This window comes from Scyliorhinus torazame, chromosome 20 (assembly GCF_047496885.1).
Source record: "Scyliorhinus torazame isolate Kashiwa2021f chromosome 20, sScyTor2.1, whole genome shotgun sequence".
NCBI classification, from domain to species: Eukaryota; Metazoa; Chordata; class Chondrichthyes; order Carcharhiniformes; family Scyliorhinidae; genus Scyliorhinus; species Scyliorhinus torazame.
The window spans coordinates 13037524-13167787 of NC_092726.1; the positions used below are offsets into that span (position 1 = coordinate 13037524).

Consider the following 130264-nt stretch of genomic DNA (forward strand, 5'->3'; position numbering starts at 1 on the left):
AGGCAGAGGGTTTGGGTCTCCGGAACGTGTTGTACTACTACAGAGCGGCGAATGTGGAAAAGGTGCGGAGCTGGGTCAGAGGGGTTGATTCCCAGTGGGTCAGAATGGAGGAGAGTTTGTGCAGGGGGTCGGAGCTGACGGCACTAGCAACAGCGCCGCTCCCTAGAGCTCCAGGGAAATACTCAGGGAGTCCGGTAATAATAGCTTAATTGAAAATCTGGAGGCAGTTTCGCCAACACTTCGGGTTGGGTTTAGGGTCAAGGGAAATGCCGATTCGGGGGAACCACAGATTTGAGTCAGGGAGGTGGGATGGAACTTTTCAGAAATGGGAAGAGAAGGGGGATTAAGACGCTAAAAGATTTGTTTCTTCGGGGTCGGTTTGCAGGATTGAGGGAGCTGGAAGCGAAGTATGGGCTGGAGCAGGGAGAAGTGTTTAGGTACATGCAGGTTCGGGATTTTGCCAAGAAGGAGATTCAGAACTTCCCAGAGGAACCAGCCTCCACATTGCTGGAGGTGCTGCTGATGACCAGGGGACTGGAGAAGGGGGCAGTGTCAGCTATTTTGGGAGAGGATAAGGCACCACTGGAAGGGATCAAAGCAAAGTGGGAGGAAGAGCTGGGAGAGGTTATAGAGGAGGGGGTCTGGTGTGAGGTGCTCCGGAGAGTGAATGCCTCCACCTCATGTGCGAGGTTGGGGCTGATACAGCTGAAGGTGGTATATAGAGCACACCTCAAGAGGGCGAGGATGAGCCGATTTTTTGAAGGAGCAGAGGATGTGTGTGAGCGTTGCGGGGGGGGGCGCTAATCACGTTCATATGTTTTGGTCCTGTCCAAAGCTAGGGGACTACTGGAAAGAGGTGTTTAGGGTAATTTCCAAGGTGGTGCGCGTGAAACTGGACCCGGGTCCCCGGGAGGCCATATTCGGGGTGTCGGACCAGCCAGGGTTGGAAACGGGTGTGGGGGCAGATATCATAGCCTTCGCCTCGTTGATCGCCCGAAGGCGGATCCTGCTGGGATGGAGAGCAGCCTCTCCACCCAGAGCCCTGGCGTGGCGGGGGGACCTGTTGGAATACTTGACCCTTGAGAAGGTTAAGTTCGAACTGAGGGGCAGCTCGGTGGAGTTCTACAAGTCATGGGCACTATTTATTATGCACTTTCAAGAACTGGATAACATCGAACATGAGTTGGGGGGGATGGGTGGGGGGGGGGGGTGCGGCTGTGTATATTAAGGGTGAGTATGGGTAATCCCTGATTCCTTTTTGCCATTTGTTTATGTAAACATGTGGGCTGATGTTTGGGGGTTGGTGGGAGGATGGGAGCGTTGTTACTGTTATGGGGATTGACATATCTGTTGCTGGTTATTGTTTATTGTTGGTGGGTGTAAATTCGGGAGAAAATGTGAAAAAGGAGGAGAATAAAAATATTTAAAATACCAAAGCCCCATTTCTTACTGCAACCACTCCTGGAGCAAAGTTTTCTTTCCGCGGTCTTACAAACTGATGCTCGATCAATAACTCCAGAAGCGAGATTGGAAGACAATTGAAGGCTTTATTGGACTAGATGTTTCCCCCAGCAGCGCAGGTACAGAATGCAGCTGCTCGGGAGACACAGGCTCTTATACTCCGCCTTACTGGGCAGAACCAGCAGGCAGGCTTCACCAATGATATTGCTGTCTCAGGTACCTCCCACACCAATGGTCTTACAGCATCAACCTGGGTACCGTAATGCCCCTAATACCGACTACTACATTCATCCCGTTTTTTTTTTTTTTTTTTTTAAAAAGAGTCCGGCAGGGTGGTGGTCTTGCGTTATATAATGGTAGAGGTTGAGGTTATGGTGGTACCCGGTATACATTAGTACAGTGTTTTGCTTCATTACATGTCGCAACTATTTACAGTATTTATTTGCATTCAAAATGAAGCAATGAATCGGTCGGGGGCCCTGGTCGTCCTCTGCGATTGTCGCAGTTTCGGCGGTGATGTAGGCACCGTGGCTCCGGGAGCGTGGCTTTGGCTTCTTCATTACCCCTAGATGGGACCAGTGGGAGAACCGATCCACCTGGGAAGGGGGCGGCTGTGGGGTGCGCCAGTGGGAGGGAGGGTGGGAGTGGGGGGGAGGGTGGGGATCCAGCGGGTGCCAGGTCCTTTAAGGAGACTGTATCCTGTCGGCCGTCGGGGTCCGCCACGTAGGCGTATTGAGGGTTAGCGTGAAGGAGGTGGACCCTCTCGACCAATGGGTCCAACTTGTGCGTCCGCACATGTTTGCGGAGCAGGATGGGTCCAGGAGCTGCCAGACAGGTTGGGAGCGAGGTCTCGAAGGAGGACCTCCTAGGGAAGACAAGGAGATGTTCGTGAGGTGTCTGGTTGGTCGTGATACACAGCAGTGATCAGATGGAGTGGAGAGCATCTGGGAGGACCTCCTGCCAGCGGGAGACTGGGAAATTCCTGGACCGTAGGGCCAGTAGGACGGTCTTCCAGACCGTTCCGTTCTCCCTCTCTACCTGTATGTTTCCCCGAGGGTTGTAACTGGTCGTCCTGCTCGAGGCAATGCCCTTGCCGAGAAGGAATTGACAGTTTGTCGCTCATACAGGAGGACCCCCTATCACTGTGTATGTAGGTGGGGAAACCGAACAGTGTAAAGATATTGTTGAGGGCTTTTATGGCGGTGGCTGCGGTCATGTCGGGGCAGGGGATGGCGAATGGGAACCATGAGTACTCGTCAATCACATTCAGGAAGTATGTGTTGCAGTCGGAGGAGTAGGGCAGGTTGCGGGTCTTAATGAAATGGATGAATTGAGTGACCCCATGGTGGCAGAGGTCCTCGTGGAGGGGCCGGAGTTGGTCCACTTGTGCGTTGGCACATGTGCCGCGGGATAGGGCATCAAGAGGCTCGTTTAGCTTCCCGGGATGATACAAGATTTCATAGTTGTAGGTGGAGAGCTCGATCCTTCACCGTAAGATCTTATCGTTCTTTATCTTGCCCCGCTATGCATTCTTGAACATGAAATCAACCGACCGTTGGTCAGTGAGGAGAGTGAATCTCCTGCCAGCCAGGTAATGCCTCCAGTGCCGCACAGCTTCTAATAAGGCCGAGGCCTCCTTTTCAACTGAGGAATGCCGAATTTCTGAAGCGTGGAGGATGCGCGAGAAGAAGGCCATGGGTCTGACCGCTTGGTTGAGGATGGCTGTCAGATCTACGTCAGACGCGTCGCTCTCGACTTGGAAGGGAAGGGATTCATCGATTGCGTGCATCGTGGCCGTTGCAATGTCCACTTTAATGCGGCTGAAGGCCTGGCGGGCCTCTGCCGACAGGGGAAAAACCGTAGATTGAATTAGTGGGCGGGCCTTGCCCGCATAGTTGGGGACCCACTGGGCATATGAAAAAAAATCCCAGGCAGCGTTTCAGGGCCTTGGAGCATTGGGGGAGGGGAAACTCCATGAGGGGGCGCATGCGTTCGGGATCTGGGCCTATAACTCCATCATGCACTACGTAGCCGAGGATGGCTAGACGGTCGGTGCTGAACACGCGTTTGTCCTTGTTGTAGGTTAGATTAAGGATTTTTGCGGTATGGAGGAATTTTCAGAGGTTGGTGTCATGGTCCTGCTGGTCGTGGCTGCAGATGGTGACGTTATCGAGGTACGGAAACGTGGCCCGCAAACCGTACTGGTCAACCATTCAGTCCATCTCCCGCTGGAAGACCAAGACTCCATTTGTGACACCGAAGGGAACCCTTAGGAAGTGGTAGAGCCACCCATCTGCTTCGAATGCAGTGTATTTGCGGTCGCTAGGGCAGATGGGGAGCTGGTGGTAGGCGGATTTTAGATCCACCGTGCAATCTGATTGACCAGATCAGATATGCAGGAGAGATGTTACGCGTCGAGCTACGTATACCTGTTGATGGTTTGACTATAATCGATGACCATCCTATGCTTCTCACCGGTCTTTACAACCACTACTTGAGCTCTCCAGGAACTGTTGCTAGCCTCAATAATACCTTCCTTCAGTAACCTATGCCCCCTAGTAATTGACCCCTCTACCCTGGGAAAAAGCCTCTGACTATCCACTCTGTCTATGCCCCTCAATTTTGTAGACCTCTATCAGGTTTCCCCTCAACCTCCGTCGTTCCAGTGAGTTTATTCAACCTCTCCTCATAGTTAATGCCCTCCATACCAGGCAACATCCTGGTAAATCTCTTCTGCACCCTCTCTAAAGCCTCCACATTACTCTGGTAGTGTGGCGACCAGAATTGAACACTATACTCCAAGTGTGGCCTGACTAAGGTTCTATACAGCTGCAACATGACTTGCCAATTTTTATACTCAATGCCCTGGCCAATGAAGGCAAGCATGCCGTATGTCTTCAGTGACCTGTGAACTTGTACATCGAGATCTCTCTGACTGTCAATACTCTTGAGGGTTCTACCATTCACTGTATATTCCCTACCTGCATTAGACCTTCCAAAATGCATTACCTCACATTTGTCTGGATTAAACTCCATCTGCCATCTCTCCGCCCAAGTCTCCAAATTATCTAAATCCTGCTGTATCCTCGGACAGTCCTCATCGCTATCCGCAATTCCACCAACCTTTGTGTCATCTGCAAACTTACTAATCAGACCAATTACATTTTCCTCAAAATCATTCATATATACTATGAACAGCAAAGGTCCCAGCACTGATCCCTGCGGAACACCACTAGTCACAGCCCTCCAATCAGAAAAGCACCTTTCCATTGCTACTCTCTGCCTTCTATGACCTAGCCAGTTCTGTATCCATCTTCCCAGCTCACCCCTGATCCTGTGTGACTTCACCTTTTGTACCAGTCTGCCATGAGGAACTTGAAAAAGGCCTTACTGAAGTCCATATGGACAACATCCACTTCCCTACCTGCATCAATCATCTTTGTGACCTCCTCGAAAAACTCTATCAAGTTAGTGAGACACGACCTCCCCTTCACAAAACCGTGCTGCTTCTCGCTAATACATTAGTTTGATTTCAGTGGGTAGGATCATTCCACAGAAACTGCCAAAGTAGGCAGGGCGGGAGCTGCAGAGAGCAGATTTCCCAAAAGAACAAAGAAGAAAAGTCCCCAAAACAGGAGTGGGACAATAAAAGGGACCAAGGCAACAGTCAATTCCAAGGACATGAACAAGAATCTGGAACAGAACATGTTCAGTAAAGTCAAAGCAAAGAGCAGCGTAAAGGACTCCAAATTGTAGAGACACCTGTTAGACGTTTTAGTTGCTGTGAAATGAAGAGTCTAAAGTTCTTGTTCCTTTTCACCAAACACCATTTATTTCACTTCCACAGCCTCTGCACAAAACTCTTAACACACCACCTGACAGAGGCCACCTGAAGCCCCTTTACATATCAGTGTCAATTAATGGATACTTAACATAAATGAGACAACTAATTGCAGTGTCTCTTAACCCATTACTTAACTCTTAACCCATTACTTAACAACACCTGCGGGGTGCAGAATTAAGGCAAAGTAGGCTTGAGAGAAGCCAGAAGATCCAAAGGAGGCAGCCAAAGGTTTGTGACTCTTTACAATGAAGCAGTGGTGTTCTTGTGGTGTGGCTGAGTACCTGAGAGAGTGATTGGAAGACAAAGCTTGAATGCATGTGACAATCCAGGGAAGGTTGATCCTTGTGGAAGAGATCTGATTGAAAGAGTCAGTGAGGGATGATTCCAAGGTGACTACTTTGACCATTGAGATGGGAAAAGCTCGGGAGAAAGATGGAGTTCAATGAGACTGGTTGTTCATGGTGTCATCAGTGTCTCTGGGAAGTTGATGAGAGATCAATGTAAGGTGCGTTGGGTGGCATTCATGGTTTCAGAGTGTGGTGTGTCCGACCACAGGTCACCTATTGTACATTGACTGTAAACGTACTGTATATATGTTATAAGATTTTGTAACTTGCTTTCTCCTTCTCAATCTGTATATATTAGTGGAAGTATGGTTCTGGGTGAAGGAGCAGTGCCATGTAGATCATCATTTATTGTTTAATAAATGTTCTATTCTTTTGTCAAAAGCTCACCAGCTGACTCCTGTGATTCTGTTCAGAAGCAGCCCTCCACATTTCTAAACAAAAAGTAAAAGGTAAAATCTATCGAGCCAGGTTCCACTCTGGGACCTGACTTGTCCAGGAGTATCAGCGGGATTGATCTTGCCTGTGGAACACAGGCAAGATCTGAAATCCGACACACATCCGATCCTGGGGTTGCTGGTTTTTAGACAATGTACCTGCATTAGGGAATTAATACTGAACCCATTAATTCAGCATCTGGGGCCATAACACCAATGACAATGCCCAATGTCTCATTCCATTGTACCATAGGCAGTGACCACACAACATTTGGGTGCTGCACTGAAACCTTAAGAGTATGGTTCTGGATGCCAGATCATCCCAGCACTCCTGACATCCTTTCCCCTTCCTCCCTCTCCCTCGAGCAATGTCTCATGCTCTGTGTGGCCTTTGATCATTCTCAAAGTATGCTCAATGCCAAGAGCAAGTCCTACTTGGTCATCTGTGTCTGGAACTTCGCAGTTGGTGCAATTAAGGTCACCAAACAAAGTACATCAGCACCTGCTGGACGAACCCTACAAATCAGTGAAACAGTTAACACGTATGGAACGCACCCAAGATATATAGACCTACACCAACAGCCAGTGGAAATAATCCAACAACTCACCTGTAAGTAGTTGATACTCTGTGCATTGGAGGGGGGGTTCACAAGTGTGTCTTTAGCTGTGATAGGTTAAGTGAAGGTGTAGATTGAAGCATGGAGCGTTAACAGGACAGTACAAGCATCAAATTTGCATCACTTGTACGCTGATTTATGTCCTGCTCATTCCAAAAGGCATGAAGTGCATTTGCAATCATCCTTTATCAACTGGGAGCCCTTCATGACCATGCATCCATGCAACAGTCACAATTCTGAACATTATGGGGACTTGTAACACGCAAATAATCATTGCTCGACTCCAATTTTGCCCTCCATACCAAAACTTAAGAAACACGGAGGTAGATATACAGAATCTCTCAGAAATGTCTCAGTGTTTCATTTACAGTTCATCATTCCTCTAATGCTTTGCTTATGTTTTATACAGACAGCACAGTGGCCATCATTTTCACAGCAGGATCCCATTAAGAATGAAATGAGTGACCAGGTTTCTCTCTCGTCATTTTTGTGTCCTTAACTGAGGCATAAATTTAGCCCAGGACACCAGAAGAACAGCCGGTTCTTCGTTGGATAGTATTGAGAGATCTTTGGTATCCATGTGAACCAGAAGTGAAATGAAAATTGCTTGTCACAAGTAGACTTAAAATGAAGTTACTGTGAAAAGCCCCTAGTCGCCACATTCCGGCACCTGTTTCGGGAGGCTGGTATGGGAATTGAACCAGTGTTGCTGCCTTGTTCTGCTTTACAAGCCAGCTGTTTAGCCCATTGTGCTAAACCAGCCCCTGGTTTTTGCACAGTGGACTTCTATTCAGACTTAAAGGATAGTAATGCAAAATCACTTTTTAAAAAAAAAAAAAACTTTAGTGGGGCACCTACCCAGGATGCTGCTGATTCAATCGCACAAATTCTGACCTGGAGGTGACAGTGCTTCCAACTCGATCAACCTGACAGCAAACATAAGAAAAGAAGGACAAATGAGACAAAAATAAGAAAGGACTAGCCTGGAAATGAACATATTTTTCTCACACTTTCCTATGAAAATGCCTGTCACATTGGACAAACTTTTCCCAGCTGGTTTGCATTGTAACCAAAATAGTGGAATATGATATTCTGGCAGATTTGATGATGAATGGCTTCTTGGGAGAAAGCTCATTGCGAAATCATTTACTTCCAATATTTCTCTCGGGTCTATCATTGCCAGCAATTGCTTAATTATGTCAAGGTCTGCATAAACAAGTCAAAAGCAGCTCCACTGTAATGCTGTTTTAAGTTCTGGCTGGTGTCAATTAACCTTCATTGACTGGTAAATTAAATCAATTGTAATGATCTTTTTTAATGAAATGATGCAGCATGTGGTGAACCACCAAATCTATTTTCCATCTGAAAACCTCAAATTCGAACAGCTGTTGGTAAGTTCTCGAACTTGCACATCTGGATTTCACAACACAACAGGAGGTACCATGCTTCTGCAAAGCTGATTGTTACACTGCAGAGCAATGACACTGCAGGAGGTTTTACATTGCAGGTGAAGTTAATGTACTGTTTCACTACATTTTAATGATGTTACAATACAAGGGGTGTTAAACTTTATGACAGTATTACACTCCAACTACAGTTGGACTTTAAACTCTAGGTTACCGCAAAGTTGTCCTCCAGCCCCTACTGGAGATGATTACGGAATAAATGAGATTACGAAACATGCATTCTGACACTGTCCAGGTGCGGGTTTGTGAATGGTACCTGACAAGTTAACACCAGAAAAATCAAGTGCCTGCTGTGGATAAGCACCTTGTGTGGATTATGAATGGTGACAGGATCATGTTTGGCAGTGACAGGGCGGCATGGTGGTGCAGTAGTTAGCAGTGCTGCCTACGGCGCTGAGGACCCGGGTTCGATCCCGGCCCCGGATCACTGTCCGTGTGGAGTTTGCACATTCTCCCAGTGTCTGCGTGGGTTTCACCCCCCACAACCCAACTATGTGCAGATTAGGTGGATTATCACACTCAATTGCCCCTTACTTGGAAAAATATAATTGGATACTCTAAATTTTTTTATCAAATGTTTGGCAGTGATGCATACCACTTTCAAGTAGACAACATTTCTGGATTTTCCCAAAGTCACTACGGTAGGGTTTCCTGTCCAAAATGCCACTGGTCCACATTTTAAGCTCTGAGCAGAGGCCAACATGCTCGTCAAGCATGTTGCCTGAGCCCAACGTCTATCATTTGGGTCCAGATTTAAAGATCTGTGACCAAAGTGCTATCCATTTTACACTTGCCTACAAACTTAAACATTCAAAATGGCACAACATGCTCTGGAGAACATCTGGGACTGGAGTGAACAGGGCAAGAAACTGTGCATCTCCGTATCGAATCAGATTGAAGATTTGTTAGTGAGTAAAATATAAATGTGGCCACAATCCCAGAGGACCGTAGGCTGCTCTCCCTGCTTTGACAGCTGACTCATGGTGATTTAACCTGAGGGTCAACACACCTGACAGGAGGGGCAAGGTTGAGAATGGGGGGGCCTTCATGAATAACCTCAGCCAGGGCGGGAATTGAGCCCACGCTGTTGGCGTGACGCCACATCACAAACCAGCCATCCAGCTCCCTATTTGTCGAAGTTCATTTTCAGAACCAGAGAGGTGTTTGTCAGTAAGAGTTATCACACTCCAAAAACATTAGCTGAAATGCTGGATGTAGATTTTCTGGAAGATTCAGTGGGTTTGCATCATCGAACTATTGCAATTTCCTACTGTCCCATGTACTTAATTAGCGAATCTCTTGGCGAGATACCAGTACAGCACAGCTTGTGAAGGAAAAAGGCAACTTGGAGCAGCTTCCCCATTGGCACATTAACCTACTCATGTGAAGTCCTGGGGAGCCACTGTCCAATTTAGCTTTCATCATGGTGACTGCTGATGGCAGAGTTATACATATTCTCGGGGGAAAAGATTACTTTTTTTTAAAACTTTCACTGTAACTTACAAAAAGTACAAAACATCTGACAGAAGTGGCTGAGGCATTTCACCCTGCCATTGAGGTTAAGTGTCTCTCAGTTTGAAATATTCTCACAAATTATTCGCTGAACTTTGCCGAGAAAACAGAACAAAAATGCCTGATGCCAGCAAAACATTGTGTCAGTTTCAATAAAAGCTGCAAAGTAATCAGAGATCATCATATTATGTCATAAATAATCTTCAATTTTGTTTGTCCATCTTTTTTCACATATTCTTCTGTGGGACGTGAGGATCGCTGACAAGACCAGCACCTGTTTCCCATCCTTAATTGCCTTTAAGAAGGGTTACCTTCTTGAATTACTGCAGTCCATGTGATGCCGGCACACCAACAATATTATAAGGAAATATCGGTTTTGACCGAGTAACAAGGAACAGCGCTGTAGTTCTAATTCAGGCTGGTGTGCGACTTGAGGGGGACCTTCCAGCTGGTGGTGTTCCTGTGCACCTGTTGCTCTTGCCCTTCTGGGTGGCAGAGGTTGTGGGTTTGAAAGATCCTGTCCAAGGACTGTCTTTTGTAGTAATAAATTCATATCGTGCATGATCCAAGTGAGCCAGCAGTTGAGGCACTAGAACAGAAGCCTTGCGTTGCCTTGCAGAAGCAAATTTCCAATAGGCATGCACCACACCAAAGATTGGTCATGATGGAGATGATGCAGTGAAGACTGTTGTAATCTACAAGTATCTTCCAGGGTAGAAACAATTAACTTCCTGGTGAACCTTGCAGAATATGAGCTCCCCCGTTTAGGGAGCGGGGGACCGTCAGATAATGCACAGTTGTAGAGTATATAAAGCCAGCCAGTTAGGCAGGCAGGCCCAGTTGGGATCCACTGTGTGATGTATATAATAGTGTTTGTAAGTAACTAAGTTTCTTTGAATTACTTGCTGTGGATTCCTTTGTGCCTTTATAAAACAGATGTACTAGGTTTGCATTTGCGTGGTCTTTCCATATCAGAGAGGAAAGGGCCGGGGCATTGAGAATAACAATTGGCAAGTCATGTTGCAGCTGAATACAACCTTAGTTAGGCCACACTTGGAGTATCGTGTTCAATTCTGGTTGCCACACTACCAGAAGGATGTGGAGGCTTTAGAGAGGGTGCAGAAGAGTTTTACCAGAATGTTGCCTGGTATGGAGGGCATTAGCTATGAGGAGAGGTTGAATAAACACGATTTGTTCTCACTGGAACGACGGAGGTTGAGGGGCGACCTGATACAGGTCTACAAAATTATGAGTGGATAGTCAGAGGCTTTTTCTCAGGGTCGAGGGGTCAATTACTAGGGGGCATAGGTTGAAGGTGAGAGGGGCAAGGTTTAGAGTAGATGTACGAGGCAAGTTTTTTACGCAGAGGGTAGTGGGTGCCTGGAACTCGCTGCCGGAGGAGGTGGTGGAAGTAGGGACGATAGTGACGTTTAAGGGGCACCTTGACAAATACATGAATAGGATGGGAATAGGGGGATACGGACCCCATAAGTGTAGAAGATTTTAGTTTAGACGGGCAGCATGGTCGGCGAAGGATTGGAGGGCCGAAGGGCCTGTTCCTGTGCTGTACTTTCTTTGTTCTTTGTTTGTTGATAGAAAGAACTGGCATTGATGCAACATCTTATCTTACCTCTGTGGATAAAAATGGCAGTCAATTTGCAATAGGTATAGTAACATAAACAAATCAATAAACCAGTGGTGTTGTTTGATGTTGGAGTAATGGTTAGGGCATTGGGACAAAATACATCTTCATCTTTGATTCATGACATGGGATTTCAGCATTACATCAACATCAACACAGTGCCTGATTACATTCTACTGAGCAAGGTTTGCAGGCGATAAATGAAAGAGCAGATTTTTTGTTTTGTTAATGTTAATGTGGAAGGAAAAATATTGTCAAAGAACTGTGCAATGAGAAGTTGTACAACACTTAATGGATAAGCTCAATGTCTTATCCAAATAAGGAATAAAAGAAGGTGCAGCCTTCTTGAATCTATTCCACCATTCAATAGCATGGCTGATCAAACTGCACTTGCCTGCCCTGTCCCTACATCCCTCAATTCAACTTACAGTTCAAAAAATCAATCATCCTCCTGAATATTCTCAGGAGAGCATCCACAGCTATCTCAAGTAGAGAACTCCAAATTACAGCAGTATTGAGCTGGACTGTAGTTACATTGCTTATGTAGTTACATTGTATATGTTGTGTTGCCCTATTATGTATTTTCTTTTATTCCCTTTTCTTCTCATGTACTTAATGTTCTGTTGAGCTGCTCGCAGAAAAATACTTTTCACTGTACCTCGGTACACGTGACAATAAACCAATCCAATCCAATCCATCCAATCCGACTGCCAGCTTTCGTTCTGTGCTCAAATCCACAAGGAAGCTTGAATCCACATTTTAGCTCAGCGGAAATGTCTTTCAACTGACTGAGCTGACTTCAAGTTTAGAGGGCTGATTCACTCAAGAATCTTGTAACCGTTGTTAATGTTAAGTCAATTATCCAATTAAGGTTAAAGATAAATAGGTTGCAGACATTGATTGATTAGTTGTCTTTTGAGCATATCTCAAGGACTGCAACGGTTCAAGAAGGCAGCTCACCACCACCTTCTGAAGGGCAACTAGGGATGGGCAATAAATGCTGGCCTAACCAGTGACGTCCACATCCCATAAATTAATTTTAAAAAAAGGAGACTCCATCCATGGTGGGGAAGACGGAAGATCAACTTATAATTCATTTTGATTTGATGAGCATTGAAAGGTTTCCCAATACTCTGTCATTGATCTTTTCATTGTTCCCTCTTTCCCGACCTTTAGCCCTCCCAATTCAAACTTTGCCCATGTTGTGTTCTCTTAATGTCGCAAAGAGAAACGGTATGGGGGTGACACACACTTGGATTTCTTACAAATACGATGAGAGGTCTGTAAGGAGAATTTGCTCTTCCAAAATGGGAGACTGGAAGCCCGCACTCTGCTTACGTCACTACAGATCATTTGACGTTCCACTAGCAGGAATGTATTCTCTGAGACACGACATAACCCTCCCACTTTCCTTCTTTAGTACGACGGCAACTTTCTCAACACCTTTACGACAGACCCACTTATTTGTTGTCTCTATACATACAACATAACAAGACAGCCTCACAGGTGGACGTCTATCCCTTTTGGGTTGTACTCGACGTTGTGGAATCTTTGAAATGTTCCCTGTTCCTTCACGAGGTGGTACTTCCTGGGAAGTTACTCCAGTGTTTGTCTCTTTTTTTAAAAAAAAAATAGTTTATTAAGAGATTTTTCATAATAATCAGAACAACCTGAAACAAACAGAAAAATACAACAGAAGAGGATTCCTGCTGGTGAACTGATCTCGCCAGCAGGAACTACAGTTCGCATATCGGGCCACCAGCAGATATTTCAGTAGAGCTTCCAAGTTCTTCAAGTGCTCTTGTTCACTTGAACCGGTGAGGAGACTGTCATCTAGGTAACATTCTTGTAGAATCCCTCAATTCTACACTACCGTGACACAGTCACTACCCTCTCAGTTATGGACAGACACCTGACACCAAAACAAGTCTCATGTTTGTGCTGAATGAGTTACATACAAAGTGGTAAACAACAAAGAAATGGAGAGAATGAGGGGTGGTTATGAGAAAGCTGAGATAGAGAGCAGGACAAAGAAAAAGAGAGATTCACGTCACAGAGTCAAAGGAAAAAGATCGAGGGGCAGTGTCAAAGACTGACAGATAAATTGAGACAGAGAAAGAGAAATATTGAGTCACAGAAACTGAAAAATTCAAGACAAGTAAATAAAAAGACAAACAAGGGACACAGATTTAAAAAACTAGTGGAGGGCATACACACACACACACATACATATAAAAAGGATTGATAATCAAAAGAGACAGCACTGTCCAAACATTATTAAATATTCTAGTCTACGTTTTATCATACAAAAGAGTAAAATCCAATAAAATGACAGAATCTTGTTCTCAGGCTTTGCACACAGCAGCATGACTGATACAGGAGCAAAATACAATTATATTTCCAATGGAATGTGGCTTCAACTGGTCAGATTTTGTTTAAATGATATCTAAATTGTGTTATGAAAACTACTCACTGATAGATTCTTTAAAAATAAAAGTCAAGTGAGTTACAGATGTCAGATGAGTTTCAACTAAGGAAATGTAGGCCCGAAACTGATGAGCAACATGTTGCTATTTTGAAACATCTGCTTAAAAGGACACAATAGCTTTAAAAAGAGAAACTTTTCTGATACTTATTCTCATGTCAAGGCAGACGTTAAATATGCATAGAAGTGTCATGACTCTCATTACACAGAGATACCCAGGGTCAAGCATGTGCCATGTAGCCCCTTGAGCATGTTCCGCCATTCATTGGGACCATGGCTGATCTGTATACTAACTCCATATTACCCACCTTTGCTCCACATCCTTTCATGCACTGTGATAACAAAAATCTCGCAATCTCAGATTAAAATGGAAAATTGGTCTTGCATCAACTGCCATTTGCAAAAGTGATTTCCAAACCTCTGCCATTCTATTTTCAGATGCGAAATATGTGCTTGTTAGGTGAATTGGACATTCTGAATTCTCCCTGTAGCCAGTTAAAATGGCTAACTCCCGATTTAGAATGACTAACCCTGATTTAAAATGGCGAACGGAAAAGGCTGATGGGAAAAATCAGCCAACAGGACTAAGGCAAGCAGCTGCAGGTAGAATCATAGAATTTACAGTGCAGAAGGAGGCCATTCGGCCCATCGAGTCTGCACCGGCTCTTGGAAAGAGCACCCTATCCCCATAACCCAGAAACCCCAACCAACACTAAGGGCAATTTTGGACACTAAGGGCAATTTATCATGGCCAATCCACCTAACCTGCACATCTTTGGACTGTGGGAGAAAACCGGAGCACCCGGAGGAAACCCACGCACACACGGGGAGGATGTGCAGACTCCGCACAGTCAGTGACCCAAGCCGGAATCGAACCTGGGACCCTGGAGCTGTGAAGCAATTGTGCTAACCACCGTGCTGCCATTCTATGTATTCACAGTAAACTGTGTATTCACCTCTGGGAAGGCCAGACAAGATCGATACCTGCAGCCATCAGCACAACAAAACACCAGCCACCTGAATACTAATGAGCAATCCCTGGGAACAATGTGCAACAAATTAGACACACAAAGCCAACCCAAACCTTTCGGCGCCAACAGGAGCATACACAAAGGGCGGTGAACAATCACCCCAAGACCGTCCATTGATCAAGGAATCGCTCCAGCATTGGAGAATATCGAACCAAGTGATTGGGACGAAGTCCAATCACTTGGAACCAGGTACAGGGTCTGCCCCGAAAGGCAGGAATCCCTTGGGGACAACAAGTATAGAGTCCAAGTTCAACTCGACGCTCCTTCTGCTACCCCTTCTGCACCCTCCTGCAACAGCCACTCAAATCGTAAGTCTTACTTCAACGCTCGCTACGAGATAGGCACTCCTAGCTATCGATCTGTACCAGCTTCGAATCCCGCAGGCTCAGAACCCAAACGAAAGACCATTCGTTTCCCTGACCTGGTGGGCCATTTCCAAGTTAAGTATTGGCCTGTTAGTTGTAGGAAGTAGCTTAGACGTAGAATTTATGCATAAGTATTGATTAATGTATATAATAAATGCGCGTTGATTTAACTCTTACTAAGCGGTGTGTTGGATTATTGATAATTACTCAGACTTGAATCACGTGGCAGTACCAGAAAGATACCTGGCGACTCAAAAGCAAAGGTGATAGAACAGAGCAATTAAACTAAGGCTAAAGTTAGCAGCAACTTTCCTCCATGGACCCGAACTGGCGCCGGAATGTGGTGACTAGGGGCTTTTCACAGTTACTTCATTGCAGTGTTGATGTAAGCCTACTTGTGACAATAAAGATTATTATAGATTATTTTCAGATGCGAGTTTCCTTATTTCATTCCTCTCTAATTTTTACACAGTATCCCCTTGTCCGAGCCCCTTCAACCAGTGGAAGCACTTTCTCTCAGTCCATCCAAATAAGGTAGACAAAAGCAACAAACATTTGCACACAGCAAGATCCCAGTAAACAGCAGTGAGTTGGGGGGAAACATGTTACATCCACTTTTGCTTGTGTTGGTCCAGTGAGGCATGTTGGCCAAGACATTAGGTGAACACAAAGTTTTTCACACAGTGATAAGAAATCTGAAATAACCACTTTTACCACTTTTGAATCAAGATCAGCAACCTGAAACATTAACTTGGTCTCTCTCTCTCTCGCCAGATACTGGATGACCTGCTGAGCACGTCCCTCAATTTTCTATTTTTGTTTCAAATTTCTAGCATCCAGAGCATTTCACATTGTATACAAAATAGTGGAACGAGCTGGCAAGGCCTCAGTTAAACACGATATCCAGATGACGACAAACGTGGTAACTGATAAGCCCCCCCCCCAACAGGACTGCACTAGAGTGCAAGCCTAGGTTCTGTGTTTGTGTCCTCGAGTCAGAGCTGAACAGATGACCTGCTTTCTCAGAGTGCTGATCCCAACTTTCCAACTTGCTCAAAATTTGCTTGGAGATTAAATTTGTTCAATGCCAAGAGGAGAATTAGTGGGGAGGGGGGTTAAGCCTGGGAATAGAAGTACTTTTTTCTTATGAAAACGACAGACATTTGGACAAAAAGCAACAGCATTGAAATAAAAATTGAGCAAAATATCTCCAAATGTTGAGGGGAGAACATTGGGTTTGAATGTGCAGTGAAAAATTAAGGTTTGATTCCCATTCCTGTCGAAAATTCGTTTTGTGCAATAAAGGACCACACCCTTGCTTCTCCTGCCTGCTTTAATTCCCATAGTACTCTGATAACAAATTCAAAGCTACCATCATCTTTCGCAACAATATTCAATGGCTAAGATTCCCCTCAAAGGCCATAGAAACCAGGTTCCAGTTAAATTAGAATGAACTCAACATGAACACCAATAGGGATCCTGCAACTTTCCCCAAGTCATTGCTAGCCTGAAGCAGCAAATAAGAACAATGATTTAGCACCTTTAAGATAGAGATTTGTCGAAGCAACGATCAAAACTCAACACTGAGCAACCCAAGGAGCTATTAGGACAAACTGAAAACTCGCTTTTAATGAGCTTCTTTAATGACAAAGACAAGGTCGGAAGGCAGAGAGGTTTCGTGAATTCTAGAGTCAAGGCAGATGAAGGCATGGCCACCAATCGAGTATGCACAAGCAGCCAAAATCCAGGAACACAGGGAGGTGCAGCGATTACAAGAGGGCAAATTAAAATGGCAACCGATTCCTTGAACAGAACCAAACTGAGTGCAGCCTGAGGCATTACCCACATTGATGGGTGTCAATGTCATCAAGATCTGCAGAAAATGGATCAAAGTGCTTGAACAAGAAAAAGCTCTTCTAAATATTGTCCTGGATTTGAAATGCAGCCTGAGGCTCGTCATGGCTCAGGAGGAATGAAGCCAAAACTTGACAACATTCTCATCAAGCAATTTTTGATTGCAATTTCTGAGTGTCTTGGCCATGCTAATACGTCAACAGGGCATCCAGTTACAAATGAACATGCAAGCAATTTTAGATAGGGGAAAACTCTCTTGTCTGTCCAGCCTGTCGCACACAAGTGCGAAACCAAGTCCTCAATTCTTTGGGGAAGGAAGCACCTCCTGACATCTGCCCTAGAAATAGCCTTATAGAAGTTAGAATGTGACCAGTGTTTCTCCCAAACCTAGTTAGTTCAGACAAGATTTCTACACAAACAACATCAACTTCTTTCATTGTCTTCTATGCCAATTAAATAAATTCAAAGTCTATACTTCTAAAACATTAACAGACCCGGTTTCTGGCACCTATCTTGGCAATGTAAGATGACTGGAGCTTGGAATTAACCTTACCCTCCTCTCCACCCTTTCCAAGGTAAGATCCAGATTGCACGAACGTTGTTTTTGACATGGAGAAAGATGGAGATGCTCAGCAGCTGCAGTCCATTAAAAGCGGTTTTCAGCAAAGAAAGATAATTTTCTTTCATTCAGTCTCAGATTACAAGTCAATGGAAACCGCGCAACAGGAAAGCTCTTGTCCCATCAACCTGCTGCTAACTTTAAAGGTTTGGCTGGCTTTCAGAAACTAGTAAGCAGAGCTGACTGTGTGCAATGCAAGTCTGCAAAGTTGCTGGGAGGAAGCAGTACAATTCTGGTCCGCTGCAATCACCTGAAACAGTCACCAGCTGTACATTTTCAGTGTTACGATGCCATGAATTCATCTTACTTCTGTAAACTATGATTTATATCAGTGGGGCAACTAGGGAAATGTAAATCACAGCCCAAAATCCAAAGGACTGACATTTCTGATACCCATTTCCAGTCAGCAGATTCCTTTAGCATTTCACAAGTTCCATCTGTTTGCCTCCATTAACAAAAACAGGGTACACATCTTTTAACTTGACTGATTATTGGGAATACTCATTAATTAACACCAGCCTCAAAAGCTCTGGATGGAGCCAAGTGCTGGAGCTCAAAGCAAGGTTTCAGACAACTTCTGTTCTGGACAATGCTGCCCCCTGGCGGATGTTGTACATCAAGACAACAAGCACAGCTGAAGTAAATGATGTGGATTTATTGTCTGTTCAAACAATGCGGCGCATTGGACTGGGGTGAGCACAGTGAGAAGTCTTACAACACCAGGTTAAAGTCCAACAGGTTTGTTTCAAACACTAGCTTTCGGAGCGCTGCTCCTTCCTCAGGTGAATGAAGAGGTGGATTCCAGAAACCTACATCTCGACAAAATCAAAGATGCAAGATGATACTTTGAATGCGAGTCTCTGCACGTAATTAAGTCTTTACAGGTCCAGAAGGAGCAACTGGAGAGAGAGATAATCACAGGTTAAAGTAGTGTGAATTGTCTCAAGCCAGGACAGCTGGTAGGATTTTGCAAGCGCAGGCCAGATGGTGGGGGATGAATGTAATGCGACATGAATCCAAGGTCCCGGTTGAGGCCGCACTCATGTGTGCGGAACTTGGCTATAAGTTTGTGCTCGGCGATTCTGCGTTGTCGCGCGTCCTGAAGGCCGCCTTGGAGAATGCTTACCCGAAGATCAGAGGCTGAATGCCCTTGACTGCTGAAGTGTTCCCCGGATAAAAGGGAACATTCCTGCCTGGCGATTATTGCACGATGTCCGTTCATCAAAGTATCATATTGCATGTTTTTGGAACTGACCTCTTCATTCGCCTGAGGAAGGAGCTGTGCTCTGAAAGCTAGTGACATCAAAACAAACCTGTTGGACTTTAACCTGGTGTTGTAAGACGACTTACTGAGCTGGAATAAAAGTAGTTGTGAGGAGAAATAGATTAACCATTTCAAGATCAGGAATTTAATCAAAACTGGAAATGTATCAATGTTGCCTGATAGGAAGCCAAAGAAAAGCAGAAAGAAAATAACAATTTAAAGTCAGGTCTAATGCCCCAAGTTGTAAAGCAATAGTCCATGAATTGGAGTAAAGAGGTTTTTATGAGGTATGAACACAATGACACTACCCCCCTACCCCCCCAACAGATTTATCGTGCTCCGAGCAAAGCCATTTTCCATTCTGTGTTTTAAATGTACCTTTCAGTCACTTCAATCTACATTCTACTGGATCTGCTTCATCCCTACTTTCCAATAATGTTCTGGCCACGTCTGCAAGGTGCACTGCAGGAACTCACCAAGGCTTATGAGACAGAATCCCATGACCACAACCATCACATGGGAACACCTCCACCTGGAAGTTTCTGTTATGGAAGTAAGAGAGTGTGCACCATCCAATTTCCATTCACTCATACAAAGTATGAACTCCCCCCACCCCCCCGTAATTAGGGGCGGAGCTTCCCCCTTAACAGGCAAGAACCCCACGGTATATAAACCCTGGCCTGAGTGCAGGTCGGGGAGGGTGACCCTTCGGGGCGTGAGAGTTTAGTCGTGTATCTTTAAAAATCTCTTTCTATGTCTCCTACCGTGCGTCCTATGAGCATTTTGTCGGCCATCGGATTCTACATCTCCCTTCAAGCCACTCACAATCCTGACTTGGAAAAATACCATCGTTCCTTAACTGTCGCTGGGTCAAAATCATGAAACTCCTTCCCTCGTGTCATGTGAGAGTATCTTTAAGAAATGGGTGTGTATCTAAATATATGTAGTGAGAGTACTTTAAGAAATGGGTGTTTTTTGCTGCAGTGATGTCAGAGAGTGGGTGGAGCTGGGCTGTCTGTCAGCTTTTTACTTTCGTTTTAGGCTGTTTGCTGCAGGGTGTGTTTTAGTTTCATTTTCAGTGTTGGAGCTGAAGCCAGACAGAGCAGGTGTACTGTGATCTCTCTGCCATGAAAAGACTATCTCTTGATCATTTGGTGAATTCAGAATTATAAATGTTCTCAGTAGTGAATGTAAACCTCATGTGCTTCTGTTAAAAGGTGTTTCTTTTGTCTTGATGTTAATTGGGAAGTTATTAAGGATTACTTAGTGTTGTATTCTTTGGGGGTTGTATTTGAATTGATGGTTGCTAAGATGTTCACTGTATGTTTTAAAAAGGTTAACTTGAGTTCATAGAATAAACATTGTTTTGCTTTAAAAAAATACATTTCCATTTCTGCTGTACCACACCTGTAGAGTGGGCCGTGTGCTCCCCGTACCACAATCTATTAAAGGTTGTGGGTCAGGTGAACTCCATGATATACTTTGGGGTTCTCTAAACCCTGGCCCATAACAAATTGGGGGCTCGAGGGGGATAAAAGTCTATCTATTGGATTGGCTTAGTGAACTTAAAGACAGTGAGGGGTGGGCATATTGTGGTTGCTTTTCAGGTGTGGTATTCTAGTTGAAGTAGGGAGTGTGTTGTGGACAATGGCTCCTTCAGAGACTCTGAAGTTTTTGGGGGTGGAGACGGTCACACACAGTACCTTACGGACAGAGACTAAAGGCAGACTGTTAGATTTGGCAAAAACATTGCAGTTAACATTACCTGACAAAATGCAAAAAAATTAGGTAATTATGGCGGTGGTTAAGCATTTAAAGTTGCCTGGGATACAGTTTGACTCATTGGCAATGGCAAAAATTCAGTTACAATTAAACAAATGGAAATGAGAAAGAATTAAAGCAGCATGAATACAAAAGAGATAGAGAGGAAAAAGAAAGAGAGAGGGAGATACAGATCAGGGAAAAAGGATAAAGAGAGAACGTTTGAACTTCAGAAAACGGCCATGAAACATGACAGTCAGTTAAAATTGGCAGGCATAAAGGGAAACGTTCAGTTGGATGATAGTGATGAGGATAGTGAGAAAGAGCATCATAGTTGAAGGCTTGGTGGGATCTATTTAAATATGTCCAAGCATTGCCAAGGTTTGACGAGAAGGAATAAGAAGCCTTTTTCATTTCATTTCAGAAGGTAGCTAAACAAATGAAATGGCCACAGGACATGTGGGTATTACTGATTCAAACAAAGCTGGTAGGTAGGGCGAGTGAAGTGTTTGCATCACTACCGGAGGTGGTATCTGGGACGTATGAGGAGGCGAAAAAAATCCATCTCAGGTGCATATGAACTAGTGCCTGAAGCCTACAGACAAAGGTTTAGAAATTTAAGGAAAGAATTTGGTCAAACATACATGGAGTTTGAAAGGATCAAACAGGGTAATTTTGATAGTTGGATAAGGACTTTGAAAATAGACCAAATTTATGAAGCTCTCAGAGAAATTATACTTTTGGAGGAGTTCAAAAGTTCAATTCTTGGTGTGGTGAGAACTCATGTGGAAGAAGAGGGTTAAAATGCAAGATTAGCAGCAGAAATGGCAGATGATTATGAATTAGTTCATAAATCAAAGCTTGGTTTCCGACATCAGTTTCAGCCTGTGAGGAATAGAAACTGGGGACATGAGAAATACTCAAGTGGTAAAGGTAATGGTGCTCTGATGGGAGAGTGTACCTCCGATTAAAAAAAAAAAAATCCAGGAGGGTGGAAAAGAAATGAAAAGTTTCAAATGTTTTCACTGTAATAAACTAGGCCATGTAAAGTCACTGTGTTGGTGGTTGAAGAAAAGCACTGGGAAGGCTGATGTGGTAAAACAGGATAAGACAGTGGGGTTTGTTAAAGTGGGAAAGGAAAGCCCAAGTGAAGTGAAGGAGATGCAAAAGATTGTACAGCCTGATCAAGAGGTGATTGATAATAAGGTGCCTGATCTCTTTCAAGAATTTACTTGTGTGGGTAAAGTTTACTCATGTATATCAGAAGCCAGTAAAGAAGTCACAATTTTAAGAGATACGGGAGCTAGTCAGTCTTTAATGGTAAGAGATGAGGAGTTATGTAGTTTGGGAAGAATGTTGCCAGAAAAGGTGGTAATATGTGGAATTCAGGGTGAGAGGAGTAGTGTTCCATTATGGAAAGGCCAGTGAAATGGTGAATTGGTAATCGAAGTAATAGAAAACTATCTTGTCCAGGAATACAGTTTATCTTGGGTAATGATATAGCTGGATCGCAGGTGGGAGTGATGCCTACTGTGGTTGATAAGCCAGTGGAAAATCAGACAACTGAATATCCTGTGATTTTTCCGGATTATGTAGTAACAAGGTCGCAAAGTCACAGGTTAAGACAAGAGGAGAAATCAAAGAGTGAAGATGAGATTGAAGTGCAATTATCAGAAACGATTTTTGATCAGATGGTTGAAAAAGAACCATGGAGGTGGAGGATGTGGTGGATATTTTTAGTTCAGGAAAATTGGCGGAGTTACAACAGAAAGATGTAGAAATAAAACAGATGTATCAGAAAGCATACACGTAAGAGGAATCTGCTTGTACACCAGAGTGTTATTGCCGTAAAAGTTATGTCTTGATGAGAAAATGGAGACCTTTACATATGCAGGCGGATGAAAAGTGGGCAGAAGGTCATCAAGTAGTATTGCCGGTACGGTATAGAAAGAAGGTGTTGCGAGTTGCACATGAGGTACCAGTGGGAGGTCTTTTGAGAATAAGGAAAACTCAAGCTAAAATCCAAAAACATTTTTATTGGCCTGGACTACATAAAGATGTAGTTAATTTTTGTCAATCATGTCACACATGTCAAGTGACAGGGAAACCAAGCAGTGATAAAACCCCCAGCACCCTTAATACCCATTCCAGCATTTGAGGAACCTTTTACAAGGGTCGTAATTGATTGCGTAGGACTGCTTCCTTAAACGAAAAGTGGGAATCAATATCTTTTGACTCTAATGAATGTGTCTACTCGGTTTCCAGAGGCCACACCAGTATGTAATATTACAGCAAAAAAGATTGCGAAGGAGTTACTTAAATTCTTTACTAGATATGGACTACCACAGAAATACAATCGGATCAAGGATCAAATTTTATCTCGAGGTTATTCAAAGAAGTTATGGATAGCTCAGGAATAAAACAATTTAAATCAACTGCGTACCATCCAGAATCGCAGGGAGTGTTAGAAAGGTGGCATCAGACATTAAAGACAATGTTGAGGGCTTATTGTGAAGATTATCCAGAGGATTGGGATAAAGGAATTCCATTCGTACTGTTTGCAATTAGGGATGCACCTAATGAGTCAACCAAATTCAGTCCTTTTGAACTAATTTTTGGTCATGAGGTAAGAGAACCACTCAAATCAAAATTGGTGAGTGAGAAATCAGAACTTACTTTATTGGATTACCTGTCAAATTTTAGGTAACGATTAAATAGAGCAGGTGAATTGGCTGGACAACATTTAAAAATTGCACAAAATGTGATTAAACGGGTAGTGGGTAAGAAATCCAACGTTCGTAGTTTTGCCAGTGGGGATAAAGTTTTAGTGTTGTTACCAGTGGTCTGTGAACCTTTAAAAGCTAGGTTTTGTGGACCTTATCAGATTGAAAGGCAATTAAGTGAGGTGAATTATGTGGTAAAAACACCAGATAGAAGGAAGACTCACCGAGTGTGTCGTGTGAATATGCTTCAAAGGTACTTTGAAAGGGAAGGAGAGAAAAAGGAGGTTCTAATGATTCTAACTCAAAGTGATGAACCAAATCCAAATGACTGTGAATTTGGCATACCTCAAATTAAATTGGAAAATGAGGATGTTCTTAAAAATTGGGATAAATTGCTGAGTTACCTTCCAGAGGAAAAACAGACTGAACTGAAAGAGTTATTGATATCACATGGGCATATTTGTGGAGATAAATTGGGAAGTACTAAAATGGCTATACATGATGTCGACGTGGGAAATGCTGTTCCAATCAAACATTCATATCGACTTAACTCTTCAAAATTGGCACAGGTTAACAGAGATTGAGAGTATGCTTTAAAATGGCATAATTGAAGTGGGTTGCAGCCAATGGAGCTCACCCATAGTGATGGTACCAAAACCGGACAGTACCCAACGGTTGTGTGTGGACTATAGAAAGGTTAATGCAGTTACAAGAACAGACTCTTATCCTATCCCACGTTTGGAGGATTGCATTGAGAAAGTGGGACAATCAGCTTTTATTTCCAAACTCGATTTACTTAAAGGTTACTGGCAGGTACCTTTATCCGAAAGGGCAAAGGAGATTTCAGCTTTTGTGACTCCAGATGGTATATACCAATTCAAAGTTATGCCATTTGGCATGAAAATGCCCCAGCCACATTTCAACGGTTAACTAACAAAGTTGTTTCAGGATTACCCAATTGTGCGGTATACATCGACGATCTGGTAATTTTCAGCCAGACATGGACAGAACATTTAAAACATCTGATGGAGCTATTCGATCGACTTCAGGAGGCGGGTTTGGTGATGAACCTAGCCAAAAGTGAATTTGGAAAAGCCCAAGTCACTTTCCTTGGCCATACAATCGGACAGGGTCGAATGGTCACACGGGATGTGGAACCAACAGTTATTGAGGAGTTTCCGATACCCTCAAGACGAAGGGAAATAATGCAATTTCTTGGCATGAGTGGATTTGATCGAACATTTGTGAAAAAGTTGTGTGATTGCTCCACTGATGGACTTGCTGAAGAAACGTTCAATTTCAATGAACAGCGGCGTTTCAACAGGCATTTGACTGCCTGAAAGCTGTGATAACCAATGCTCCTGGATTGGAGAATTACAAGGGACTCTGCAATCAGATTGAACTGAAGTATCTGACTCTAAAGAGAAATGACGAGGCGTAGAGAAATGGATGGATTGTGCAGAGACCTTCTTGTTCAAAGAGATTGTCAATCGAGAAGGATTTCAGTTGGAGGTAGAAGAACAAAAGAAAATGGACTATATTATTTCTACCCGTTTGCGTGTGTTTGTTTTTTTTTAAACAAAAAAGTATATTTACTATGTGCATTTCTTAAAGGATAGTCGTGAAAAATGAAACCATCTTGGAAGTTGATGGTTTATTTATTTTATCTTGGTGGGGGGGGGGGGGGGAGGTGTCATTTGAGAGTACCTTTAAGAAATGGGTGTGTATATAAATATCTGTAGTGAGAGTACCTTTAAAAAATGGGTGTTTATTACTGCAGTGATGTCAGAGTGGGTGGAGCTGGCTGTCTGTCAGCTTTTTACTTTCGTTTTAGGCTGTTTCCTGCAGGGTGTGTTTTAGTTTCGTTTTCAGTGTTGGAGCTGAAGCCAGACAGAGCAAGTGTACTGTGATCTCTCTGTCATGAAAAGACGATCTCTTGATCATTTGGTGAATTCAGAATTATAAATGTTCTCAGTAGTGAATGTAAACCTGCTGTGCTTCTGTTGAAAGGTGTTTTTTTTTGTCTGTATGTTGCTTGGGAAGTTAAGGATTACTTAGTGTTGTATTCTTTGGGGGTTGTATTTGAATTGATGATTGCTAAGTTGTTCACTGTATGTTTTAAAAAGGTTAACTTGAGTTCATAGAATAAACATTGTTTTGTTTTAAAAAAAACTTTTCCATTTCTGCTGTACCACACCTGTAGAGTGGGCCATGTGCTCCCCATATCACAATCTATTAAAAGTTGTGCGTTAGGTAAACTCCATGCTACACTTTGGGGTTCTCTAAACCCTGGCCCATAACACTAGCAACACTAAGGCTCTACCTACACCACAGCACTACAGGGTTCAAGAAGGCATCTCACCGTCACCTACTCAAGCGCAATTAGAGATGCGTAATAATTGCTGACTCGGAAGTCTTGTGGTGCAGTGGGAGCGTCCCTGCCAATGAGCCAGAATCTCCGGGTTGGAGTCCCACTCCAGGACTGGATGGTCAAGGAGGGCGAGTTCATAACACGGTCAAACAGGTGGAGTGACAACCTGCAAATCTTTCAAAACACACCAATCGCTGGTGGTAGGAGTTAGGTAGGGGTTGGTTTAGCACAGGGCTAAATAGCTGGCTTTTAAAGCACACCAAGGCAGGCCAGCAGCGCGGCTCAATTCCCGTACCAGCCTCCCCGAACAGGCGCCAGAATGTGGCGACTAGGGGCTTTTCACAGTAACTTCATTTGAAGTCTACTTGGGACAAGAAGCGATTTTCATTTCATTTTTTATTTCAGGGAGACTCCTAGTCAGCCACGCTTGATGTGGAGTGGCGCCCCAAAGCGAGAAGCCCTTGGTGACAGAATAGCGATCTGTCCCAGAAATTACTAGCTATGGAACAGATAAAAGTCTGCCTTCGTACACCATTGGTGCAGAAAGATAATTAGAATGGAACAAATGCTGGCCTAGCCAGCGAAGTCCCTAACCCCTTCCCTTGAATGAATTTTTAAAAACACCTATTGGTAGAATTTAATTCATATTTCTCAATGGCAGTCACCTCTAAATTCTAACCTAAAGAATGCAAAGTTTAAATCTCTCTAATCTTCACGTGGTCGAATACCTTTACATTCAGGATATGTTTTAGGCCCTGCCTCCTCTCCCACTGCTACTTGACGGCCAGAGTTTAACACAAATCTGCCAAGTGCCTAGGCTCTTCACTGTATCATTGCCTTTCCTTTACTTTGAATTCGTTCTGGGAGATGATTAAGCACAGGGAACGCTTAAAAGAAACTAAAATCATAAATTCTCCTCCAGATAATAGTGCTTTGTCCTGAATAACATTTCTCTTCATCTTCCACAAACGACTTAATGACCTCATATATATTTATAACCTATAATCCGATTGCTAGCTACATTACCATGTAACTCACTTTTTTAAAGACTTCATTTGACCTGTGCCAGCCCATTATTCATCCGTAAGTCATGTTGAATGTGACACAAGAGCAATTTTCAATGGGCTTTGCTGCCTTTGCAAATCCCACAACAGTGACCTCAAAATATTCCTTTTCTAATGGTTCAGAACTGAAATATCTGGGCAAGAGGCAATTTTAGTGTACAATGAGAGAGGGTTGAGACAGAAACTGTTTATGCTGGTTTTCCAAACTAACACTGACCATGCCCTGTAACCCATATCAACCAACCCTTTTTCACACTTCGCGACCTGGGATGAATGTAAGAAATTGGTATTTCCATTGTATTTTACACCTACTGCACCATTGCACTAAGATTTTTTTAACCAAGGTTTTGTATGGCTGCAACATAACTTCTGCGACCTTACACTCCAATCCACGAGATGTAAAGGCTAGTATTCCAACAGCCTTTTTGATTATTTTCTGCACTTGTTTGTGGCATTTTAAAGATCAGTGCACCTGAACCCCCAAGTCTCTTTGGACATTAACCTCTTCCAATTTAGAAAGTTCCCTGCTCTATCCATTTTTGGTCCAAAATGGATAACCTCACACTTGCTTACATTGAATTCCATCTGCCACAAATTTGCCCATTTACCTCGTCTGTCAATATCTCCTTGCAATTTTATGCCATTATCTAGACTGTGTACAATGCCACCTAACTTTGTATCATCAGCAAATTTGGATTTGACTTTCAATGCCATCATCCAAGTCACGAATGAATAATGTGAATAATTAACGGCCCAACACAGATGCCTATGTACACCATTAGTCATATCCTGCCAATTAGAGTACTTCACCATATCCCACTCCCTGTCACCTGCCACTCAACCAATTTCCTAACCATGTAAATAATTTGCCCTCAATTCATGGGGCATAAAGTTAAGTCTCTTGTGTGGGACTTTATCAACTGCCTTCTGGAAGTCCACATAAATAACATCCACAGACATTCCTTTGTCAACTTCCTCAGTCACCTCTCCAAAATAATTCAATGAAATTTGTCAGGCATGACCTTCCTTTCATGAATCCATGCTGCCTCTCCCTGATCGACCAAAATTTAAGGTGTTCAGTTACCCTATCCCTGATTATAGATTCCAGCAATGGAGAGGCAGTGATGGAGTGGTATTGTTGCTGGACAAGTAATTCAGAGACGCAGTCATTTTCTGGGGATGCGGGTTCGAATCCAGCAATGGCAGATGGTGAATTTTGAATTCAATAAAAAAAATCTGGAATTAAAGGTCTTAAGATGACCATGAAACCATTGTCGATTGTCATAAAAACCCATCTGGTTCACTAATGTCCTTTTGGGGAATGAAAGCCGTCGTCCTTACCTGGTCTGGCTGACATGAGACTCCAGAGCCAATGTGGGTGACTCTTAAATGCCCTCAGGGATGGGCAATAAATGTAAGCCCAGCCAGCGACACCCACATCTCATGATGAACTTTAAAAAAAATTCCCATCACAGATGTTCAGCTAACCAGTCTATAATTTCCTGATTTCACACTTCTTAAAAAGCAGAGTGACACGTGCAATTTTCCGATCCAGTGGGACTACTGAATTTAGGAAACTCTGAAATATTATAGTTCGAGCATCTACAACGTGGTCCCTCCCTTACTTCCTTGAAGAGAAACCGTTAAGTCCTGGGGATTTGTTACTCTTTAGTTCCATTCATTTCCTAGTTACCGATGCTGTGCTTACATTAATTGTATTACATGAATTGTATTAAGTTCCTGCCCTCAAATATTGACTATTAATTTTTTCGGAACCTGAAGCAAGTTATCTCCTTTTCAGCTGTAAATACTGAGGCAAAGCTCACATCTGCCATTTCCCCATTATCAATGACATTTCAGTTTTCAGAGGGCCAACATTGCTCTTGACCACCTACATTCCCTTTATTTAACTACAAAATTTCTTATTGATTTTCATGTCCCCTGCAAGTTTCCTTTCATAACCCCTTTTAGTAGCTCTTGTACAAGCTGTTTTGTGAACCTTTACTGCTATTTGTATCTCTCCCATTTCTCTGGACCTGCGCTATGTTTTGCATTTTTACAAGTCCTTTCTTTTAGTTTTATGCTGTTCCTACCATCTAATTGTCCACAGCTGTTTTCTTTTGTGAAGTGGAGATTTCCGCTCTCAAGGGTATATACTCACTCCGTATCTCATTAAATATTTCTTGAAATATTCTCGTTTGACCCATGAAGAGACCTCGCAGTTTACCGTGGAGTGTCTCGGTCTCATCCCATTAAGGTCAGCCGTGACTTCCGGGTGCGGCTATGCGGAGCTGAGCCGCACGATTCGGCAGCTCCCGCTACCACGGACTTTCGGGCTCGCTGGAAGAGCCCCAACTGAACTATTTTTGATATTAACCCGTGGGGAAGGTAAGAGGGAGGTCCCCCTCCAACTTTTATGAAACGGACTCGAAGCGTAACGGCCACCAAAGTGGCATTGGAGCAACGGGAAAAACCGGGGAAAAAAGACGGCGGCCAGAGACAAAGTGGAGCTGCAGGAGTTTATCAAGCACTGCTTTGAGGAGCAGCGCGAGGAGATGCGTAAGGAAATGCTGGCGCCTATGCTTTCGGCAATCAAAGGACTAGGGATCACCCAGAAGGCCCACGAGTTTCAGATCCAGGAGGTACAAAAAAGAGTTGGTCAGAACGAGGACGAGATCTTGGGCCTGATGGTGAGAGTGGAGCAGAACGAGGCGCTACACAGGAGGTGGGCGGGAAGACTCGAAGACCTGGAGAACAGGTCGAGGAGAAAGAATCTGCGGATCCTGGGTCTCCCTGAAGGAGCGGAGGGGGCCGATGCCGGGGCATACGCGAGCACGATGCTCGGGACGATGATGGGCAAGGAGGCCCCTTCGAGGCCGCTGGAGTTGGACGGGGCACACCGGGTGCTGGCGAGGAGGCCCCGGGCAAATTAGCCGCCAAGTGCGATGGTGGTGAGGTTCCACCAGTTCACGGACAGAGAGTGGGTCCTGAAATGGACCAAGAAGGAGCGGAGCAGTAAATGTGACAATGCAGAGATCCGAATATACCCGGGCTGGAGCAGAGGTTGCAAAGCAGAGAGCAGGTTTCAACCGGGCCAAAGCAGTGTTGCACCGGAAAGAAGTGAAATTCAGAATGCTGCAGCCAGCGCATACAAGGGCCAACACTACTACTTTGAAACGCCTGAAGAGGCGTGGACATTTATACAAACCGAAAAGTTGGACTCTAACTGAGGGTTTGTGAGGGTGGGGGGATAGTTGAGGTTTGATGTGTGATGGTTGTTGTATATAGGGGGTCAATCACAATCACGCGCAGGAAATGTTACATGGGCTGGGGGAGCTGCGCCAGAGGGGGCGGAGCGGGCTTTGGAAAGCGCAGGGTTTCTTGTTTTTCCCACGCGTGGGAAGAAAGGTGGGGGGGGGGAACACCCACACGGGGAGGTCAATTGGACAGCGGGGGTAGCCGGGGTCAGCTGACTTACGGGAGCGTCATGGGGGGAGCATAAAAGCTAAACAAAGGGTCTAGCGGAGGGGGGCGGGGGGGAGGAGGGTTGCTGCTGCACTGGCCGAAAGGGAACAGGACATAGAAAAGGTGGTCGGGACGGGGGTCCCCCGTCTGGGGGACTGGAGCGTGAGGGAGGCGTGGACACGGGACTGGCCCAGAAAAGGAGATGGCTAGTCGGGGGGGGGGGGGGGGGGGGGGGGGGCTCCAATCCGGCTCATAACGTGGAACGTGAGGGGCCTGAATGGGCCGGTGAAGAGGGCTCGAGTGTTCGCGCACTTAAAGGGACTGAAGGCAGACGTGGTCATGCTCCAAGAGACACACTTGAAGGTGGCTGACCAGGTCAGGTTAAGAAAGGGATGGGTAGGACAGATATTCCACTCGGGACTGGACGCGAAGAATAGAGGGGTGGCAATACTGGTGGGTAAGCGGGTGTCGTTTGAGGCCAAGAATATTGTAGTGGACAATGGAGGTCGATATGTAATGGTGAGCGGTAGGTTGCAAGGGACGCGGGTGGTGTTGGTAAACGTATACGCCCCGAACTGGGATGATGCAGGATTCATGAAGCGCATGTTGGGGTGCATTCCGGACCTGGAGATAGGAGGCCTGATAATGGGAGGGGACTTCAATACAGTGTTGGATCCAGAACTGGGCTGCTCCAAATCAAGGACTAGAAAGAGGTCGGCGGCGGCCAAGGTGCTCAGGGGGTTTATGGATCGGGGGGGGGGGGGGGGGGGGGGGGGGGGGGGGGAGGGGGGGGGGGAGTGGTCCCATGGCGGTTTGCAAGGCCGCAGGCCAGGGAATTTTCTTTCTTCTCCCATGTGCACAAAGCCTACACCCGGATAGATTTTTGTGTTCTGGGCTGGGCGCTCATCCGGAGGGTGGAGGGGACGGAGTATTCGGCCATAGCCGTTTCGGACCATGCCCCGCACTGGGTGGAACTGGCTGCTGGGAGAGGAGAGGGGCCAACGCCCGCTGTGGCGGCTGGATGTGGGACTGTGGCGGCTGGATGTGGCGGACGAGGTGGTGTGTGGGAAGGTGAGGGGGTGTATCGAAAGGTACTTGGAGGCCAATGACAACGGGGAGGTGCGGGTGGGGGTGGTATGGGAGGCGTTGAAGGCGGTGATCAGGGGAGAGTTAATCTCCATCAGGGCTCATAGGGAGAAGACAGAGGGCATGGAAAGGGAGAGGTTAGTGGGGGAGATTTTAAGAGTGGAAAGGAAAGGATGCACAATGTACTGTGTTGGTTGACCAAACATTTTCAATAAAATATTTAATAAAAAAAAAAGAGTGGAAAGGAGATACGCAGAGGCCCCTGAGGAGGGATTATTTGGGGAAAGATGACGTCTCCAGACAGAGTTTGACCTGTTGACCACAGGGAAGGCGGAGGCACAGTGGAGGAAAGCGCAGAGGGCGATCTACGAGCATGGGGAAAAGGCTAGTCGGATGCTGGCACACCAGCTCCGTAAGAGGATGGCAGCGAGGGAAATAGGGAGTCAAGGATGGAAGGGGAGCCACGGTTCGGAGTGCGATGAAAATAAACTAGGTATTGAAGGCCTTCTATGAAGAGCTGTACAGATCCCAGCCCCCAGCGGGGGATGAGACGATTCCTAGACCAACTGAGATTCCCGAGGGTGGAAGAGCAGGAGGTGGCTGGCTTGGGGGCACCAATTGGGCTGGAGGAGCTGCGCAAGGGTTTGGGGAGTATGCAGACGGGGAAGGCCCCGGGTCCGGACGGGTTCCCGGTGGAGTTCTACAGGAAGTATGTAGACCTGTTGGCCCCGTTACTAGTGAGGACCTTTAACGAGGCAAGAGAGGAGGGGACCCTGCCCCCGACAATGTCGGAAGCGACAATTTCTTTGATCTTAAAGCGGGACAAGGACCCACTGCAATGTGGATCGTACAGGCCGATCTCGCTCCTCAATGTGGATGCAAAGTTGCTGGCAAAAGTGCTGGCCACGAGGATCGAGGACTGTGTCCCGGGGGTGATTCATGAAGACCAGACGGGATTTGTAAAGGGCAGGCAATTAAACACAAACGTGCGGCGGCTTTCAAACGTGATGATGATGCCATCGGAGGAGGGAAAGGCGGAGATAGTGGCAGCTATGGACGCGGAGAAGGCCTTTGACCGAGTAGAGTGGGAGTACCTCTGGGAGGCGCTGCGTAGGTTTGGGTTCATTAGTTGGGTTAAGCTCCTTTACAGAGCTCCGATGGCGAGTGTAGTGACGAACCGGCGGAGGTCGGAGTACTTTCGACTGTACCGAGGGACGAGCCAGGGGTGCCCCCTGTCCCCCCTGCTGTTCGCATTGGCGATCAAACCATTGGCCATGTCATTGAGGGAGTCTAATAAATGGAGGGGGGTGGTCCGAGGGGGAGAAGAGCATCGGGTGACGCTATATGCAGATTACCTGTTGCCGTACGTGGCGGACCCAATGAAGGGGATGGTGGAGGTCATGCAGACTCTGAGGGAGTTTTCAGGCTATAAGCTCAATGTAGGGAAGTGAGCTCTTCGTATTACAGGCAGGGGACCAGGAAAGAGGGATAGGGGACCTACCGCTGAGGAGAGCTTTCGGTATCTGGGTATCCAGATAGCCAGGAGTTGGGGGGCCCTACATCAACTGAACCTGACGAGATTGGTGGAGCAAATGGAGGGGGACTTCAAAAGATGGGACATGTTACCGCTCTCGCTGGCGGGTAGAGTGCAGTCAGTCAAAATGGTGGTCCTCCCGAGGTTTCTGTTTGTGTTTCAGTGCCTCCCCATCGTGATCACCAAGGCCTTTTTTAAGAGGGTAGGTAGGAGCATTATACGGTTTGTGTGGGCGAATAAGACCCCGAGGGTAAGGAGAGGGTTCCTGGAACGCAGTAGGGACTGAGGAGGGTTGGCGCTGCCAAATCTAGGGAGCTACTACTGGGCAGCAAATGTGGCGATGATCCGCAAGTGGGTTATGGAGGGAGAGGGGGCGACATGGAAGAGGATGGAGATGGCGGCCTGTAAAGGAACGGGCCTGGGGGCGTTGGTGACGGCACCACTGCCGCTCTCACCGTCAAAGTATACCACAAGCCCAGCGGTGGCGGCAACGCTAAGGATCTGGGGCCAGTGGAGACGGCACCGGGGCGCAATGGGAGCATCGGTATGGTCCCCGATCAGAGGTAACCACCGGTTTGTTCCGGGGAAGATGGACGGGGGGTTCCAGAGCTGGCATCGGGCGGAGATTAGAAGAATGGGGGACCTGTTCATTGACGGGACGTTTGCGAGCTTAGGGGCACTGGAGGAGAAGTTCAAGTTACCCCGGGAAATGCCTTTAGATATATGCAGGTGAGGGCTTTTGTGAGGAGACAGGTGAGGGAATTCCCGTTGCTTCCGGCACAAGAAATTCAAGACAGGGTGATCTTGGGTGCATGGGTCGGGGAGGGCAAGGTGTCGGACATACACCAGATGAAAGAGGGGGAAGCGCTGGTAGAAGAGTTGAAGGGTAAATGGGAGGAGGAGCTGGGGGAGATCGAGGAAGGTCTGTGGGCTGATGCCCTGGGTAGGGTTAATTCCTCCTCCTCGTGTGCCAGGCTCAGCCTGATACAATTTAAGGTGGTTCACAGAGCTCACTTGACGGGGGAGAGGTTGAGCAGGTTCTTTGGGGTAGAGGACAGATGTGGAAGGTGCTCAGGGAGCCCGGCGAACCATGTCCATATGTTTTGGTCATGCCCGGCACTGGAGGGGTTCTGGAGAGGAGTGGCGGGAGAAATATCTCAGGTGGTGAAAGTCCAGGTGAAGCCAAGCTGGGGGCTAGCAATATTCGGAGTAGTGGACGAACCGGGAGTGCAGGAGGCGAAAGAGGCCGGTATTATGGCCATTGCGTCCCTAGTAGCCCAGCGAAGGATCTTGCTAATGTGGAAGGAGGCAAAGCCCCCCAGCGTGGAGGCCTGGATAAACGATATGGCTGGGTTCATAAAGTTGGAGAGGATTAAGTTCGCCTTGAGAGGGTCTGCGCAGGGGTTCTCCAGGCGGTGGCAACTGTTCCTAGACTATCCCGCGGAGCGTTAGAGGAAGGTCGGTCAGCAGCAGCAGCAACCTGGGGGAGGGGGGTGGATGAGCAAGAGATAACATGAAGAGTCGGGGAAACTGGCACGTACGGGAGAGAGCCAGTGTACAAAGCTATGTAAATATACAATTTTGCCATGTATATATCTTGCTCCGCTCGATTTCGCGTTTTTTTTTGTTATGGGGGTGGGGGTTGTTGTTTGTAAGGGAGAAAAATTGTGTTAAAAACTTTAATAAATATATATTTTTTTTAAAATTAAGGTCAGCCGTACCCAAGTCTCAAATTCTAGGGCGTGATCCAGCAGCCACGATGCGCCCGAAATGCAGCTCTCCGCGGCGCAGTGTGGCTGTTGAAAGCCAGAAGACCCTGCTCGCGAGACATTGGGCGTGATCACATTTTGGCAAATCTGCATTTAGAATTAGGCAGTAAGCCTCATTCTAATGTGCAGATTCCAGAGGCTTTGGGATTCAACCCCTTCGCCTCAGAGATCTTGGGCGAGTGCCATTCCGCACTGGTCCCTACAAACGGAAACCAGACGGACAGCACTCATGGGGGTCTTCCAGATCGGAGGCACCCAGCTGCATGCCCTTTGGGAAGTATGGTGCCCTGGCATTGTTGGTGCCACCTGGGTACGCTGAGTGCCACCTAGGTGCCAGCCTGGCACTGGAAAGGTGCACAGCTGGCACTGCCAAGCTGGCATTTGTGTTGCGGACATGCGATTTGGGGAGAGGGGGGTCGGGATGCCATTTTTAAATGGCATCCTGATCTCGTTACAATGGCTGTGTGTGGCCTCGGCCATGCATTCTCTGTTCAGGCCCCTGATTCAACGCGAGTCACGTTGAATAACCATATCTTTCTCGGCACTGCGAGCGCCAGAGAACATGTGGCTAAACGTTCCAGCCAGAGGACTTTGTTCCCCTTTGAGGGAATCGTGCCCCGAGTATCTGAATTTTGTTTTTCACTTTCAAACACTACGTTGAATTTGATCATGTTGTGACCGTTATTTGATAAATGTTCACTGCAGTTTGGCTACTAATTAAATTTAACTCCTCTCTCGTCCAAAATTGCCCTTAGTGTTGGGTGGGGTTACTGGGTTGTGGGGATAGAGTGGAGGTGTTGACCTTGGGTAGGATGCTCTTTCCAAGAGCCGGTGCAGACTCGATGGGCCGAATGGCCTCCTTCTGCACTGTAAATTCTATCTATGATAACTAAATCTCCTATTGCCTGTTCCCTTGTTACATCTAAAATATATTGCTGCAGCACGGTGGTGCATTGGTTAGCACTGCTGCCTCATGGCGCTGAGGACCCAGGTCCGGTCCCGGTTCTGGGTCACTGTCCATGTGGAGATTGCACATTCTTCCCGTGACTGCGTGAGTCTCACCCCACAACCCAAAGATGTGCAGAGTAGGTGGATTGGCTACGCTAAATTGCCCTTTAATTGGAAAAAATGAATTAACTACTCTAAATTTATTTTTATAAAGATATGTTGCTGCAGGAAATTATCCCACATTCCAGAAATTCAATACCTTTCTGCTCTCCCAATCTCTGTGTAAGTTCAAATCTCCCATTAATACTACTCTGCCTTTGTTACACACTTGCCTAAGTTCTGCAATTATACAATCTAACACCTCAGAACTGCTACTCAGGAATCGATACACAACGCACATTCCAGTTTTAGATCCTTTTCTCTTCCTCAGTTCCATCCATATGGTCTCCACTGAATGCTTTCCCCTCATTGTATTCTCCCTCACCATTGAGGTGATAGTCTTTCGAAATATTGAGGTTATTCCACCCCCTCTGCCATCTTCCCTGGCCCTCCTGTAAACTTTATAACCAGTTATATTTTGTTCCAGGTCCCCATCCGGCAGCCACCTCTCCATAACAGCTACTACATCATGATCTTCAATTTCAATTTCAATTTGCGCCTGTAGCCCATCTAATTTATTCCTTACACTCCCGTCCATTAGCAGAAACAAATCTTACTTGGGCTACAGTTTATTTTCTTTCTTCTCTGCCCTGCTACTTATTTTTGGAACTGTGTCGACTTCCTCGGAGACCCCCCCCCCCCGCCCCCCCCATTTACTAGTTTAAAGTCCTTTTGACCATTTCATTTATTCTTTCCGCTCGGACAACTGGTCCCAGATCGGTTCAGGTGGACACCGTCCCAACAGTACAGTTCCCTCCTGTCAAAATACTGATGTCAGTGCCTCATGAAATGGAACACCACTTTCCCATGCCACAGGTTTACGCCCTATTTTTGCATCCCCATGCAAATTTGCATGTGGCTCAAGTAATAATCCAGAGATTATAACCCCCGAGGACCTGTTCTTTAATTTTGATCCTCATTCCTGATATTGCCCAAACAAATCCACTTGCCTAGTCTTGACTATGTTATTTGTCCCAACGTGGACCACAACAATTGGATTCTCCACATCCCTCTCCAATATCCTTTCAAAGCCGTTAAGATGCTCCTCACCCTGGCACCGAGTACAACATAGCATCCGAGACTCTCGGTCCTGCTTACAAATTAAGTTATCAATGCTCCTAATTATGGAAACCCCTTCCACAAATCTCTTTTTAAAAAAATATTTTTATTCTCCTCCGTTTTCACATTTTCTCCCAAATTTGCACCCACCAACAATAAACAGTTATGAATATAATGTCAATCCCCATATTAACAACAACAATCCCATCCTTCCGCCATCCCCCAAACTGCCCGCATGTTAACATAAACAAATAACAAAAAGGAATCAGGAATCACCCACAGTCCCCCTCCCCCCAACCCTCCCGCCCATCACTGATGTTCGATGTTATCCAATTATTGAAAGTGCATAATGAATAACGCCCATGAATTGTAGAATCCCTCCATCCTTCCCCTCAGTTCAAACTTAACCTTCTCAAGAGTCAAGAATTCCAACAGGTACCCCCGCCACACCAGGGCACAAGGTGGAGAGGCTGCTCTCCATCACAACAGGATTAGCCTTCGGGTGATCAACGAGGCGAAGGCTACAACATCTGCCTCCGCACCCATTTCCAACCTCGGCTGATCCGACACCCCGAATATGGCCTCCCGGGGGCCCGGGTCCAGTTTCACGTGCACCACTTTAGAGATTACTCCAAAAACCTCCTTTCAGTAATCCTCCAGTTTGGACAGGACCAAAACATATGAACGTGATTTGCGGGGCCTCCTCCGCAACGTTCACACAAATCTTCTACCCACTCAAAGAGCTGGCTCATCCTCGCCCTTTTGAAGTGTGCTCTACATACCACCTTCAGCTGTATCAGCCCCAACTTTGCGCATGAGGTGGATGCGTTCACCCGCCGCACCTCACACAGAACCCCTCCTCCATGCCCTCTCCCAACTCTTCTTCCCACTTTTGTTTTGATCCCTTCCAGTGGTCCCTTCTCCTCTTTCAAAATAGCCCCGTAAACCGCCGACACTACCCTCTTCTCCAATCCCCTAGTCGTCAGCACCTCCTCCAGCAATGTGGAGGCTGGCTCCACCGGGAAGTTCTGTATCTCCTTCCTTGCAAAATCTCGAACCTGTGTGTCTAAACATTTCCCCCTGCTCCAGCCCATACTTCGCTCCCAGCTCCTTCAATCCTGTAAACTGACCCCAAAAAAGTAATCTTTCAGTGCCTTAATCCCCTTCTCCTCCCATTTCCAAAAATTTCTGTTCCACTTTCCTGGCTCAAATCTGTGGTTCTCCCGAATCAGCATTTCCCTTGACCCTGCCCCCAATCTGAAGTGTTGGCGAAACTGGCTCCAAATTCTCAATTAAGCTATTATTACCGGACTCCCTGAGTATTTCCCTGGAGCCATCGGGAGCAGCGCTGTTGCTAACGCCTTCAATCCCGACCCCCGACACAAACTCCCCTCCATTCTGACCCACTGGGAATCTACTCCTCTGACCCAACTCCGCACCTTCTCCACATTCGCCGCCCATTAACAATACATCAGGTTTGAAAGACCCAAACCTCCTGCCTGCCTTCCCCTCTGTAACAGCACCTTTCGAATTCTGGCCACCTTCCCTCCCCATATGAACGAGGTAATCATTCCTTCAATCTCTCTGAAAAATGCATTTGGCAGAAAAATCAGCAGGCATTGGAAAATAAAGAAATTGCGGCAACACGTTCATTTAAACCACCTGTACCTGACTCGCCAGTGACAGAGGGAGACCATCCCACCTTGCCAGATCAGCTTTCACTCTCCCCACCAAACTAGAAATGTTGTACCGACGAAGCCCCCCCAAAATCCCGAGCAACCTGCACCCCCAGGTATCTAAAGTGAGTCACTGCCCTACGGAATGGCAGCCCCCCCCACCCCTGTCCCCAGCCGAGACACCACAAAATACTCACTCTTGTCTAAATTTAATTTGTACCCAGAGAAAGACCCAAACACTCGAAGTCGCTCCAATATTCCCCCTATTGACACACTCTGTTCCGACACGTATAACAAGTCATTGGCATATAAGGACACCCTGTGCTCTATCCCCTCCCCCGCACTATCCCTTTCCATACCCCCGAACTTCTTAATGCGATGGCCAACGGCACAATCGTGAGTGCAAATAGCAGGGGGAACATAGGACATCTCTAGTCCCACGGTGGAGAAAAAAGTATCTCGAGCTGATGTTACTTGTGCGGAAATTCGCCCTCTGCTCCTTTTGAAGTAGCTTTTCCCAGTCCACAAATCTTGGTCCAATCCCAAATTTCCCTTGCCGCTGCCTCCCTCCGAAGCTGACCCGCTAACATACGACCCAGGTAACTCTCCCCTTCCCTGATGTGCCGCAGTGTCCCAAGTTTGGACTCATCAACCCTGAGCCTCAATTCCTCAAGCTCCAAACACTTGCTGCAGATGCAGTCATGGCAGCTTGCAATGGGAACTGCCAACTCCCAGATCTGCGGAACATCGCCTACCCAGCCATCTCTGATTTACTTACTTAATTCATTTTTCATATTTCAGGGAAAATCAGGTCACAGCTTTCCTGTCACGATACTTTTTTTCAGATTTTGTTAGTTTCAGCGGAATCCCCGAGGTACATTATTTATACTCACAGCTCCATCCTTCCATGTCCGCTCTACCTCTGCTCCTTGGTAACTCAATGTTATAGGACTGCTGCAAATTATCTGCCAGCTCTCTGGCCTTGATCAGCTCCTGACCCATTGACCTGTAGATGTTGTAAAGGAAACAAGACACAGCAAAACCTCACTCCCACACTTCCCGAAACTCACATTAATCACAACTCGAGTCGCATTCACTACAGCCCGCACTTTTGAGCTTCTATCCACTCGTTCCCTCCTGTTTCAGGAACCAGACTGAACCAGCTACTGCCTTCATTAACTCCCCTGATTTGCCCCAACTAGGACACCTCGTTTCTAATTTGATAGACCAAAAAAGATGCTTAAATGTCCACCCTTCAATTACCAGCACTTTGTGTTAGATTTTAAGGTAAAAGATTAAGATTTATTCTCTTAAGCGCCCATGCTTATCTCAATTCGTCTCACTCACTGCAGCCTGCACTGTTATGATTGCTGGATATTCCCTGCAGTAAATACATTAGGAGGGACTATATGTAGTCCTAGCGAAGCAGGTAATGGAGCATCATCATGGGATATAGATGATGTAATTAATGGGAGGAGCCAGGTCCGTCTGTAGTTTGGTAGTCCCCTCGATGTTTTAAGTTGAACAGCAGTTTCGCCAAATGCTGTCAGCTTGAACAGAAGAGGCTGAGCCAGATGACATCTTCTCCTTTCTATAAATTAGTTTTCCAAAACTCTGCAAGTTCTCATGAGATAGGTGGTAGCAGCAGGCTGAGAGCGCAGGAGCTAAGTAAGGCCCACTGCTTGGATCAGGATTTTCAGGTTGCTCTTAAAAGGTTCCCTCTCCAAAAAGTGGGCAAGGTGGAGATGAGGCCAAGATTAGATCAGCCATGATCTTAATGATAAACTGTACAATAATTTTGGACCACGTTTCAAAGCCCAATGGATGAGAAAGCTTTTAAGCCTGATCCCCATGTGATGTTACCTGATCCCATCTGGCAAAATAGTATGGGTACAATTGACCTCCTTAATCCTGAGAGACAGCAGGAAATAGCAGTTGAATTTCTTTCTCTGACTGCCCTCGCTCCACTGAAAAGGATGCAGCTTCTGACATCAGGTGGATGTATGTAGCAGTCTTAACGCAGTGAAAGGTCCCATGGCCCTTCACAGGGGTGTTATCAACAACATTTGCTACAGCGTCACATATTAGGTCAGACAGGCATTATCTTGGTCCAAGAGGAGATTTTAAGGAGTGTCTTTGAGGAGGAGCGAAAGAGAGCTTGCGAGAGGGATTCCAAGTTTGGGGGCCCAAGGAGTTGAAGGCATTGCCACAAAGAGTGGAGTAAAGGAAATTGAAGATGTGCAATTAGCAAGAACTGGATGAGTGCAGAGATCTTGGAGAGTTCTAGGACTGGTGGCGATTACAGCTATACGAAACGGTTAGGTCATGGGAGTGAGATGTGAAAACAAAGTACAGAATTTTTAAATCAAGGGGTTGCTGAAAAGGGAGCCAATGGAGGCCAGTGGGCACAGCCATTAGGGTTAAAGGGATTCCACAATCAACAACCAACTCTCACCTTGACGTAAAACTGCTAACTTTGGCAAGTTCCTGCCACAAGCGCCCAGCAACCTATTGTGCGTGCTATTCATTTCATCCTGTAAGTCAAAGATTCCTGAATTGCCATGATCTTCTTCTTCCCCTCTGTGCCATGTCCTGGTGCTTCAGTTTGGTTGCCAATGCCACCTACTTCTCCTGAACATTCTTGAAAAAATGACACCAAAACATGGAGAAAGACAGTCAAGCTGATCAACTGAATGATCCAAGCAGTGGGCCTTACTTAGCTCCTGCGCGCTCAGCCTGCTGCTACCACCTATCTGTCACGAGAACTTGCAGAGTTTTGGATAAACTAATTTATAGAAAGGAGATGATGTCATCTGGCTCAGCAGTGATTCTGCATTCAATTCAGTGATATACAAATACAAGGAGAATTTTTACATTGAAAACTGCTTTGTTTTAATTCAACACTAAGTGGGGACAGAAGTCCACAAAGCATCCAGTGAAAATGGTTCCAAATCTGGCATCATACTTGCAGGATTTCTGCAGTTAAAATATCATCAGGATCATGACAAATTTGGTGATTGTTTCTTATTTTTATCACTTTGCTATTTATTTTAACGCGTATTGATTACCTGTGGGCGTCCAATTCTTTCCAATCCAAATGTTAAAGAGGAAAAAACAGATTTCCCATATAGAAATTCCTCTGCACCCTTTTCAGAGTAAGAGTAGCAACAATAGAGGACAGACAAGCAAGGCATCAAGTCACAACACCAAACCACTAACACCAATATTGTGACACACTCCTACCTATTGTCCCACAAATGATATTGCCATTGGCTGCACTTCACAAAGAAATGACAGGTAGACGCACCACACACACAAGCTTTCAAATTCCACTCACTCTGACACAATTAAACAGCAATGTGTTTTATTAGCAGTTGATGTCAGTAAAACACAGTATTTTATCAACCTTCCCTAACGGGATAAATCACAAGACCTTGATTGAACACAACAATGGAAGAAGGGAGAAAAGCACAAGAGCAGAACCCTATTGTCAGGAATACCATGAAAACACAAAGTAGCTTCTTTAATAAGAATACAATACAGGATTGGAGGGGGGAAAGCCATCGTTACGACATTTCAAAATTACAATGAGTTTTAGAGCATCAAGTCACTGCAGTCAATTAATCTTTGAAAACCCCCAAATATGAATTAGGCTCATTGAGTGATAAACTCAAGCAAGCTGTCAGTGAACAAAATGCTAGCCCATGTTGCATTTCCAGTCTGAAAAATTGAGGGGGGAAAAATGTGCTTTTAAGCACCCATAGAGGAAGACAACAGTAAATCTTGTTGGGCAAAACCTCATGACATACTGCCATGGGAAAGTGGACCATCCCACAGGACAGCTGGGAAGGGATTTCCTTGGGGTGGAAGGATGATAGCTTGTGAATAGACCAAGAAAGGCACAAGCTTGTTCGTCAGACAGCCTCACCATTGAAAGCCTATTCTTCTGTTCTCAGAATTTATCTCAGGACAAGTTATGTTTAACAATGCTGTGTGGAACTCCAGAGTTGGGAAGCAAATAGTATTCTAAAGCTAAAAAAAGATGCTGGAAATTTACAGTAGGCCCCTCAGAAGCTGAAACTGAAAAGATGAGTTGATATCAGCCTGTCTTTTCATTTTCCGACTATGCATTGACACCATTTCACTTCGAATTTTCAGCCATCAGTTTTCCCCACAAATAACTAAATCTTCCCTGTGGACCCAATTCCTCAGCTGCTGCATATTTAGGAACTTTATCATACCGATTGTCATACGTGTGTATTTTCAATAACAAGTGTTGATCAACTTGAAATTCAAACAGTGTTAAACATAATTTGAACAAGATTTGCACACTGCTATTCCTCTCTGTGGAGTATAAACTACATATACGGAGAACAAAGTGCATCCTGGCACCGATTTACTGACCATCCCTTAACTGAGAGTTCATCTGGATTGAAACTACTGCCATACTGATCACAAATTAACTTTGCAATTTTTCTCTTGCGCGTGGCTTTTTTAAAGTCATGTTTGCGACCCTCTTAAATCATTTTGCAAGACTGTAAAATTAAAGGAACCGACTTATTCCTTAATTGCTTGGGGTCGTTTTGGTTCATTCAGCTGCAAAGCACCCAAACATGAAAACCCAAAGAGAAAACATGAGTGACAACTCTATTGCAGGAGGATGCACAACTCCAAGGAAGTCACTCCTCTTTCCCTCAAGTCAGACGGATGCAGAGGTTCCTTCATCTGTTAAATACTGTGTGTGTCATACTGCATCAGGCATGGGTTTACGATCAAGGAAGTGTTTCTCTCTTCATTTCCCTGTTGGTGATGAATATAATACTGGGAGTGGGTTATGCAAATCCAGGATTGTTTGTCCACAGTAACCATCACAGGCTCTTGAAAAAAAAAAGGATGAAAAAAAAGATGATGGCTCTGCCAACACCACTGCACAATGGAGACTCATCCAAGCGTTGTGATATTCGCATGGCCACCAGGAGGCATCACGATCCGCTGGCCAGTACGGCGAGGCAGATTGTCATCTACCTGTGCACCTGGTGAAAAGCAGGAAGAATTAGATTGCAGAGAGATGCATGAAAAAAAAACATTTGATTCTCCCCACCTATTTCCATGTCTCCCCCGCCCCCACCCTGCAACACACCCATTCATTCAAATGGCTAAGTGCACAATATTGTGTGAAAGCTTTTGGCAGCACGGTGGCACTGTGGTTAGCACTGCTGCCTCACAGCACCAAGGATCTGGGTTCAATTCTGGTCTTGGGTAACTGTCTGTGTGGAGTTTGAACTTTCTTCCTGTGTATGCGTGGGTTTCTTCCAGGTGCTCTGGATTCCTCCCACAGTCCAAACATATGCGGGTTAGATGGATTGGTCACGCTAAATTGCCCGTTTGTGTCCAGAGACGTGCAGGTTAGATGGGGTCAAGAGGTAGGGTGGGGGAGTGGGCCCAGGTAGGGTGCTATTTCAGAGGGTCAGTGCAGACTCGATGGGTCAAATGGCCTCTTTCTGCACTGGATGAATTCTAATTCTGAAACTCAAGGTGTACATTTGCCATTCTCACTCACGATATGTGAATTTCCAACAAAGCCTGGCTCATCTTGGCACACTGCATGAACTGCAAGAGTGAAGCCCAAAACATTGACCAGCTTTCTTCTAACTCTAGGTGGTGAGCAATTTCTGAATGGCACTATTTTTATTGCTGCATTCATTGTTGCTCCTCTCCCTCTCCTCAAAGAACTGGGCACTCTCTGCTCTGTACCTTCCCTCTCGTGGTCTTACAAATGGTGGCAGGTAACATCCTGCCATTAGCTGACTCCCACATTCTCTAACAGAGACAACCGCATATAACCCAGCAGCGAGAGCATGCCCACACCTTATTTGTAACCCAGGTGAACTTGGCAAAGCACATTTCACCAAGCGAGGCCTGTCCACTTTCAAAATGAGTCCATCTGAGATAGACTGGAGAACTCCGTCCATCTGTATCAGATGGCTTATGCCATCACAGGTCACAAAGACTGCAAACAGAAATTAACTTGTTCCTCATATATGATGGATCTGCTACATAAGTACAATGTCAAATCTGGGAGCTAAATCAAATACTAAATACAATAGCAACACACTAATATGTTGAGAGGTAATAAAACAGGAAACACACATTTACCAGACAAACTGAATCCTGACTGGTGTAGATTTCGCACTGGTGGTGCTTGCTGCTTGGCAGGTGAAGTCCTGGCAGAGGAAGCAGGCGTAACGGATTTGGGAGTCACTGAAACCTCACAGACCGGACCATCATAGAGCCCTCGGGGGACTCCTCGTAATTCTGTTAACTGGGAGGCAAAACGTGACGCGTTACAAATTATATATGGTCGACATGCTGGTAAAAAACAATATCTGGTGCTGTTTACATGCAACATACACGGGGCAACAGTTCAATGTGCTGAAACTGATGGAATTAAATGAGTTCAAGTCACTTGGTGTGAAATAAATAAACAGTAACAATTCTTAGTCGAGACCTCCTCTTTTTGCACATTCAACAATAAAACTGTGCAAGTGGCACAAGGGATTTGGGTTCAAGTCAGAGAATAGCCGTGTCAAGAATTGTGTTTTCTTAGAGTGCTCAATGCATAGAATAGCTCATGGATGCTCAAATTTGAGGTCCATTTAAGTAACAGTTTGAAGCCGTGTTGGGGAGATTGGAGGCCGGAAGAGGCAGGATGTTCATTCTCATGAAGCATCAAGCTTGCAATTACACCTCTCCTCTGCTGGAAACGTCACTTTGCCTCCAACACTCCCAAAGACCGGAGCACCATACAAATATGGAGGTTAATCATGTCGCCCAGTCTTTCATTCATGGGATGGCAAGGGTCGACTCTGCTGGCATTCAATAGCAGTACCCCATTCTATTCCAAAGAGAAGTGCATCTTTGCTATGGTTTCTGCAAAGCTGTGTTTTTAGCAGAGTCTTCCTGTGCTTTGCTTCCATATCAGGAGGTCAGCACATATCTTGGCTGACACTCTACGGTGCGTAACAGAATAACAGGCAGCACGGTGGCTGGCACTACTGCCTCACAAAGCAAGGGACCCAGGTTCAAATTCAGCCTTGGGTGACTGTCTGTGTGGAGTTTGAACATTCTCCCCGTGTCTACGTGGGTTTCCTCCGGGTGCTCCAGTTTCCTCCCACAGTCCAAAGATGTGCAGGGTTGGTGGATTGGCCATGCTAGAGTTGAGGAAAGACTGTTCTTCTTAAAATGGTGCTGCAGGATCTCAACTATCCACTTGATCCAGTGAAGAAGGCCTCACTTTAATATCTCATGTAAACGACAGTTCCCCACTGCGCTGCACCGGCAGCCTTGATTATGAGCTCAAATCCCACGGAAGAATCAATAAAAGGATTGCGGTTATCTTAAAGTAACACAAAGTGATCACAGGATTAACAACTTCATGATGAGTACAGAAGTTGTTCCAAGAGTCAAATTTGCGCAGTTTTCAATTACACTGAAACAGCTGATGTGTGCAGCCACGCTTTGCTGAGTCATAGTGTCATGGATTTGCCAAGTAAAAGCAGTAAAAAAAATCAAAAATCGAGCAAGACATGATCACATTCTATCTGCCCAGCAACAGGTAGAGATTTGCCTCAAGACAGTAGTGAATAGTATAGTCTTGTTCGTGTACATATGTATTTTCTTTAATTCAATAAATAGTCTTTAATAATTGTTACACGCTAACTGGGCTACTTATTTTCACTGGGGTTTTACCGGACTCCTCACATCATTCCAAAAACAAAACTATACACCTCCTTGAACTGGTGATTTAAGTTGGGATACATCAGCGTGGTTCACAACACAAAGGCATAAACTGAACTTGAACAGGTCATCTTGCCAACAGATTATCAATACAACGTCAACATCAGGCCACTTTCAATCCTCATATGGGACAATGTATAAACACCATTACCTTGCTCCTTGCTTTGACCCTCTTGTACACATAGTCAGGGAATGGTTTCTTGGGGATAAAGCGTCCCGAGCCCTCAGTAGCATGAACCATGCCATCCTCAAAGACAATTTTACCTTGGCTAATGACAACCAAGGGTGCCCCGCGACACTCCATTCCTTCAAAAATATTGTATTCCACTGCCTATTTGCAACAAGGGGAAAAAAAAACATGAGAGCGGCAAGGTTACATGCACACATCGGCAAAGTCATTACAAAAATGCTGAAAAACCAGTGGTTCACTCACTTGCTATCCAAACCTGAAGAGGAAGCACTGGCAACCTATTTGACTGTGAAAGGCATTACTACTGAAAACAATCCCATCTTCCGTTAACAAGCCCGTACACAGACGTTTTCCATGAGAGGTCACAGTACAGTGATCAAGAGCAAGAAACCCGGCAAACTACTTCACCCTCTCCATTTCAGGAATGAGATCATCCAATTCAGTACAGACCAGGGATAGATCTGATATGACTCTCTGAACTGAATCTATCTGTTCACTCTACCAACCTCTTCACACTTTGTCATCACTGCTCAGTTGCTATCTTCATCAGCTGTCTTTTTTTTGTCCCATCCCCAAATGCCTCACATTTCTAAAGTGTGATCCAGAATGTACCACCGCAAAGGATGGTGGAAGAAACTTTGGAAGCTATGATGAAAGGATTGGGACTAACTGGATAGCTCCACCTGAGTTGGCACAGGCCCGATGGGCTGAATGGTCTCCTCCTGCGCTACGTTATTGTATGTGAAGTAAAAACAACTGAGGTTCCAGCACAAATCTCTGGGACACAAAACCAATTGCACCAAACAATCTCAAAAAGCATCCAACAGCTATTTGCTGAGGTTCACTGGCCATCATTTGAATTTATTTCCAGCAGGTCAGCTACCAAATTTGAGGGCCACATTATCTTACTTACGTAACCAACACTCAGTGAATTGCTGGGAATTTCCGGACAACTTCTCACACATTATTCTCTATTACATAAGCAGAAATTATAGAACAATAAGATGTGCATAAAGAACAAAGAAAAGTACAGCACAGGAACACACCCGTTGGCCCTCCAAGCCTGTGCCGACCATGCTGCCCGTCTAAACTAAAATCTTCTACACTTCCTGGGTCCGTATCCCTCTATTCCCAACCTATTCATGTATTTGTCAAGATGCCCCTCAAACGTCACTATCGTCCCTGCTTCCACCACCTCCTCCGGTAGCGAGTTCCAGGCACCCACTACCCTCTGTAAAAAAACTTGCCTCGTACATCTCCTCTAAAACTTGTCCCTCGCACCTTAAACCTATGCCCCCTAGTAATTGACCCCTCTATCCTGGGAAAAAGCCTCTGACTATCCACTCTGTTTATGCCCCTCATAATTTTGTATACCTCTATCAGGTCTCCCCTCAACCTCCTTTGTTCCAGTGAGAACAAACCGAGTTTATTCAACCTCTCCTCATAGCTAATGCCCTCCATACGAGGCAACATCCAGGTAAATCTCTTCTGCACCCTCTCCAAAACCTCCACATCCTTCTGGTAGTGTGGCGACCAGAATTGAACACTATACTCCAAGTGTGGCCTAACTAAGGTTCTATACAGCTGCAACATGACTTGCCAATTTTTATACTCAATGCCCCGGCCAATGAAGGTAAGCATGCCGTATGCCTTCTTGACTACCTTCTCCACCTGTGTTGCCCCTTTCAATGACCTGTGGACCTAGATCTCTGTCAATACTCTTGAGGGTTCTACCATTCACTGTATATTCCCTACCATCATCAGACCTTTCAAAATGCATTACCTCACATTTGTCCGGATTAAACTCCATCTGCCATCTCTCCGCCCAAGTCTCCAAACAATCTAAATCCTGCTGTATCCTCTGACAGTCCTCATCGCTATCCGCAATTCCACCAACCTTTGTGTCGTCTGCAAACTTACTAATCAGACCAGTTACAGTTTCCTCCAAATCATTTATATATACTACGAACAGCATCGGTCCCAGCACTGATCCCTGCGGAACACCACTAATCACAGCCCTCCAATCGGAAAAGCACCCTTCCATTGCTACTCTCTGCCTTCTATGACCTAGCCAGTTCTGGATCCATCTTGCCAGCTCACCCGTGATCCCGTGTGACTTTACCTTTTGTACCAGTCTGCCATGAGGGACCTTTTCAAAGGTCTTACTGAAGTCCATATAGACAATATCGACTGCCCTACCTGCATCAATCATCTTTATGACCGCCTCGAAAAACTCTATCAAGTTAGAGACACACAACCTCCCCTTCACAAAACCATGCATGCCTCTCGCTAATACGTCCATTTACTTCCAAATAGGAGTAGATCCTGTCTCGAAGAATTCTCTCCAGTAATTTCCCTACCACTGACATAAGGCTCACCAGCTTGTAGTACCCTGGATTATCCTTGCTCCCCTTCTTAAACAAAGGAACAACATTGGCTATTCGCCAGTCCTCCGGGACATCACCTGAAGACAGTGAGGATCCAAAGTGGAGGTTTCTGCCCAACTGCAAAAGTCATGGTGGCAGAGGAGGAGAAGCTCTCAATAAATTTCTGCGAAACATTTCTTAAACAGTCCAGAGTATAAATAAAGCTTTGTGTCACTTGGTGAAAGTAACAACATTGGACTATGATTTATTTGCTTGTGCAAAAATACTTGGCTGAAGTGGCTGACTGCTGTATTAAATAACACACAAAGCTGTCAAACTACCAGGCTATGGTTCTTTGCTGTGATGGTCTTGACGATGTCAGGGTCCCAGATCACAAGGTCGGCATCTGAACCCACTGCAATGCGTCCCTTCCTTGGGTACAAGTTAAAAATCTTGGCAGCATTGGTGCTGGTCACTGCTACAAACTGATTTTCATCCATTTTCCCAGAGACCTGTGTGTTTTTGTGACAAGAAACATTTCAGTTAAAGAACATTGATTGTGAGGGACATCATGAAGACATCTAACAGTTAACTATTGGGCTTTATTAATTCATGGGATGTGGGCCAGCACATTTATTGACCATCCCTCAGGCATTTAAGCATCAACTACACTGCTGTGGGTCTGGAGTCATATGTCGACCAGACTGGGTAAGGACATCACATTTTCTTCTCGGAAGTTTTTATGACAATCAACAAGTTTTCATGGTCATTATTCTTAATTCCAGATTTTTACTGAAATTAAAAATCTGCCCTGGTGGGATTTGAACCTGGCCTCAGAGCATTACCCTGGGCCTCTGGATTACTCATCCAGCAACAATACCACTATGCCACTGCCTCCCTATTTAATCCACATAGTATATTATTATTCTGCAGGCACATTCCTCACAAAATCCAATTTTCACTGTACGAGATCATTCAGTGATTTACTTTTCGAGAAGGATGAAGGTAACGAATGCCATCGGGAGTTGCGCACATTTCTCCATTTTTAGCACCTTTCTTCTAATATCGAGGCTTGCCTTGAGGAGCAATTTATATCTCAAACTTGGCAGTACGGTAGCATTGTGGATAGCACAATTGCTTCACAGCTCCAGGGTCCCAGGTTCGATTCCAGCTTGTGTCACTGTCTGTGCGGAGTATGCACATCCTCCCCGTGTGTGCGTGGGTTTCCTCCGGGTGCTCCGGTTTCCTCCCACATTCCAAAGACGTGCAGGTTAGGTGGATTGGCCATGATAAATTGCCCTTAGTGTCCAAAATTGCCCTTAGTGTTGGGTGGGGTTACTGGGATAGGGTGGAGGTGTTGACCTTGGGTAGGGTGCTCTTTCCAAGAGCCGGTGCAGACTCGATGGGCCGAATGGCCTCCTTCCGCACTGTAAATTCTATGATTTTTTTTTTAAAGTTCTCTCTTAGTTGCCTCCTTTCAGGTCTCATAGCTTGTTAGCAATTTTGTCATAACCTAATGCTCTATGAATACAAAGGTAAGGCGTGGGGTCCTCCTCTGCAGTGTCGCCACAGCCCGAGCCCCATCAGCACTTTGCTTTTCATTCTTTCCATGACACATATTGTACTTACCACAGCTTTATCCCAAACAATGGACATTCTCTCCTCTATTCCATTGGTACCTTCAGGGATCAGAGTGAAGTCGTCCTTTCCTAAAGCCTTCTGAGAAGTGTTGAAAGTACAGTGTGCACTGCCAGTGACCTGAAGATCACCACTGCAAATACAAGGATACAGTGAGGGTCAACAAGGGTGGTTACCTCCATTCATTCAGCACACTGACTGAAAAACCATTATCTTTGGAACAGACCATTGTTACCTCATGAATTGCTGTAATGAGCTGCACAAACCACAACGATTTGGTCTACTGATAATTTCTCAATTGAAAAGTTAGAAACACCAAGTATTGTATCATTGGAAAAAAAAAAATTAATTAAGCTTCCTACACTCATCCACAAATCAGTGAACCCTGTTTAAAGTTTGTTCGGGCAGGAATTATCGGATATAACTTGGCTCGACTGTTAAACCCCTCCCTGCTGACTGGGCCACCTGGATCCTGTGGCAAGATAGCAGCAACATCCCAAAAAGACTCCGTATTGGCTGTAGCTATTTGGGTAGCACTCCCACCTCCAAGTCAGAAGTTGTCGGTTCAAGTCTCACTCCAGAGACTAGAGCACAAAAATCTCTGCTGACGTCCCAGTACAAGTACTGAGGTAGCATTGTGATTTGGGTGAGGCAATAAACCAAAGCCAATTGGCTCTTTCCGGCAGATATACAAGAGGGTAGCAGTGGAAGGTGTTTTTCCCAATGGAGGTCTGTAACTAGTGGTGTTCCGCAGGGATCAGTACTGGGACCTTTGCTCTTTGTAATATATATATATACTATATATATATATATATATACATGACTTGGAAGAAAACGTAGCGGATCTGATTAGCAAGTTTGCGGAGATACTAAGATTGCAGGAGTTGCGGATAGTGAGAAGATTGTCAGAGAATACAACAGGATTTAGATAGGTTGCAAAATTGGGCAGCGAAATGGCAGATGGAATTTAACCCGGAAAAATGCGAGGTGATGCATTTTGGTAGATCCAATTCAGGTGGAAGCTATAAAATAAATGGCAGAACCATCAGGAGCATAGAGACATAGAGATCTGCGTGTGCAGGTCCACAGATCCTGAAAAGTGGCAGCACAGGTGGAAAGCATATGGCATGCTTCCCTTCATAGGACAGGGTATCAAGTATAAAAGCTCATAAATTACGTGACAATTATATTGAACGTTGGTTTGACCACATTTGGAATACTGTGTCCAATTCTGGTCATCGCACAACCAGAAGGGTGTGGAGCATTGGGGAGAGTACAAAAAAGGTTTACCAGGATGTTGCCTGGTATGGAGGGTATTAGCTATGAAGAGATATTGAATAAACTGGGAGAAAGTAGGTTTACAAAGTAAGTGGGTAGGATGGAAGTTAGAAGTGGGTTTAATTCTTCCTAGGTAATCATTGCTGCAAGTTTGCAATTTAAATCGTACTTTTAGATGGTTCCAATTACAGGGCAATTGCCCAACAGAAGTTTGAACCGCTGGGCAATCCTTACCCAAGGACCTCTGCAGGGGTGGTGGGAGGGGGATCCCCCAGCTAATCTTTGGGGTACTGCCTAGTTGTAACTCACAGAAGCTTGGACCCTCCAGGCCATCATATGTCTGTTTATGAGAGCTTGCTGTGCACAAATTGGCTGCAGTGTTTCCTACATTGGCTGTACCTCAAAACCACACCATTGGCTCCGAAGGGTTTTGGATCAACCTGAGGATGTGAAAGCATAATTTAAGTCCGAGAATTATTTTCTTCTTTCACTACCTATGAAGGGAAAGGAGTAGAAAAGTGGAGCAAAACTGGGGAGCAGGGGCGGGGGTGGGAACATTTCAGAAACCTCTCCAATTCTCGTTATTGGTTTCAGGATTAAATTATTGTGGAGCTGTGTGACTCAAGGGCAATGGAATAAACAAACAAGCAACAAGAATAACCAGATGGGGAACCGATGAAAGGAGGAGTTGAGCGCTGTGCTAAGCATCTTTCCACACACACAGTAATCAACAGTACACATCAGTGTGAAACTGTCAGTATCGTCACAGAGAATAGTGGACCCTTTTGTTTTTGCAGCCAAGGTTCAATTCACAAATCCCAGGACATCTCATTGGAATAGTTGCAAAATGGTGAATATTCCAAACCAGGGCGAATGTGTCTTTACTTCTAGTACCCGGTTACTTATTTTGGAAAATACAATCTAGATGTTCAACCGCTAAGGGGCTGGTTTAGCACAGGGCTAAACCGCTGGCTTTGAAAGCAGACCGAGGCAGGCCAGCAGCGCGGGTTCAATTCCCGTACCAGTCTCCCCGAACAGGCGCTGGAATGTGGCGACTAGGGGCTTTTCACAGTAACTTCATTTGAAGCCTACTTGTGACAGTAAGTGATTTTTTTCTTTTTCATTTTCAATGCAAAATGCCTTCCCAAATGAACCTTTCAGTGTTTTATCCTATTTCTTTGTTCTAATATCCTGTGTTCCTTGAATGAACATTTCAAATTTCCTTTACATTCCATATGTATCTCATTGACTTCTCTAAAAGGTTTCCAACTGTCTCCTTGACTCCAGGTTCTGCCCTATTTATATCTTCCCTCTTCAAATACAGACACAATTCACATTTAAATTGTGTTCTGCCTGCAGTCTCAAAACTACTTGTGGTCAATTGTTCCATGCCCAAATAATATTGGGTGTGATTAGATCTGTTGTACATTTCCCATTAGTTCACCCACTGATACTTGTGCGTCAATTCAATCATCAATGATTGTTGTGGAATTCTAAACTACTTGGTATCAAAACCGTTCAGTTATGGAAATTGCTTAAATTAACTTGTGAATGCATAACTGTCGATGCTCAGGAAGACGTGTGAAGATAAGATCTGCAAACAATACCAAACATGTACCAAGATAGCAAGGAGTTCAGGTAGTCTGGAGTGGTTGGATCCGGACTCAGTGGAGGGGAAGTCACAAACGCAGCTGCCTTGGCCCAGTTCTTGCTCCAATAATGAGATCCATCGGTTCCCAGGCTTGCAGTGATCGGCTCTCCATACACAACAGTGCCTGTCAGGAAAAGGCAATGTTGTGAGCTCTTTTTTTAAAATAAAGACTTGAATTGAAAAAAGGTCGTCCATTTTCATACCTTTCTGCCACCTGGAGTTGAATGAGAAAATGGACTGCTTTTAATTTCATTGTTCAGGGATTTATAAATAATGCATGATTCAAATTCAGCTTCTATTCAGATCGTACACAAATACACACACGCAGTGCCAGTTTTTTTGTTCAATCATTACACTGCTGGTTAGCAGCGAAAAATTGATTCCCCTGGAAAGTGGGCAGATAATCAAAGGTCAGATTTAAAATTATCACCAAAAGTGTTAGAGAAGAAATATCTTCACATACAGGACTGTTAAGATCTGGAAGACACAACATGAAAAGTATCAGATTGCATCGGAACTCTCAGGAGGAAACTGGGCGTTTTCTTCAACAAGTCTAATTTGCAGAGTTCAGTGGAAAAAGATTGGGGTGTGAGACTAAATTAGATAGCTCGTTCAGAGAGCTGGCACAAAGCTGACAAGCCAAATGGCCTCATTCTGTGCTACGAGAACCTATGATTCTAGCCAAAGTTCATGTCAGCTGTGTGGCACCCCAAAAGTACCTGCACAGGCTACGCTGAAGTTGACCATTTTAAATTACCTTAGGTGCATGGTCGTGCAAAAATATTTAAATATGCCACAGACTTAAATATGTCACCAGCAGGCCCCAAACTGAAAGAGGTACTTACCGCAGCTTATATTCAAGTCAGCATGCTCCAGAATGTCCCAACGTGAGTAATGTCCCTTGATAAAGAGAGTCAGCATAAACAGAGTTCATCTGGGCCTCCGAGACACAGTACAGCAGGCAAGTGCATGGGATTGGGATGACTGCATCTTTAGAGACAAACCACCAACAAGGACTGGTTGGGCCAAACCCCCTGTTTCTGTGTTATCATTTGGATTGATGGTTGGATCCTGGCTGCAGGAAATAAATATCTACCCACTGACCAATTGGCCTTCAAAAACAGGTGGGCATTTTCGCTACAGTCAATATTTGATCTGACTATGTCATTGATATGGTGTATCATGCTGTGGGGACTGAGGACAAGGCTCATCAGCTTACTGAAACATCTCAATTACTTTCCTCTTGAACCAAGTCAATGAAAACTGCAATGATGTAATTCTGCTTGTACCAGTTTACTTCTGGAGCAGAAATTTCTCTTTTCACATCATCAAACCTCCAGCAATATCAAGTGGGTTCACCCTCACATCCAAATCTGCACTGAAACCTCACCTCTGTATCTGAGCACATTACCTCGACTGGAACTCACCGACAGGAGGGAAGGTAGGCAGCAGTTTAGAGGTTAACTTGATCAGTCCAGCATTGGTGTACAAAGTTCTCCTGGTGCCCGGGTCAACATTCTGTCTCCCAAAGTATTTTCAAAAAAGGGAGATTGGTCATTCATCTCAGGTGCTGTTCGTGAGTCGCTGTTGATATATAATGGCTTCTCTACTATCACTGTCTGTGTGGAGTTGGCACATTCTCCCTGTGTCTGCGTGGATTTCACCCAACCCAAAGATGTGCAAGGTATGTGGATTGGCCATACTAAATTGCCCTTCTATTGGAAAAAAAAAGAATTGGGTGCTCTAAATTGTTTTTTTAAAATAAGATGAAGCAAAACCACAGAAAAGCGCGAAAAGGTCAATGCTTGATTTTTTTTGACAGTTTAATTTCAGGCTCTGTGCAGACCTAGAGAAGCAGAGGAGGAACATTCAATAAAATGGCCTTGGGCTGATAAAAATCCAGGCAGCGGGAGTGAAAGAAAACATGTTCAGGAGTATGGCCGATATATACCTTTCTTCCTGCCTTGAGCGATGATGTCAGCAGCAGTCTTACTCATTACTTTGGTCACATAGAGTGGGCAGTTGGTTTGATTTGCAATAGTGATGGCCCGGTTCACTGCTTCTGCTTCAACCTGCAGAGGGGCACACAAGCAAAAAAAAACTTCCTAAAATCAGTATTCAAAGCAATGACTTAACCACCAGTGAACAAGACATAAATAATGGAAGAGAAGAACATGTTGCTCAGTGCATCCATTCATTCCATATACTGCACAAGCTACCACATACTGAACCTCACCCAAATTTCACAACACCTAACCCTATATCGGACATTTTCAAACTCAGGCCGCATGGGCAGGTGTCGGGAGGGAGGCAGGGACATTGGTCGCGGTGTAATCTTGAAAGGTATTTGAAGATTAAGCATGGCAGTTTTGAGGACAAACCTCTTTCCAATGGATACAGTGAGAATCTATATCATCAGTTGAAGTCCTTCACAGAAATATAACATTGAATGACAAAGCAACTGAGACCGTGAGGACCAAGCAGGCTTGGCTGTCGCATTAAAGGCAAGCAAAAATGGTGGGTCGCAAAGGTCAGCCGGTGTGGGTCGCGAGGGTCGGCCGGCATGGGTTTTCAATTAAGTATGTCCAAAACTGAGAACACTTATTTTGAATACTGGGAGAATCAGGGATATGGGGATAGGTGGGTTGAGATCATTTATCCATGGTCTGAATGAATAGTGGAGCAGGCACAAAGGACAGAATAAATCCCTTCTGCTCCTATTTCTGATATTGATCATCTCCAGCTTAATTTGAAAAGATATTAATTGATGGGTTGCTCGGTCTTAACATTAATTTGTGGCAGAAAGCTCCATTTTGAAGCAGGGCAATTCACCATCCAACTGTGGTTCACAGTCTAACAATTAACCAACTTCTACCTGCTCATCAAGCAGTAGTTCTCAAACTGTTGTTGGAATAATCACCTCACAATGACACACTTCACACTGGCAGCCACTGAATAGCAGAGTCCAGCTTTAATATCTCAACTGTAAGCACAGGCCAGAAATAGACTCTTAGATGATTTCGACCTGTATAATTTAGTCACCCACCAGGTTTGGTGATCAGCTGGGTTTTACAGGAGCAACAGTTTCAAGGCCTGATCTGAATTTACAACACACCTAAATTACTGACAAAGTATTAAAACCAGTATTGTTGCTGCCATTTTATGGTCAAGCAACCTGGTAATGGGCAATAGAGCAGATGGTGCAAGATTCCAAGAATAGAATTCCAGTTGGAACGGAGGGCTGAATTGAACAAAATATGTAATGGATGTCCAAGTTGCACCATCTGTCCCATAGTCCATTACAATGCTGCTTGACCGTCAAGTTTAAACAAATCATACTGTTACCCCGGCATTTCAAAACGTATCCTCTTACCTCCTCTGGCCTGCTCAGTACATGGCCTTCAGGTCCAGTGATACCCAGTGCAAGAATCCTCTGCTGTTCCTGCAACAGGGGAGGCACAGTGGTTAGGAGACAGTGTCACAAAACAGTCCGTGTAACCCAAAGAGGATAATTAATAGTAACAGCAGAATCCAGTTCTTATTTCATAGAAATGAGCAAGTGACATACTCTCACAGAAAAGTCACACAAGATTTCAATCTTGGTAAACTATTTACATACAATGTGTACTGATGTGGAAAAGGTAGCCAATTCCTGCTAGGGGCAAAGATCCATAGTCAGCAGAAGCCAGACTTCAAGAGACAAAAATTAAATTGGGACTTGAGTAGTGGGGGGGGGGGGTATTGTTCAACTTTGGTGTTCTCCACTTCTTTCGGCTACGGCTCAGTGGACAGCACTCTCTCGTCAGGAACTTGTGGGTTCAAATCCCATTGTGGAGACTTGAGCACAAACATCTTGGCTGACACTTGCAGTGCAGTACTGAGGTGAGGTGTTCAAGCCTTGTCTGCTCTCTCAAGACAGATGTAAAAGATCCCATGGCACTCTGTCAAAGGAGAGCCAGGAGTGCTTTCCCCAGTGTCTGCAGTTTGAGAGATCTTGCTGTTTGCAATTGACAACACTTAAAGTATTTCATGGATTATGCGAAACGTATGAAAGTCATGAAAAATTAAAAGCATATTTGAGACTTTCAGGGCGGGATTCTCCGACCGCCCGCCAGGTCGGAGAATCCCCGGGTGGGCGGCGTGAATCCCGCCCCGCTGCCACGTTCTCCGGCGCTGGTTTTCGGGTGGGGGTGGGATTTACGCCACGCCGATCGGGGGTCATTGACAGCGGCCCTCCCTGCAATTCTCCAGGCCCCGATTGGCGTTTGGAAGAATGACAAGTGATGTGACTGAAACATGTAAGATCCTGAGCGACCTTGACAAGGATGAGGTCATGTTTCCTGTTGCAGGGGGAGTCCAGAACTCGGGGACACAATTTAAAAATTAGAGGCCTCCTATTGAAGGATAAATAGGTTTCTATCAAAGGGTTGTTATTCTGTGGAATTCCCTTTCCCAGGAGGACAGCGGAAGCTGGATCACAGAATATATTTAAGACTGAGTTCCATAGATTTCTGATCAACAATGGAAAAAAGGGTGATGGAAGGCAGAAAGAAAAGTGGAGTTGAGGCCACAATCAGAACAACCACGATCTTATCAAAATGCATAGCAGGTAGGAGGGGTATAATGGCCTACTCCCAGTTCTTATGTTGCTGTGCGTTCTGACCTGATAATGAATAAAGGTCCATTGCTGAAGATACTTTGGACTGGGACACCACTCAGATGAACTCCTGTAGCGATGTTCTGGGGCTGAGAGGATTGCCCTCCAAAACCACAGCCGTCTTCCTTTGTGCTCGCTATGACTTTGACCAATGGAGAGTTTTCCCCGAGTGCCACTGACATTAATTTAGCAAAATTTCCTGAACAATTGGGTCAAATGCTGCCTTGATGCCTAGAGTAGTCAATCTCACCTCACCTCTGGAATCCCTGACACTTTGTGATCCAACATCCCTCTCTCACGGGTTACCCTGACTTGATGGAAAGCTGTCTGTTGAAAGAAGTACTTCCAGACAACAGAACATCAAGTGAATTGAACAGGCTTGCGAAATTATAAAATAGATTTGCCATTACTCTTTATCAACAAAACACTGCCTAATGGAAATGTACAACAGGTAGGAATTCAAAACCCATTCCTGAACCTGGGCAGGTCATCTTTAGAAAATGCAGGACAAATGTCTCATGTGGAGAACGTTTCATAAAACCTCGCATTTCTCTTCAATTCCTGTTTGAGCTAAAAGAAAGTCTGACCATCAACATTGGCATTTACACCTTCTTTCAGATCTTTCAGAAACGGCCCTCATATTTTAAACACCATAAACTACCCTGAAACGCAGTGATTGGCACATGGGCAGTGAGATAAATACGAACTGGCCAGTTAACCAGTTTTCATGGTCTTTTCAAGGAAGAAATATTGGACATGGTGCAAGAAGAATTCATTGTTCTGTTCTTCACCAATTAATACCAAAGACCTTCAACAGTTTTCTGAAACACTAAGTGTATCTTGAAAGATAACACTTCAAACAATGCACTACTCCGTCACTCCTGCACTGCAGAGTCAACCAGGATTATGTGCCCAGGTTCAGGGGCAGGCCTTGAACCCATATCTGCTGTGCATTTCAGTCGCTCTCTCTTTTGAAGGAAAAGGAAGCTTGAAAGGATTTCTGTCAACAAGTTTAGTCTCTCCTCGTGCCAGCAGTGTGGGCCAGTCTGACTGGATATTGAATTTTTATCAGCCGTTGCTGAGAAATGCATCATTATGTCAATCTCTGAGCGTGAAGGCCCAGGGCAGATTGTAGAGATAGGGAAAGGTAGCGACATGAAAGGCTTTGAAAACAATGATGAGAATTTTCAAATAGAGGTGCTGATTGTAGGTTACCAAGCACGGGGGTGATAGATGAACTGGACTTGATGCTAGTAAGGACATGGGCAGCAGAAGTTTGGATGATCTTGAACTTACTGAGAGTAGAATGCTGAAGGCCAACCAGGAGTGACAAGAGTACTCAAGTCTAGAAGTAACAAAGGCATGGCTGAAGTTTCAATAATAGGTGAGGTGAGTTAGGGATGGAATCAGGCAATGCTACAGAGATGGAATGCTGACAATTTGAATGACGGCACACAATGTCGTTTCAAGCTCATTTCAGGGCTCAAAACAAGACTAAGATTCCAAATGAGGTCTGCTGAAGAGAGACCGAGTGATGACGCAGCAGAGCTTGTAGCCAATCAATGCGAGCAGCCTCTTGATTAAGCACAGGAAACTTCAGCCTGTCTTCTTGCTCAGAACAATGCCACTTTTATCTTGACTACTTCAAATAAAAAGCAGCATTTTTTTTTTAAACAAAGGAAATTTAGAAAGGCACTCTCTTTCTTTACTTTAAAGCAATATTTGTGAGTATCAGTTGGCTTGGGTGAATTATTATTTCTGAGTGCCAGATTCTGTACTTTACAGGCATTCGCTCAGGGCTGAAAATCTTGAAACCGGTCCAGTCAGAACTAAAATTTGTTTCTCTGAATTCTGTCACGGTGTAATTTCGAGCTCAAATGTGGTTTTGTTCTTCAACATGCCAGTTGGTGTCACTGGAAATCACTCTGGGCTGTCCTTAAGCTGTGACAAGTTCATCCATTGCACTCTTCAGTTGCATCTTTAAAATTCACCTTCAGTCATCTTTAACAAAGCTAACCCATCAATAGCAGAATCTATTTATTAACATTTTAATTTATCCTACACCATGAAAATTGTTAGGAATAAATGTGGTAGTCACCACTGATTGTATAGTAGTTGTAATGATGATTATTAGAGGTAATACGGTAAGGCTCCTGTACTATAGGTACGGGGGTAAATCCCTGCCTGCTGGCTCCGCCCAGTAGGTGGAATATAAATGTGCGCGCACACCCGAGCTGCTTCCCTTCTGGTAGCAGCTGCAGGAGGCCACACATCTCTGCTTAATAAAGCCTTGATTATTCTCTACTCTCGTCTCGTAGTAATTGATAGTGCATCAATAAACAAGCTCAGAAGCATTTTGTTTACATTCATGTCACAGGAAACTCCCTCACTGGTGCCAAGTTATGGGGTCATTTCCTTCTGTATACTCAGATCCACTTGTGAGTATGCAGCCAAAGCAGGGTGAGGTTGTTTCGATACAGATCAGCAGTGAATGGTGCAACAGGCTCAAGGGGTTGTATGCCTTGCTCCTGTTTACAGACTCCTATGAATCAGGTCAAGGGTAACCAAAACTCTATTTCACTGTGAGTGTATCAAGAGAGCGAAAACTTCCATTCAAATCAGGTTGGGGCAGATTCCAATGCAAATTCAAGATGCCCAATTACTGACTGCTTAACTCAAATGTGCGACAAAATGGCACCGTTTGAATGTAGCCTGGATTCAGATTTGACAGTATTTAGTGTTCATGGCGTCACTACAACTTTATTACCTCAGCAATAATATCACCATTTTCAGCATGAACTTGACCAATGGCACCCATGTCACGGATTGCACTCAGGGCTTCATACATCTGCAAGTAAAACATAAAAATACAAGAAAGCTTATTGTGACCTCAACAGAGGGGCACATTTTTTCTGTATATTTCTGCTATGTCATTGGTGCCTTACCTGGGCATCAGAGAGTTGATAACGGTCTTTATAAGCCATGTAGATAAGGAAGGAGTTAACACCTGATGGAAAGGATTGGAAAGGCGTAAGTGTGTTTTGCTTGGTTTTTTTGTGCTGTTTTTTGTCATTATGTTATATCAGTGATGACATGATTCTGACTTCGTGAAGAATGGTTGCCAAGTCACTGGGAGATAAGTACCATTTAAATGACAATCTTTTCAGAGGGAGAGCCAAAGGTTCAATTGCCTGACCAATTAAAAAATATTATTCCACATACAAGAAATTGAGACATGCCCCCATCAAAAGTTTGAATAAGTGGCACATGCTACATCACAGATTACATAACACTTGCAAGGGTCATACCTGGAGTTCAAAATGTTTGGGTGGGAGCACTCAGTGACAAGGCTGGAGCCATTCCTTATCAAAGGGCATTCAGAGCCCGAGTACTAATTCGCCATGGAGATTCCGTTTGGGCCTTCAGTAAGGTTGCTGCTATCTTGTGCTTTTTCCTCAATCCATACACAATCACAAGATTTAGGTCAACATGTGTTCTCCATAATTTATAACTTTAATGTAATTGGTTAAAGTTTCTGGTCAGAAACCTTGAAAGAGAAGCTTTAAGGATTCAGAAAGCCGAATGATAGGGTGAACATGGCTTTATTCACGGTTATAAGAATCTTCCCTAACACACACAATATAAGTCCCTTTGGGACAACCAACAAGCCAGTCCCTGCCCAGGCCAGCCTTTATCTCAGATTATGACCACCAGCTGGGCGGACCTCCACCCACTAGCAGTGAAGCTCGTTTTCCACGAGTCCCACAAGGAGATCAATCTGTGTATCCCGGTGGGCATCATGGGGGTTATTACAGAGGCATATCATATGAACTACTTGTGTTTATATAGTTCTCCCTCAATCAACACCACCAATTGCCCCACCCCAATGGGGTGGACGACGATGACGCCCCTGCCATGCCTTCTGCAACTGAGTCACACAGACCTTCCACCTCCAACACCTTATTCAACGTCTGTTGGGTGCAGCAACCCACCGACACGCCACCTCGGAGGACAATTCAATTCCCGCCACTTATTCCACACACTTTCCGACCAAAGAGTCCATTCATCGGGCAGAAAATGCCAAAACCGAAATCGTCAAACAGGAGCTACCATGTGCGACCAATCAGTGCATGGCCGCCATCGGAAGCCGAGAGAGGAACAAAGTTTACATTGAGTCCGTGTGACTCTTTTTCACAGCTGAAGAGAAGTAGAAATGCAACGGATTTGAGACAGTTAAGAGAGAGTGTGGAGCAGGTGGATCCAAATAAAAGGTCAGAGACAAGGAGTAGCTCACAAGAGATTTGACAAAGATATCAAAGACACAAGACAAAGGGTGTGGTAGTGAAGTGACTAAGACAGATGCTAATCGTGGCATAAAAGACAGATTGCAGATTCTGATAATAGCAGAACAATGGTCAGCTCTCTGAAAGCAAATCAAAAGAAGATGTTACAGACTGGCCCTCTTGGGGAAGGGGTTGGGAAAAATATCAAAATGAAGAGTTCATGGTCTGAAGTTGTTGGACTCAATATCAAGTATAAAAGTCTGTGCAGTGCCTCACCATAAAATGAGGTGTTACTCCTGCAGTTTGCGTTGGATTTCACTGGAAGACTGCAGCAGGCCAAGGACAGAAACATGAGCATGAGAACAAGATGGTGAGTTGACATGGCGACAGGAAGGTCGGGGTCATGCTTGTGGACTGGGCAAAGCAGTCATCCAGTCTGTGTTTATCTCCCCATTGTTGAGAGGATCGCATTGTGAGCAGTGAATACAGTACATCAAAGTGAAAGAACTGCAAGTGAATCGCTGCTTCACCTGGAAGGAGTGCGATTGGGTCTTGGACGGTGAAGAGGGAGAGGCATTAGGACAGGCATTACACGTTTCGTCATTGCATGGGAAGCTGCCGTGGGAACAGGGTGTAGAGTTCAGGGTGTTGGTTTGCAGAATTGGCAGGGGATGAACCGATGTAAGATCAGGCTAGTGGAGGAGAGAGGGAATGGCTGAGTGCAAAAGTGCAGGAGATAGGTCGAACGCACTTGAGGGTCCTGTCAACCAGTGGTGGGGAAATCTCAGCCGAGGAAAAAGGAAGACATGTCAGAATCGCCGTTTTGGAATATAGCATCTTCGGAACAGATGCAATGGAGGCTGAGAAACTGGGAGAATGAGATGGAGCTACAAATCTGTTCTGTTAGCATTGTTAAGATTTTAGACACTTATAACTGTTTCTCAACATGACCTTACCATGCTCCTTCACGAGGAAATCCATCTCTTCTTGAAGGCCTTTATACCACTCTGTGATATCAACATGCAGCGAGTAGTCACAACAACACTTGTTATCGGCCCATTCTCTCCACTGTTCAAAAGCAGTGATCAAACTGATTCCAGGTTCTGCCAGCACGTGGTCAACTGAAATAAACATTGTAAATGTTACAAAATTACCTGGGTGGGAATGTGATTCTATATATTAGTTCCAGAATTACAAGAATCTATTTCTGATTCACTTGATGGAAGCGCAAAACAGAGAGCTGGTGCAGAGGTTAGTTAACTTGGCCAGCTCACACTAGAGGTGGAGTCTTGCAGGTTTGTGACAAGGGGACAATGGTAGACTATTTCTGAAGGGCCAGCTACTGTAGTATTTCATTCCCGCCCGAGCACGTCAGTCTAATTAATACACAACCCATATTGTTTCAATTACAGTATCTTTCACACCGCCACAGAATAAACAAGGAAGCATCTGCATTAAAGCAACTTGCTTAAGGATGTACTATAAGTGCCATAAGTGCACATTTGCTAACTGCAATCAATTATTCAGTGCTGGCTCGACATAGATCGGAGTATTTCCGACTATATAGGGGAACAAGACAGGGATGCCCGCTGTCTCCATTGTTGTTCGCGTTGGCAATTGAACCTCTGGCCATGGCGTTGAGAGACTCCAGGAAATGGAGAGGGGTGATTAGAGGGGGAGAAGAACACCGAGTCTCGTTATATGCGGATGACCTATTGTTATACGTGTCGGACCCAGCGGGGGGAATGATAGAGGTTATGCGAATTTTGAGGGGGTTCGGGGATTTCTCGGGGTATAGGCTAAACATGGGAAAGAGTGAATTATTTGTGATACATCCAGGGGACCAGAGTAGAGAGATAGAAGGCTTGCCTCTAAGGAAAGTGGAAAGAAACTTCCGATACCTGGGGATTCAGATCGCTAGGAGCTGGGGAACCTTGCACAGACTTAATCTGACACGGTTGGTAGAACAAATGGAGGAGGACTTCAAGAGGTGGGACATGCAGCCTCTATCGCTGGCGGGCAGGGTGCAAGCAATTAAGATGATGGTCCTCCCGAGGTTCTTATTTGTATTTCAATGTCTCCCTATACTAATCACTAAGACCTTTTTTAATAAAATAGACAGGAGCATCACGAGCTTCGTGTGGGCAGGGAAAGTTCCGAGAGTAAGGAGGGGGTTCCTTCAGCGTAGTAGGGACAGAGGAGGATTGGCACTACCGAACTTGGGCGATTACTATTGGGCCGCCAATGTGGCAATGATACGTAAATGGATGATGGAGGGTGAGGGAGCGGCGTGGGAAAGACTGGAGAGAAAGTCCTGTAAAGGGACGAGTTTAGAGGCGCTGGTGACGGCGCCGCTACCGATCTCACCTAAAAAGTTTACCACAAATCCGGTGGTGGCGGCAACATTGAATATCTGGGGACAGTGGAGGCGACAGAGAGGGGTGCGGGGAGCCCTGGTGGGGTCCCCAATCAGGAACAACCATAGGTTCGCCCCAGGAAGAATGGATGGAGGATTTCAGAGCTGGTTCCAGTTGGGAATTAGGAGGGTGGGAGATTTATTTATAGATGGGACTTTTGCGAGCTTGGGAGCATTGGAGGAAAAGTATAAGTTGCCCCGGGGAAATTTCTTGAGATATATGCAGGTGAGGGCATTTACTAGACAACAGGTGAGGGAATTTCCATTGCTCCCGACACAGGGGATACAGGACAGGGTGCTTTCAGGGGTGTGGGTCGGAGAGGGCAAGGTGTCAGAGATTTACCGAGAGATGAGGGAAGAGGGGGAGGAGTCGGTGGGCGAACTAAAAGGAAAGTGGGAAGAAGAACTAGGGGAGGAGATAGAGGAGGGTATGTGGGCTGATGCCCTAAGCAGGGTAAATTCCTCTTCCTCATGCGCCAGGCTTAGCCTGATTCAATTTAAGGTGCTACATAGAGCACACATAACGGGAGCAAGATTGAGCAGGTTCTTTGGAGTGGAGGACAAATGTGGGAGGTGTGGCGGGAGCCCGGCAAACCACGCACATATGTTTTGGGCATGCCCGGCACTGGAAGGGTATTGGAAGGGAGTGACGGGAGTGATTTCGCGGGTGGTGAAGGCCCGGGTCAAACCAGGCTGGGGGTTAGCTCTATTTGGAGTTGCGGAAGAGCCGGGAGTGCAGGAGGCGAAAGAGGCCGACGTTGTGGCCTTTGCGTCCCTAGTAGCCCGGCGCAGGATCCTACTCATGTGGAAGGAGGCGAAACCCCCCGGACTGGAGGCCTGGGTAAATGATATGGCGGGGTTCATTAAACTGGAGCAGATAAAGTTTGCCCTGAGAGGATCGGCTCAAGGGTTCACCAGGCGGTGGCAGCCATTTCTCGACTACCTAGGGGAACGTTAGAGGGAAGACAGATGACCAGCAGCAGCAACCCAGGGGGAGGGGGGGGGGGGGGGGGGGGGAGGGGGGGTTTAGTTTAGGTCAAAGATAAAGGGGTTTTGTTACTTGTGTATTGTTTAAAATTTCTGTATTGTTATTGTTGCGTTTGCTTTGTAAGAGGGGAAAAATTGTTGTTTGGGAAAAAATTTTCAATAAAACATTTATAAAAAAAAAATTATTCAGTGCTGGAATTTGATCGGTAGCAGAATAAACTGTATGGTCTAACTGTGCAGCAACCGAAATGTGAAAAACAGTAAAATGGATATTTTGGGATATGGATCAAATGCGGGCAATTGGGCCTAACTTAGCGTTAAAAACTGGGCATCATGGACAAGTAGGGCCGAAGGGCCTGTTTGCATGCTGTAAACCTCTATGACTCTAATTGTTGCATTTATAAACTTGGATTGTGTCTGACACCATTCTGAATGGTGCAACTCCTCGTGTTTACCGGCTAATAGGTCACACTAAAGCACAGTGTATTAAGTTTCATCTTCTTTCTACACACCACCAATAACAACACTGAAACATCACGTGCGGAGCACTGAGTATTTCTTCCTCTTTTGTATAACCTGCTTGAGTTGGATGGTGAAAGTAACATCGTGTGAAAGAGTGTATACAAAGGAGATCTGATTTAATTAATTTTGTCAAGACAATTTTCCTGCACAGAATCATATCTCTGAGATTTGCACTGCTCTGCAGTGCAATTTCTGCTTTGCATTACATGACCTGGATGATGGGTCAGTGACATAACACTGCACAGTGCTGAAGTTAGGAACAGGGAAAGGAGGATTGGGCAAATGAGAAACTTGAGATCATATATTGGCAGATATAGTGGATTTTGCCAACAGGTTGAACACATCGGGAGATCCCTCAGATGCCAGACTGTGCCATGTCACCTTTCCATTGGATGGTAGAAGGGATACCCCAATTAGCCTCTGCCTTGAGATTAAGCATTTTCAAAAAGTTCAGCTTTGATTGCAACTATGAGCAGTGGACGGCAGGACTTGAGGGATTCTGCCACCATACCGCTTGCTGGCAGTCACTGCTGTTGCTAACTTTTGGTTGGCTCTTAATTCGTAATTTGCTCTGTTTGTTTAACCTTTGCTCTAGAGTCGCCAGGTATCTTTATGATACCGCCACGAGGTTCAAGTCAAAGTACTGATCAATAACTCAACACACCAATTAGCAAGATTCAAATCAAAACACATTTATTATATACAGCAAGTCACTACGTATGCATATAACTCTACTTTCTAGACTATTTCTATCACTAAAAGGCCTAAACATAGCTTCGGGACTGGCCCACCAGGTCAGGGGAACAAATGGCCTTTCGTTCAGGTCCTGAGTCTGCAGGATTCAAAAGCTGGTATGGACTGGTAGCTAGGAGCACCTATCTCGTAGCGAGCGTTGACTGGAGACTTACTTGGTTGGTGCGGCAGCTGAGCAGTTCACTCTCAGGGGTTGATTCGCATTGTTGAGTGACCCTGCCAAGAAGACTGATTTGAACTTGGGGGCTCTACTTTATAGTCCCCAGGGGCTTCCCGCCCTTCGGGGTGGACCCCGTACCTGGTTCCAAGTGATTGGACTGCGTTCCGATCACTTGGATCGATTTCTCCAATGCTGGAGTTGTTCCCCAATCGCTGGGCGGTCCCCGAGTGTTCGTTGGCCTTCCTTTGTCTTGGCTCCTGCTGGCGCCGAGGAGTCTGGCTTGGCTTTATTCACCTTAAGTGTTGCAATTGTGCCTTGGATTCGCTCATTACTATGCAGATGGCTGCTGGTTTCAGTGCTGTCTGGTTTTTTGCAAGTTCCAATACACAGGATTTCTGCACTTGTTCATTTTTGCCTGTGTTGGCTGAATTTCCCTTTAGTCTTTGCAGTTCTCCATTTTAAGTCGGGAAGTGGCCAACCCAGGTGGCTATATACCCTCCTTGTGATCCCGAACGCGAAGCATGAAGGATCACATAACTGCGTTGTCTTCATTCCCTGACCTAGCGAGCACTCTTCCATGGCCTCTACACTGACCATAACTATGCAATGAAACTTTTTAGCTAACATTCCAAGTGGTGCTATGTCATAAAGGGGCATGCATTACAAAATAAAACAAAACGGTACCTCTAACTGTCCTCAATAAACTACACTCACTAAACATTCAGTCATGTTAACTTCCTAACAATACAAAAATAAAAGCAGCATTAACATTTTTCCTGGCTTGCCAGTCAAGCACAGGGTTGTACACTCTTTCCGTCGTAAATGAAACACATTTTTTATTTATTTATTTTTTTTAAACAAAAAGAACGCAAACGTTCTTATTATAGATCGAGGGGTTTGGGGTCCTGGTGCTAACCGAACATAGGGGATCTTTATCCTGTATACCGGGGTGCGAGCGCGGTCGGCTCTCCTTCGCCATTTCCTCATGCGGATAGTTTGCACGATGCTGCAGAGTATCGCCAACACGAGTAGGGATTCGACTACGAGGGAAAGGGAGTACCATGTTATGAGCTTATCACACCATGATGGTGTGGTGTTGCCTGTTACTGGGCGCTATGGGGAAGTGAATAATTAACGGCCGGGGGGGGGGGGGGGGGGTTCGCGTGCAACCGAATACACATTATAATGGTGGTGATCAACACGGAGGATGTCCTCATTGTTCTTCTTCTTTCTCTTTTTGTCTCTTCCTTTCCGTTTCATCTCTTTTCCTGGAGCTTCTGGGGTTCTATGGATCAAGCATAGTCTGTTACTATCTTGGTTAATATCTCGTGCGTTAGTATGTCTGTCCTTTAGGGCCAATTCTCCCTGTATAATTTGTCACCATGTGTGACTCCCTCATGTTTACATTTTTTTAAACCGAATATTCAGGACAAGATACACTTAAAAATACTGAAACAGTGCGAGCCTTCTCGCAGGCTGTGCGATTTACCATCCAAATGTTTGAGGATGTAAATAGTAAACAAGGTTCCATCAGAAAGGACACCGTTTCTCCCAAGCGGTTCCTTTTTAAAACATCATCTGGACACCTCAGTTATCAGTTGCAAACAGGGTCGCAAAGGGGTTCTCGCTTTGGGAGTCAGACTCAAAGTCGTCATCTCCTCCCGGATGCCATACTCTCGAATATATAAGGGCTGATAGGGCTGCATGGTGCGATTTGGGGGTCCACCTCGTCGTTCAGGACGAGCCTGTATGAATTATCGCAGTGCCAAAAGGTGGTGTCTAGTTCTGTGGGGACGGAATCGTCATCGTAGGGCGGTGGTCTTTGGTGGGGTTTGTTGAGGAATGTGATGAGGAAGGGATCACTCGAATCGTGGTCAGATTCACTGGGTGGGTCCTGTTGTCTGGGGATAGTACGGAGGCGTGCTGTGGCTATTGTCCGAGTCACAGTCGCTGCTCCTGCAGTCTGTGGGCGTTCCGGGGCGGAGTCTAGAGGTCGGGGGTGGAGTCGAGGGCGAGTCCATGGATGTGGTGGCCGTGTTGGGGGAGGGTAGGGATACGTTGGGTGTGGGCGGGGTGTGGTCTGCTGCGTCGAGCATGACGTGATGTGCGTGGTTGGACTGTGGGCCATATGCCTTAAGCTGGTTAATATGGAACCACGCAGTGTTTCCGTTGGGGTACTTAATTTTATAGACGGAGGGGCTTATTTTGTCCGCCATGGAGCACGGACCCGAATACTTCGGTGACAGGAATGTGCTGGGGTTGAAAATTGAGAGCATGACCTGCTGTCCTACCTCAAACTAGTCGCATACACGGTCTTGTCGAAACAGGCCTTGCTCTGTTTCTTCCTTGTGCCTAATCTTACTGCGGCTACTAGCTGAGCTGTTTTCACATTTTCAACTAACTGTTTGACTGCATTCTCGTGTGTGAGGGCCGTCACTTCAGGGCTGGTCAAGTCCAATCCTAATAAAAATTCTGTGCCTTTCATGGGGCGTCCGGTCATGAGAGTGTGTGGGGTGTAACCTGTGGATGTTGAAATAGTATTTCTCAAAAACATCAGCGCAAAAGGGAGGACTGAATCCCAAGTGTTGTTGTTTTGTTGGACCATTTTTCTGAGGGTTATTTTAGGGTCCGATTCATGCGCTCCACGATACCACTTGACTGGGGGTGGTATGCGATGTGGAATTTTTGGCTAATGCCAAATATCGTGAGGACGTTCTTCATGACACGTCCCGTAAAATGGGAACCTTGGTCGGATTCAATGCTGCGGGGGGAGTCCCCATCTCATAAAGATGTGGTGGGTTAAGATCTTTGCGGTGGTCTTTGCCATGTTCGTTCTGGATGGGAATGCCTCTACCCATTTCGTAAAAGTGTCTATGACAACTAATACGTACTTGTAACCATTCCTGCAAGGGGGCAATGGTCGTATAAAATCAATCTGGGGGTTAGTCCAGAGGCCATTAACGGGGCGGGTGTGACTAAGCTGAGGCTTCTTTGCTTATCTGTTCGGATTGTTCTGGGCACAGATAAGGCAATTCTCAACGTAGTGAGTTACGTCTTCTTTTAAACTTGGCCACCAACAGAGCTGCCTGAGGTGGGCTGTAGTGGGATCAATTCCCTGATGTCCATGACTGTCATGGAACAAACAAATAAGTTGATTCCTGTCCTGTTCAGGAACCACATAAAGGGTGTCTTTTAACACCACACCGTCACGTGTGGTTAGTGCGTTTTTAAATCTATCGTCAGGTGCCGTAAATTTTCCTTTCAAAATCTCCCTGAGATTGCTATCTTGCTTCCGGGCCTGCACTAAATCCTCGCTATTCGTCTCCGAGACCCGAACTGCATTCACTGGTGCGCTTTCGGGGGGGTGTCCTAAAATATCCATGCCTGGAACCTGCTTTAGCCAGTGCGTCGGCTTTTACATTTCCGGGGGGGGGGGGGGGGGGGGGAGGAACGGTGGTGACTGCGAACTTTAACAATACCAAAGGTCCTGTCCTGTGCTTTCTCTAAAATGTGGCGGAGCAATGGGGCTGAAGGGAGGGGTTTTCCGTCTGCAGAAGCAAATCCTCTTGCCTTTCCACAGGGGTAGGAATTCTGTAAGGCTGTTGCAGACATAGGGGCTGTCCGAGTATATGTCTGCTGGGCTGGGGAAGGAATCTGGGTGATCTATAATATACGCAACGGCTGCTAGTTCTGTCGCCTGCGCGCCTAAGTGGCCTGGTAGCTTTAAGGAAATCTCTTCTCGGGCACGTCCTCGACATATATGCCGCATCCTGTAATGCGTTTCCCTTCTAATACTGTGGAAGAACCATCCACATATATCCTTAAAGGTGCGCATGTGTCTGTGTGCTGGGGCTCTGGGGTGAACTACCTATCTTTCTGGGGGGTGTTTTCGCAATAAAGGGGCCTGTGCTGTGATGCGGTGAGATGATTTCACATTCGTGGGGGGTGCCTGGGTATTGAAGCTTGTCGGCTAGGAAAGTGTGGGTCTTGGTTGTTTTAACGGTGATGTGCCGTCCCTGCAAAAGGGTCCATCTTGCTACTCTAATTTGGCTGACTGTACCGTCCTTACGTCGTCCGTCCAGTAAAAGTTGGGTGGGGGTGTATTCTGTGAGGATTGTGATGGGGTTTAGTCCGGTTATGTAAGAAAAATATTGAACTGCCCAGAAAACTGCGAGCAGGTGCCTTTCACAGGCTGAAAATCCCTGCTCCACAGGATCTGAAAGTCTGGAGGCGTAAGCCACGGGTCTTAACTGTTCGTGCCGTTCCTGGAGGAGCACGGCCGAAAGGGTGCGGTCTGTGCTAGCTAATAGGGGGAAAGCGGGTCTGGAACCTGTAGTGCAGGGGCTGCAATGAGGGCTCTTTTCAAAGCATCCACAGTACCCGTATGCTGCGGAAGCCATTCCCAAGGGGCTCCTTTCTTTAGGAGTTCCGAGAGGGGTGCTGCCTTGCTGGCGAAACCGTCAATGTGGTTTCGGCAGTAGCCAACCAGTCCTAAAAACGACCGGAGGGCTGAAACATTCTGGGCAAGGGGCAATTTGGCAATCGAGTCAATTCTTTTGTGCTCAATCTCGCGTTTACCGTGCGTGATAATCGTACCCAAATATATCACTTTGTTTTCCAAAATCTGGGCCTTGTTGGGGTTTACTTTGCAGCCAATCTGTTGTAGGAGTTCCAGGAGTTCGGACAGAAGCTCGATGTGCTCTGCCTTGGTGTCTGTCTGCAGTAATAGGTCGTCGACATACTGGACCAGACATTCGGGGAGAGAAAATTTTGACAAACCATTTGCCAGCTGTCGGTGGAAAATGGAGGGGGAGTTATGGAATCCTTGTGGAAGGCATGTCCACGTGTACTGCTGACTTTTAAAAGTGAAGGCAAATTTGTATTGGCACACTTTTGCCAATGGAATGGACCAGTATCCATTACTGACGTCCAAAACCGTAAATTATTGAGAGTTGAGTCCCTGTTTGAGCATGGTCTCGGGACTTGTGGCTGCCGTGGGGGCGGCTGCGGGGGTGACTTTGTTGAGTTCCCAGTAATCGATGGTCAGTCGCCATGATCCATCGGGCTTTCTCACTGGCCAAAACAGGGCATTATTAGTGGAGGCTACTGATCTGAGTACGCCCTGCTCTAATAAGCTGTCGATAACATTTGCGATTTCTCCCTCTGCCTCTTGGGGAAATCCGTATTGCTTTTGGGGTCTAGGGTCAGGTCCTGTGATTTGAACGGAACCAGTCATCCGGCCACAGTCGTGTTTGTGGGTCGCAAATGCTGTCCTGTGCTTCCGCATAACTGCCCTAACCTGCTTGTCTGTGCTAATCGTGGTCGGGTCAAACCAGAAATCGCCGACTGCGCTAATCTTGTTTGTGTATTCACCTATTGGGAGCGTTGCGGGGGCTCTTGTGGATTTTGCCATTCTCCAAACACATTGGTTTACCGGATCAAATGAAAGGTGGTGGGAGTTCATAAAGTCAATTCCCAAAATGTGTTCTGCTGTGTGGGGTAGATAGACTAAAACTATGGGGTGCTTTGTCGTTGTATTGCCAATCTGAATGGGTACAGGGGCTGTGATGTGTGCCTGCTGTGAGTGGCCTGTGAAGCCGCTGAGGGTGATTGTGGCTGTAGTGGGCCACGTGTCTTTCTGAAACATGGTGGAGGAATTAATTGTGGTGCGGGACCCTCCTGTGTCCCAGAGAAATTCGATGGGCTGTCCCCGTACTTTTGCTGCAACTACTGGTCGGCCGGACCTATCCCAAAGGGTGTCGCAGACCCAACTGGGGGAGCCCGAACACTGTCAGTCCGTTCCGTTCAGGTCTGTCTGGTCTGAACGGGTGCTCACACTATGTATGGGCCCTGTCCTATTCTTATTCAGAGTGCCTGCCTGCTGGGCTCTCTGTGGCTTTCGTGGGGCATTGCATTCTCGTGCAAAGTGTCCTAACTGTCCACAGTTGTAACACTCCTGTGGCTTTTGTGGGGGGCTGTTCCTGCCTTCGTTCACCCATGCGGGGTTCTGGTGCATCTTCACCGCTTGGATGTCTGCTTCTGCCTGCTGTTCCTCGGGCTTCCTAACTGCGGGTTTGTTTTGAACAGATTGCTCCCAGGCGCGGGACAATCTCTTTAAAATCCATTTGTCATGATGCACTTCTTCTGGGGGGGGGGGGGGGGGGGGGTCATAGTTGGTACAGGCTTTTTGTCCTGCCTCTGTGGCATGGGAGATAAGGGTGTGGGTCCATTTGGCCATACCTTCTTGGAACAAATGGGCGGTCTAGATTACCGAAAACGGCTGTAAAGTGAATCCACAGGCGTCCAGCAAACGCTGTGGGGCGTTCGGTCTTTTTCTGCCTGCACTTATTCAGGCCTTCTACTGGGTCACCTCTGTTGTAGCCGGTCGCATCTAGGATCGCTGCATGCATCTCTGCAAGGGTGCCTCCTCCTACATTCTGTGGGTCGGGAAGGGCTGCTACTACTGAAGGGTCTAAACTCAAAACTGTGAGCTTCACTTGCTCACGCTCGTCCAGGCCGTACATGGTCGCCTGCTGCTTTACTCTGGCAAAGAAATGGTGGGGGTCTGAGGTGGGGAGGAACGGTGTGATTTTCTCGCACGCGTCCTGTAATTGGGTCACGGTTAAGGGGGTCGTGTACAGGAATTCCGTGTCTCCTTCCAATGTGACTGTGCGGTGGGTGGTTACTGGGTTCATTGGTGCCTGAACGATCTGCCCTGTGGGGGGTTGGGGCGCTTTTCTCTTCTGGGGCTTTCCTTGCGCACATGTTCCCTGAACATATCTATGCGTGGTCTCATTTAATTCTTCCCAATCCGCGCCGTCTTCTGCATCTAACTGGGATCCAAAGGTGCTGTGGAATCCATTCTGAACTGAAAGCAAAGACTGCAGTTCTGCAATCTGCTTCCTGCACTTTGCATGATCTGGTGAGCTCTGTCTGTGCTCTGTGGTGGTAGCATGGAGTGCTCGTAATGCTGCTTTCAGGTTGCAACACTGCCTTTGCAATGCCTCTACCTGTTTCTCTGTTTCCTCTCTTACCAGGACTGCACGTTGCGTGTCCTGATAGGCCTTTTTGTACTGTGTCTGGAAGTTGCTTAGGTGCGCCAGACAAGATTGGTGTGCCATCTTGGCATCATCCACCTCTCCGTCCTTTGCTGCTAACTTCCTTCTCAACTCTATGTTCTCTTTCTCAACCTCACTTACATCGAACTTGCTCATTCGATGTGTCTCCTCTATCTCTTTGCCGAGCGTCCAAACGACCTCCTCTGTGCCTCGCAATTGTGCCAAACAGCACACGATTGCCATCGGCTTGCGAGCTTTTCCCAAGCTTCTCTTATAGATCTCTGTCAGGTTCTCCCACCAAGTATGTCCTATACTCCTGGATCCTGTTTCCTTATTCTCACAGAATTCACTCCAAAGGGGCCATCCTTTCCCTTTGAGGTACTTCTTGATTTCCTCTTCCCAAACGGGACACTGTCCTTCTCTGCTGCTGGTCGCTGAGACCACAAATTCTTCAGGGTTCATGAGGTGTTGCATTGCCTGCATTGCCATCTTTCCTCTCTAAATACTCTCTTAAATTTGGAACGAGGGGTACTAAGGCAGTGCTGTAAATACTGGTACGGCTTTCATTATTTTCCGGAATACAAACTCACGACAGTTTTTTCGCAACAAAAATCTATCAGTTTTACCTTATAGCCCTGTTAGTTACGCATGCATCAACACACTTCCGAATTATGAGGATTGATCAGAACTGCTTGCACACTTGTGGTTTTTCTGTTCCCAATTGGATTCTAATTCAAATTTTTGGGTTTTCTCGGAGTGGTTAAGCCACTTCTAAATCGGGTCCCGTCAGGATGTCGGCGGTAATATGTTGCTAACTTTTGGTTGGCTCTTAATTCGTAATTTGCTCTGTTTGTTTAACCTTTGCTCTAGAGTCGCCAGGTATCTTTATGATACCGCCACGAGGTTCAAGTTCAAGTACTGATCAATAACTCGACACACCAATTAGTAGGATTCAAATCAAAACACATTTATTATATATAGTAAGTCACTACATATGCATATAACTCTACTTTCTAGACTATTTCTATCACTAAAAGGCCTATACTTAGCTTCGGAATTGGCCCACCAGGTCAGGGGAAAAAACGGCCTTTCGTTCAGGTCCTGAGTCTGCAGGATTCAAAAGCTGGTGTGGACTGGTAGCTAGGAGCGCCTATCTCGTAGCGAGCGTTGACTGGAGACTTACTTGGTTGGTGCGGCAGCTGGGCGGTTCACTCTCAGGGGTTGATTCGTGTTATTGAGTGACCCTGCGAAGAAGACCGATTTGAACTTGGGGGCTTTACTTTATAGTCCCCAGGGGCTTCCCGCCCTTCGAGGCGGACCCCGTACCTGGTTCCAAGTGATTGGACTGCGTTCCGATCACTTGGATCGATTTCTCCAATGCTGGAGTTGTTCCGTAATCGCTGGACGGTCCCTGAGTGTTCGTTGGCCTTCCTTTGTTTGGCTCCTGCTGGCGCCGAGGAGTCAGGCTTGGCTTTATTCACCTTAAGTGTTGCAATTGTGCCTTGGAATCGCTCATTACTATGCAGATGGCTGCTGGTTTCAGTGCTGTCTGGTTTTTTTGCAAGTTCCAATACACAGGATTTCTGCACTTGCTCGTTTTTGCCTGTGTTGGCTGAATGTCCCTTTAGTCTTTGCGGTTCTCCATTTTAAGTCGGGAAGTGGCCAACCCAGGTGGTCCATACAGTAAATCAAGGCAATATTCATGGCCATTAAGTGGGGAACAGATGGAGAAGATGGGGGAGGGAAAAGATCAACAAGAAAAAACTAGTCTTTGATTTGAATCAGATTGTACAAGACAGTGCAATTTTTGATTTGACAAAGCATTTGTAAACACATGGGATTATTCAGCAGAAGGGAAGGACACGAGACAGGGATGAACAACCAGCCCACTCAGAGCTGAGGGCGGCATGGTGGCACAGTGGTTAGCACTCACAGCAGAAAGGACCAAGGTTCGGTTCCAGTCTTGGGTGACTGCGTGGGGTTTGCACGTTCTCTCAGTCTCCCCCTGGGTTACCTCTCACAGTCAAAAGATGTGCAGGTTAGGTAGAGTTACATAGATAGGGGGCGGGATTCTCCAAGCCGAAATCGCGATCGGCGCAGGGGCGGAGAATGGGCTTTTGACGCCGAAAACCGGTGCAACACCACTCCCGCGGGAATCGCGCGCACGTGGGGAGGGCGCCATTGACAGAGGCCCCCGCGGCGATTCTCCGCCGAAAACTGGCCAAGTTCCCAACGCCGTGGTTCCAACCATGTTTTGTTTGTCGGGAGCGGTCGGCGGCCGCTGCGGACCCAGTCTGCGACCGCCCTGGTGAGGAGCAGGGGGGATCCCTTCACCGGGGGGGGCCCTCAGGGACGGCCAGGCTAGCGATTGGGGGCCACCGATCCCTAGGCATGTGCAATCTCGGGGGGACCTATATTTTCGGGACCGCTCCGCGGTGTGAGTCCGCCATGTCACGGGGGACTCCCGACCGGAAGTGCAGGGCGCCGTAACCGCAGCCAGAGCTGCGGGAAGCACTCCAGGGCCCTGCTAGCCCCCTTCAGGTAGGAGAATCACTCTGGACTTTCTTCAAGACCGTCCAGAGTGAAACACCCGTGTTTTGACGCTGGAGTGGGGACATAGCCCCATTATTGGAGAATCTCGCCCAGGGTTAGAGATTGGGCCTAGGTAGGATGCTCTTTCGGAGGGTCGGTGCATGCTTGACGGGCCGAATGGATTCCTTCTGCACGGTAGGAATTCTATGAAAAAGAGCTGTTGATTGGCAACCAAAAATATGCAGAAGTGGCACTATTCTAGTATGTAATTCCCCTTTTGGAGATGGATTGAAGGCTTGATGTGCAATGTATGCCAAGTTCACCAATCTGAAATAGGACAACAATAGAAGGATGCAAGAGACTTGAATGTTGTTAGTCAAGGGACATGTTTGGGGGAATGCAGTGTCCCGTTGCAGGCAGTACAGCTTAGACACTGGGAAACTCTAAGGTCCAATTCAACAGCGGTAACTCACAGTAAGGCAACTAATTGATACATATAGAATGAAGAAACAAAGCACTTGAACACAGCTTCGTCAATGACATCACAAGAGACATAAAGTAAAAACATTTCAGTTTAAAATGAAACAACTGTTTTAAAAAGTGCCTTCTTAGTGAAGGTATATGTTCATTAGAATGATCTGAGAAACATAAATGAGAGGGCGAGGTGGGAACGGAGGGCAGCAAAGTGCCATTTTAGAGAAAAGGGCAGATTAGCATGGCATATAATTCCAAATTCAGATCTAATCTTTTGGGTGGGACCTGCATGTTTTAACAAACCATTCCACAGAAATATCCCTTTTTAAACACCACCAAAAATGCATGAAAAGACAAAAGTTGTTCAGGAAACACAAGTTTACTCAGCTTTAATGTGCTGACAGTGGCATGTCTAACTATTTTGGAAGGCATGTCTCTTCTAGCTTCAATTCTGTACTGGCACTGCTCAGTCCCACAACGAGCACAGCTAACTACTGCCTCAAGTAGTTTGGTTAATGGCTGCAGAGGTAGATATTTACACCAATCCCTGGCAATCACCAATTGATGGACTTTGCTTGAAGTACATATCGTTGAAATTCAACATGTGAAAACACGGCTTGGTCACATTTTTGGCTATATTGTTTTCTTCATCTCCTCAGGTCACTGATTTCTGTTGTGCTTCCATACCAAAGGCATAGGTATTAATTTTATTTTCATGTGGCCAGAACCAATGAGTTTGGACAGACCATTCGACCATGGCGTGCATCAAACCAAAGTGCACTTGATGTCCATGCACATACTTTGCAGCATGGGTCATCGGTGAACCATAAAGTGGAAGGGACTTCATGCAATTTTTTCCCTTTCCTTAATTTAAGCAGCACTGAGGCCAATAGTCATCTCCACACTGTTGGTCAGGCTGCATCATGGGTAACTCAGCACATACCTAGGGTCAAAGTATATTTACTCAGTATTAAGCTCAGTAGACAGAAGGATTTGTCTCGATTCATGTTAGCGTCCATCTGTAGACTGCAAATAAGACTCTGCAGTCAACTGCATAGTTGCAATTGTGATTTCAAGTCTTTGTCTGATAAACATCTAGGAGGTACGATATTTAGAGTGATAATTTTTTTACGCCGTTTTCCTGCCCTGCTTCACACAGCCCTTCACACCAGCGCTGCTCCATTCAGCTGACAGCAGGTTTGAAACAAGCACTCCTGCCAAGGGATGTGGCACTCTCCACCACATGGAGCTACATCTTGACGCTCAGTCAATAACTGGCACAGCCTGGCTGATCAGAGCAGATGGTTTCCAAAAGAACTAAGGCCCATGATTTAAATCCAGGAGCCTGAGTGGGAGGTCAAATTGGGCAGGAACAATTTAGGGCCTGCTGCATCAATTCCAATCCAGCAAAATGGGTCTAAATTCCTCTAGATCCCACGTGTTTAAGCACAACTTTTACAACCAATATATATATATTTTGCAGTTTCTGACAACAAATGTAAATTATATTTGCCACCTGCTCATTTGCAGCTCCTATTCCATTTGTGTGCAGTGAAAGCAATTTGATATGTTCCATAAATACCACAAAATAATACCTCTCTCCCTTAATGGTTTGTAAGCTAAATTGACTGTATTACTGAGCCACAAACTCTAGAAAATTTCCCATACAACTGCTGTTTATACCAAGTTACTGTACCACAGCTGAATGTAGTTACTGATCTCAACATGTATACAATTTTGATCTCCTTACCTCAGGAAGGATTCATTCACCTTAGGGACAGGGTAGCACAGCTTCATCAGACTGATTCCTGGGGTGAGGGGACTGTCCTGAGGAGAGATTGAATGGACTGGACCGACTTTTCAGAGCGTTTTGAAAAAATGAGAGCTAATCTCACTGAAAGCTACAAGATTCTTTAGGGCTTCAGATGGCAGATATTGGTCGGATACTTCCCCCACTGGAGAGTTTAGAACCATGGATCAGAAGTGCTCACAAGGTAGTGCACAAGGGCTGATTCCTGCACCTCTTTCTCATGCTCTAATCCACAGAATGATGAGGCAGAAAGAAATAACAGATTGCTAAGGCTCTGGTTTCCCTTCAATTTGCCAAGAATTCCAACTGGAGATATGAATGGGTGTACATAGTGATTGGGGTTTAACAGTGCTAGCCCCCATCCCACTCCCACTAATTAGCCAGCTCACACTCATTCTCTGCATGTGTGAATAACTGTCATCCGAGCATAATACCAGAGGGCTCCTCCCCTTCCAACATCCCGCTCAGGAGGCGAGGGCACAAAATCAGACAGGAACATTTTTAAAAAACAGCCAGGAAAATCAACAAAGGGGACAAGTCAGATAGACCTCAAATCTAAACTGTTTGTTCATGTATAAAGAATATCAAAAATAACAGAACATATAATACATTATGGGATGCTGTGCACACATGCATGTGCATTTCAACATTCCAGTTTTTCCACACTGTAGTACCCACTGTAGTAGACATCATCAGATAATGACATTATTTCCCTTTCCAACTTAGTTGCCAATCAATTTACTTCTGTTGTTTCAAACTTTTTGCAACAAAACAGCACATGTACAAAATATTACGAAAATTAACATCGAAGCTGAATGTCGGAAACAAAACTGAATCTTACAGATCATAGTTGTGCCCCCAGCCAAAGCTGCTTTTGTTCCCTGGGAGAAATCATCAGCTGCTGTCATCCCTTTGACAGGCATCTGCAGACGGGTGTGGACATCAATCCCCCCAGGAATAACCATCCGTCCGTGGGCATCGGCCACTTTAACCCCGCCGGGCACAATCAGATTTTCACCAATTTGCCTATGCAGATGACAAACAAGTTTGTATTCATTTTTATTTCAATAAAGGATTTATTGATTGATTTTTTTCCCCACACCAAGGCTAAACTGAATAAAGCCATCTTACTTGATCAGGCCATCTTCTACATAAATATCAGCAAAAAAAGACTGGTCATCATTCACGATTTTTCCACCTTTTACCAGCATACGCTCACTCTGAAAAGAGATTTTGGAAAGATCCATTAATTTAAAGGCTGAAATCTTCAACATTTTTAAGGACATCATATCTGCTCATCTGACAGGTGAGCATAATTTTGTAGCAACATACAGTTATAAATGAAATTAGATAAAAATACAAAAATGCACTGTTGCCATGAGCTGAATTAGCAAACACTGACAATGGGATTTTAGTCTTCAATCAGTTTGTCTTATTTTATTATTTTTGAAGCTAGTGCATATTATTCCGGAGTAGCTTCATATATTTAGGCAATTGTCTGGATGGGTTTGGCAAATGTAAATTAGCAATTACTCGACCCTGAATATTCCAGACCATTATGTTTGCAAGCCACACATAACAGTCAAAGGTTGCTTAACGTGATCTGACATTGTTTACACAAATTAATTAAATTTGTAAAATAATTCAAGCAGCTATTACTAAATCGGTTGCACCCGACATCTTCTTTGTGGGAATGCTGTTGGGGAGGAATGACTAAATAGCGATGTTAATTGCATAACAGCAAAGGATGTTTTCATTTCTCGTCTTGGGGCAAGCGTTCCTTTTTTGAATTGGGTTTCCATTTGTTTCTGTTATCGAATTCTTTATAAACCAAATTGTACAAACAATCATATCAAGAGACGGGGAGGGGGCGGGGAAAAGGGGGACAGAGGGAGAAATCTCGCCATCTGCCTCTATTCAGACACCGCCATTATCTCCTGCAAGTGCTGCACAGTCGCTGTCCTTGGTCCCACAAGGTAAAAAATGCGTCGCTGGGTTGGGACTGAGATTATGCAACCAGGCTCTTCAAACGAGGTCTGCATGCACTCTGATCAAGTCAGGCACCAGGACATATTTAGATCTCAAATCACAAAATCAATCCGACATTGCGTTTCACAGAACAGCCCTCGATATCCATATTGCCTCGCAATACTTACCGTGATACGTGGTATATTTTTCTTGCCCTGGTAAGACATGGCTGTGGCTATCAATCGGAATCTAACAAATGATAAAATGCAGAATGCAAAAGCTGCAGCCAGAGCGGTTGCAATTGTTCTGAACCGTGTTTCTTTTCTGCCTCTGGCAGCCTCCCCCCTTCTGCCAAGACCGTTCCCGCTTGGGAGAGACTCCAGCAATAAGACAATTAGCCGGGGCTGCAGCAGCGGGCATGCGCTCCGCCGCACCCAACCACATTCTCAGTCCAGCCCCTGGGCTGCCCCGATTGGTTTCAATCAGCCGCTGCTGTGTGACAAGACTTTCAACCAACATCATCTAAACAGTTTGGTGCCACCTTGCAGAAACCAGGTTCACTAAAAAGGACAGGCCTCGGCTCTGTCCGAGGATGACTTGACTCCTTTATTTTTATTCACGCATTTTTTTTTTGCAAATCCAACCGGAAAAAAGAGCAATGGGTGAAAATCTTCAATGAGACTGGTAACAGTCCAATACACTTTGAAACTTGGCTGTTTGCTATTCACTGTTATCACACCATCATTTTCAGTATCTGCCATTCTCTTTAAAAGGGATTTTCGCATCAACACACCGAAGCATTCCAACCCTCATTTGCCAAAAGGTAAAGTCCAGATTTAATAAAGGGGAGCTGAAATTCTTTGGGAGAAAGATAGGAATTAGGAACAGAAGTAGGCCAGCTCTTCGAGCCTGCTCCGCCATTCAATCAGATCATGGCTGATCTCTTCCTGGTCTCAAATCCACCTCCCCACCCGTTCCCTATATTCCTTTTTCTACCAAAAATATATTTATCTCCTTCTTGAAACCATTTAACGACTCCAATTCCACCATACTATGGGGCATAGAGTTCCACAAATTCACCACCCTCTGTAAGAAGTAGTTCCTCATCTCAGTTCTTAATCTACCGCCTCTCAACCTCTATCCATGACCTCCCTTCAACATTGTCCTACAAGGGGAGCAATCCTTTTTGTTATTTTATATACCTCAATCAGATCAGGTTAGGTGGATTGGCCATGCTAAATTGCCCTTAGTGTCCAAAATTGCCCTTAGTGTTGGGTGGGGTTACTGGGTTATGGGGATAGGGTGGAGGTGTTGACCTTGGGTAGGGTGCTCTTTCCAAGAGCTGGTGCAGACTCGATGGGCCGAATGGCCTCCTTCTACACTGTAAATTCTATGATAATCCCCTCTCAGCCTTCTAAACTCTAGCGAGTATAAGACCAAACTGTTTAATCTCTCCTCGTAAGTCAACCCTTTCATCCCTGGCGTCAATCTGGTGAACCTCCTCTAAACTGTTTTCAATGCCACCATATCGTTCCTCAAATCAGGAGATCAATACTGGGCACCATTCCTTTTGCAACAAACGCTAACATTCCATTTGCCTTTTTAATTACATGCTGCGACTCATAAATGAGGACACCCAAATCCCTCAGCCCAGACGCATTTTGAATCTGTTTTCCATTTCAATAATAATTTGCCTTCCTAGTTTTTCGTCCAAAATGGATAACCTCACACTTATCTACATTAAACTCCATCTGCCAAACTATGGCCCAATCTCCTCACCCATCTATATCCATCCGTAAAATCTTTGTTTCCTTCAGTGCCATCTTTCCCACCTAATTTAGCATCAACCACAAATGTTGCTATGTTACACTTTGTTCCTGTTTGCAGATCATTTATATAAATTGTAAACAGTTGAGATCCAAGGACTGACACCTGCGGCACCCCACTAGTTACAGTTTGCCAGCCAGAGAAGGACCCATTTATCCCGACCCTCTGCTTTCTGTCAATCAGCCAATCCTCAATCAAATCTAGCACTCTACCCTCAATCGCCTGCAATCTCACCTTCTGGATCAGTCTTTTTTGCGGCATCTTGTCAAACGCCTCTGGAAGTCTACTTAACTACATCCACAGGTTCCCCCTTGTCCACCTTGCTGGTTACATCTTCAAACAGTTCAAGCAAGTTTTACAAACATGGCTGATCCTTCATAAATTCATGCTGACAATGGTGGATTGAGCTTTGTTTTTTCAAATGTTCAGTCATCTCTTCCTTCATGGTTGATTCCAGCAACTTCCCCACCAGAGGGCCAAGGTCATTGGTCTATAGTTTCGTACTTTTTGCCTCTCTCCCTTTTTGAATAGGGGCTTTACATTAGCGTGTTTCCAATCCACCAAGCCCCTTCCAGAATGCACTAAATTTTGAAATATCATAACCAATGCCTCACTATCTCTGCTGCCATCTCCCTTGAAACCCTGGGGTGTAGGCCAACAGGTCCCAGAGACTTATCTGCCTTTAATGCTATCAGTTTATTCAATACCGTCTCCCTAGTGATGCTTGTTGCACCAAGTTCATTTGCATTAACTGTGGTTTTTGGAAATTTTTTATTATCTTCCACTGTGAAAACAGAGGCAAAATATTGGTTCAGTGCCTTTGCCTTCTCGGTGTTCCCCATTATCACCTCACCAGTATGGTCCTCTAAAGGGCCAACATTTACAACAGTGTTTATGTTTTCTGCTAGTTTACTTTTGTAGTTCATCTTCGCTCTTTTGATTTTATTTTTGCTGAACGTTAAATTTCTCCCAATCCTCCAGTTTACCACTAGCCTTTGCAGTATGGTATGCCCTAGTCTTTGCCTTTATGTCTTCCTTGACCTCCTTGTTTAGCCATGGAATGTTTTTCTCCCTTTTACAATTCCTCTTCCTCTCAGGAATATGCTTTAATTGAGAGGTATTTCATATCTCCCTGAAAATCTGCCATTGCCTCAACTGTCCTACCCTCAATTATCTGTGCCCAGTCTACTTGGGCCAACTCTTTCCTCAGGCCTGCCCAGTCTACTTGGGCCAACTCTTTCCTCAGGCCTGTATAATTATCTCTGCCCAACGCTAAAACTCTAGTGCGGCACTCTGTCTTCTCTCGCTCAATCTGAATTTGAAATTCTAGCATGCTGTGATTACTCCTTCCAAGAGGATCCTTAATGACAAAACTGTTAATCAACCTTTCGTCGTTACATAACATTAAATCCAAAATACCCTGCTCCCTGGTTGGCTCCATAACATATTGTTCTAAGAAACAATCCCTCATACACTATGAAATTTCCCTCGGGGCTACCCTTGCCAATTTTATTAATCCAATCAATATGCATATTAAAATCACCTTGATTCCGTTTGGCTCTTGTCACGAGTCCTCATTATTTCTTGCTTTATACAATGTTCCACTTATTGCTCGGGGGTGCCTGGAAATTACTCCTACCAAGGAGTTTTTCCCTTGTTTATTATTTCCACCCGGAGGAATTCAACATTTTGTCCCTTAGTGGCAATATAATTTCTTAATACAGCCTTGATATCATTGTTCACCAAAAAAAGCAACTCCACTTCCTGTTCCATCCTGTCTATCCTTTCGGAATACTGAGTACCCTTGGACAGTCAACTGCCAGTCTCGGTCCTTCTGCAACCATGTTTCAGTTATCCCACCAAATCATACCCAAATGTCTCTATTTGTGCTGTCAGCTCATTGACCTTATTCCGAACACTGTGTGCATTTAGGTACTAGGTTTATAAATATGTGTCTTTCCCTTGCAGGGTCACCTTCTTCACTACACTTTTCACACATTCTGACCTCCTTTGTTAATCTCTGAAAACACTCAGCCTCATCCCCAACTTTCCCTGCCATCAGTCACCTTACATTTGGTTTTTTTACATTTCCTTTAAGACTGGCGCTGTCTTTCATCCTATTAACCTCCACCTTCTCCTCACATGCTGACCTGCTGCTTTGGTTCCCATTAACCATTCTTCTAGTAGTTTTACCCTTCCCTTCTCCGCCATTTTCTAGTTTAAGATTCTTCTTGAGGACGTCATTACTGAGATTAATGACAATATGCCAAGTGGACGGCAAACCAATTTGTTAGATCTGTCTTTGTTGCATTTGCAATTTAATAAATGTTTTATCATTTATAATTGACTGCAATTGGTCTGTGAATTGTTTAATTTCTGTTGATTCTTGGTTTTGGAATGCAAGTGGCTTCCTAAGACATTGGGCACGATTTCATGGAAAAAGTTCGAAGTGCCATTTTGGGCACGATTGGCTGGGTGTTTCCTGACGGCTGCGCCGGTGGGATCACGGCCCGTATTTAGCGGCACTTTGTGCCGGAAAAGAACCCCCATAAGCTTCTCGTCATTACTGGCTGTCTCACCGTCTGATTCGCTGGGCTCGCGTCTCAGTGTCTTGCTGCTAATAAGAGGAGCTGCTTTTAGGCGTTCGCTCACCACTCACTCAGTCAACACACAAGCATGGCAGCGCACAGACCTGCTCCTCGCTTTGGCAGTGCCAGGCTTCTGGATGCTGTGGAGGCGAGTCGGGACATCCTGTTCACCCGAGGGGGTCGGAGGACCAGCAGCAGGGTCACCAATACCACCTTGGAGGAAGTGGCTGTCAATGCGGGCAGCATTACCAGAAGGACTGCTGAACAATGTCGGAAGATGACCAATTATCCACTGCCCCTTCACCCAGATGATCTGTCTCAAATGAGTTATGTCAGACAAATTGATCCATACCTCTCACTGACCACGTGTCCATTCTCTTGCAAGATCTCCATCTGATGGGACTGGGCCATCCAGAGACCCATCCACCTCTGCCATCCAAAAGAACACCTCGGACCAGAGCTTAGAGGAGACCACCATTGATGTATCACAGCTATTATCCCTACATCTACCAGCGCAGAGACAGACAGTGGGCGACATTTGTGGACGGGCTTCTGGGACACAATCTGGTGAGCACCACAGTTGCTGATGCACATCAGATGGGGCAAAGTTATCCCACAGCTGATGCAGATGCTAGGTCAAGGTTGCAGGTTTCAGGAGGGCATGTCAGCGACACTCCAGTGGGTGCATAACCGACTGAAGGAGTCCCAGCGATGGCTGAGAATCCTGCTGCCTGGGCACCTTGATGGGTTTGATCCACCTAGAAATTGGTATGGTGCGCTGCCCAGGCATTCATGACCTCACAGCTGTACTTGTAGGCTGTTGCGATACATCACACAAGTCCCTGCTCAAGCTCTTGAACGAACCGGTGTCATAATATTTGAGGACTGCGGTGACATTCACGGCCACCGGGAGCGAGTGTCCTCCTCCTCCATGTGATGCCACGTCTGCAAGGACATTTCATAGAATTTACAATGCAGAAGGCCATTCGGCCCATCGAGCCTGCACTGGCTCTTGGAAAGAGCACCCTACCCAAGCCCACACCTCCAGCCTATCCCCATAACCCAGTAACCCCACCCAACACGAAGGGCAATTTTGGACACGAAGGGCAATTTAGCATGGCCAATCCACCTAACCTGCACAGCTTTGGACTGTGGGAGGAAACCGGAGCACCCGGAGGAAACCCACGCACACACGGAGAGAACGTGCAGACTCCGCACAGACAGTGACCCAAGCCGGGAATCGAACCTGGGATCCTGGAGCTGTGAAGCGATTGTGCTAACCACCATGCTACCGTGCTGCCCTAAATGGCACATGGTACAGGTGCCGCACTCTCTCTTTGTTGAGATGGAGTCTCCTGCAGCACATGCTGTCCATCATCTTCACAAAAGACCCCATCATCTTCACAAAAGACCAACAACGCTTGTACAGTTTGGGCCATCACTGGCGTCCCCCTCTGGGCTTGTCCTCGGCCTGATGGGTGGCTGGGTCTTCAGGATATGTGGGCTCGAGCCTGTGCTGATGCGTTGCCGCCTTCTGGGCTGCCACCAGCACCGCGAGGCACCCTCTGCAACAACTGCCATTCTGGTCTCTATAAGGAATTGGAGGAGAGACCAACAATCAGTTCAGGTGTCCACCCTGGGACCCTCAATTCCCCCAAACCTCCCCCACCCTTGAATGCCCCCCCCTTTCGGAGAGTGCCATCCAGCGAGCCAGTTGTGCTGTAAAACCTTGGTCCGCTCATCCCGACTACAGCAAGAGCCCCTACACCCCAGACACCAGACCCCTGCAGGGAATATTGGGGAGACTGTGCTCAGGTGCCCTCCCCTGATCCCCACACTCACCTTTGGTCACGAGGATATTCCCAGTGCTGAAGCCCAGCTCGTTGAGTGTTTCATTGTTGGCTGCGGTTTGCGGTGCTGACTCTTAAATGAGATGCAATAATCATCAACTGAGACATGGCACGTGTACCAACTGGAATGCACTTGAGAATATTTTGTTCATTAAACGGTTAAAAATACCTTCATGCAAAAATATGAAAACAAGCTACTTAACAGTCCACTCAGCACACTGACCACTAAGTAACAAGGAAAAGGCGCCATGCCATACACACACACACGCACGCACGTTTTCACTGCACAATATCGGTACCAACACAAAACGACAAAAATTCATTTATACAAAGAAATCCAAATCAACAGTTAACAGTACAATAAAGTCACCAGCAATCTGCAAAAGCATTTTTTCAAGTTGCTCATTCGGATCAATTTGCCTCTCTCTCTAACCCTCTCGTGGCTCCCAGCAGCAGACTCTCAACAGTGGAAAGTCACTTGGGGGTTCATAACTAACACCACAACATCACACCAACGCAAAGGCACACCTTAAGAGAGAAAGAGCTCCTGCTCCCCTTCTCCAGTGCTGGCAGCAGGGTCATCTTGCACTCCCTTTCCTTACTCCAGGCCACAAAAGCAAAGGGGCAGCAGTAAATAAACACACATCCTCAAAGCATTAAACATTGAACAGTCAAAAGTGCAATAAACTCACCAGCAATCTGTGAAAGCATTTGTTCAACATTTCCTCAAGTTACTCAATCGAATCAACACAACCTCCACACAGCTGCATCCGGATCAATCCGCCTCCCTCTTCCACTCCCGCAGCACCCAACAGTAGACTCTCAACAGTGGAAAATCACACCGGGATGTCAAACCATCGCAGAGCATGCCAGAACAAGAAAGAGAACCCCCTTCTCTTCTCCAGTACGGGTAGCAGGTCATCTTACATCTTTCCTTTCCTTACTCCAGGCCACAGAAGCAAAAGAGGCAGCAAAAAAAACAAAACATACGGCCTCAGGCATTGGCAGCTACCAGGTGGAGCAATCTGCAAACACAATCTGCAACACAACTTGAGAATCTTTGCTTATTAAACCGTCAACAGTAACAAAGATCTGAAAATCAACTACATAACGTTCCACATGTCACAATAACCATTAAAGAACAAGGCAATATTACCCTTCCATTCTGCTGTCAATACAAAGCTATATCAGCTCATTTTCATGAAAAAAAAAGATACGGTATCACCCCTCGCAGGTTCCTCAATATATACTGAGGATAAGCCCGAGAATGTGTTATCATGTCTAGAACTTTTCCATCAATGTGTGACTTGTTCCATTCTCTGTCCAGGAGCCGCAGCTGTGCAGGCCCTCCCACACAGCCCAATCTCACCAGAACTAAATCTTGGCAACCACACATTCCACTGGCGCTCAAGTAAAGGCCAAAGTTGAACCTGCCTTCCAGCGTGTTTAATCCATGGTGATGTGCCAGTTACATGCAGCACTCACCACACCAGCAACAAAAGCATCAGTAATCTGCTGCGACATTTCTTCCAACGGTTTTAGCAGGTGGCCCATTTGGAATAATGTCACGAACCAGGTTTCACAGCGTCTTCTTGCTTCAAACCGGATTGCCTTCTGGACTCATATGTCCCCCTTAGCCCGTAGTTTCAAGACTTGTCTTAGAAAAAGTTGTCCTTCTTTCCGGCTACAGATAAGAAGGAAACACCAATATTTGGGTAACCAGGTTAGTTTGGGAGTGCTTCAGTCAAGCAATGCTTGAAAAATCTATTGCATGTATACACCACTGGGGGGACAAGAACTGGGCTTGCTTTTGATGTTCACTCCCTCCACCCCACCCTGCCAAGGGTTGAACAATACCTGTTAAATGTCAATACATAAACGATAAGCATTTGGCTCAGGTACAAGTGAATTTGCCAACACCCACTGAAACATAAATCTGCAGGAGAGAGAAGAAACTGTGTTTGAGGACAGGATGTTGGGCTTGGAGTCAGCGATGGGGGAAAAAAGACTTTAGCAGACAAGAAAATAAGGAATGTCTTTCACATTATTGAACTTTATCAAAAGTATTAAACCGAAAACTCTTCCACTTAGCCACTAATAGTTTCTCTTAAATCAGCAAGCGACGGGCCCATTAGCCTAACATCTGTCATAGGAAAACTGCTGGGATCGGTTATTCAGGACAATATTGCAGAGCACGGAGAAAATCTTATTTTAAAAATAAGTTTAGAGTACCCAATTCTCTTTTTCCCAATTAAGGTATTTTAGCGTGGCCAATCCATCTACTTGTACATCTTTGGGTTGTGGGGGTGAGACCTATGCAGGGTCGGGGAGAAAAAAATATCTTAATGCAACCTGGCACTCAACATGGTTTTGTGAAAGGAAAATCATGTAGAACTGACTTACTGGAGTTGTTTGAGTAAGTAACAGGTAACGTGAATGAAGGAAACATGTTCATGTACTGCAGTTGGATTTTTGGAAGGCATTTGACAAGGTGCCACATCTCTGACTGCAACAGAAACTAAGAGCTTCGTGTAGGGGTTAACATATTGGCACGGATAGAGAACTAGTTAGCTAAAAGGAAGCGAAAAGGAAACAGTAGGCATAAATGGGTCACTTTTGGGTTGGCAGGACGTAATGAGTGGAGTGCCACAGGCCATCAGTGTTTGAGTCTCAATTATTTACAATCGACATCAATGACTTCGATGACACGATAGAATAGATAGTTGCTAAATTTGCTGATGACAAAAAGCTAGGTAGGTGGGTGCAAAAGTTTATAAATAAGAGTATGTGAGTGGCCAAAAAAATGGGCAGATAGAGTATAATGTGAGAAAATGTGAACTACTTTGGCAGGCAGCATGTAAAAACAGCATATTATTTAAATGGAGGAAGGTTGCAGAATTCTACAGTAGAGGGATCTGGGTGTCATGGTACATGAATCACACAATGTTAGTATGCAAATTCCACAAAAAGGCAAATGGAATGTTGGTGTTTCTTGCACCGGGAGTGGAATATAGAGCAGGGAAGTTTTGCTCCAGTTGTAACAGGCTTTGGCAAGACCACTTCTCGAGCACTCTGTGCAGTTTTGGTCTCCTTATGTAAGAAAGCACAAGATTATATTGGAAACAATTCAGAGAAGGCTGCTGAGATGAAAAGGTTGTCTTATCAGGAACAATTGGCCAGATTGAGCCTGCATGCACTGGAGGTTGGAAGATTGAGAAGTGATCTTATTGAAACATAGAAGATCTTGAGTGACTTCACAAGACGAATGTTTCCCCGTGAGAGAGGCTAGAATTGGGGGGACAACGTTTAAAAATAAGGGATCTCCAACTTGAGACTGAGATACAAAGAACATACAGTGCAGGAGGCCATTTGGCCCATCAAGTCTGCACCGACCCACTTAAGCCCTCACTTCCACCCTATCCCCATAACCCAATACCTCTCCTAACCTTTTTTGGACACTGAGCATTTTAAGGTGGTATTAGATTCTTGAACAACAAGGGAATTGAAGGGTATGGGGTAGACTACAAGTAGGAAGCCATGATCTTTCCAAATGGCGGAGCAGGCTCAATTGCTCCAGTTCTTGAGAACATTTGTGAGGTAGCTGATACAGCTCCGAATAATGCAGCTATAATTGATTGTACTCCTAACGCAGATGTGTGAAATTAAATCTGAAGTCACACATATTCTACCAATCAAGAAACTTGCCCAATCCCATAAAAAGAGACAGTTTATGTTGGTAGAACTGTTTATGATCTATAGGTTCCAATTACATAACATCTGCCTTCTCGGATTTGGCAGCATTCATATGCTAAACCGATCAGACATGCAACTGATTACATTTCCTGAATTTTAGTGTTGAAAATAACAATCAGTGCAGTACGAGACCTTTAGAATGACTGAACCTAAAACACAGCAGTTTAGCAAACCCTGGTAGTGCTGTCTCTGAAGGATAGCTTTTTTAAATACGCACTAATCACATCAGACGTGACCAGCGAAGATACCTCTGATTCTACGAGATATCCAACATTAAGCATTTCATGCTGTGGAGAAATTTAGCTCAATATTAATCAAAATTTATTTTATCCAAGGACCTTCATAAAGTAAACAACTGTTTGGATATTGCTAATACTAAACTATTTTGGACAGCAACACAAAGTTTATGTGAAGCTTCAAAGGATCCAATCAAATAACTTGTAGTCCACAAAACAATGACAGAAAATTAATTTGTTTCTTACCTTTAAATCATTACATTCCACGGCTGCTTTGATTTCAATCTCCTGATCTGCCTTGCCGGAAATCAATTCCTCCTCGCCACTGTGTTTCTCAGTGACACTGGAGTTATTTAAGGACTGAGCAGATACAGTTTGTTTCTCACTTGTTTGTCTGCTTGAGCCACGACTCAACGAACCAAAATTCAGAGTTTTATTTTCATGGGAGCCCTCAACTGCAGCAAACATACCCCCACACTTCTGCCGGGGTCTTGGACTACCAGATCCCATTTTTGCAAAACAAGCTGGAGGTTCTTCCAGCCTGGTTGGCATTTTATTCATTTCCCTTTCAGCCATAATGTGATCTTGTTGGTTTTCCTCTATCAGCAGAGCCCCCACAGGTCTTGCAAGTGGTTCTGATACAACTTCGTAGAGACTGATGCCAGGAACTGGAAATAAAACTCACCCCATTCAAATGAGCAGTGATGTTATGAGTTCCCAGCATAGACACTGCATCATCAAAGCCAATCAATCAAGGATTTATTATGGAACTGAAGTCACGCTCTGCCACCACCTCCTCGAACCACACACACACACACACACACAGCCGGGACATGAAGAAGGCATTCTTAAATTGATAAGAGCATTGTCGGAAGGCAGATCTGGCTCAATAACTGCTCTGCAAAAGTCAATTCAAGCCAGAGGGCAACATCATAATGTGTTATATAAACATCTCTAAAAATTGTTTTGTCTGCAAATGTTAAATTGATAGAAACAGATAAAATAGTAAATCTGTGAAAGCTGGAAAACTTAAATGATATTTGGTGATATTATCAGAGGATCCCAGTGTTTAAAGGACTAAAACCCAGAATGAATTACCCATGGTGGGGTGGGGCACTGAAACGGAAAGGAGAATGGAACACAAATGCAGATTTTTGTTTGTTTCAAAACAATGTGCTGCAACAGCTGGCCATACTTCAGTAAAGCAAAGGTGTCGTAAATCTGAAAATAAACCAGAAAATGCTGCAAATATTCAGCCGTGGCATCTGCAGATTTAATATTTCACGTCTGTGACCTTTCATCAGAATGCAGGCACAAATAATAAAGCAGCCCCATACGGTGTGATATATGTGCTTGTTTGGTCGAGGATGGGTTGGGGGGCGGGGGGGGGGGGGAGAGAGAAACAAGAGAAAGTTCTTATCAATCTTCCTCTTGTTTAGTCGGAGTGCTTATTCCCAGTGGCTACCTGACATAGATCAGCCAGCAGCACAGATCAGGATTCAAACCTTATGAATGGTGTCAACCAATGCCTCACTGCCTTCAGCAGTTAAACCGCCAGGGCAGCCTCCCATATCTCAACTTAAAGCAACCCAAGGGCAGTTGAATGGTTAGACTTAATGTAATGATTCGATCATACTTGTAGGACTACACATTATGAAGGATATATTGGCCTTGGAGGAATGCAGCGTAGGTTTACATGAAAACAGCTGTAGTCCAAGCATTAAATTATGAAGAAAGGTAACACAAATTAGGGCTGTGTTTCCTGGAGTTACACTATTAAAGGCTAATTTGATCAAAGTTTTGAAGATTCTCTGGGGAGCTGAGAGGGTAGTTTCACTGGTTGTGATGTCTACGACCATGGACATTGCCTCAGCGCTAGAGCCTTTTGGGTTGAAGTTAAGAAACTCTTCTACATGAAAAACATAGTTCAAGTTTGAAATTCTCTTCTGCAAATGACATATTATGGTAGAGCAGTTGGTCATTTCAAATCTCAGATTGATAGATTGTGATTGAAAGATATCTGTCACCTGTCATTTTATATCGCTTTGCTCCCACTTTGATCATTGAGCCTGCTGCAATATTCGAATGAAGCTCACAGAGGCCCATAGTACCAAACTTCATCTTCCGACTGGGCACTTTATAACCTTCCGGATTCAATACGGAGTTCAACAATTTCACATTGTAACCTCTGCCCCATACTGTTTCATTTTTCTTCGCTTTTTATTTTCCTTTCTTGTTTTTCTTTCATTTCTTCATTTTTGTTTTGCTTGTGAATGACAGCTATTCAGAATCCCACCCTTTACTGTTCCTCAGGACAAATATTTTATTTCATTACTTGTCTCATTACCAGACCCATTGGTCTTGCAGCATGAAACCTATGTCATTTAATTTATTTCATCTCTACTTTTACAGATTTTGGGCGCGATCTAATGGCCACATTGCGCACAGCGCAGAACCGAGCGAGCCGGTTAGATCACAGGAGAGGCTGAAATCGGGATTTGTGCCAGGCACCAATCGGTTTACGATCTAACCGGCCTGCCCCCGCTGGCGGGATCCAGAACCGCTCTAGACGCGGCAAGAAACCATAATCACCAATTAAGGTCAATCGCCATATCATTAATGGGTCCTATCTAACAGCCTCCCGTGATCTTTTACATGTCAAACTTATTTCAGTTCTGATAAAAAATGTTACTGACCAGAAACATTAACTCTGTTTTTCTCTCTGTACTGGTGCCAGCAGGCCTCTGAGTATTCTATTCTTATGTTCCTATGCCAATATACTACAAGTTCCCAAGAACTTCATTTCCTTTTTATTCTTATCTCATTTTCATTGAAGGATCTCTCTTCAGCATCTCTCTGCTCTAAAGAAAGCAATTATAATCTGGTGACCATCATGAATCATCTGCTACAAAAAATGGAGATCCTTGCATACCAGATTGCAATGCTGGGAACTGAATCCGAGTCAAATGGAGTAAAAACTGGACATAGACATGCCCTTTTGTATTCTGTTTTCAATGCTCACTTCAATGTTCATTTTTTTTCATTTTAATGCCTTGTTTAGTCAGTGCCAGCACACTCTGATTTGAATGATATTTTCAACTCACTTTTTGAAATGAGTTCAAAGCTTTGGTAAAAGAGCAATTTGTCAAAATAGCTTGGTAGAATTACCTCAGAGGTATTTTAAAACCCTTAGCGTAAAAGGAAATATTGGCAATGATTAATCTCTGTGTGAAGAAACACCCATTTATTGACCCCTTCTGAACCTGGTTCTGTCATAACAGCTTCTACACCATCCCTTGCATCTCAAAGACCACTGACCAATTTTTAAGGATTCCTGGCCAACAAAAGGCCTCCGCTGGTTTGAAAAGAAGCTCCTGTTAAAAGCCATTCACAGTGGGAAGGAGTCTGGGAACGAGCAATTTAACCATTTTAATATTTAATTGTAGGTTCAGGTTTTTACTTATTTCACTCAACCACATAGGATTTGACCAAATCCTACATATGTAAGTGGTTACGAATAAAGTATTTCATAGCAACGGCAAGGGCACCGGTGAGGAAATCATCAGCCAGAGCATCATGGTATTGAACCATTATTCAGCGGTGGGGCCCCTCACCTGTTGAATAACCGACTGTATTATTCAACTGCCTTTTTGTTGCATCAACAAAAGGTATCTTCATTAATATCCATTTGGAATCAAGTTCTGCATCCTTTTTAAAAAAGTATATTTGGTGGAATTTTATATTTTAGAAACAGGCACAACAAAATAATCCCATCAGGACGACACGGTGACACAATGGTTATCACTGCTGCCTCACAGCGCCAGGGACCTGGTTCAATTCCAACCTTGGGTGACTGTGTGAAGTTTGCACTTTCTTCACGAGTCTGCGTGGGTTTCCTCCCACAGTCACAAAGATGTGGATTGGCCATGCTAAATTGCCCCTTAGTGTTCAAAAATGTGCATGTTAGGTGTGTTTACAGGGTTGCAGGAATAGGACGGGAGCATGGTAAGGGTGCTCTTTCAGATGGTTGGTGCCCTCTATAGGCCAAATGGCCTCCTTCTGCACTGTGGGGATTCTATGACAAGGAAGCAGAAAAAAAAGGCTGAACATCCGTGGGCAAAAAATGGAACAGGAGAACGACATCACTACAAGCTCAGTACAATCATTGGGCGAAACCCAATGGGCGGGATTCTCCATCGGCCGACACACAAATCGGGAAATGCGATTGGGCGGAGAATCGGCCTTGATGCCGAAAATGTGGCGGGCGCCGGTGTCACGGCAAATCGCAATTCTCCGGTGCCTCAACTGCGGCGTCAATGCATTCCACTCCACACGGACAGTAAACACCCTTGGCATATTATTAGCGGGCATGACCTGGTATTTTCCCGGGCCTCCGTGATTCGCCGCCTCCACTGGGGGTGCGGAGAGAATTCCCAGCGGCTTTTAAAATCGTTGAACAGGGAGAGGGGGAGGGGTACAGAAAGTGTCCAACATCACCATAATTTGCTGACAGTTGTGCCACTGGCCTGGGGGCTTCTGCCTGGGTGGGGGGGGGGGGGGGGGGGGGGGGGGAGAACTAGCAGGAAATGGCCAGGAGATGGGCTGTGGGGTTGGGGTGGACAGGCACAGAACACGATTGCCGCGGCCTGCAAGGGAACCATGCATCTGCGTATGCCACTGACTGCCCACTGAGAACTTAGGGCCACGAGTCATATGGGTCCCCCCCCACCCTCCAGGCCCCCCCGCCTAGGTGTCCTCTGGCTCCCGCCGACCCAACAGCGGGATGGGCGTACCCCAGCACAACCAGTACCATCTTGTTGGATAGGATGAATGTGTGTTTGGGGAGTGGAATATTAATATGCGGCTGCAGCTGGTCAACCTCTCGAGTGTCAATTCCGACCCCGGCGAATCCAAAACCGTGTTCCACGTTGCGACGCTAGCCCATCAACGGTAACTGAATCGGTCCAGGTGTGGCGCCAGTTTTGCTGTCGTAGAAATCCATAAATCCTGCCACGCATCAGCACTTAGGACTGAGAACCTCGCCAAATATTCCTGTGACCCCACCAGAAACCAAGGGAAGAACAGGCTAAAATCATACAAACATGACATGGCAGCACCATGAACACCCTTCCACGTCGCACTATTCCCAGCCAGAACAGGCACACACCAACACACAAACCCTTCAGCTCCTGCAGCACCACAGGCTACGGCAGCCCAACACGGCAATCTTTTTTGTATATCAGACCTTACCGCACCCATGCAAAAACCAAGAACAGATACATCATGCCCAACACTCCAAAACACCAAAGAAAGATCATCAGAACCCCAGCCCTGAGGGGAAATTACATATGTACTTCAAAACGCAAACCATTCCCATCTGGGCCCAGAACAGAACTAATGTCCTCAGAGTCAGAAAAAATAATAAAAAGAGGACCGGCAGCAATAAGTCCAACTTATTCTCCGACCTAGGGTCTCCCATGGAAGGAGAAGAGAGGAGAAAAAAGACGAAAGCTACCGGAATTGACCCTCCAGGATGCCCACAAAGCCCAAAACTTGAGGAAGGGTAATCACTCCGGTCTTGGTCAACGGGGTGAATCCAGCCCCGGGGAGAAGGAGGGGGTCATCAAGATGCCCCCTGGGAGGGATGGCCGACAAACCCATTCGGCACCCAGCAACCCACTCCACCAATCAGAACTGCCGAGGAGAAAACTAACACCACCTTGAAAGAATCTGTCAACCAGACACACTCTAAACAATTCTAACACCGAAACTCAGGCAGCCTTTACATGACCACGGTTGACCTCCAAGTAGCGAAGGGGAAAAGCAGAATAAAGTAAAAGACGCAACAGAGGTCTCAGCCTCCAAGGTATCCCCGAAGAGAAAAGCCCAGCACCACCAAAAATAAAACACAAGAAATTATGTCCCCATAAATTCTCACCCAACCCCAAATCCAAAATTATGCCACACCGAGCCTGCATCGAACCAACCCCATCTAGGGCAGGGTACCACTTTCAGCCACACAAGGCAAGAAAATAACAATCCATTCCTAGCCAAGGGGGTGACCCAGATCCGGAGGAAGAACCGTAAGACACCCATCAATAGGGCGTCCTGCATGGGAGGGTTAGTCCTCTTCTCCCACCCCACAAGAGCCCCCACGCCCACTCCATTCTGCCAGACCAGAACCTAGATCAAAACGAGAACGAACTAACGTTACCAGCCTCAACCTTCCACACCTCTCCCTGCTCCGCCTCAATTCATCATAGATTATCATAGAATTTACAGTGCAGAAGGAGGCCATTCGGCCCATCAAGTCTGCACCGGCTCTTGGAAAGAGCACCCTACCCAAGGTCAACACCTCCATCCTATCCCCATAACCCAGTAACCCCACCCAACACTAAGGGCAATTTTGGACACTAAGGGCAATTTATCATGGCCAATCCACCTAACCCGCACATCTTTGGACTGTGGGAGGAATCCGGAGCACCCGGAGGAAACCCACGCACACACGGGATGTGCAGATTCCACACAGACAGTGAGCCAAGCCGGAATCGAACCTGGGACCCTGGAGCTGTGAAGCAATTGTGCTATCCACAATGCTACTGTGCTACTCTACAATGCTACCGTGCTGCCCTGGGGCAGTACGCTCACAGAAATGGTCCCAACTGGTCAGAGCCCCCTCTCCAGCACCTCGTAGGTTCATCTTCACATTAAATGAGACAGGTGAGGGTGAAGACAAAGAACACCACCATCCCTCAACCACAAGAATTCTAAGACATTATAAAGCACAATTACTTTTAGGATTAAAACTATGCACAGATCCCTTTTTCCGTATTCGATTAAACTTGAACTTGCTAAATCAGGATAACCAACGGTATAGGTCATCACATCCATAATGCACCCTTAGGTGCCATATTTGGGGTGTCAGGCCAGCCAGAGCTGCAGACAGGGGCGGGGCTGATGTCCTGGTCTTCGCTTCACTGATTTCTCGAAGGTGGGTGCTGACGGGGCGAGGTCAACTTCTCCACCTAGTGCTTCAGTGTGGCTGGGGGATCTCATGGAGTTTTTATATCTCGAGCAAGTTAAGTACATGGTGAGGAGGGGAAATTGATGGGTTCTATTGGAGATGGCAACCATTTACTCTGAACTTTAAAGAGCTGGTCACTTAGTTGCGAGGCGTGTTCTGTATAAAATTGAAAATGTTGAATAAAAATCTATTTTTTTTCAATGAAATACAGAACCAAGTATCTAAGTAACTAGCAATGCTGATTCAGTGTCAAAGTTTAAAGAGACAGATAAAACCTAAGACAAATATATTCAAGAGCATGGAAGAAAAAGTAGGGAGATGGGAGAAGCTTAAATGTGTTAGCAAAGATATGAGACCGAATGGCCTACTCCAAAACTGACAGTTCCATCATTTTCTATGTCAGCTGCTCACATCTAACCTCGCCACGTTTGACAATTTGTGTTTGTCAACACTCGAGCATGTTAAGTAATGGGTTAAGAGACATTGCAATTCGTTGTCTCATTTATGTTAAGTATCCATTAATTGACACTGATATGTAAAGGGGCTTCAGGCGGCCTCTGTCAGGTGATGTATAGTGAGAGTTTTGTGCAAAGGCTGTTGGAATGAAATAAATGGGTGTTTGTGAAAAAGGAACAGAACTTTACACTCTTCATATCACAGCAACTAAAACGTCTAACAAAGCATCATCACCCCTTCAACCAAACGGAGCCAAGTCCAGTCGCTGCAGCACATGTGTCAGTAATAATTGCAGGAAAATTCACTCACCATCGTCAGGGAGCTTCACTTCTGGACAGCCCTGAACATTACGATCAAAGATTCACAGTCCAAGCATTTGTCATTTTGTCTATTCATTGTCTGAGTCAGCTGGGTGCTATATATATATATTATGGAGGAGTTAAAAATACCTCTCAGTGGAACATGTAGTGACAATGTAAATAAGTGCAGGAACATTTCCTCCACTTAGTGTTTCTACAAGGTGAGGTTCTTCAGAGTAAGGATGGAGAGAATAGTGGACCTTTCGAATCATAGAACCAGACAGTGCAGAAGGAGCCATTCGGCCCATCAAGTCTGCGCTGACCCTCTGAAACCTTACCCAGGCTCACTCCCCCACCCTGTCCCCATATCCCCGCCTAACCTGCACATCTTTGGACTGTGGAAGGAAACCGGAGCACCGGGAGGAAACCCATGCAAACACGGGAGAATGTGCAAATGCCACACAGTCACCCAAGGCCAGAATTGAACCCGGGCACCTGGTGCTGTGTGGTGGCAATGCTAACCACTATTCTACCATGCCGCCCCAAAGTCAGTGATAGATTCAGCATTCACTCCCTCCACCACCAGCACACCACACACATGTTGAGCTGCAACAATTTGCTGAATATCCTTCGACAGCACCTTTTCAACCTGCAATCTCCCTATGACCTAGGACAAGAAAAGCTGATACATGGGAATGCTTTATGCAAGCCACAAGCAATCCTGACAAGTAACTTTATCTCCTCATCCCTTAACAGCACAGTGGTTAGCAATGTTGCTTCACAGCGCCAGGGTCCCGGGTTCGATTCCCTGCTTGGGTCATTGTCTGTGCAGAGTCTGCACATTCTCCCAGTGTCTGCGTGGGTTTCCTCCGGATGCTCCGGTTTCCGCCCACAATCCCGAAAGACGTGCTGTTAGGTAATCTGGACATTCTGAATTCTTCCTGTGTACCCAAACAGGTGCCGGACTGTGGCGACTAGAAGATTTTCACAGTAACTTCATTGCAGTGTTAATGCAAGTTGACTTGTGACAATAAAGATGATTATTTTATTATATAACTAATTGTGACTCTAAATAGAGAGATGCTGATAATCCTTCATGGACTATGGATAATTACCTACCTAATAATTACCTCATCCACACTTTTGATTCCTCAGAGACTAAACACCTTGGCAGTCTTAATTATACACAGTGATGGAGTATCCGCAACCCGCTGAAATGGACAATGACAAAATGTCACAATCTTCATCATGGTAAAATTCTTCATCTCCATCCTAAATTCGGGGCGGCATGGTAGCACAGTGCTAAGCACAGTTGCTTCGCAGCACCAGGGACCTGTGCCGGATCTGCACGTTCTCCCTGTGTCTGTGTGGGTTTCCTCCCATTAGTCCTGAATGATTGCCAGTAGGTAATTTGGACATTCTGAATTCGCCCTCTGTTTACTTGAACAAGTGACGGAATGTGGCAACTAGGGGTTGTCACAACTTCATTCCAGTGTTAATGTAAGACTACTTGTGAGACGAATAAAAATTATTGACCCAATATCCTGAGACTGTGCACCTGTTATGGATTCCCCAGCCAGATGAAACAACCTGTCAACACCTACCCTGTCAAACCCCTTCAGAATCGTGAACCTTTCAAGGAGATCACCTCTCATTCTTTTGAACTCCAGAAAATTTGGGACCAATTGATTTAGCCTCGCCCAAGATAACCCACTCAGCAGAGGACCAATGGAAGAAATGTTCAATTAACTGTAACAAAGAACTGGACTGCCATTAAAGCAAGTGTCTCCTTCCTTCAATTTGGAGACCAAAACTGCACACAGCATTCCAACTGTGCTTTTACCAAAGTGTGACAACTGTAGCGAACTTTATTTTTTTGCAATCCATCCCCTTTTGCAATAAAGGTCAAAATGCCACGTGCCTTCTGAATTGCTTGCAGTACCTGCATGTTAACTTTCTTTTTTTTTTAAAAAATGAATACACCAAACATTAACATTGAAAAATTTCATCTTTTTCAAACAAATTATGCTTTTCTGTGCTTACTAGTGAAGTGAATAAACAGTCGACAACTGAAACAATAATCAATTTTTTGCTTTCCTTAATGCTGATTCACCTATAAATTTTAAGCATTTGCTAATTTTACCCAAGATTTTGAGCAACCTCAAAATTTGTTTAAAACCGGTTTGGCATTTGCACAGTGAATCTTTCTGCTTTATTCCTGAGTATATATATTCTGAAATAATGAGACTACAAGCTGATTCATTTTCCTTCCATCCCTTGAAATTTATATCAGAATTAGACAGCAATATAGCACTTGCATTTTTAAAAAATGTTTCTCTTATCTCCCATTAGCAGTGATGACAAATAGATATTAGTTCAAATGAGACCAGTGACAATGAAATTAATGAGGGAAAGGTCTTTCAGGCATTAAGTGAGCTCCTCATTTCCTCTCCAATTTAAAGCAGCAAGACACAAAGTGGGATAAAGCCATTGTTTATTGATCAAGGAGATGGAAATTCATTCTTGGGTAATGGGAATACTTCTCTGTCTAAAGAGGCAGGGTTGACTTGCTATCTTTCCATTTATCTCTCCACATTATTAAAAAGGCTTTTGTGTTTGCATGATTCAGTTGCGTTGAGACCCTTCAATTTAACAAATGGCATAAAGGCTGATAACGATTCACAGAGCCTGTCCATCAGGTCAGCTGCTTCTGTTAGCAGGCTTTTCCAATAGTTCTTTTCATCGCTGAAGTAACTGCTTTGCACTGCACACATCCCTATCCAACCAGGAGGTTCCCCAACTCATTAGCAGTCCAGCAGCAGAGAGAACCATGGCAGTTCACAGCTCAAGAGGAGGCCATTCAATCCGTTGAGCTGGTCGGCTCTTTGATGGAGAAACTCAAAACAAGTCCACATTTCCCTGTTTTCCCACCACAGCTTCAACATTTTTCACTGATTCAAAGATGCTGCATTCAACACTTCAACCGCTGCCCACAACAAGGCACTTAATCTGAACAAAAATATGGCCGCAGTCTGACTTACTATCTTCAAATTGGTGACGCATCAGCATTGCTCCCCAGTCTGAGGAAATAAAGCCTCTGTAATTTTCAAAACCTTCCCCTTTGCCTCCTCTGCTGTGGTAGAAATAATCCCAGTATTTTCTCATGTTTTTGAAATCTCCTCTCACATACATAGCTTATTATCCCCAGTGTAATGCTGGTCAGCAAACACTGGACACTCCCTTTAGATTTAAACATGCTCACTGTGATAGGCCACATAAAACTCTTATCAAAACATGAATTGTAGGAAGGTGGTATAGAATTCAACTAAGGCTCAATTCCTAATTCAGCAAGTCTGCAAAAACCATAACAGAAAAAAATGTGAGGTAAAGAACTGACCTGAAGTTCAATTCATGGTCTACCGAATCTCAATATTGGAATAGTTGGGTGACTTTGATGTCCATAACTTACAAAGGGGAAAAAGGGACTACAACACTGACAACTGGCCACCGCTTCTCAAAGGCAACTGAGGATGGGCAATAAACATTGGCCTTGCCAGTAGGAAGCACATCCTATGAATGAATAAATAAAACAAAAAAATCTGTTCAAGGATCTGACCAAAGATCATAGAATTTACAGTGCAGGAGGCCATTCGGCCCATTGTGTCGGCACCGGCCCTTGGAAAGAACGCCTCTACCCTGTCCCCGTAACCCAACCTGACCTTGCTTGGACAGTAAGGGCAATTTATCATGGCCAATCCACCTAACTTGCACATCTTTGGACTGTGGGAGGAAAACGGAGCATCCGGAGGAAACCCACGCACACATGGAGAGAAGGAGCAGACTCACCGCAAATAGTGATCCAAGCCGGGAATCGAACCTGGGACCCTGGAGCTGTGAAGCTACTGTGCTAACCACTGTGCTACTATGGTGCCTTAAGATGTGTGGGGTATGGGACAGCGTGGGAGATTGGGCAGAGGTAGGGTGCTCTTTCAGAGGGGTGGTGCAGACCCAATGGCCTCCTTCTGCACTGTATGTATTCTAGGAATTACTACTGGCATCATTTTTCTTCCACAATAATCACTGCACTTCAATGTAATTAATTATATTTGAAGCATCTTGAGATGTTTCAATGTGATAAACATGTTTTATAAATGAATGGATTATTTTTTAATCACCTCAGTATGTTGAGGTCAAGCTGGGTAGTTCGTTGTCAGCTGAGTAATTCAAGCTGGTAACACGCACCAGGAGGTCTCAAATCAGATTCCTGGTGAGTTGGCTAATCTAAAGCAGGTCAGCAGCTCGAGTGTTACAACTGTCCTCAGCACATTCCTGTCTCCAAACCAACAATTCCTGACAGAGCAGACAAGTGAGAAAATGTCTGATGAGGGGAGGATCAGGCCTGACTGTGCTGCCCTCAGCAGTCAAATAGCCAGTTGGCACTGCCTTGATCCACATCAATAGCAATGCACCTACATGTAGCCGATATTCAGAAAGCAATATCCACAGCAAAAGCAGGGTAAGAATCAAAGGCATCAGAGGAAATTTTAATTGTTTAATTTTTCACAAAATTTCATTCATCCACTTCCTGCATAAATAATTTGTTTTCTTTAGCTGCATGTAACATGTATAACAGAAAATTGAGAAAAGATACCAATACTAATTATTCAAAGTTTAAGCTATTAGAAATCAAACCCCTGTTTAGTGCATCCTGCCAAACCTATTATAAATGGCACCATATTGCTGACAGATATATGGAGCTTTTAATAGGTGACACCTATTGTCATGACACTGAAGCAACGAATCAGTGTGCAGCAGAAGATCAGAACACTGAAAACTGTCCAATCACAGAATGCAAGCACTCAAGCTGTGGGTTGGCCCCATGCTTCCGATATACTTTCTCTGATGGTCTGGATTATTTCCTCGATGATTGCCTCCCAAATGGCTGGGCTGAAGCCAGCTCATTACAGAAAGATTCGAATAATTCGAACTGCAGCCTGGCATGACTGGCACTCAGCAATGGTGCAGAATCACCAAAATAATTTCATCTTTTAACAAGATGAATGAAGCAATCGCTGCTCATGGAAAGGCAAAGCTGCTGTTGTTTTCACCAGCCTGCAGCCAATCTTTCAATAATAAACTTCTGTCCTATTGGAAAAGCAGGAGATGGGTTGCTTCTATTGTTTGTGCTTGTTTGGACAATGGAAAGGTTAATTTTTTTTTTTTAAATTAGCAATTCGCCACGATTAGCAAATCAAATCTTTAAACATCCTGGTGTCTGGAAGATTTTGAACATGTAAAGCAATCAATGCTCAACTTTGATACACCCAGTTATTTTTTTTTAAGCGAAGGGGGAAAACATTGGGGTAAACTACGTGGCCCCAAAGTCACTTCAATTTCCTGGTCAATATTCCCCAGTCAAGGTCACCTGGGCCTGTCATTAGAAAAATTTGTAAATGCCAAAAATGTGGAGGAGGAACAAATGCTGTAAATGTTTAACGGCAATGTTCCGCCTAAACTGTGTCAGATGTGTGGCCACACACTTATCTGAAATGTATTGCAGAGTGCAATAAAACAGGTTGTACACAACCCAACACCCCGATTCAATTACCCACAAGCATAGCCAGGCAGTGACCTGAAATATGTCAGCATAAACAGCCCATACCATAAAAAGAAAATTTGTCAGCGTAAACAGCCCATAACATAAAAAGAAAATTTCGAGGGAACACAGCTTCACAGTGTCAGAAAAGGTCCAGTGGCAGGTTTTTGTTTCGGGTTTGGCCCCTCCACATTTCCGGTCAGAAATTAACCCATCTATTCTGTATCATGTGTGATGGAGCCACCATGTACCACATTTGCTGCTTTTTACATGGAGGCTTAATATGGTCCCACTAGGGCAGCACAGTGGCACAGTGGTTAACACTGCTACCTCACGATGCCAAGGTCCCATGTTCGATCCTGGCTTTTGGTCACTGTCCGTGTGGAGTTTGCACCTTCACCCTGTGTTTGCGTGGGTTTCGCCCCCACATCCCAAAGATGTGCAGGCCAGGTGGATTGGCCACGCTAAATTGTTAGCTCATTGGAAAAAGTGAATTGGGTACTCAAAATTCATAATAAAAGAAAATATGGTCCCACTGACAAGAGTTTCGGAATTTATTTTCTCCTCTGCAACAATGCATCAAATATGCTGCACATACGACTGTAATTGTATTTGGGGTGGGGTGGAGGGACATTTAATCTACGTCCCGGCAGCAGCGTCCCCCTCCCTGATTAACTCAATTCTATGCTCGGTTCGAGCAGGAAACCATTAAACCATTGTCAACTGCCCCAGCAGCTTCGGACACCCCCATACCCACCGTCACAGCTTCCCAAGTCAGATTGGCCTTCTTGAAAATGAACCCTCGGAAAACAACGGATCCGAACGGGAGTCCCTGGTCGTGCACTCAGATCCTGCATGGACAAACTGACGGGTGTGTTCGCGAACATCTTCCACCTGTCCCTACTCCGTTCCAAGGTTCCTCCCTGCTACGAGAAAACCACCTTCATACCGGAGCCAAAGAACAACCAGGCAATGTGCCTGAACATTTACCGTAGAGGTAGGACCTCAGAGACATCAACTCTATACTCCCAGAATGCCTTGATCCACTGCAATTCGCACACCGCCACAACTGGTCCACAGCAGGTGCCATCTCCTTGGCCTGACACTCATCCCTGGAGCATCTCAACAAGGACTCCTACATCAGACTCATATTCATTGACGACCTCTCCACTTTCAACACCATAATCCTCGCCAAACTCATATCAAAATGGCAAAACCTAGGAACTGGCTCCTCACTCTGCAGCTGAATCCTCAACTTCCTGACCAATAGACCACAATCAGTAAGCATAAACAACAATACCTCCTCCACGATATTCATCAATATCAGGGCCCCGCAAGTCTTGTACTTAGTCCCCTATTATACTCCCTGTACACACACGGCTGTGTGGCAAAATTTGGCTCCATCTACAAGTTTGCTGATGACATGTAGTGGGTCGGATCTCGAACAACGATGAGTCAGAATACAGGAGAGAGATAAAGAACCTGGTGGCGTGGTGTAACGACAACAATCTCTTCCTCAACATCAGAAAAATGGAGCTGGTCATTGACTTCAGGAAGCAAAGTATCGTACACTTCCCTGTCTGCATCAATGGTGCCGAGGTGGAGATGTTGGCAGCTTCAAATTCCTGGGTATACACATCACCAACAATCTGTCCTGGTCCCCCCATGTCGACGCTACCACAAAGAAAGCACAACAGCGCCTATACTTCCTCAGGAAACTAAGGAAATGTGACATGCCCACATTGACTCTTACCAATTTTTACAGGTGTAACATAGAAAGCATCACATCTGGCTGCATCATAGCCTGGTATGGCAACACCTCGGCCCAAGACCGTAAGAAACTCGAGTGGTAAACAAAGCCCAATCCAGCACGCAAACCCACCTCCCATCCATTGACTCTGTCTACACCTCGCCATGCCTGAAGAAAGTGGGAAGCATAATCAAAGACCCCTCCCACCCGGGTTATTCTCTCTTCTAACCTGTTCCATCAGATAAAAGAAACAAAAATTTGAGAACACGCACAAACAGATTCAAAAACAGCTTCTTCCCTGCTGTTACCAGAGTCCTCAATTACCCTCTGATGGACTGAACTGGTCTCTTCACACATTTCCTCTACCTAGTAGTACGACACACCGCATGCTCATCCAATGCCTGTGCCGTTATATTTACAATGTGTATTTATGCACATGTATGGAACGATCTGTCTGGACAGTACAATACTTGGTACACGTGACAACAAATCAAATTCAAACTGACTGAACCAAAATAACTGAATTCCTTCTCGGTCTTTCAACTTTCATCGAGCTAAAGGGTTCCATGATCATTGACTTCTCTTCAAAGTCACACCCTACTGTATTCATTACAAAAGCACATATCAGTAGCTTATTACCACAAGTTGGTACTGAATCAGATAGCCTAGCAGGTTCCAGATTTTAAACTCGGCCAGTGTTTTTCACGTTTTTTTGCCCGGGACCTATTATTAACAACCGGCCCACCTTTGTGGCCCGCACTACCCGAGCTCCGCAACCCAGCATTTTTGCTTCTTCAATGCAACAGGTGAGCCTGCTTGGTTCTCACAATCTCACTTGCTTTGTCATCGGATGTTACATTTCTGCTCAGGACGTCAGCTGATGATATAAGCTTTTACTGCATCCGTTGAAAAAAATCAAAGAGATTTGTCCTCAAACTCGCCATGCCTTTGATGTTTTTAAGCTTTCAATTTCCCTGCATATATCACACATGGGCCTTGTATCCGGTTTTGCATTGGCAGAATTAATAAACCCATACCTCACAAAACTTCTTTATTCTGCTTTGTTCCTGATTTCAGCTTCTGCTTAATGGGCCGTTCACCAGAGGCTCTGGAGTTTACACAGCACTGCTGGCATGTACAAAATGGAGGAATCTGTCTCACGCCCAGAGCATGGATGTACAGGGCACGTGACTTACTTCCTGCTGCTGCTTCTGGAGAGAAGACTCCATTGATTTTCAAAAAGAATCTGCTCCTGGATCAGCGCGCTGACGTCAGAAGAAGGCAGCCTGCGACTTCCGGTTGCGGCGATGCGGAGCTAAGCCGCACGTTTCAGCAGCTCCGGTGACAATGGACTTTCGGGCTCTCCAGAGGAGCCCCAACGGAGCTTTTTTGAATTAAGCCAGTGTGGAAAGGTGCAGTAAGGTCCCCCCCCTTATGATTTATGGCCGAGATCAGCGGTGGAACGACGAGAAAAGAGGCCCTGGAGCAGAGACCAAAACGAGGGGAAAAAAGCAAGATGGCGGAGAGCGAGCAACGTGGGGGCCTGACCAGCAGGAGTTCCTCAAGCGACGTATGGAGGAGCTGAAAAAGGAGGTGCTGGCGCCAGAGGTGCTGGCGCCAATGCTGTTGCCGATCGAGGGGCTGAAGGAGACTCAGAAGACCCAGGCGGTGGAGGTTCACGAGGTGAATGATGAAGAGAATACCAACGAGGACGAGATCCTGGGCCTGGCGGTAAAAATGGAGGCGCACAAGGCACAGGAGGTGGGCCGAGAGAATTGAGGTCCTGGAGAACAGATCGAGGAGGAAGAACCTCCGGATTCTGGGTCTTCCCGAAGGAGTGGAGGGAGCTGATGCCGGGGCGTATGTGAGTACGATGCTCCATTTGCTGATGGGGGCGGAGGCCTCTCCGAGCCCTCTGGAGCTGGAAGGGGCCCACCGGGTCCTGGCGAGGAGACCCAAGGCCGATGAGCCGCCAAGGGCGATAAAGGCAAGGTTCCATCGCTTCGTGGACAAAGAAAGTGTGCTGAGATGGGCCAAGAAGGTGCGGAGCAGTAGATGGGAGAACGCGGTGATCCAAGTTTACCAGGATTGGAGCGCGGAGGTGGCAAGGAGGAGAGCTGGCTTCAACTGGGCAAAGGCGGTGCTGCATAAAAAAAAGTCAGGTTCGGCATGCTGCAGCCTGCGCGACTGTGGGTCACTTATCAGGACCGACACCATTATTTTGAAACGCCAGAAGAGGCTTGGACCTTTATTCAGACGGAAGAACTGGACTCGAACTGAGGGGATGTGGTTGCGGGGTGAGATGTCGGTTGTATATGGGGTTGTATATATGGGCAAATACTTCATGGGTGGGATGATGGATGGGGATGTGGATAGAGTTCTGGTTAAAATTCCTAAAATTTCCCTTTTTTCTTTTCTAGACGAGATGATGATGTGGAATGTGGGCGTCGGTTGGAGGGAGGTGAGACTCGGGGATGAGGGAACTGGGATAAGGGCCGCAACAGGAGCTGCGCCACAGGGGGCGGAGCTGGTTCAGGAAAGCGCGGGCTTTTTCCCGCGCCAAAAAAAAGGGGGGGGGGGAGGAGATGGAGGAAGATGAGGAGGAGAGACTCCCACACGGGGAGATCAACGGGAAGGCGGGCGAAGCCGGGGTCAGCAGAAGTCAGCTGACTCACGAAAGTAATATGGGGGAGCAAGAGAGCTAGTCGTAGATCTATCGGGGGGGGGGGGGGGGGGGGGGGGGGATTTTAGGGTTGCTGCTGCACTGTCCGAGGGGGAACTGAAAATGGAAGAGGTGGTCGGGACGGGGGTTCCCCGCCTGGGGGACTGGAGGGTGCGGGAGGCGCGAGCACGGGACTGGCCTAAGATAGGAGATGGCTAGTCGGCAGGGGGGGGGGGAACCCCCCAATCCGGATGATCATGTGGAATGTGAGAGGCCTAAATTGGCCGGTTAAGAGGGCCCGAGTGTTCGCGCACCTAAAGGGACTGAAGGCAGACGTGGCCATGCTTCAGGAGACACATCTGAAGGTGGCAGATCAGGTCAGGTTAAGGAAGGGATGGGTAGGACAGGTGTTCCATTCGGGGCTGGATGCGAAGAACAGAGGGGTGGCAATACTGGTGGGAAAGCGGGTGTCGTTTGAGGCCAAGAACATAGTAGCGGACAAGGGAGGCAGATACGTGATAGTGAGTGGTAGGTTGCAGGGGACGGAGGTGGTACTGGTGAATGTATATGCCCCGAACTGGGACGATGCTGGATTCATGAAACGGATATTGGGGCGTATTCCAGACCTGGAGGTAGGGAGCTTGATAATTGGGGGGGGGGGATTTTAAATACGGTGCCGGACCCAGCATTAGATCGCTCTAGATCTAGGACGGGTAGAGGCCGGCTGCGGCCAAGGTGCTTAGGGGGTTTATGGACCAGGTGGGGGGGGAGTAGATCAGTGGAGATTTGCCAGGCCTTTGGCCAGAGAATTTTCTTTTTTCTCCCACGTCCACAAGGCCTACTCCCGGATAGATTTTTTTGTTCTGGGCAGGGCATTGATCCCGAAAGTGGAGGGAACGGAGTATTCGGCCATAGCCATTTCAGACCATGGACCGTATTGGGTGGAGCTAGAGCTGGGGGAGGAGAGGGACCAACGCCCATTGTGGAGGTTGGATGTGGGACTGCTCGCAGACGAGGAAGTGTGCGGGAGGGTGCGGGGGTGTATCGAAAGGTATCTGGAGGCCAACGACAACGGGGAGGTGCAGGTGGGAGTAGGATGGGAGGCGCTGAAGGCGGTGGTCTGGGGAGAGTTAATCTCCATCAGGGCTCATAGGGTGAAGAGAGGGCAGGGAAAGGGAGAGGTTAGTGGGGGAGATTCTAAGGGTGGACAGGAGCTATGCAGAGGCTCCAGATGAGGGACTACTCAGGGAGAGACGAAGTCTCCAGACGTAGTTCGACCTGTTGACCACAGGGAAGGCAGAGGCACAGTGGAGGAAGGCACAGGGGGCGATATATTAATGTGGGGAGAAGGCGAGTCGGATGCTGGCACATCAGCTCCGTAAGAGGATGGGAGCGAGGGAAATAGGCGGAATCAAAGATGGCAGGGGAACTACGGTGCGGAGTGTGGGGAAAGTGAATGAGGCTTTTAAAGCCTTTTACGAGCTGTTTAGGTCCCAGCCCCCAGGGGGAAAAGAGGATATGCGGCGATTCTTGGACCAATTGAGGTTCCCAAGGGTGGAGGAGCAGGAGGTGGTTGGTTTGGGGGCGCCAATTGGGGTGGAGGAGCTGGTCAAAGGACTGGGGAACATGCAGGCAAGGGAAGGCCCCGGGGCCGGATGGGTTCCCGGTGAAGTTTTATAGGAAGTACGTAGACCTGTTAGCCCCGTTGCTGGTAAGGACCTTCAATAAAGGGAGGGGGGTACCATGCTCCCGACAATGTCGGAGGCTTCGATCTTGAAGCGGGATAAGGACCCACTGCAATGTGGGTCGAATAGACCAATCTCGCTCCTTAACTTAGATGCTAAGTTGCTGGCAAAACTGATGGCCATGAGGATTGAGGACTGCGTCCCGGGGGTGATTCACGAGAACCAGACAGGATTCGTAAAGGGTAGGCAGTTAAACACTAATGTGCGAAGGCTCCTAAATGTGATAATGATGCCATCGGTGGAGGGAGAAGCGGAGATAGTGACAGCCAGGGACGCGGAGAAGGCCTTTGATCGGGTAGAGTGGGCGTATCTCTGGGAAGCGTTGAGGAGGTTTGGGTTTGGGAGAGGGTTTATTAGTTGGGTTAAGCTCCTGTATAAAGCCCCGGTGGCGAGTGTGGTCACGAACCGGCGGAGGTCGGAGTATTTCCAGCTATATCGAGGGGCGAGGCAGGGGTGCCCCCTGTGCCCTCTGCTGTTCGCATTAGCAATTGAACCTTTGGCCATGGCGTTAAGGGAGTCGGGGAAATGGAAGGGGGTGGTTCGAGGGGGAGAGGAACATCGAGTGTCGCTGTACGCAGACGACCTGTTGCTGTATGTGACGGATCCAATGGAGGGGATGGTTGAGGTAATGCAGATCCTACGGGAGTTTGGAGACTTTTCGGGCTAGAAGCTCAATGTGGGAAAGAGTGAGCTCTTTGTGATCCAGCCAGGGGACCAGGGAAGAGGGACAGACGACCTACCGTTGAGAAGGGCGGAAAGGAGCTTTCGATACTTGGGGATTCAGGTAGCTAGGAGCTGGGGGGCACTGCACAAACTTGATTTGACGCGGCTGGTGGAACAGATGGAGGAGGATTTTAAAAGGTGGGACATGTTGCCACTCTCGCTGGCGGGTAGGGTACAGTCGGTTAAAATGGTGGTCCTCCCGAGGTTTCTTTTTGTATTCCAATGCCTACCAATTGTGATTACAAAGGCCTTCTTTAAGAGGGTAAGCAGGAGCATCATGGGATTTGTGTGGGCAAGCAAGACCCCGAGGGTGAGGAGGGGGTTCCTGGAGCGGAGCAGAGATAGAGGAGGGTTAGCGCTGCCGAATTTGGGTGGTTACTATTGGGCAGCCAACGTGGCAATGATTCGTAAGTGGGTGATGGAGGGAGAGGGGGCGGCGTGGAAGAGGTTGGAGATGGCATCCTGCAAAGGAACGAGCCTGGGGGCGCTGGTGACAGCACCGCTGCCGCTCTCGCCGACAAGGTACACCACGAGCCCGGTGGTGTCGGCAATGCTAAAGATCTGGGGGCAGTGGAGATGACACAGGGGTGCGACGGGAGCCTCGGTGTGGTCCCCGATCAGAGACAACCATCGGTTTGTCCCAGGAAGGATGGACGGGGGGATTCAGAGCTGGCATCGGGCAGGGATTAGAAGAATGGGGGACCTGTTCATTGACGGGACGTTTGCGAGGTTGGGGGCGCTGGAGAAGTTTGGGCTACCCCTGGGAAACGCTTTCAGGTTCATGCAAGTGAGGGCGTTTGCGAGGCGGCAGGAGAGGGAATTTCTGCTACTCCCGGCACAGGGGATTCAAGATAGGGTGATTTCGGGCGTGTGGGTCGCAGAGGGCAAGGTGTCGGCGATATACCAGTAGATGAAAGAGGGGGAGGCTTTGGTAGAGGAGCTGAAGGGTAAATGGGAGGAGTTGGGGGGAGGAGATTGAGGAGGGACTATGGGCTGATGCCCTAGGTAGGGTTAATTCCTCTTCCTCGTGTGCCAGGCTTAGCCTGGTACAATTTAAGGTGGTTCATAGAGCGCATATGATGGGGGCGAGGCTGAGTAGGTTCTTTGGGGTGGAGGACAGATGTGGGAGGTGCTCAGGAAGTCCGGCGAACCATGTCCATATGTTTTAGTCATGCCCGGCACTGGAGGGGAGTTGCGGGAACAGTATCTAAGGTGGTGAAAGTCCGGGTCAAGCCAAACTGGGGGCTAGCACTATTTGGAGTAGTGGACGAGCCGTGAGTGCAGGAGGCGAAAGAGGCCGGCATTCTGGCCTTTGCGTCCCTAGTAGCCCGGCGAAGGATCTTGCTACTGTGGAAGGAGGCGAAGCAGCCCAGCGTGGAGGCCTGGATAAATGATATGGCTGGGTTTATCAAATTGGAAAGGATAAAGTTTGCCTTGAGAGGGTCTGCGCAGGGGTTCTACAGGCGGTGGCAACCGTTCCTAAACCATCTCGCGGAGTGTTAGATGAAGGTCGGTCAGCAGCAGCAGCAACCTTGGGGAGGGGGGGGGGTTCTTGGGGGGGCATTTGAGCAAGAAAACACATGAATGATCCGGAAACTGACATGTACGGGATGAATCCAATGTACTAAGTTCTGTATCGTATTGACTTGCCATGTTCATGTCTTGCCACGTGAGTTCTCTTTCTTTTCTTTGTTACCGGGGGGGGTTTCCTCCCAAAGTCCAAAAGATGTGCAGGGTAGGTGGGTTGGCCATGCTACATTGTCCCTTAGGGTAAGGTTGTGGGAATAGGGCCTTCAGCCATCTGGGATGGCCACTTCCGGAATACAAAATGGACATTTGCAAAGATTGCAGAGAAAAATGGGCAATGTTGAGAAAGCAAGCAGGCACAGATGCCTGTCTGCATATTGGAGAAACAGCTCCCAGACGAGACTGAAACTGTAGGCCCATTAGCATATGGATGGCCCATCTCCGGGAACAAAGGAAGATACTTAAGAAACCGATCTGGCCCCAGACCTCACGGCGCCAGTTCCCCAAACCGAAAGCAGAAAACAAAGCAGGCCAACAGCCACCTTGGACCCGGCCAGCCATCAGGGCACCCACCCCATTATTGGTCAGGATCAATGCGAATTATCAAGAAATGGCCCAATTGATTGGGGCCAAGTTCAAGGCCCGCCCAAAAGCGCGCAAAGTCTCTTCGGGTATAAGAAGGCCCCAAGAGAGAATCGCTCTCTTGGAATCGGCTCTCACAGCGGAGACCCTTCCACCAGAAGCAAGTCCACGGTCAACGCTCGCTACCAGACGGACCGACCTTAGCTGTTCCCCTCTACCACTTCTATCCCAGCAGCCTCAGAACCAAACAACGGCCATTGTTCCTCTGACTGAGTGGGTGCTCGAAGCTAAGTATAGGCTTTAGCAGTAGTGTTAGTTTAGTCTGTAGTATTTCATGCATAAGTAGATATTGCTGTGTATGTAAATAAATAGTCTAGACTTTGAACTTACTAACTGGTGTACCGACTCTTTGATCAGTATTCGATTTGAACCTTGTGGTGGTATCGAAAGATACCTGGCGACTCTAAAGCAAACGTAATTAGAATTAAGGAAGGCGACCATATTGACCGCCATATTTAGAAACAACCAAAGAGCAACAGGCCTAGGTAGGGTGTCTTTCGAAGGGTCGGTGCAGACTCGATGGGCCAAATGGCTTCCTTCTGCACTGTCGGGATTCTATGATTCTATCAAAACTGGTATTGTGATCCCTTGTCTGTTGTAGAACTTGTCCAGTTTTCATTTCTGTTGTACTGAGTCCACAACTCGTTTTACACCTCTGCATCAATTCGAAAATCTTCCCTTCGCTATCAGTTATGTCATTCAACAGCAGTCACTTTTGTGCCAAGGTCACACCTGGATGTCAATGAGAAGATATCACCCATAATTGTCAATTGCGAACAGTGGATAGTATTAATCTTGCTTTTTATTGGAAAAGGGTCATTCAGTAAAGGGTATCGGTGGAAGAGAATGGAACAATTTGACATTAACTTCAAGACGAGTGTTTTAATCTTCCAACATGGAATAGAACTCTTTTGTTTATACATTTAACAGTTATCCTTCTTACTATTTATTTTGAACTTAAATTTTCTGCTGAACAGAGACAATTAAGATGGTTGACCCTCTGTCTGGAAATGGTCCCCAGCCATCTCCAGAACAAAATAATTATCTTCTCAGTTTCAGAATGTCACATCTCAACATGTCGAAGGAGCTTTTTTAACAGACCACCTCTGAACTGAACAGGCCAGTTTCAAAGCAAGCTACATGTCCCACGGGCCTGTTGAGACAATTGCTTCCCAAACACCAAACACAAAACATGAATGGCACCTCTTTTAACCCAATGTGGCTGAAACATTTTCGGTGCTGAAAACAAAGCCAAATTCCAAATGCCGGATCAACATACTTGTTCACGTCATTGTGGAGAAGTAAAGCCGCGTGACCCAAGACTCTGATCTTTTCAATAATTTATTAGTTCCCAGCTGTGCAGCCAATGCACTGTTTAGTATTCAACTGGCAGGCCACACAGAAGCAAGCTCTGTCCAGGCTGGACCACTGGTCGATCTAACCTGACTCTAAGATTTTGTATCATCACCTGCACAACTGATGGCATCACTGCATACTTACTTCATCTTATTGCATAAACGCCACGTGAAAAAGCAAATCTTACAGCACAAGTCTTCAGCCAAACGACCAGCGAATGCAAACATGAAAGACTTCCTCATTGAACTCTGACTTTGAGACTCTGGAACTCACGTGAACCATTTTTCTGTGGTACCTGTACCACGAACCTCGTTTACTCAGTCCCTTCCTTTTCCTGTGTGAATACAAGAAATTGTGAACATTCCTTTCTGCGAGTTTTGAATGTGTACAATAAACTAACCTACCAAATTAATCCTAACTCAAGTTTGTGGGATTATCAGTAAAACTGGATCACACAAAAACCACAAGGGATTGGGTAAATACACACCACTTATTCTTAAAAAACAAACAAATTTGTAACAACCGTGGATCAATGATAAGAGGAAAACAGTACTGTCTCAACTGACCCCGTCCTATCTGTAACATGTCAGGAAAACAGAGTTTATTTTCAGGGATCTATATTTGTATTGTTAAATAGCAGAAATAAGGTACAGATTTAAGTGGGTTTTATTTAGTGGTTCTGTGTTCGATCCTTTATTTTTCTTGTACGGGCAGCAGGGTATCACAGCGGTCAGCACTGTTGCTTCACACATGGGCTGGTTTCGCACAGTGGGCTGAGACAGCTGGCTTGTAATGCAGAACAAGACCAGCGGCGCTGGGTTCAATTCCCCTTCCAGCCTCCCCGAACAGGCGCCGGAATGTGGCTTTTCACAGTAACTTCATTGAAGACTACTTGTGACAATAAGCGATTATTATTATTATTATTCACAGCTCCAGGGTCCCAGGTTCGATTCCCGACTTGGGTCACTGTCTGTCCTGAGTCTGCACGTTCTCCCCATGTCTGCGTAGGTTTCCTCCGGTTGCTCCGGTTGGACAAGAAATCAAAATTTTGCCCAATCCATGGTGAGTAACTAAGCTGAACTAGATGGGTCTTTTGCCAAAGAAACAGAAACATTCCCAACTAAAAATAAATCAGCACTTTAAATAGATAATTGTAGTTAATTCCCAGAAGTGAAAAGCAGCGAAGGTTACTGACAAACATTAGGATCCTTGACAGAAAACATGGACCATATTGATGCAAGTAACATTCTCATTTCCGTCAAAATAATGCAGCCAACTTTAACTGTGCTCCATTCATCAAGCATGAATAGATGTTTAAAATCTAAAACTGAGCAGTGATTTCTACCATACGTACACAAGTAGAAAGAACATACAATAAAAGTTTCTTGTTTCTTCAGCTTGCCGAGTGTCCTTGATCCTGTTTGGTGAAAATATTCTCATCCACATTTTGTGCAGTCTTTCAGAACACCGCTATATTTCAGTATTTCTCTGTTCCCTTTTTGGAAACCAGGAAGTTGGAAGGCTACCACATGCGACACTCACTCTTTATCTTCCGTCTCAAGCTTTGGGAGCGGGCCTGGCCTTCACTCCACATGACAAGCTGAGACGAGACATTATGTAGTATTCACAGAAACTGGTTTTCAGGCCAACAAGTCCATTCTGATCTTCATGTTCGTCATGAGCCTTCTTCCAGCATCCTTTATCTGACTACATCAACACATTCTTCTGTTCCTTTTTCCCTCAGGTGCTGACCGAGTTTCCCCTTAAATACATCCACGCTGATCACTTTAACCACATATTGAAACTGGCAGGTACGATGTTGTAGGCATCACCGAGATGTGGCTGCAAAAAGAATCTATCTATCTCTTGTCTTAAAGGCACTCCGTGATTTTGACTCCACGGCCTTCTGCGGCAATGCGTCCTCAGATTCACCACCGTCCAGCTGGAAAAAATTCCTCATCTCAGTTCCAAAGGATCACCCATTCAGCCTGAAGCTGTGCACTCGGGTTCTAGTTTGTCCTACTGGTGGAAACATCCTCTCCATGTCCACTCTATCCAGGCCTCTCAGTATTCGGTAACTTTCAATCAGAACCCCGCTCATCCTTCTAAACTCCATCGAGTACAGATCCAGAGTCCTCAACCGCTCCTCATATCACAAGGCCTTCATTCCAGGGATCATAGAATTTACAGTGCAGAAGGAGGCCATTCGGCCCATCGAGTCTGCACCGGCTCTTGGAAAGAGCACCCTACCCAAGGTCAACACCGCCACACTATCCCCATAACCCAGTAACCCCACCCAACACTAAGGGCAATTTTGGACACTAAGGGCAATTTAGCATGGCCAATCCACCTAACCTGCACATCTTTGGACTGTGGGAGGAAACCGGAGCACCCGGAGGAAACCCACGCACACACGGGGAGGATGTGCAGACTCCGCACAGACAGTGACCCAAGCCGGAATCGAACCTGGGACCCTGGAGCTGTGAAGCAATTGTGCTATCCACAATGCTACCGTGCTGCCCTGATCCTTCTTGTAAACCTCGTCTGGGCTCTTTCCAAGGATAACACATCCTTCATTCGATACAGGGCTCAAAACTGCCCACAATATTGCCAATGGGTCTGACCAGGGCCTTATACAGCCTCAACAGCACTTCCCTGCTCTTGTATTCGACCCCTCTTGAAATGAATGCTCACATTGTATTTGCCTTCCGAACTGCCAACAGAACCTGCATGTTTTAACTGAAGAGAATCTTGAACTAGGACTCCCAAGTCCCTCTGTGCTTCTGATTTCCGAAGCCTTTTCCCATTTAGAAAATAGTCGATGCCTCCATTCTTCCTACCAAAGTGCATAACCACATACTTTTCCACATTGTATTACATCTGTCACTTCTTCACCCACTCTCCCAGCCTGTCCACGTCCTTTTGCAGCCCCCCTGCTTCAACACAACCTGTCCCTTGACATATCTTTGTATCATATGCAAACTTCTCAACAATGCCCGCAGTTCCTTCTTCCAGATCATTAATGTATATCGTGAATAGCTAAGCCCCAACACTGACCCCTACAGAACACCACTGGTCACCAGCTGCCATCCTGAAAATGACCCCTTTATCCCTACTCTCTGCCTTCTGCCAGTCAGCCAATTCTCTATCCATGCCAGTACCTTGCCCCTAACACCATGGGTTCTTATCTTACTTAGCAGCCTCCTGTACGGCACCTTGTCAAAGGACTTCTGGAAATCCTAATTGATCAAGTCCACTGGTTCTCCGTTGTCTAACTTCCTCATTAATTCTAACAGATTTGTCAGGCATGACCTCTCCTTGACGAATCCTTGGTGACTCAGTCCTATTTTACCATGAGCTTCTAAGTACTTCGCAATCTCATCCTTAAAAATATTCTAAATTCCCGCGTCAGAAAGAATAAGGTGGGAAGACAGGCGCAAGGCGGATGGGAGTTCCCCACACGGGGGGTTCGAGGAGTGAGCAGGAGTAGCCGGGGTCAGTTGAAGTCAGCTGACTTATGGAAGTAATATGGGGGGAGCAATTATGCTAGAAAGAGATCTAGCGGGGGGGGGGGGGGGGAGGGACAACTGGGTTGCTGCTGCGGAAATCCAAAAGGAAATGGCTAAAGAGTGGGTGGGCGGGGATGGTGTGCGACGCTGGGGGAGCGAGCGGGAGCGCGGAGGCGGGATATGGGACTGGCCTAGAGAAGGTAATGGCTAGTCGACACGGGAGGTGGGCAGGTAGCCCCCTAGTGAGGCTGATCACATGGAACGTGAGAGCCCTGAACGGACCGATAAAAAGGGCCCGAGTGCTCGCGCATTTGAAAGGACTAAGGGCAGACGTGGTTATGCTCCAAGAGACGCACCTAAAGGTGGCGGACCAAGTTAGGCTAAGGAAAGGATGGGTGGGACAGGTGTTCCACTCAGGACTGGACGCAAAGAATAGAGGGGTGGCCATTTTGGTGGGGAAACGGGTAGCATTTGAAACAAAGAACATCGTAGCAGATAGCGGAGGTAGATATGTAATGGTGAGTGGCAGGCTGGAGGGAATGGAGGTCGTGTTGGTTAATGTGTGTGCCCCAAACTGGGACGATGCGGGATTTATGAGTCAGATGCTGGGGCGTATACCGGACCTGGAGGTAGGAAACTTGATTTTAGGAGGGGACTTTAATACGGTGCTGGACCCGGGGCTAGATAGATCCAGCTCAAGGACCGGAAGAAGGCCGGCAGCGGCCAAGGTACTTAAGGGGTTTATGGACCAAATGGGGGGAGTGGATCCATGGCGATTTCTTAGACCTAGGGCTAGGGAGTTTTCCTTCTCCCATGTCCATAAAGTGTACTCCCGGATAGATTTTTTTGTTTTGGGAAGGTCGTTGATCTCTAGGGTAGAAGAAGCTGAGTACCCAGCCATAGCGGTTTCGGATCATGCCCCACATTGGGTGGACCTGCAATTAGGAGAGGAAAGGGAGCAGAGAACACTCTGGCGATTAGATGTGGGACTGATGGCGGATGAGGGAGTGTGTGCAAGAGTGCGGGGGTGTATTGAGAGATACCTGGAGGTCAATGACGACGGCGAGGTCCCTGTGGGAGTGGTATGGGAAGCACTAAAAGCGGTGGTCAGAGGAGAGCTGATCTCCATTGGGGCCCACAAAAGGAAAACAGAGGCCAAGGAAAGGGAAAGATTACTGGGGGAGATTTTAAGGGTGGATAGGGAATTTGCAGAGACCCCGGAGGAGGAATTGTACAGGGAGAGGAGACGACTCCAGACGGAATTTGACCTTCTGACCACCAGAAAGGCGGAGGTACTGTGGAGGAAGGCACAGGGGAGGAGGTATGAATATGGGGAAAAGGCTAGTCGCCTGTTGGCTCATCAATTGCGAAAGAGGGCAGCAGCGAGGGAGATAGGAGGAATTAGAGGCGAAAGGGGAGACACGGTGCGAAGGGCAGGAAAGATAAATGAGGTGTTCAAGACCTTCTATGAGGAACTGTATAGGTCTCAACCCCCAGAGGGAGAGGAGGGGATGCGGCAGTTCCTGGACCAATTGAGGTTCCCGAAAGTGGAGGAGCGGGGGGTGGTAGGCCTGGGGGCACCGATTGGGGTGGACGAGGTTATTAAGGGACTGGGAAGCATGCAAGCAGGGAAGGCCCCAGGACCAGACGGGTTCCCGGTGGAGTATTACAGAAAATATGTGGACTTGTTGGCCCCGTTGATGGTGAGGACGTTCAATGAGGCCAGGAAAGGGGGGACTCTACCCCCGACGATGTCGGAGGCGACGATATCGTTAATTTTGAAGAGGGATAAAGATCCGTTGCAGTGCGGGTCCTATAGGCCCATTTCATTATTGAACGTGGACGCCAAATTGTTGGCAAAGGTACTGGCATAGAGGATCGAGGACTGTGTCCCGGGGGTGGTGCACGAAGACCAGACAGGGTTCGTAAAAGGGAGACAACTGAATGTTAACGTGCGACGACTATTAGGGGTGATAATGATGCCCCCAGTGGAGGGGGAGGCAGAGATAGTGGCGGCAATGGACGCAGAGAAGGCATTTGATAGAGTGGAGTGGGAGTATTTATGGGAAGTGTTAAGGAGGTTTGGGTTTGGGAACGGGTTTATTCGCTGGGTTAGACTTCTTTATGGGGCTCCAACGGCAAGCGTAGTTACAGGTCGACATAGATCGGAGTATTTCCGACTATATAGGGGAACAAGGCAGGGATGCCCGCTGTCTCCATTGTTGTTCGCGTGGCAATTGAACCTCTGGCCATGGCGTTGAGAGACTCCAGGAAACGGAGAGGGGTGATTAGAGGGGGAGAAGAACACCGAGTCTCGTTATACGCGGATGACCTATTTTTATACGTGTCGGACCCAGCGGGGGGGATGATAGAGGTTATGCGAATTTTGAGGGGGTTCGGGGATTTCTCGGGGTATAGGCTAAACATGGGGAAGAGTGAATTATTTGTGATACATCCAGGGGACCAGAGTAGAGAGATAGAAGGCTTGCCTCTAAGGAAAGTGGAAAAAAACTTCCGATACCTGGGGATTCAGATCGCTAGGAGCTGGAGAACCTTGCACAGACTTAATCTGACACGGTTGGTAGAACAAACGGAGGAGGACTTCAAGAGGTGGGACATGCAGCCTCTATCGCTGGCAGGCAGGGTGCAAGCAATTAAGATGATGGTCCTCCCGAGGTTCTTATTTGTATTTCAATGTCTCCCTATACTAATCACCAAGACCTTTTTTAATAAAATAGACAGGAGCATCACAAGCTTCGTGTGGGCAGGGAAAGTTCCGAGAGTAAGGAGGGGGTTCCTTCAGCGTAGTCGGGACAGAGGAGGATTGGCACTACCGAACTTGGGCGATTACTATTGGGCCGCCAATGTGGCAATGATACGTAAATGGATGATGGAGGGTGAGGGAGCGGCGTGGAAAAGACTGGAGAGAAAGTCCTGTAAAGGGACGAGTTTAGAGGCGCTGGTGACGGCGCCGCTACCGATCTCATCTAAAAGGTTTACCACGAACCCGGTGGTGGCGGCAACATTGAATACCTGGGGACAGTGGAGGCGGCAGAGAGGGGTGCGGGGAGCCCTGGTGGGGTCCCCAATCAGGAACAACCATAGGTTCGCCCCAGGAAGAATGGATGGAGGATTTCAGAGCTGGTACCAGTTGGGAATTAGGAGGGTGGGAGATTTATTTATAGATGGGACTTTTGCGAGCTTGGGAGCATTGGAGGAAAAGTATAAGTTGCCCCGGGGAAATTTCTTGAGATATATGCAGGTGAGGGCGTTTACTAGACAACAGGTGAGGGAATTTCCGTTGCTCCCGACACAGGGGATACAGGACAGGGTGCTTTCAGGGGTGTGGGTCGGAGAGGGCAAGGTGTCAGAGATTTACCGAGAGATGAGGGAAGAGGGGGAGGAGTCGGTGGGCGAACTAAAAGGAAAGTGGGAAGAAGAACTAGGGGAGGAGATAGAGGAGGGTATGTGGGCTGATGCCCTAAGCAGGGTAAATTCCTCTTCCTCATGCGCCAGGCTTAGCCTGATTCATTTTCAGGTGCTACATAGAGCACACATAACGGGAGCAAGATTGAGCAGGTTCTTTGGAGTGGAGGACAAATGTGGGAGGTGTGGCGGGAGCCCGGCAAACCACGCACATATGTTCTGGGCGTGCCCGGCACTGGAAGGGTATTGGAAGGGAGTGACGGGAGTGATTTCGCGGGTGGTGAAGGCCCGGGTCAAACCAGGCTGGGGGTTAGCTCTATTTGGAGTTGCGGAAGAGCCGAGAGTGCAGGAGGCGAAAGAGGCCGACGTTGTGGCCTTTGCGTCCCTAGTAGCCCGGCGCAGGATCCTACTCATGTGGAAGGAGGCGAAACCCCCCGGACTGGAGGCCTGGGTAAATGATATGGCGGGGTTCATTAAACTGGAGCAGATAAAGTTTGCCCTGAGAGGATCGGCTCAAGGGTTCACCAGGCGGTGGCAGCCATTTCTCGACTACTTAGGGGAACGTTAGAGGGAAGACAGATGACCAGCAGCAGCAACCCAGGGGAAAGGGGGGGGGGGGGGGGGTTTAGTTTAGTTTAGGTCAAAGATAAAGGGGTTTTGTTACTTGTGTATTGTTAAAAATGTCTGTATTGTTATTGTTGCGTTTGCTTTGTAAGAGGGGAAAAATTGTTGTTTGGGAAAAAAATTTCAATAAAACATATTTAAAAAAAATAAACTAGTATTCTAAATTTGTTCCAACAACCAAAGTTGGGCTAACTGGCCTTTAATTTCCTGTTTTCTCCCTCCCTCCCTTCTGAAACAGGTGCGTTAGATTAGCTATTTTCCAATCCTCTGCGACCCTCCTGCCTCCACTAATTCCTGAAAGATAATTCATCAATGCCTCCACTATCTCCTCAGCCATCTCCTTCAGAACCCTGGGGTGCAGTCCATCTGGTCTGGGTGATTTAATCACCTTCAGACCTTTCAGTTTCCCCAGCACCATCTCCTTCGTGATGGCCACTGCATTCATCTCTGCTTCCTGACTCTTGAAGTTTTGCAGAGCGAATGTTGTCTTCCACTGTGAAGACTGATGCAAAGTACCTATTCAGTTCCTTTGTCATTTTTGTTCCCTATTACTACTTCTCCAGCCTCATTTTCCAGTGGACCATGTCCATTCCTGCCTTTTATATATTGAAAAGAACTCTTGCAATCTTCTTTTATATTACTAGCCAGCTTATACTCATTTTCATCTTTCCCCCCTTTTTGCTTTCTTTATTTATCCTCTGCTTGCTCTCAATCATCTGGCATCCCACTAATCCTTGAAACATGAAATGTTTTTTCCTTTGCTTTTATGCTGTCATTTACTTCCCTTGTCTGCCATGGTTGCCTCCCCTTCATATGTTTCCTCCTCCTTGGGATAAATTTCTGTTGTACCTCCCGAATAACCCCCAAGAACTCCTGCCACTGCTGTTCAATTGTCTTCCCTGCTCCCCTTCCAATCAATTATGGCCAGCACCTCTCTCATGTGTTTGAAGTTACCTTTATTCAATTGTAAAACCGTTTCATCTGATTTCAGCTTTTTCCTCTCAAACTGCAGGATGAATTCTATCATATTGTGGTCATTATCCCCTAAGAGTTCCTTCACCTTAAGTTTCCGAATCAAGTGTGCCTCATTACACATCGCCAAATCCAGAACTGCCTGTTCCCTAGTGGACACAAGGTGTTCCAAAAAAAACAGCTCGTAAACATTCCACAAATTTATTTTTTTGCGATCTGCTACCAACCTGATTTTCCCAGTCCACCTGCATATTGAAGTCCCCCATGATTATTGTAATATATCCTTTCTTCTATGCCTTTTCTATCTCCTGCTTTACTTTTAGCCCCACATCCTGACTACTGCCAGGGGCCCTGTACTCCATCGGGGTCTTTTTTCCTTTACGATTTCTCTACTCTACCCACACAGATTCTACGCCTTCCGACCCTATATTGCTTCTTGCTGTCGATTTAAGTTCACTTCTTACTGACAATGCAACCCCGTCCCCTCTGCCATCTGCCTGTCCTTTTGCTAGGATATATATATCCTTGGATGTTTAGGTCCCACCCTGATCCCCTTGCAGCCACATCTCGGTGATGCCTACAACATCGTACCTGCCAATTTCAATGTGCACAACAAGTTCATTTACCTTGTTTCGTATACTGCACGCATTTAGATACAACACCCTCAATCCTGCGAGGTTCCACCCTCAGTACCGAGATTAGCTGTAAGAGTGCTGTGTAAAAATGAGTTTCGGCAATACAATCTCAAGGCCCTTGCCACAAAACACCCCCTAATTTATTGCTAAATAGTGAACAGGGGAATGTGTTACACTGGTACAGCAAGGATTGCTCTTGAGACAGTGAGCTGTGTACTTAAGCTGTGCCATACCTGACATACGTGTAGAGATCCCAGTTGGTGTTACTATTGAAATACTGGCTCAGAAGACCATAATGTTTACTTGTATTTCCAGAAAACGTGAAGGAAGAGTCACAGGACTGCCATTTAGTTTTTTTAGAACAAGGAATAAAAAAATGTATTAAACATGAAAACTTTTATTATAATGCACTACTCCTTCACTCTCCTTTACCTTCACAAATGCACACACATTTCAAGGATAACACCCCACTCTGAAACCAAATATGACATGCCACAATCGATCTGTGGAATTCTCCTCAAATTCCCTCACATAATTGTCACGCGTGTTTCCAAACTGCACTCGCAAATAAAACTTTAAAATGTTCTTTCAAACAATGCTTTCCATCAGCTGTTTTCATCAAGAACTCAACTCCAGGTTTTCCAACTATCTTTTCAAACAAAGCTTCCTCTCCACTGATTGAATAAGGATCCGCCTCCAAGTTATCCAACGCTCCTTTGGATAACAACACATGCAAAAACCTTTGTGAATCTAACCAGAGAATCGTGCCAATGCGTTTTCTTACATCTTTCCTAAAACATTGAGATTGTCATTGGGTTGAAAATGCACACAAAAGGTTTCAAGGTGTCTGTTATAACCTGCCTACTTACGATTGGCTGGGGATTAATGACTATCCCACAATCCTATGGGAGTATGAACTTCCCCAATGAGGGGGGCGGAGAAACTCCTAGTATAAATAAACTGGCCAGTTCAGGAACCAGCAGGAAGGAGAAGGTAGCAAGGGAAGTTACTGCTACTGTTATGTATATATTGTTATTGTAAATAAAAGTTATTATTTTGTATCCTTAAAACTCGTGCTGGATTCTTCGTGGCCCTTACAAAAGTATCTCTCGATTAAAAAGCTGACAATTCTGTACAAAGCTGCATTTTTAAAGTCTCCTTTATTCACAATTGATTCCTGTGTAATTGCACTTTAGCCAAGTGAAATATTTGGATGGTTTGAACTTTGCGTTGGGGAGGGGCATTAATAATTTTATATCTATTTTCACCAAGCTTAATTGGGAGTTAGATCGGAAAAGGTAAAATAACTGGCAACGGTAAAAGAGTCCTGAAAACAGAACGGTACTCACAGTTCAGTATTGTCTTGCTCTAAGCATATGTTACGTAAATTTTGATCAATTGCAGAACCAAAAGATGCCCATGTGTAGGTCTGAAACTTCAAAGAGGTAAATGAACCAAGTTCTAGAACTCTTAATCGCACCGTTAGTTGCATCTTTGTCTCAGTAAATTGTTAACTTTGAAGTAAACATATTAACATTTAAAGCTGCACAAGGCAGGTGCAATTTTCTAAACAGTTATAGTGACCAAGTAAATTTCATTGTGCATTGTTGCTGCTAGAATAGAAAAGGAACGGCCCCCTCATGCTTCAACATAAGCATAGAAGCCAATCTGAACTGACAACTGTGACAAACTAAAATGCAAGTGGTCTGTTTAAAGATCAATGCACTTGAAATCATAAATGGTTCAGATTCTGCTGCCTCACAGCGCCGAGGACCCGGGTTCGATCCTGGCCCCGGGTCACTGTCCGTATGGAGTTTGCACATTCTCACCATGTCCGCATGGGTCTCACCCTCACAACCGAAAGATGTGCAGGGGAGGTGGATTTGCCACGTTAAATTGCCCCTTAATTGGAAAAAAAAGAATTGGGTACTCTAAATATTTTTCTTTAAATAAATGGTTCAATTTCATCAGATTAAACAAATAATTTGAATGGCTAATTAGAGGAACCAATTTCAAACCGGACTTGCAAATTCAAAGAACAGCACAGGAACAGGTCCTTCTGCCCTCCAAGACTACGCCGACCATGTTGCCCAACTAACTTAAAACCCTCTGCACTTCCGGGGCCTGTATCCCTCTATTCCATCCTGTTCATATATTTGTCAAGTCGCCCTTGAATGTCACTATTGTACCTGCTTCCACCACTCCTCCAGCAGCGAGTTCCAGGTACCCACTACCGTGTAAAAAAACTCCTCTAAACCTTGCCCCTCGCACCTTAAACCGATGTCCCCTAGTATTTGACTCATCTATTCTGGGAAAAAGCTTCCGACTATCCACTCTGTACATGCACCTCATAATTTTGTAGACTTCTATCAGGTCGCCTCTCAACCTCCATCATTTCAGTGAGAACAGATCTAGTTTATCCAACCTCTCCTTGAAGCTAATGCCCTCCATAGCAGGCAACATCCTGGTAAACCTCTTCTTTACCACCTTGAAAGCCTCCACATCCTTCTGGTAGTGTGGCAACCAAAACTGAACACGATATTCCATGTGTAGCCTAACTAAGGTTCTATACAGCTGCACCATGACTTGCCAATTTTTATACTCAATGCTCCGGCCGACGCAGTAAAGCATGCCGTATGCCTTCTCGACCTGCGCTGCCACTTTCAGTGACTTGTGGACCTGTGCATCCAGATCCCTTTGCCTGTCAATATTCTTAAGGGTTCTGCCATTTACTGTATATTTCCCAACTATGTTGGATCTTCCAAAATGCATTATCTCACATTTGTCCAGATTAAACTCCATCTGCCATCTCTCCGCCCAAGTCTCCAAACAATCTAAATCCTGCTGTATCCTCCGACAGTCCTCATCGCTATCTGCAATTCCACCAACCTTTGTGTATATATTCCTCCAAATCATTTACATATACTACAAACAGCAACGGTCCAAGCACTGATTCCTGTGGAATACCACTAGTCACAGCTCTCCATTCAGAAAAGCCCCTTACTGCTACTCTTGGTCTTCTTTGGACAAGCCAGTTCTGTACCCATCTTGCCAGCTCTCCTCTGATCCCATGTGACTTCACCTTCTGTACCAGTCTGCCATGAGAGACATTGTCAAAGGCCTTGCAAAAGTCCATGTGGACAACATTCACTGTCCTACCTACATCAATCATCTTCGTCACTTCCTCGGAAAACTCTTATCAAGTTAGTGAGACATGGCACCCCCCTTCATAAAACCATGCTGCCTCTCGCTAATATGTCCACTTGTTTCCAAATGGGAGTAAATCCTATTTCAAAGAATCCTCTCCAATAATTCCCCTACCACTGACGAAAGATTCACGGCCTGTAATTTCCTGTATTATCCTTGCTACTCTTCTTAAACAAAGGAGAAAATAATTGAAATTTAAAAAGTCCAGCCACAGAAGGGATATAGCTTCTCCCTGTGCGTTTTCAAAAACCAGTAACCCACAGACTCGAGCCATTTTAAAGCACGCTAAAGCAGCTGTAGAACACTAATGATTAGGAGCGCAAATGCTGAACTCCTGATTCGGTGAAAAGAGATTAAGCAACGTGGAAATATCAAAAGCTTCCCGATTTGCCATTTACAGAAAAGGGACCTCAGGTGTCATTAGCATCCTGGCAATAATTTCAAAGTATATCAGGCAAGTGCAGCAAACATTTTCAAAGTAGATCCAAAATAGATATTCAGGAAGATGTCTTCACAATCTGCCATATATATGAGGGGGAGATCAGGGAGATGAAGGATTTGTTTCTGGGAGGGCGGTTTGCGAGCCTGGAGGAGTTGAACGAGAAATTTGGGTTGGCTGGGGAGGAGAGTTTCCAGTACATGCAGATGCGGAACTTTGCAGCTGATAGCACCTGCCTCCTTGTGGCTGGAGGAGGTGCTGTCGGCAGGGAGTGTTGAAGAGTGGGGTCTTCTTTGAGATTTATGGGAGGATTTTGGCGGAGGATGAGGTGTCCATGGAGGGGATTACGGCAAAGTGGAAGGAGGAGCTGGATGTGGCGTTAGAGCAGGGTCTGTGGTGTGAGGTGCTGTGGAAGGTGACAGCCTCGACTTTGTGTGCGTGGCTGGGGCTAACACAGTTGAGGGGGTGCACAGGGTGCACCTGATGAAGTCAACGATGAGTCGGGAGAGGGCTTGAGAGGGTAGAACATAACTGTGAATGGCATGGGAGGGGTCCTGCAAATCATGTATGTATGTTCTGGCCCTGTCCGAAGGTGGAAAGGTTTGGTGGGCAGTTTTCAATACCATTGAGGGTTTTGCACGTAGATGTGGAGCCCCGCCCCCTGGACGCCATATTTAGGGTGTCAAACCGGCCGGAGTTGCAGGCAGGTGCAGGGGCAGATGTCTCAGCCTTTGCCTCACTGATTGCAAGCAGGCAGGTCTTGTTGGGGCAAGGTCAGCTCATGCCTGTGCCTTGGCTTGACTTGACTTTTGGGAGGGGAGTTTATTTTTGTTTGTAAAATGTAGAAAATTGGAATAAAAATACTTTTCAAAAAAACTTGTCATATATGTTGACAAGGTCCACTGTGTTTTCCTTCCTCCTAAAGATGCCACATAGACTTCAACATCTGAGAGACCCTCGCTCAGAAGAGAATGACTTGGAGGAACCTCCTGATTGACGGGGCACAATTCTTTGAGCACACCCTACAGCATAAGGAGGCCCGGAAAAGGAGCCGGAAAAAGGAATACCAGCGATCAAGAGTCCAAAGGCTGATCCCATCTCCTGGAAACACCTGTCAAGTGTGCAGTCAAAGATGCACTCGGATCAGACTCATCAGCTGTGCAAGGACCCACAGAACCCATGACCAGTAACAGAGTTTCTTAGGTGGACCTAAGAATCATACCCGTTAGCGAGTGGTCGCCAAAAAAGATGTCACCTCTTACTAATACAAGATTCAGCTGTCCTCAGGTAACTTGTCCCCCCTGTGCCAGCTGATTTTGGCAGGATATCTGACTGTGAACCAAATCATACTTCAACTGTTAACTGAAGCCTTGAGCAACCGTGGTCACGGAAAAAAGGTATCGAAGGACTCAGTTTTGAGGGAAGACTGGAGAAACTTGGGGTTTATGGCCTTAAAAGGTGACCTTTGCTTTCAAAGCAAGTCAACTGAAAAGTCAAATCTCAAGCCATTTCAAATTACATGAGGAAGTTAGTCACAAAGTTAACCAACTCATGGGATGGACTTCTGGATAAAATACTGGAAACCAAAACGCTGGAATAATTCAATGGCCACTGGATGCTCTAAGTTTCTCCGGGCAGAAGAATGAAAAATGGCTCAGGTGGCCTTCCTCAACTGCCAAGTTCTCATCCTGACCCCAAAACATACATGTTCTTATGAACAAGAAATTGGGTTTTTAAGATTTTATTTTCAATCAAGGGATGGCTAATAAAGTTGCAGCTCAAAATATATTTGAAATATACAGATAATGTTAAAATAGTTGAGTTTTGATAACCTCAGCGAGCGCTGTTACTCACAGCAATGACCCCTGCTGGATACTTAAAGAACATACTATCCATCATCACAGTGTGTATCACAAGTGATTTTGATGGAAACTGGAATATTTTCACTGTCATGTGTCTGAGTCAGTTGGGCTTGCAAAAGGGGAGGGTCTGACATCGAGGCAACTTATGAGCAATACTCATCTTGGTCAGAAAGCCAAGCATATACTTAGCCACCAGAATTTGGTCTCATAATTCAGGTTCAAATTCCAGTACAGTACTAAGAGATAAACAACACTGTTGATTAATTATCAGATCATGTGTTGAAATCATCACTTTGCTTCCTTAAAAATACCAGAAAATATACTACATGGTCGTTCATCTCATTGTGGGATGTTTTAGACGAAGAATCACTGTTGCGGTTACCTACACAATAGCAGAAATTCACTGATAGAAGTACTAAGAGGTGTGGGAATATATTTTGTCTTTCCACTATTTAGGCAA

At 45.9% G+C, this 130264-nt stretch overlaps 1 protein-coding gene and 1 long non-coding RNA gene across 5 annotated transcripts; one reads left to right on the forward strand and one right to left on the reverse strand.

Moving 5' to 3' along the window:
• Positions 1–41903: 41903 nt before the first annotated feature.
• LOC140396870 (dihydropyrimidinase-related protein 2) lies at positions 41904–92006 on the reverse strand. 4 transcript variants are annotated; one of them, XM_072485669.1, is made up of 14 exons: positions 91597–92006; positions 80260–80348; positions 79970–80154; positions 63373–63537; positions 61079–61140; positions 60901–60981; positions 56850–56918; positions 55428–55548; positions 53444–53600; positions 50539–50680; positions 49251–49421; positions 46505–46684; positions 44713–44878; positions 41904–43589 (listed from the first exon to the last, which is right to left on the reverse strand). In XM_072485669.1, the coding sequence occupies exons 1-14, from the start codon at positions 91924–91926 to the stop codon at positions 43498–43500; spliced, it is 2010 nt and encodes a 669-aa protein (XP_072341770.1). In that variant the 5' UTR covers positions 91927–92006; the 3' UTR covers positions 41904–43497. The 4 variants fall into 4 exon arrangements, with proteins under 4 accessions (XP_072341770.1, XP_072341769.1, XP_072341772.1 ...); XM_072485668.1 differs by having other exon boundaries at positions 44707–44878; XM_072485671.1 differs by lacking the exon at positions 91597–92006 and adding an exon at positions 81285–81493.
• On the forward strand, positions 61103–94052 carry LOC140396871 (uncharacterized). The gene is made up of 3 exons (XR_011936645.1): positions 61103–61163; positions 80235–80434; positions 93763–94052. It is a non-coding gene; the product is annotated as an uncharacterized lncRNA (long non-coding RNA).
• Positions 94053–130264: the final 36212 nt, after the last annotated feature.

Coding starts and splice junctions, on each gene's coding strand:
- LOC140396870 (XM_072485668.1), bottom strand. CDS start 91,926: ATGGCTGAAAGGGAAATGAATAAAATGCCAACCAGGCTGGAAGAACCT. Junction 46,685..49,250: donor CAGCAAAGAACCATAGCCTG/GTAGTTTGACAG, acceptor TGTTGCAAATAG/GCAGTGGAATACAATATTTT. Junction 44,879..46,504: donor GGGTCAAAGCAAGGAGCAAG/GTAATGGTGTTT, acceptor TTTGCCTCCCAG/TTAACAGAATTACGAGGAGT.